At 40.4% G+C, this 120612-nt stretch overlaps 1 protein-coding gene across 3 annotated transcripts; it reads left to right on the top strand.

Annotated features, from left to right (window-relative positions):
• The first annotated feature begins 1179 nt into the window (after window positions 1-1179).
• On the top strand, window positions 1180-119546 carry brinp2 (bone morphogenetic protein/retinoic acid inducible neural-specific 2). Of its 3 annotated transcripts, XM_013140489.4 has the most exons (9): window positions 1180-1892; window positions 53003-53330; window positions 61119-61309; window positions 64459-64500; window positions 64582-64640; window positions 78399-78504; window positions 91535-91771; window positions 112824-113046; window positions 114748-119546. In XM_013140489.4, exons 2-9 carry the CDS (start codon window positions 53053-53055, stop codon window positions 115865-115867), a joined length of 2256 nt encoding a protein of 751 aa, XP_012995943.2. In that variant the 5' UTR covers window positions 1180-1892; window positions 53003-53052; the 3' UTR covers window positions 115868-119546. The 3 variants fall into 3 exon arrangements, with proteins under 3 accessions (XP_012995943.2, XP_012995941.2, XP_012995937.2); XM_013140487.4 differs by having other exon boundaries at window positions 1180-1840; window positions 64459-64640; XM_013140483.4 differs by having other exon boundaries at window positions 64459-64640.
• Window positions 119547-120612: the final 1066 nt, after the last annotated feature.

Genomic DNA, 120612 nt, shown 5'->3' with positions numbered 1-120612 from the left:
TTGCAGCATAAAAAGATATTGCTATGCAAGGAGGTGGAGGCATTTATCTGAGAAAAAATACAACAGAAATGCTCCGAGCCCATATCGAGTTTGAGTTTATTTTACCAATGCCAAGAAGGACAAACAAATTGATATTCTGCACATTTTCAGAACCTATAGAGCCAAGAATATCTTGTTTAGTCTGTATGTCAAGCCAACTGACATCAGAGAATGGGGAATGTCACACAAAACATGAATATTATTCTGCTGTCATAAGTAGTTCATGCTTTGGAAAGGTTCATGCTGTCCAAAACATGAAAAGGCCTAACAGTAAAAATATAAAAATTACAGACAAGATGTGGGTGGATACTTCTCAGCTTTGAGACAAAAGACAAACATATCCCTAGGATTTCAGTGTGCCGCTGTCGACAGCTCACTTCTTCCCATCAACCCTCTAATGTAGGATCTCTGCTTTAATCCCTCATTTGTTCCGGGACAATTGTTCATTTCAAAACCAGCACTGATCCAACACTGCCTATATTGGGTGGTTAAAGTAAGAAGCCTCCTGATTTCTCCTTGTAGCACCCACACAAAATTATTCGGTTAGCTATTAAACCATCTCCCAGAAGCAGCCAGATGTAGTTTTTTATCCGCTGTTGAACTGAAAATTCAGAAAGCTTCATTGAGTCTGATTACAGAAGCACACCCCACTATGCCTGGGAGCTGGGAAACTCAAAATGCATTTTAGCACCTTCAACTGTTGATCCATCAGAGAGTAACAGGGGCTCTTGGCTGACAAGATTTGACTTTTCTGATTTATTGCTTAAAGAGGGAAATGTATTTCCCTTCAGAAACTAGGGACTTCGTAAGTATGAATTCAGTTTGCCGGGAGTCACAACAAATTTGTAACAGACAAATTTGGCTAAAGCATTGGGAGAAGCATTTCTCTTTCATTAGCCAGGCTGTCCCTTCAGGCTTTCAGAGCTCCTCCTCTTCTCCTCCATACCCTAGCCCAACAACTCCCTCTCTCTCTCTTCCCTCTTCTCAACTATTTCTCCTTCCCTCCACATTGAATTATCACCCCCCCCCTCCCAGTTCTCTTCACTGAGCTCAGCTCAGCCAATCACAGGCTGGGAGGCGTGGCTACAAGCATCCGTCCTACAGAGCTTGTTGAAAAGAAAGAGATGCTTTCCCGAAAGACTCCGAGCAGCAGTACTCCTCAGTTCAGGGCTCAACCGACGTGCTGGTCTTGACAGTGAGTGATGACTGTAACAGGGACAGCTGAGGCTTAGCTGTGTGGCTCCCAGAAAAAGGTGCAAATTGGACGTCACTGCTCTGGTAGCAGGTGCAGGCTCTTTACTGCATAAGGGACAGTTACCTAACAGGAAGAAAATAGGGATATTTTGTGTGGATTTTATTCCTCCTTTTCTGAGTACTCAACGATCTCTTATCTTCAAGACCTGACAATATATTTTCTTCAAGACCTGAAGGCATGGGGGACACTGGCACATTTGACTTCCATCTCGTCATTGCATATTACTAAAACCACTTTAACATTTATGCTTAGTTTTTAATGAAGTATTTCTTTGCTTCTGAAAAAAGAACCTGTCTCCAAGCTGAATTTACACACTAGTTCTGTGCACTTGACGGTTTCATTAGGGACCGCCTTTGGACTCCAACTTGCCACCACCATTGACTGACTTGGCTACAAGGGAGAAGGGACTATGGCTGGATTATCCTGTAAAACGCGTCTCTGTAACTTGCTCGTGGGTAACTGCAAGTGAAACAGACTGGAGGCTTCTGGCTGCATTCCACCAGTTTGGCTGAAGACTGTAAACGTCCTGACAACCTTCACTTGCTGGTAGGACACGCGCACAACGAGAGAAACAGCACGACCACCCTTTACACTCTGGGTGAGATATGTTATTGCCTGCCTCGCTGCTATAACAATTAGCACTCTGCATTAGTGTCTGTGCGTTGGCATTAACGCTGGCACAGTGACTTGGCTTGTGTTGCTGTGTTTTCTTTATAATGCTGGGCTAAGTTAATAGCCAGATCATGTTTTCATACAGTGGTTTTGCATTCGTTCACTCTTTTTTTCTTTTTTTTCAGACATTCGCATAGTTTACACTAAAATGATCTTCTTACATGATTACTGTTTTTATGTGATGTCGTGATGAATATTCCTTTGTGTTATTTGTGTCCTGATATTCAGTTAAAAAATACAAAAAAGATGGTGGGGTGTCCCCTGTAGGCTGGCACATAAACATGTTAAATGTGCATAGAGCAACTGTATTCAGAAATGTGATCTATGAATGATCTGTCACACATGCTCCTCAGGGAAAATGCACTTAGTTTTGTCAGCACATCCAGCTAGACATATTAAGTCCTGAGCTCGCCCTGCCTGAGCCTTAGGGGACATTGGTGCTAGAGCCTGATCCAAGAGATCCTTGCATCATCACTGGAGCTGCCCTGAAAACTTTAGAAACTGGATAATGCTTTAACACCTTTTGGCCAAGTGTGGCCTAAGGCAGCCCTGTGGTCCGGGTTGGAATCTGGGCCACTGCTATTTCAGCAAAACTCACCATCCAATTCTGGCCAAGTGAAACAATTTGAGACAGTCATTAAAGAAAAGAAATAGCCCCTTGAAAAAGAAGATAGAGAGATGGTTAAAAAAAATTGCCCCTTCGCCTTTGTTGTTCCCTCCGTGGCCTTGCGCCCTCCCTGCGCGAAGCTGGGATAACGGCCTGGGCGTAGTGGACACAAAGGAAGCCAATGCATGGAATTGGCCTAGTGTTGGTGCTTGTCAAAGGCCACAGGCAGCACTGCCAAGAGTAACAAAGACCTGGGCGCTAGTATGAGGAGTGAGGCTATTGTTTCACTTAGAGTATGTTCATGAATCCCCTTTAACACTGATTGTGACAAACCAGAAGCATGCTGACATTTCAATCGGAGGGGGTTTTTAATGCCATTTTTCACCAAATATAAAGCAGCTTTCTTTTTATCTAATCCGTTGAGGAAAATGTGTAAGCTGCTACAGTGTATTTTAAGACTAAGCTTTTGGTTCTGGGCGATTCATTTTTTAGCATTGGATTCCTGGTGTGTGATTGTTATGTAAACAGTGATGAAATGAGTCTGACTTTGACTTTTTTATACAAAGGGACGCGAGATTGACGTTCCTGTGGACATTCATCGAGTGTTATCAAAATCACCACATTTACTAAAATAAGAGTCCTTATTTTATTTTCTACAGTGTGTGTCTGAGGGAGCTGTGTTTCTCGTTCTTCCGTACCTCCACCCTATTTCAGTGGTTTTTCAAATGCAAGTGCTCACTATAGTAACAACTAGTGTGTTTCATTATTATTGTTTTCATTCTTTTTTTATTCCCTATGGAGAGAGTGACGTTCAGTTCCTCCCGGGCTTCGTTCTACCAACAGTTGGGAAGGGAGAGGCAGTCCTGCCAGTTGTACTGCCTATTCTCACCTACAGAGGGAGCTTAGTACAACACTTCATTTAGCTGATCTGCTGCCAGCACAAAGCTATTCTTGTGCTTCCTTTTTTTTTTTAAACATATGTAGTCTAAAGCATGTTTGATGCCTGGCTGAACACTTTTAAGAAATGTGGGCCTTTAGAGCAGGATGTGTGCACGTTTAAAAGTAAAATCATTGATCTTATTATTGAGCAGTATCACAGGAGAGATTCATTTGACTTGACATCCAAACCATTCATTGATTTTCACTGGTACTGTCAGGGGAGACTTAATCCCTCTAAGCTGTACAGGTTATGCCGTGGAAAATGTACAAATTGTACTATCTTGACCCAGTTTATTGAGTTTGTACTTCCAGGACTCTTTTGGTGCACTATGAGCTGGCATGCATGTTTTAAATGCATTTCCAAGAGTGCTCCAAAATGTACACTAGGAATGAAATATTGATCAAAAGCCAATGGACCTGCAGCCAAATACAAGTGGATTTGCATCTGAACTTACAGTAATCAGAACGAAAGGTGCCGATGGTGTAGGTCTTGGTTTCTGGCTAAAGGCTGCTGGGGTTTTATGGGCCCTTATTACAAGCATTGCACTTATACACATCTAATGCAAAACCACTTGCCCAATCATGGTCTTAGACGGCCCAAACACTGCAGCTGTTTGTCTCCATCTGGTAGTTAACTGCACTCGCATTTGGCCCTCGGGCCCAAATGGCAAGATAGGATAAAAAACGAATTCGTCCTTGACCCCCCAGAGTAGGGCAAGATAGGCATTTATGCTTTAATGGATAGCGACAGTCGGGAAAGATGGAGAAGAGAGTTTTAAGCTGAACGATCAGTGGGTTGGAGTCAAACCCATGCTGCAGCAGTACATGTGCACTAGAGACAGCAGCTTAGACCGCCGGACCATCCTAGGCCTGAGGGCAACTCTGTTTTAGACACATCATATGTGCCCAGGGAATTCTGTGTTATTGATTGCAGTTCCATAATGGAGGATGGTGGGCAGTATGAAATAACATGGACACAAGGAAAGACTCCAAAGCTGATATCAATGAATAGGAACTGTACGAAACAGTCAGGAGTATTTTTTCATTTATTTAAAAAAAGTTTTTTTTATAGAGCCCTTTTTACATCAGCAGTAGTCACAGTGCTTTTACAAAACACCCGGCCTTAAACCCCAAGGAGCAAACGACAATAGTGTTGATTTTCAGTGGCTAGGAAAAACACCCTAAGAAGGTCAAAATTTAGGAAGAAACCTAGAGAGGAACCAGGCTCAGAGGGGTGATCAGTCCTCTTCTGGCTGTGCCGGGTGAACATATTAGTGTTAAGTGTATAAGATAATGTTAATCATGCTACTTGATTAATTGATAAGGCATTTCACCATCTGAAACTTTTCTTCCAATTATTATATATAATCATTATTCCAGCTACCTTTGAAAAGCAGGAATAGTTGTTTGGCTGGTTTACATGCTTAGTCAAATGCAGAACCAGTCTCTCCATTTCCAGACATTCCCAGGGAGAGCCCCTTTGAACTTACTCACACATGCCGTCTAGAAAGCACGCATGTCAATCTGAGTTCAGAGCTAAAGACAGAGTTGCATTTTTACCCTTAGAGAAAAATAGTTTGCAGTGAACGTATAAAACATGTACGTGTTATAAACATCTGAAGGTGAAATAGCTGACAGGTTTTTGATCTTGATCAATCAATGTTGATTTATTATTAAAGCGTTAGACAAAAAACAATGCCAGGCTTAATCAACACAAAGTCTCATAAAACAAATTTTTCAAGGCATAAATGATGAATGGATCTCTGCATATTCCATCCAGTCTTGGAAAAATACCTTTTAAAGATGTTTTATTAAGAAGTGAAGCAAATGACATTTTGGGGCGGAGGAACTGAACAGGGAAACGAAGCACCACCCCATAACAGAGGCTTCTAATAAAATATCTCTTTACAATTGGGCCAAGAACATGTATTTGTGTTTTTAAAAATGCTGGAACATATACCCGATAGTTAACTATTTCAAAACTGCCGTTCTTCAACAGATCCAATTTCTGAATCCCAAATGGCAGCCCTCTCTTGTATATAGTGCCCTACTGTTAATCAGAGCCCTTGAATGGACCATGGTCAGAAGTAGTGTGCTATATATAGGGATTAAGGTTCCTTTTTCAGAGGCAGTCACTGAGTCGTGACAGTGGCCTGGAATAATAGAGTCTGGCCCTGGTCTGGATGCACAATAAGCTATACAGCATGTTTCAGGGTCACTGACGAGACTAAGCATCCTTAGCGCTACGACAAGAAAAGCCAGTCGATGAGACTGGGCTGAGTAAAGGCTAACCCTGAGCCTAAGAGTCAAATTACTGGGTGAATCAATTGAGGGAATTCATATTCATAATCGCATACAGGCTGCACTCATTAGGCACGCTTCAGCAGTCAACAATCGGATTTAAGAGATGGGGTATTCTAGCTCAGAGGGGGTTTCAGAAGGCACGTCTTAAAGGGCAATAGCTCAATTAGACACAGTGTGATAACAAAGGCCATGAACTTGTGTCTAGATTATGTAACAAAGCTGTATGCTACGTGAGATATGGAAGCCCTTTGATCATGTGGGTGGAGGTGGTGGTGTCCCTCCCTTTAGTGAGTCCAACATTTAGTTTTTTCTATGGGTTTCTTCGGAATGAATTATATAAAAGTTCACCGTGTTATTGCCACCAGCATGTAGCTGTTGACATTATTGTCACAGTATGATCACAGTGTGATATGAAGTATGCAAACAAAGATCATTCCCAGATCATAACACAGTAGCTGTGGGGATACTGAGTAGTACTGTTAAAGGTTGTATGGTTGGGATCCAAGCAAACGGATACGTCCTATTTAGTGGGTCTAGTGGAGCCTTTAAAACATCTGCCGTCATAAGAAAGATAAGATGTTTGTACGGTAAACAGGCAACACTGGGGATAGAGATAGCAAGCCACTTTCACCGTCCTATTGGAAAAACTACAACCAATGTTTTTTAAAAAATTATTATTCTTTGCCTTTAATGTTTAATGGTGAAGCTCGCCATGGCAACAGTCATTAACAAGTGGAAACTCCAAATTATCCTGTTCGAGAGTAGGTGGCAAAAAAAAAAAAAGATTTATTGGACAAGGAGTCAAGGATCAAAGAAGACCAGGGCTGACTCCAAAATAGCCTCCTATTCCCTTTAGTGCACTACTTTTTAGCAGGGCGTGTATATCGCAGTTGATTCATTCTGCAGCTGTGCACAGGTGGAGGCCCCACCAATCAGTCCCAACAGCAGGCTTCTTTCACTGCATTTTAATTGAGCCCGCCAGCCATCAGAGACCACAAGCTGTATACTATTAGGCCTGGCAGCAGGGTCTGATGGCCCAGAGATTCAACTTTTGTCCTCTGTACCCCAACCAAATAAAACAACACGGGAAAAAGGGACAACTGGATATTGATTTTCCAAGACAGTAAGGAGGATCACTCTGTAAGTAGAATTTAGATACTGTACACTCTTTTAGTCTCCCTTTTCTCTCCCATTTTTCTCCCATTTTTGGTAATGTAGTGAAAAAAACTCTGAGTATGGTTCTACCTCGAACTTTCTATGAATGGTTCTTCCATAAACAATTATATAAGCTTAGTCTTAAATAATCTAGAAAGAAGAAAAGAACTGAAGGTTCAACTGAAACCCTTTTATATTTGGAGGGTTCTTTCTAGAACTCTCTATTAATGGTTCCATCAGTCTCATTAACCCCTTTGTTAATGATTTTGGACAATACATTAGATATCATTGAACCTTTCCTTGAGGACCTAGTTACAACCTAACATATTGGTGCTAGGAAACTCTAGGTTTACAGGCCGCATAAGGCATGCAGGTCACGTTATGCTGTTATCGCAAAGTGGTTTCAAATTTTATTGGAACCAAGCCAAAGTTAGGATATCCAAAAACTGGAATTGTAATCATACACAATCTGCATTTCAAATGAGTACAAGAGGAATATTTGCTGATACAACCTCATACTAACAAATGAATGTATAGCAGCCCTTTGTGCATTCCAAAGAATCATTCTTGTCTTGTAAATATAAATAACCTTTTCTTTCAAAACAGTTCTGAGGATGTTAAAGGTACAATTGCCTGAAACATGGTTCTTCAGATCAAAAAGGTTCTTGGAAGAACCCTATACCTACTGTATGCAAAGAAGCTAGAAATCCAAAATATTCACTTCATTTTATCCCTTACTGAATATTGTGGACTGGAATTTGATTATAATGCTTATCTCAAAGTATAATTCTTCCAATCAGGAGCTTGCCTATTGTCATCCTGTACCACACTCAATATGACTAAGCGTGAGTCCATAGAACAAAGCTGCTATAGACACAAAGTATTAGAAATTTGGAGCACTAGTATGTCATCATCATATCAACCCCCTCCCATCACCCTTGGTCTCCTCACATCAAGATGGATGGTGGCTGTTAGCCAAGCCCCTGGCATTTCACTTGGGTCCAATGACCTTTTCCGATTGTAAAGGGACATGCATTACTTATCAATCAACACCTGACCCGTGGATCTCCGTGGGGACTTGTGTAGACTGAATGTTTCCATCTTGACCAGGAAGATGACGGATGGTTCATCCTGTAAACATTGCACATAATGAAGTACTAACTAGGAAATAAAGCCACTAAAGTTGAAAATATTCAAACGTATTCCTTCACACAGCCTCATTTTTCCTGATTTAATCTCTCACCTGTTGTAACTTATTTTTTATTACATTGTGCCAGGTGGAAAATATTATTCTGGCTCATTCAGGCTAGGAAAAGATTCCACCCACACAACATTCATGTGCGGATTGTTCCATGATAAAGTAGAGCATTGGCTCTTGTTGGTCAACCATTAGCACTCGGGAAACCTGGAAATCTCCCATCTCGAATAACTTAGGCCAACTCTTTTTCTCTTTAAGCGTTAAGCTTTAGTAGCAGTTGATGTGAAAACTGTGTATAGTGGATGGTTTTACTATCTCCCTGGTACAGTGATACCAAGGGAACATTTGAATATCATACACATGCAGTAATTAGACTAGGATTCACATTGGGAGTTGAAATAAGATGCCTCATTGTGTATTTTAGACCTTGTGAAGTACTGTATCATTGATGACACAGTCATTATAATGGGTGAGAGAACACATTATACAAAAGCAGAATCATTTATTATTTTTCATAGTTGTTTTTCCAAGCTAAGAAAACTCTTTGATTGGGTAGTCTTTGTTCTGACACCTGTCTCAAGAATTCACTAGTACTGTCTGTACTTTCATGTATGGTGTGACCACACTTCTTGCAACAGGCTGGATGTCTTCAGAGCAAGCTGTATATTACTGTTTATTTTACTATTCCTATTGCTTCATCTTCTGAGTTCATGATGAGTATTTCTGTCTCTTTTTGACTTCATCTTGACTTAATGTATGCGATAATAATTGAAATATGTGGATTAATCTTTGCATTTTGCCATAATGGTGGCATATAAAGTGCATCATTGCTAAGACTACCATCAATTTAGAAATGCCTTCATGCTACCAGAAACATTAGGAAAGGTGTAGCAAGAAAACCTGTGCACAAGCAAGATATCTAACATATAAGACAGACATAAAACATATAACCCATAGTTTTAGATGATGTAAGTGCTCTGGACATAATCATTGGTTTAATATTAAAATGTACAGCTTGGGAAGATCACACATGGAAAAATACTATGGTATAAGTAAAGAATAAAGTATGAAGGGGTGTGTGGTATATGGCTAATATGAACTATTCTTAGGCATGACACATTGTGGAGTTCCTGGACACAGTGCTTAGCCTTGGTATATCAGCAATATAACACAAACCCTAAACATGCATTACTGCTATTATAGATGGTTGGAGGAGTAAAAAGTGATGTGATGTCATACCTGATGTACAAATGTCTCTTAAAAACTGAGTGGTTTAAATCATGAATTTGAACAGCTCTTAGCCATGGTATATTGGCGATATACCACAAAGTTAGTACCTTATTGCTTAAATATATCATGGCTATCAGCAAATCAGCACTCTGGATTAGAAACACCTGTTTGCAATATGGTGTACATACTTAAGTATTAATAGTGTATATAAAATCCCATTTCCAAAAAAGTTGGGAAACTGCATAAAATGCTAATGAAAACAGAATGCAATGATGTGCAAATCATTTATCCCTATATGAAATTGAAAATAGAACAAAGACCAGAAATCATATGTTAAAACTGAGAAATGTTATTGTTTTTGGAAAAATACATTGCCATTTTCAAATTTGAAGCCAGCAACACTTTTCCAAAAAGTTGGGACAGGGGCATATTTCCCATTGTGTTGCATCACCTCTTCTTTTAACAATACTCTGTAAGGGTTTGGGAACTGAAGAGACCAATTGCTGTAGTGTACAAAGTGAAATGTTTTCCCATTCTTGCTAGATATAGAATTTCAGCTGCTCAACAGTTTGGGGTCTCCTTTAATGTATTTTTTGTTTCATAATGTGCCAAATGTTTTCAGTGGGTCACTGGTCTGGACTGCAGGCAGGCCAGTTTAGCACCCAGGCTCTTACTACAAACCTATGCTGTTGTAATACTTGCAGAATGTGGTTTGGCATTGTCTTGCAGAAATATGCAAGGCCTTCCTTGAAAAAGACATTGTCTGGATGGCAGCATGTGTTGCTCCAAAACCTGTACTGTTCAGCTAATGGTGCCTTCACAGATGTGCAAGTCACCCATGCCATGTACACTAATGCACCCCCAAACCATCACAAATGCTGGCTTTTGAACTGTGTGCTGATAAAAATCCTGATTTTCCCTCTCTTCTATAGTTCAGAGGAAGCGGTGTCCATGATTCCCAAAAAGTCAGACCACCATTTGTCAGACCACAGGACAGTTTTCAACTTCACCTCAGTCCATCTTAAATAAGCTTGGGCCCAGAGAAGGCGGTGGCAGTTCTGGATATGTTTTTATCTTTGCATGGTTGAGTTTTCACTTGCATTTGTGGATGCAGCAAATTAACTGTGTTTACAGACAATGTTTTCGGAAGTGTTCCTGAGCCCATGCAGTGATTTCTACTACAGAATCGTGTTTTTTTTTTAATGTAATGCCGCATGAGGGCTCAAAGATCACAGCCATCAAATATTGGTTTTCGGCCCTTGCATAGAGATTCTCTTAATCTTTTTGTTATATTATGTACTATAGATTATAAGATCCCCAAACTCCTTGCAATTTTGTGTGGAGAAATGTTATTCTTTAATTGTTCCGAGGCTAATTTCTTTCACAAATTAGTGAACCCCTCCCCATCCTCATTTTTGAGAGACCCATCCTCTCTGGAATGATATTTTAAAACATGTTACTGACCTGTTGCCAATTGACCTAATTATTTGTGTGATATTCCACCAGGTTTAGTTTTTCAAATTCAAAGTGGGCATATATTTTCCAAGAAACAATAAAAAGTCTCAGTTTCAACATTGGATGTGTTGCCATTGTACTATTTTCTATTGAATACAGGGTTCAAATGTTTGGCACATCATTGAATTCTGTTTTCATTTACATTTTACGCAGCATCCCAACTATTTTGAAAAGCGGGGTATATAAATACTATGGCAGTCTCAGTCGATTATCTGCAGACAGAACTATGCTCTGCTGAAGTGTTTACTATGCAGGGGTCGGTAGAAGGCGGCTGATTTATTTTTAGATATAAGTTGCCCAGTCCCACATCTGATGTCCAAAGATGAAGTTGATACCACCAAACTTTTATTTTCCTGATCCCCTTTTTGTCAATAATCCAAAACACACATTTTCTCTTTCTAGCAGGCTAAATGTTTTGACTTTAAAACTGTACAGTATGTCACGTAGACGTTTTTCCAAAACGATGAACGCACAAACAGCCCTACTGTACATTCCCACAACAATAACAATTGAATCATTTAACACAGGCCAGCCATGGTGATATGTGAGTGTAATCAGATCAAACAAATCTATGTAAACGAATTTGTGATGTAGATGTTACATCAGTTTGTAGTTTAGGCTATTAATAGCAGTGCTATTTATATTGTAGCCTGCTGAATATTACCCAAGACCAAATTTGTCCTGAGGTCAAATCTAATTGCAAACCATGTTAGAGTGTTTTTGAGGACTTTCCTGTAGTATACTGTAGTATTTACTGACGTTGGTATACTACAGTAACACATTTTCATAAACAGCACTAAATTCCATCCCTCATATCCCAAAATATTACATGAATGTCCTCTAAGTATTTACTTTAGTGTAACTACAGATGATTGGGACTACAGTGTGTGCAATAGCCTTCTACAGTTATAATACTTTAAAGTAAGTAGTTCAAATCAAGGGTCCCCAACTTCATTTTGTCTGAGCCTATTTCTTTCTGAGCATGTGGTCTTGGGCAGGAGCATAAACAAAATTCAATTTTTCACTGCAAATTGACTGCAAGAAGCTCAAATACATAACCACTGAATAAAATACAATAGTTTCAAACATTAATTACTTTGGCACATTATCACAACTACTGTATACACTATTATTTGTGCAAAAATTGGAAAACAGTTTTTACACTATTTTATCAAAAAATTATGATATACAAAATAAATAATTATAATAACAAAAACCTGAGGAATCAGATCAGCAGAAGACTGCCAGTTGGGGACTCCTGCATGAAGTTGAGGGACACAACAATATGTTGTGTTGTATTCTTCATTATAAATCTGGTGGTTCGATTTCTGACTGCTGGTACCTTGATAGCAACAGTATATGGGAACATATACCACATGTATTACATCACATACATATCACTGTTCTTATTGCACTGGTAACATTTTAAAATGTAAATATAAATCAATTTTGGTATATGGCTACTAAACCACCACTAAGGTATATATTCCAGGCACTATGTGTTGCATTCTGCATTTGAATGGATTGTAGCCATGGTAAATTGGTCATATACCATTTTGCCTTATTTTTTCTGTGTGTACCATTCGATGGTATGCCTTGCTGTGCATGAACAAGGGGTGTACTGAAAGAATATACAGGAAAGTTTACAAAACATAGCCCAAAATTATATAAAAAGCACTAAACCAAATACTACAGTATAGAATATTATATTCTACAGTATACTACAGTTAATAGTAAATACCTACAATATTCAATAGTAAACTGTAGTATTTTTAAGTGGTGAATACCCTTGGACTATCATGAATTATGCATTATGCACTGAGACCAATAGATATGCTCTTGCTATGCCGTTCACTTCTTGATACGAACAGCTTTTGCCAGTCCTTCATTATCTTTTATGCTTTGCCCACAATGCTTAGACCTGGCTTTACTTTTGGATTAAACAGATTGTAATCATTGTCACTTGCTTATCTATTTCTTCCCACTTGAAATAAAGCTAAGCCAGACATGTGATGCTTTCAAGATTACCAGCATGCAGGTATGGAAATCTTTGACCGATTAGATGTCCTTCGCCTGAGCGATCTGTGCTGCTCCTTACCATATAGAAAATATTGTTCATATCTCAAGCTTTGAGAAGGAGTTTGCCACCAGATGTTGAGGTGTATGTTCAAAGTTAATGAAAGCCATTTTCAAATATATTCCCTGGAACCAACTAATAATCATCTAACAGCAATAAGAGTAGTATTTAAGTACTAGTACCAGTCCCCATTATGGTTTTACTAGTTACATTTGATTAGATACTAGTACTGACTCATTCAATAGATACTTGTAATGACCATCAAGATTTAACAAATCCTTACTGACTAATAATTTCACTAGATGCTAGTAATTGTTCCAAAACTACTAAAATTATTTTGGTCACTGTTATTATTGTAAATGTACTACTGTATATAATGCTCTGCCATTTAGATATTAACAATTCATTCTGATTAGTTATTGACAACTCACAATTTAATAGTTACTAGTGTTTATTCATTAATGACTCCTGTCTATTTCAACAATTTCTAATGTTATTAATTACTGTTAATGAGGTAAATTCCTCTAGACTTATATTTGATCATGTTTCTATTCCTGTAAGTTTATTAGTTATTATTAAGAAGCAAATGGACATGCCTACCACTAATTGGCACCTCAAAAGCCAGTGTGCATGACAATGAAAAAGCACGTCCTAAGAATCCACATAGTTTGTTGGCTAAAAGGTTTAACTGGCAAAAGCCAATTTTGTAAAAAGACACACTCGGTATGACATTCCTGTGATGAAATCTCATCTCAGAAAGTGAGTGGATGTCACAGGTGAAAATAAAGCCCTAATGTTGCATAGACTCCCATCTTTCATATTTGTGTAACATCTGTTTCTAGGTCACACAGGTCGTATTTAACAAACGATTTAGTGAAGATTTTCTAGAGAGAGCATCTCACTCTGATAAAGCGCCACATGGAGCTCTTCAATCCAATGCACTATGCCAGAAAATTCTTAAAAGAGTAATAGTCACTGTAAAATAAATCAAAAAACACAGGAAGTCTCAATAAAGAAGAAACTATGTACAGTACTCAGTACATTTGAAGAGATGGCACATTGGTGTGTCGACCTTTACTACATAAATATTAATAGTATATTATATCAAGCTACTTATCAAAATGTATTGGTTTTACCAGTCAGAGCAAATCAGTTTTTGTTGGAATCAACGGAATAAAAATTTTACTAGTTCATAACAACTATTATTTGAATTAAACAATTTGAAATATCAATAGTTGAACTGAAATATTCACTAGATCAAATTCATATTAAAACAGTAGAGAGCGAAAAGGTGTATATCAAAGTAAAAAAAATACTATTCATGATTCTAGATGTCTTCCACTAGAATTATATATATTAGTATAAATTTGGATATACCTTAAAACTGCTGTTAGAAAATTATTCAAATGAACTCAATACATTAATGAAGTGGGTGTCCTAGAGTAAAATGTTTTTCTGGTCAGGGCGAGGGGTGTGAATGAACTGATCTGCCTCAGTGCTCAACTCACAAGTATTTACCTACAAGTGCAGCACTGCTAAACCATTATACCCCTACCGAAAGCTCATAGTGTTTTATTTAGATGAAGAGACTTGTAGATTTGCATTGGAGATAAAAGGAAAAAAAGATAGAAGGTAGAAATCTCAATTGTTGCATGCCACTTTCCAAGGTAACATCTTGCTTATTGTGTATTTAAATGGAATGAGTGGTTCTGTGGGAAATCTGTTCTGTAGGTCCTTTCTGCTTCATAAACAGAATGATAAAAAAAAAATTGTCATTGCTACTGTAGCAACAACATTTCGGCAGAGAGCTCCATGTTAGGTAACAGGTAAACAATATTGTCGATATGTTAGGCCATTTTGCTACTTCTGGTCTCTTGGCCTTTATGCGCCTGCAGAAAGGCAGCTCTGCATTAGCAAAGCGAAAACGGCTTTCCCTTAAAAATAGGAGAGCATAGTCCCGGCCTACTTTAAAAAATCTGCTTAAGCCCTAGCTTTTAGAAAAACAGAAAAGGAACCAGGCAAACCTAGTTCAGCCAGCCTGCAATTAGAAAAGATGAATGTTGTGTTCCGGGTGGTTTCAATCTGCGGTTTTCTATAGGTCAAAGAATGTGTCTGTGTCTATTTAAACAGCGGGAAATCAACTTTGACCTCAGCCATAACATTTTAGCTGAAATAACATGGCCAACAGGACATATATTAACAGAACTAAAGTGTACTCTTTTACAAAGATTACTGCAGATTCCTAGCTAATAGCTATACATCTTACCTATAATACCTATAAACTAAAATCACTCTGAGAGGGGATTTGAACCCAACTCAAAATACTGAAGGTGGGGGATATTCCCATAAAACCACACGGACTGCTGGGACTTTGAGCTCTGTATCGTCTCCAAATGTAACTTTTACCCTGCCATTACATTTTTGCTGAAATAACATGGGCAACAGAACATTTACAAACGGTTTACAAAAGTGTACTTTAGCACAGATTAATGTAGATGGCTAGCTAATAGCTATACAGCCTACCTATAATGAAAACAATGACTCCAATCACTCCATGGCTGGTTCATTTCTTAAGAAAACAACATCAGTACAAAAGGGTCACGTAACACAATAATTCTCTTAAATATATGACATTCATGGTTTTACCGAGTGGATATACAGCTCTGGAAGAAAATAAGAGACCACTGCACCTTTTTCTTTCCATTCCAAAAAAGTTGGAAAGGAAGGTTTTGAGTGAGGAACAGAAGGGTTCAAATTAAGATACCACTGCAAATTGAACGCTTCTGTTCCTCTCTCAAAACTTTCCTTTTCAAAACTTTCCTGGGAAACCCCTGCAGCCACCGCGACCGGTGGCCGACACGCCCCAAGGTCCCCGCCCTGCATAGCAAAAAAACAGACAAGACCTACATAAAAAAATATATATGAAAAAGGTAAAAACTTTGAGGGCGCTCATTGAGAGCCCTAAGTTTCAAACGCCAGGTAAAGGAATTCTGTAATGTAGGTAACGTAACAAATCTTCATCCACTTCCATTAAATAAATGGGCTAGTCACAAAATCCCTGAATCTGGCAATAATGGCTTTTGCGTATCTTACGTGCACTACTACGCCATTATGCCTCTTGAATGCGCGAATTTCAAAAATACTAATCATTACGTTTTGCTAGATGACGGTAGAGACATGAGTAAAAGAAAATATGCAAGGACTGCTCAAAAGCGCAGTAATAAACTGTTGTCTGAACAAGCTCGAGCAAAACACGCAAAGATTACATCCTTATTTAGATCAGCCAGAGAGGAAGCTTTCAGCATCTCCACAGACGAAACACTACCGCAGCAGCAGATAGCTAGCAGCAGCACGTCTTAACCAGCAACCATACCTTTCCAACGTAACATCCCCTGGCGGGTGGGAAACCCCGCACTCGTTGAGAGCCCCGGAGTTTCGACTGCCAGGTAAAGAAAACCAGGAAGTAGGCAACATAAATCCCTGAATCTGGCAACAATGTTCTTTGCGCATTTTACGTGCATTACGCCATTACACCTTTCAATATAGATAGCTTATCATTGCATTTTGATAGATGACGGTAGACATTAGAAAAAAAGCGCAGCAATAGTTTTGTCTAAAGCTCACATAAAACACAACTATTACGCCGTTATTTAGACAAGCCAGAGAAAAAGTTATAATCAGCACCTCCACTGACTAAACAATGCTGCCGGCGGTAGCAGCACCACGTCTTCACCTGCAGCCTTCCCAACGCGACATCAGTGTAACTTTAGTTAATAAAGATAGTGACGAAAATATACGTTAAAAATGAAAAATACTTTTCATTTTGGTTGACAAAAACGAGACAAAACATTTCTTTGTGACAATAATCAGATGTAACTACCATAGTTGGATAGGAGGATGTTGGGAAGATAGATTCTCAGTGGGAGTTTTTTCCCCAAAAATATACGCGCTTGCAAATTCCGTGCTGTGGTGCCTGGAGACGTGGGTAAAGTTTTTGAATATTCGGTTCTCCCCTCGTTCTTAAATTTCCAACGGATATTTTCATCCATGTCAATTAAAATGCTCGAACAATAACGTGTGTGCTATACACATTTTCCTCAGGCTAATTACATTTCGGGAAATGTCACGCTCACATAATGTGCACAAAGCTGCGTCTACAATTGTAATTAAGTCTAATTCTGGGCAATATCAACATTGTATGTGAAACATTATGATATGTTACATTGGCCTTATTTTATATAGTGATATGTTTTGGCTTCTATAGGTAATGAGGCAATAACTGTGATTGGACTAAAATGTGACTAAAACATAAGGGCATTTTGTTGACCATAAATGCTCTTCGTTTTTGTCATTTTGAAATTTTCAAATGATATAAATGTGTCTAAAACTGAAAGATATTTTAGTCAAAATTACCAAAACGAGACAAAATCAAAACATGGTGCCATATACTGCTGACGCAATTGTGCTTTTGCAGTTTCAACTTTTTCAAATTTCTCTCTTTTAAATTATTGAATATGTATTGTTAAAGGTAGACAGTGGTATAAGCTTGCCAATAGATGAAGATACATTTTGAGGGGTTTTGGTGGAGGGGCCTCGAGGTCTTCGCGGGGAGGCCTCTGCAATGTCCGGGCCGCCACTGAAGAGTCGCAATATAACCGTAAACTGTTTTATTTGAGGCTTTCTGTAAAGTAGCTAGTGAAGGTTGTAGCCAGCAACGTTTTTGTCTATCCTGAACAAATCCTAATGCAAAATGTGTTTTCACTGGGTCAAGGCACAAACACCGGTCCCCCTGCATGGAAATCCACGTCTCTAACCGCTACGCTATTTAACAAGGGGCAGGCAGTTATTCAGTCAGTCAGTCAGTCACTCAGTAAGAGACTTTCGCTCTTCTTGGCCAGCTCCGTTTACGCGGTCCGGCAATAAACCCCCCCCATTGCCTTTTTGCCATCCATCTAGCACTGACTTTGCTGATAATAAATATATTTCATTGAGTAGGATGTTTCGACTACTACTGTTTTGTGCAGACGTAACACCCAGCTAACTTAAAATATGTGCATTAACTTCAAGTTGCTTGGATAAGAAAGTCTAAATTACTAAAATGTTAAATGTAAAAATGTGCCCTCATCCTGATAACATATTCAGCTATTTGTACACAGCAATGAAACAAAAAAAAAATCAAGTTGCCAAAATGCCCCAGGAAGCACCTGTCAGGACTTGTAAAGACTCCAGGAAGAATGTGCTGTGGAGAGTAGATATTTTTTTAGTCCTGTTATATCTGAAGAAAACCAAACACTGTGTTTCACAGTACTGACCCCATACCAAAGTTCAAGCATGGTGGTGGGAGTGGAATGTTTTGCTGCATTAAGACAACGAAGGCTCAATCTTTGAAAGAACCATAAATTCTGCGCTGTATCAGAGAATTCTGAAAGAGAATGTCAGGTCATCTGCCGGTGGGCTGAGTCTGAAGCACAACTGCATCAAGACGATAATCCAAAAGACACAAGGAACTCTAGATCAGTATGGCTGAAAAGCAAATCAACTCAAGTAAATTCAAAAGCCAGACCTAAACCTAATTCAGATGTTGTAGGAGGACCTGATTGGGCCTTCCACAGCGATGCAAATGATAATGGAGAGACAGCCTTTTGATAAAAACGATCTGTGCTGAATTTTTCTAAACTCAGTGTGACCCTCAACTCAAAATGACTGTCCACCCTTGGTATATTCGTTGCCCGCATTCTCCACATTCAAGCTGCCTTCGGTGTACGCACATGTCAGTCATGCAAATCTATGGTTCCACAACCCTCATAGTTGTTCCTAACACTCCTTAAAGTCCACATATGATTTATTCAGCCTTTTTACATGTCAATGATAGCAAGTGACACACGGGGAGAAAAATAGACCTCTGAGAGACAGAGCGTTGAGGTGACAGAACGATTTGATGTCTAAATATAGGATCCCTGTCTCTGCACATATTTCATACAGACAGCCCAGAAACCGAAGTGGCCTATCTGCAGTTTAAAAAAAAAAAGTTATGATATCCAAGGCGTTCAAAAGACTTTGTGCCTGTTTTTCACGTCTTTTCTATTCTCTGTGCAGTGGTTCACTCAGCTGAATGACTCATGTTTCCTCTCTCACAGTACCTACAGGCGTAAATCAGCCACAGCAGGATTAAGCTAAATGGGAGCACGATTAAATGGCTTTGGCAACTGTCTTCCCATACATCTTAATAGAATTCGCATGGCCCTCTGTTTGGTCTAAATCCGGTCCTGTCTTGGTATTTTTCTCTTCAATTTATATGAAGTGAATTACTCGACAACTGGCTTACTTGCTTGCTTATGGGCAGGGCAAATGTGAGTGAATTAAACAGTTGGTTTGGTTCGAAAATATTTGTAGCAGCTACTGTATAATTCTATCTATTCGGAAAGAGAAAATAAAAATCCAACTGACACATTTTGGGACTTACATTGTTCAGTGCATATGTATTTTATAAGCAGTAACATCCTAGAAGCTGTACACAAATGTGACATTGACAAGCTCTCGTATAGTCTTGTAGTCACAGAATGTTGCAAACAATGTAGAACAACTATGGAATGTCAAGCAATTTGCAATCTCAATCACGAAATATAATTTTGAGCTGAGCAGAAGAATAAAAGCAGTGTAGCGTAAAACACATTAAAAAAGAATGCTTCTGTGATTGAATGCAGAGATGAACTCTTGTTGTTGTGAGATTTTAAACACTGTCTGTGCATATTCAAAAAGGTCAAACCATTGTGTGAAATTAATCCGGAGAGAAAGGTCATTGAGATACTTCATTTCCTAATAGATAAGGCTAAGACCATAATGGCTTCTTGTTTCTCTTATTATCAATGGTAATAATAAGGCAGCCAGGCTTTCTGTTCTTGCTTCAGTGGAAAGAACACTCTGTAGTCAGGCGCTGTTCAATTGGAGAGCGAAAGGTGTGAGACCGAGGTTAAGTATGGTAATGAATTGGAGAACGCAGCATGAATTAGGATTCATGATTCTCAGCTGTGGGATGAGAAGTACTTCTTTGGAATTCTGTTAAAAGAAATGAGATTACAAAACAAAAGTCCCACGGACAAGCAAGTTTTGGTCAGAGACCGTTATAATGTCTCCGATGGCAAATACTGACATCAAACAGATGTTTTTTCTACAGTATCTTCTGTTAGTTGAATCACTTCCCTGCAAGTTTCTGTCTCTGTGATTTGTTGACACTAACATCTGTGGTGTAAAAGTTACAGGCAACAATAGACATGGGGTTTTGTCTTACATTAGTGAGTCCCACCAATGTTTCAGCACACGTCATGTATTTAGCTCAATAATGCAGTATTGTAGTGACCGACATTTGAAACATGGTTAGCAGCACATGTACTGCTAACACAAATCCTGCAAGTGCCAGCTAACATTAGACCCTGACTAAATGCCTTGTGTTTAATTATGGGATCTGAGGACCCTTAGCAAATAGGGACCCTAAATGACTGTTTACAGTATGTTGCATACTGTATGCCTAAAGTGGCTTTGGGTAGCATCTTGCAAGTGCAATCCCAGCTGAATCTGTGAAGGGCATTCTGCTATGTAATCATGATTCTGTGGAATAAGATATTGTACATGTTCAGTTAATGATTTCCATATAGATGCTATAGAACGACTTAATCAATAAGGGAAAAGCTAAGGCAAAACCTCTAAACTAAATTCCAATGCTTGACGTCACACATCAGATGTGTTGACTCACAACCCATTGTTAAAAAAATATCTAATCTCTGCAAACAAAAATTGTATTCTCTGCAGCACTCATTGTGAAAAGTAGTAACAGTGCCTAAAGCTGGGGTAGTCTTTTAATTTCCGGTGCTCTTGTATTCAAAGATGCCTCAACATGAAGCGGCAGCAGCCATTTAAAGCATAGTACTTTATTCACAGTACTGTACGCTGTATGCTGAAGGAGATGGATGCAGTGTTCCAGTATTGAGGTATAGACTTCTCCCTCACCCCAGGGTACACTGTCAGCAGAGGAGCTGTCTCATTGCCCCTCTTGGTCAATTCCTTCCTCTGCATACGACTGCTGAACTTGCTCTTTCAACGTACATAATTAAAGACCCTCACTTCAGTCCCCATTAAGGCGTATCAAATAAATTCAGGAGTGTCCCTGAAGGAACTCCAATAGCAATTTGGCCAGGGTTGGGAGGGAAGTGGTGGGTGGTTGGAAGCATGTTCCATGGACAAATCAAAGGGCTCTGCTAATTTGTAAAGGCGGAGTCAAAGTGCAGTTGATGAAAAGAGGAAGACAATGGCATTTTCACGTGGGCGTTTTTCATTGCAATAAGTTAGCATGTGCTGTCCTTGGCTTTACAGTAGCCATACCCATGCTGGCATGTGTAATTCAATAGAAGCTGTTTGCAACCCTGTGACAGACAGAGCAGAAATGATGAAATGTGAGTCTGGGAGGCAGTCCACCGAGTGTGAACTCAACACATTAAAGATATGCCAGTGTCGCTTCGGTTTGTTCTTCAGTGGGAAAACAATGCAAAATACATTTGTTTTCTCATGAAATACATCCAGTTTCACATGTTGGAACTTTTTCATAATAGCATACACATCTACACTGGCACCATTTCAGCAGACCAAAAACACTTGCTTAAGAGTGATCGTGTTGTGCTTTGCACATTCTTTAAAGTGCATAAATGTATTAATACTTAAACTTATCCATACATGCACTGCTATGTCCAAACCAACAGGTGTGTTGTTTAAGTCCACAGTGTGTTGTAAAATAAGACCACAAATAAGATAACAGTCAATGCTAGATGGAATAACCTTCAAATGAGGTCTAAAGTAATTGCTGTGTCTACCTTTGCTGAATATTTAATGTCTGTTTTTGTAGATAAGTGATCGTACTTCCAACCTAGGCATTTCATTAATTGATAATTATGTAGCATTTAATTTAATTGTTTCAATTGTCAGTCTACTGACTTTGTTACAGTGTAGAAGGAAATAAATGTTTTATTGATTTTGAAGACATTACGGTAAAACAATAGTTCAGCAGTAAATTGCTAGTCAGAATCTATTTATATGATGCTTTGTCAGCAACACACCTTGGAAATGTTCCCTTGTGACCCAGCTAGTATATTGCAAATGTCCATCAGAACTCAACTCCAATCAATCACTACCACACAAGGGTTCTTTGCAATATAATCTACTCCATACCGTGCTGTTTGGGGCTCCATCCTTTTTTTAATATAAGTTGCTACATCAGATGTATTGCTTCAAAAAGAGATCACTATGGCTCTAACTCAGCTGGTAACCACATATTTTGTTGAACCCTGTTTCCCAAAAAGTAATGTAAATGGAAATATAAACAGATTGAAAAGATGTGCAAATTATTTAAACCCCTATAATCAATAGAAAATGTACAAGAAGACAACATATCAAATGTTTGAAACAAATTTTTTTTGTTGTTCCTTGAGAAATATAGGCCACTTTGAATTTGATGCCAGCAACACATTTCCAAAAAACTGGGACAGGGGCAACAAAAGATGTTGTGTAATACAAAAAAAGAACCTGGTGGAACATCACACAACAATTGGCAACAGGTCAGTAACATGATTGGATATAAAATGAGCATCCTGGAGAGGATGAGTCTTTCCGAAGTAAAGATGGGGAGGGGTTCATCACTCTGTGAAAGACTGCATGGGTAAAACATTTAGGAATAACGTTTCTCAATGTAAAATTGCAAAGAGTTTGGGGATCTCATCATCTACGATATATTATATTATTAAAAGTTTCAGAGAATCCAGAGAAATCTCTGTTCGTGTGGGACCCAATATTGGATGGTCGCGATCCTCAGGCCCTCAGGCGGCACTGCATTATAAACGGACATGATTCTGAAGAGGAAATCACTGCACGGGCTCAGGACCACTTCTGTAAACACACTTTGTCGCTGCATCCACAAATTCAAGTTAAAACTTGACCATGCAAACAAGATACAAACAAGATCCAGAAATGTTGCTGCGTTCTCTGGGCTCAAGCTCATTTAAGATGGACTGAGGCGAAGTGGAAAACTTGAAAATGTGAAAAAGAAATTCGGACTCATGGACACTGCATCCTCCAGGCAAAAAGGAAAAGGACCATTCAGCTTGTTATCAGTACACAGTTCAAAAGCCAACATCCGTCATGTTATGGGGGTGCATTAGTGTACATGGCATGGGTGACTAGCACATCTGTGAAGGCACCATTAATGCTGAACAATATAAACAGGTTTTGGAGCAACATATGCTGCCATCCAGACAACATCTTGTTCAGGGAAGGCCTTGCTAATTTTAGCAAGACAATGCCAAGCTGCATTCTGCACGTATTACAACAACATGGCTCCGTAGTAAAAGAGTCCATGTGCTAAACTGGCATGCCTACAGTCCGCTCATGTCACCCACACATTTGCCACATCATGAAACAGAAAATACAACAAAGGAGACCCTGATCTGTTGAGCAGCTGACATCCTATATCAAGTAAGAATGGGAAAACATTTCACTTTCTAAACTACAACAATTGGTCGCCTCAGTTCCCAAACGCTTACAGAGTATTGTTAAAAGAAGAGGTGATGCAACACAGTAATAAACATGCCCCTGTCCCAACTTTTTTTATATATGTTGCTGGCATCAAATTCAAAATGGGCAATTTTTTTCCATAACAATAATATTTCTTTGGTTCAGCATTTTATATGTGGACTTTGTACTATTTTCAATTAAATACAAGGATGAAATGATTTGCACATAATTGCATTGTGTTTGTCTCTACATTTTATGCAGTGTCCCAACTTATTTGGAAACAGGGTTATGAAATGTTGCTAGTTGTGAATATTTTCTGCTCTTTTAATGATATTCTCAAATGCAGCATCTTTATTAATTATTTTAAATCAATCTTGAAGTCTAAATGCGGCCTTCATCTTTTTATGTTTAAATCATCACTGTATGTCTAATGAATCATTGGGTGTGTAATGAATTGCTGAGAGCCCCAACATTATAGTTTAAAAAAATTCTTTACCTGAACCTTTGGCTGTTGCAAAGCTAAGTCTAATCATGCGGGTGAACACATTTGTAACAAATTAAATGATTCGCTTAAAGGATGATCCAGTTCCCACCACCTTACACAGATAAACAGTGTGTGTAATTAGTAATTAGTCAGTTTTAATCAGATCCACTTTGTGACAATAGAAACTGATCAAAAAGTGACATTCTCCCAGTCGGTAACCAATATAACTTTTTAAAGAGGGGGCATATCTTTTGAATTACAATTTGTGGCTGCCGTCAATGGGAATTCCTCAGGTTGTGAATATCAACAGAGAGAATTCCACCTGAATTACAGTTTTTAAACAAAGCTTCCACGAAAAGGTGATTATCATCATTTCCAATTTTTTCTATTTTAACCTCTTAGAGAGGAAGCAGGATCAAGAAAACGGGGAAATTAAATGTTTCATTCCCTTTAATATTTTTAGTTGTTTTCCCATGAAATGAGAGAAATTAAAAAGGTTAAGATAGTGAAGTTAACTAGGGCAGTCCATCAAATCACAGATGCATACCTTAGTAAGAGTCCATTTAAAGGATGTCATTAGGCATGTAGGCCTATTAATTGCACATGACAGGACATTGCCACTTTCACTAAAGAGGGAAGTGAGTGAATAAAGAGACCTGAGCTGAACTTTCAAAACTGAAAGAAGGTCAGAAAATGCCTGTGGACACTGGATTTTCACTGAAACCGAGGCAGCAAGAATTTCTGTTATCTCCTGATAGGCTACTGTACATTTTTTATAGACAATGGAAGTTAATATCCACCGTAGGCCTGTGAAGCTCAGTGGTACATCAGCTATAGGAGCGTGACAAATGTTCCCAATGCATCAAATTAGACTAACGTAATTATCTTTTGAAAAGTGTTGATGAGAGCTTCCACTGCACACTAGCAAAATGGAATGCTAACCTGGTGCTGTGTTTGGAACTATCTTGTCTGGCATGTCAAAATGGATTTCAATATCCCAGTCACCCCCAGGGTTCAATAGATGGGGTTTAACAGGTCAATAGAACGCCTATTGTGAGCGAAAGAAGAAGGACACTGTCAGTGGCACTCAGTCAGAAATACTTCTTCATATCTGTCAAGACTTATTTATTGTAAAGGTCCCACAGTGTGGTTACTCAAGACATTAGTATATGTATGTGTATGTATACAGTGGGGAGAACAAGTATTTGATACAGGTTTTTTCCAACTTACAAAGCATGTACAAGTCTGTAATTTTTATCATAGGTACTCTTCCACTGTGAGAGACTGAATCTAAAACAAAAATCCAGAAAATCACATTGTATGATTTTAAACAATTAATTTGCATTTTATTGCATGACATTAGTATTTGATACATCAGAAAAGCAGAACTTAATATTTGGTACAGAAACCTTTGTTTGCAATTACAGAGATCATACGTTTCCTGTAGTCTTGACCAGGTTTGCCACACACTGCAGCAAGGATTTTTGGACCACTCCCCCCATACAGACCTTCTCCAGATCCTTCAGGTTTCAGGGCTGTCGCTGGGCAATACAGACTTTCAGCTCCCTCCAAAGATTTTCTATTGGGTTCAGGTCTGGAGGACTGGCTAGGCCACTCTAGGACCTTGAGATGCTTCTATGGAGCCTCTCCTTAGTTACCCCTGGCTGTGTGTTTCGGGTCAGCACGATCCATCTTCAATGCTTTACTGAGGGAAGGAGCTTGTTGGCCAAGATCTCGCGATACATGGCCCCATCCATCCTCCCCTCAATATGGTGCAGTCGTTCCTGTCCCCTTTGCAGAAAAGCATCCCTAAAGAATGATGTTTCCACATCCATACTTCACGGTTGGAATGGTGTTCTTGGAGTTGTACCTCATCCTTCTTCTTCCTCCAAACATGGCGAGTGGAGTTAGACAAAAAGCTCTATTTTTTCTCATCAGACCACATGACCTTCTCCCATTCCTCCTCTTGATATCCAGATGATCATTGGCAAACTTCCAGACGGGCCTGGACATGCGCTTGGCTTGAGCAAGGGGACCTTGCGTGCACTGCAGGATTTTAATCCCATGACTGAGTAATGTGTTTACTACTGGTTTTCTTTGAGACTGTGGTCCCAGCTCTCTTAGGTCATTGACCAGGTCCTGCTGTAGTAGTTCTGGGCTGATCCCTCACCTTCCTCATGATCATTGATGCCCCACGAGGAGAGATCTTGCATGGAGCCCCAGACCGAGGGAGATTGACCGTCATCTTTGAACGTCTTCCATTTTCTAATACTTTGGCCAACAGTTGTTGCCTTCTCACCAAGCAGCTTACCTATTGTCCTGTAGCCCATCCCAGCCTTGTGCAGGTCTACATTTTTATCCCTGATGTCCTTACACAGCTCTCTGGTCTTGGCCATTGTGGAGAGGTTGGAGTTCTGTTTTGATTGAGTCTGTCTTTTATACAGGTAACGAGTTAAACAGGTGCAGTTAATACAGGTAATGTGGACAACAGGAGGGCTTCTTAAAGAAAAACAAACAGGTCTGTGAGAGACAGAATTCAAGTAGGAAAACCTGCAAACTCGGCAGTGTATCAAATACTTGTTCTCCCCACTGTATATATTGGCTTGTTTCACTGCATAACATTTAGATTTATTAAATGTTTTGGTTAAGAATAAGTTTGCTTTCACACCTAGCTAGTTCAGTTCGGCTGAATCAAACCCTGGATAATTTTTCCCCTTGGTGTCTGGTTTGTATGGGGAGGTGAGAACGTGACGTGATTCGTTTGAAATGAGAATGTAATCCGACCCAAATATAGGAAGTATCAAAAAATGCTTTGTATTCCAGTTAGAATTTGCTGTGTATTATGGAATTATTTGGGCAATCTTTGACATTATGCCAGCTAGCAAAGTTGTATGCATCTCTGGCTAGCTAGCTTAATGACTGTCAGACAACAGACATGCAGCAGCAGTGTAGTGAGATGTCTGCTTGATATGGATTGAAGAGCACATCTATGAGTTGTTGAAGATAATTCACAAAAACTAAGCTAAGAGTGGCCTTTGACCAACCTCCAGTTTGATTCATACATTGGTGAGAGCACAACCTAAGTGACTGTAAAATGCTACATCCTGCTAATTTAAGCAGGTAGCATACAGTCAGTGGTTTCCATTTCTATTATTTTAGTCAAGTTCCATTAACCTCTTTCTCAAATGTAATGTCTCGCCTGCGAGACAGCATCACAATATTAGTCTATCTGTTTGACTTCAAGATCTTTGAGGTTTTTATCAGGCTCTTTTTAATCTGCCTGTATATGCCATGCATGTACTAAATGGCATTGGGTTTGGTATATGCAGTGTTTGATCTGAGTAAGCAGATACATATTTTTCTTTTAAATCCAACTGATGAGGTAGTAATGAAAGTATGGACCCTGACTTTCCCAGCATGGGTGACATATAAATTAGTTCTGTGAAGCCTATGTCTTTTCTTCCGAAGTTGTCTTGTCCTAAAAACGAAAGGATCAGGAACTGTCTCAGTCCCAAGGTCGTACGCTGCTATGCTATTGTGCTGGGGGATTGGGTCAGTTCTCCTTCCCCACTAAGTTCTCCTTTTCCACTATAAATCGTTGTTGATATGAGGAATGCCTTTTCTGAATTTTCCCAGTCTCCTCCTGTTTTAAACTTTAGGAGGACATGAGGTCCTGGTCCACACCTGCGGAGTACCTGGTTTCCTGTCCTTGTCCATCTGGTCATACTTCTGAACTAGTCTAAATTTAAATGGACTCTGGATTTAGCCCACATGCATTTATTAATTATTCCAGTTGGAACAGTCAGAAGAGGATTGGTCACCCCTCTGAGCCTGGGTCCTCTCTAGGTTTCTTCATAAATTTCAGCCTTCATAGGGAGTTTTTCCTAGCCACTGAAATTCAAAACTACTGTTGTTTGCTCCTTGGGGTTTAAGGCCGGGTGTTTCTGTAAAAGCATTTGTGACAACTGCTGTTGTAAAAAGGGCTTTATAAATACATTTGATTGATTGAAATGGTTGATGCTACAAACTAACAAATACCTCAGTGGAGTCCCTGCAACACAGCAGTGTTAGTGGCTTTGGTATACAACACATACAATCCATCTGGAGGTAATCTAAGTACCAATGCTATAAACATTTTGGACACGGGGATAATAACCGAAAGCTTACAATGGTTAGTTATCAAAACCAGGTGTAATACAAAGCTACTTCTCTAATCACTCAGCTTTAGGGAATTTAAACCAAAACTATTTTTCCAGTGAATAATTTTTCTAATATATTTTTATTATTTTATTTTTATGTTACATCTGTGTTTTCAATGTGTTTCTAAGCACCAGAGCAATACATTTTAATTTAATTTTCATTACTAAAAATTCAATTAAAATAACTATTGTTAATAGTTATTAAATTGGTACTAAAACAAATTTGTGCTAATTTGGTACTAAGTCAAAAGTCATATTGCTAAATGAGGCATGGGGTGACCTTAAAACAGTTCCATGTGTTAGCTTAGGTGAAAAATCTGAAATTAAAAAGCTAAGAATTTGGAGAGTATATGAACTGAGGAAGGAACTACATTTATTCAGTTATGTCTGGATGGATGTTAACTGGTACACAATAATTATGAGGTGTTGCTGCCACAGCCTAGGTAACTTTGGCCCTGTGTCACGTTTTAGGAAGGGAAAAAGGGGTGAGAGCATGGGGGGAGGGAAAGAGACAGAAAAAGAAATGTAAAGAGAGATAAAGGCAGAGAGGTGTTTGTTTTTGGTTGCTGCATCTCCGGGGAATAGCCGATTTGTAGAGAGAGCAACATGAGAGGAGTTGGCATGGTAGCGCTGCTGTTGGCCATGTGCTGTGCACTGAACGCATCTGTGGGTCGGACCTCCCCTGGGCTGGAGAATTGGATCAGTCTTGCCCTGGCGTATTGATCTCTTACTATTAGGCCGCTTTAAAAGATTTCCATCCATTTCCAGAGAATAATACAAGGTAGGATGTGCTCGTCATAGACAGGCAGGGGTTTCCTCATGCACAGTTACACAATTCCAGATGCCTTAAGGCTAAAAGCAACTAGAAAATATATCGTAAAGAAAATGCTGATTTTGGTTTTGACAAGTAATTTTGTGAAAACAAGTTACATTTTAAAAGAAGCTAACTAAAACATTTATCTTGCAACCCCATCTCACAACTAATTGGCAAGATGTCAGTAACATGATTGGGTATAAAAAGAGCATCACAGAGAGGATAAGTAAAGACAGGGAGGGGTTCACAACTCCGTGAAAGACTGCTCAGGCAAATAGTGCAAAAATAAAGAAATTATATCTCTCAATTTAAAATTGCAATTTGGAGTCTCATCATCTGTGGTATATTACATTATTAAAAGTTTCAGAGAATCTGGAGAAATCTGTTCGCAAGGGCCAAGGTTGAAAACTAATATTGGATGGCCGTGACCTTCGGGCCCTCAGACGGCACTGGATTAAAAACAGACATGATTCTATAGCGGAAATCACTGCATGGGCTCAGGAACACATCCAAAACCCATTGTCTGTGAACACACTGTCGCTGCATCCACAAATGCAAGTTAAAACTCTACCATGCAAAGAAGAAACCATACATAAACCAGATCCAGATCTGCCGCAGTCTACTCTGGGCCTGAGCTCATTTGCGATGGACTGAGGCCAAGTGCAAAAGAGTCCTGTGGTCTGACAAATCAAAACTTGAAATGTTTTTGGTGATCATGGATTCCATGTCTTCCAGACTTAAGAGGAGAGGGACCATACGGCTTGTTATCAGCCCACAGTTCCAAAGCCAGCATCCGTGATTGTACGTGGCTGCATTAGTGCACATGGCATGAATGACTTGCATAAGTGTGAAGGTAGCATTAATACTGAACAATATACAGCTCCAAAATAAAATAAGAGACCACTGCAGCTTCTTCTTTCTTTTCTAAAAAAGTTGAAAAGGAAGGTTTTGAGTGAGGAACAGAAGGGTTCAAATTAAGAGACCACTGTGAATTGAACGCTTCTGTTCCTCACTCAAAACCTTCCTTTTCAACTTTTTTGGAAAGGAAAGAAAAAGGTGCAGTGATCTCTCAGTTTTTTCCGAGCTGTATATCAGTTTGGGAGCAACATACAGTATATCACAAAAGTGAGTACACCCCTCACATTTTTGCAAATATTTGATTAAACCTTTCATGTGACAACACTGAAGAAATGACACTTTGCTACAATGTAAAGCAGTGAGTGTGCAGCTTGCATAACAGTGTAAATTTGCTGTTCCCTCAAAATAACGCAACACACAGCCATTAATGTCTAAACCACTGGCAACAAAAGTGAGTACACCCCTAAGTGAAAATGTCCAAATTGGGCACGATTTGCCATTTTCTCTCCGTTAGTGTTACAAGGTCTCAGGTGTGAATGGGGAGCAGGTGTGTTAAATTTGGTGTAATCACTCTCACACTCCCTCATACTGGTCACTGGAAGTTCAACATGGCACCTCATGGCAAATAACTCTCTGAGGATCTGAAAAAAAGAATTGTTGCTCTACATAAAGATGGCCTAGGCTATAAGAAGATTGCCACGACCCTGAAACTGAGCTGCAGCACGGTGGCCAAGAACATACAGCGGTTTAACAGGACAGGTTCCACTCAGAACAGGCCTCGCCGTGGTCGACCAAAGAAGTTGAGTGCACATGCTCACCGTCATATCCAGAGGTTGTCTTTGGGAAATAGACGTATGAGTGCTGCCAGCATTGCTGCAGAGGTTGAAGGGGTGGGGGGTCAGCCTGTCAGTGCCCAGACCATACACCGCACACTGTGTCAAATTGGTCTGCATGGCTGTCGTCCCAGAAGGAAGCCTCTTCTAAAGATGATGCACAAGAAAGCCCGCAAACAGTTAGCTGAAGACAAGCAGACTAAGGACATGGATTACTGGAATCATGTCCTGTGGTCTGATGAAACCAAGATAAACTTATTTGGTTTAGATGGTGTCAAGAGTGTGTGGCGGCAACCAGGTGAGGAGTACAAAGACAAGTGTGTCTTGCCTACAGTCAAGCATGGTGGTGGGAGTGTCATGGTCCGGGGCTACATGAGTGCTGTCGGCACTGGGAGCTACAGTTCATTGAGGGAACCATGAATGCCAACATGTACTGTGACATACTGAAGCAGAGCATGATCCCCTCCCTTTGGAGACTAGGCCGCAGGGCATTATTCCAACATGATGACAACCCCAAACACACGACCACTGCCTTGCTAAAGAAGCTGAGGGTAAAGGTGATGGACTGGCCAAGCATGTCTTCAGACCTAAACGCTACTTAGCATCTGTGGGGCATCCTCAAACGGAAGGTGGAGGAGCGCAAGGTCTCTAACATCCACCAGCTCCGTGATGTCATCATGGGGTAGTGGAAGAGGACTGCAGTGGCAACCTGTGAAGCTCTGGTGAACTCCATGCCCAAGAGGGTTAAGGCAGTGCTGGAAAGTGATGGTGGCCACACAAAATATTTGCACTTTGGGCCCAATTTGGACATTTTCACTTAGGGGTGTCCTCACTTTTATTGCCAGTGGTTTAGACATTAATGGCTGTGTATGGTGTTATTTTGAGGGAACAGCAAATTTACACTTATACAAGCTGTACACTCACTACTTTATATTGTAGCAAAGTGTCATTTCTTCAGTGTTCTCAAATTAAAAGATATAATCAAATATTTACAAAAATACAAGGCGTGTACTCACTTTTGTGATATACTGTATGTTGCCATCCAGTCTTTTTCAGGGAATGCCTTGCTTATTTCAGCAAGACAATGCCAAACCATCTCATCTTCATCTGCTTATCCGGTATTGGGTCGCGGGGGCAGCAGCTCCAGCAGGGGACCCCAAACTTCCCTTTCCCGAGCCACATTTGCCTGCTCTGACTGGGGGATCCTGAGGCGTTCCCAGGCCAGTGTCGAAATATAATCTCTCCACCTAGTCCTGGGCCTACCCCGAGGTCTCCTCCCAGCTGGACGTGCCTGGAACACCTCCCTAGGGAGACGTCCTGGGGGCATCCTTACCAGATGCCCGAACCACCTCAACTGGTTCCTTTCAATGCAATGGAGCAGCAGCTCTACTCCGTGTTCCTCACGGATGGCTGAGCTTCTCACCCTATCCTTAAGGGAGAAGCCAGCCACCCTTCTGAGAAAACCCATTTCAGCCGCATGTACTCGCGATCTTGTTCTTTCGGTCATGACCCAGCCTTCATAACCATAGGTGAGGGTAGGAACGAAAATTGACCGGTATATCGAGAGCTTTACCTCCTGGCTCAGCTCTCTTTTCGTCACAACGGTGCGGTAAAGCGAATGCAATAGCGCCCCCGCTGCTCCGATTCTCCGGCCAATCTCCCGCTCCATTGTACCCTCACTCGCGAACAAGACCCCGAGATACTTGAACTCCTTTACTTGGGGTAACGCCTCATTCCCTACCTGGTGTTGGCACTCCATCGGTTTCCTGCTGAGAACCATGGCCTCAGATTTAGAGGTGCTAATCCTCATCCCAACCGCTTCGCACTCGGCTGCGAACCGGTCCAGTCAGTGCTGAAGGTCACAGACCGATGATCAGGACCACATCATCCGCAAAAATCAGCGATGAGATCCCCAGCCCACCAAACTGCAACCCCTCCCCACCTCAACTACGCCTCAATATCCTGTATCAATATTACAACCAGGATTTTTGATAAAGCGCAGCCCTGGCGGAGACCAACCCCCACCTGGAACGAGTCCGACTTATTACCGAGAACCCGAACACAGCTCTCACTTTGGACGTACAGGGATTGGATAGCCCTCAGAAGGGACCTCCTCACCCCATACTCCCCCAGCACCTCCCACAGTATCTCCCGGGGGATGAGATGAGATGAATGCCAAACCACCTTCTGCACATATTACAGCAACGTGGCTTCGTAGTAAGAGTCCGGGGGCTAAACTGGCCTGCCTGCAGTCCACACCTGTCACCTATTGAAAACATTTGGCACATCATGAAACAAAAAATATGACAAAGGAGACCCTGAAATGTGGAGCAGCTGTTGTCCTATTTCAAGCAAGAATGGGAATACATTTCACTTTCAAAAATACAGCAATTTGTCTCCTCGGTTCCCAAACGCTTACAGAGTATTGTTAAAAGATGAGGTGATGCAACATGGTAATAAACATGCCCCTGTCCCAACTTTTCTGAAACGTGTTGCTGGCATTAAATTCAAAATGGGCATATATTATTCCAGAAACAACAAAATCTCTTAGTTTCAACATTTCATATGTCATCATACTATTTTCTATTACATATAGGTATAAATTATTTGCCCATCATTGCATTATGCATTTAATTAGCATTTCATGCAGCGTCCCAATTTTTTGGGGAAATTGGGTTGTACAATAAAACATTATTATATTGCAAGCAAATTTAACAGAGCTTTTTATATATATTAATATAACCAGCAACATTGATATTGCATGAGGCATTATGTCGAGTTTTTCTCCATTAGTGTTCATTGACCCTAATAGAGTGATTCATCTTGCACAAAAAAAGTAATTTATCTAAAAACCACTAGGATGAGCCTTGCTGTAGCTGGCCGAAGTCATTAAAGAGTGAGAAAAACGCACAACCACTTTAAACCATCAATCAGAAAAAAGTATTTGTTAAATTACTATAGCATTTTTAATGAGCCCTGGGCCAGGAAAAATATAAAATGCCTTCAGTGTGCTAGAAAACATCCTCCTACCAACTTTCATCTTCTCTTAAGCTCTGTGTTGAGAATATCTGTGATGAAACACCTTGCTTATCTGATATGAATATTCTTAGTTTTACCTTTCCATTGAAAGTGTTGTGACTTTAATCCTCAGCTAGGCTGTGTTAAATCCCTCCTGTCAGTAGCTGTGGCCTCAAGCTAACAACCAGATCACCTCTGTCCCTAAAAGAAAGCACCAGTGACGGTTGCTACCATTAGGCAAGTTAGGCAGCCGCCTTTGGCCCCAGAAGGTTTAGGGCCCTGTGAAAAATCTGAGATACAATTTTAAAAATATAATAATACATTATGTTTTTTATATTTAGTTTTTTGTTTTAAGATCTGGTCGTGTTACTCAAAATGATACTCAGATTAAATCATGCCTTCTAATACATTATTTATGTTTGAGACCGAACCCCCCTCTCTTACTCAAATGGTCTGTCCCATTATGTTTCTCACGGCAGCAGCCCGAAAGGCATTAGGTATCTTATTCAGTCAGCCTGGGCCTGCTACACAACAGAAGAGATGGATAGCAAAGTTTTTTAAATATGAAACACTTATATGTGAGTGGGGCAGGAAAAAGAAGGAAAGAGGAAAATAGTGTGAGTTTCCATAACAGTATTACCTTAGCAGCTAACTATTGTGTCATACATGTGAATAGCTTAGCAACAGCGGCTATTACTGAATATGACAGTGACGGTCATATAAGAAAGCGCTTTCCCTGACCTTGACCATCACGAATGGCCATCAGCCAGCGGTTAAGAAGACATTGATTCAGTCCCATCATGTCGTTCTTCTAACATCACGCATTTTGATTACAGTGACAACATTGTTGGTTATGATGGTGATAGGGACAGTGCCACTGATCACAAATTAGCGATGTTGATGTTTATCCTCCCCTGGTTCCCCAAGAAAGCTCTGACAGTTTATTGTCACAACAGTAAAGAAAGAAGGTATATTCAAAATGTTGCCGGTAAAGCTTTGATAAAGACAATAAGGTAAAAAAAATAGATGATGTTGGGGCCTCTACCAGTCTCTGCCTAGGGCCCCCAAATCACTAAAACCGCCCCTGGAAAGTACTACTTCCTTTCCAAAGCACGCATGTAAGGATATAATGTATACAGCTTTTATTATCACAAGGTGTGTGTGATTCAAATAGATGACACCATAACCAGAGTTTCTTGTGTCAAATATCAAGTGTTTTAAAGCACAAAATACCTCATATCCTAGACAGCATATGAGTAGTCTATTGTTTAGAGCTTTGGGCCAGAAACAAAAAGGTTGCTACATCAAATTCCCAAGTTGACTTGAAAAAAATATATTGCTCTGCCCTTGACTAAGGCAATAAAATCTAATCGCTATCAAGGGTGTCGAATTTGGAAGCCCCTAATCTTTCTAAGATTATGGTTGGGAAAGTACAACGACAACTCATCCCATTGACATTTCAATAACAATACTGGTAATCCTGTTTTCAAATGTTCAATAAAACAATGACTATGATGAATTATTAATAGAAAAGAAAAGCATTATTTAAAGCATATTGTTTTAAAAAATTATATTTTAAAAGAAAGGTTCACCAAAGGCATTTGGTGACAAGATGCCAGCAAGTTACTGAAACATTTACAATAATCTTTTTAGTGCAGCTCATAAGTGACACACGCTCTTAGACAATTTGCAGAACAGGCAGTGTCAAGGGAGTTCCTCGACATCAGCAAAACCATCAAACAGTTCAACTGCTACAACACTTCCACTGACAGTTGGCATCAGTGCACATGTTATCACAACACATGTCCTATTATGCTAATGAACCTCACATACATTATCCCTCTAATCAGAGGTCAGGGATGATCATACCTCAAAGTCTAAACATTGGGTAGAAAGATGACCCATTATACTAGAAATATACTGAACTGTACAAATGTTGGACATCAACAATGAACCTTAACAATTCCACTTTTTCATTGTGTAACAATAAATATGAGCAAAAAGTATGAAGCTGGTGCAGTGTCGAAACACAGATGTACTTATCAGAAAGGTTCCAAGTGCAAAGCATTCATGTCAATTGATTTTGAGCACTGCTAATTGATGTTACTTTGGTCGTGATAATTGGACAATTATTTACTTGATTCTAAGCAGCTTTTAGCAATGGGGAGAAAGGTATGCTTGCCAATAATTCTTACAGAGGTGTAGTAAGGCTTGAAGCAGCACATATCCGGTTGTTAATGATTTAAATAGAATGAACGTGTCCTAAAAGGTAATGAGTTTTAGTTCTATATGATTTTTAACTGGGAGGCTTAGAAGTTTAAATAGCTGGTAGCTTTATAATTAATCAGAATAAATACCATGCAAATATTGACATGAAAGCACAAGAGCGCCTCTTGGCATTTTCTGGAAATCAGTTCAATCCTTTGAAAGCCACCCATCAACCTATAGCTGTTTTAAAATGGATTCAGCACAAGGACAAGTGACACCCACGTCAGTGTCTTTCTAAAGCTAAATGTTTCTGGCCTTGTAATTGGCCTTGATTAACTGTTGCCACTGAAAGCGATTACAATGACAATGCACATCATCTATGAATGACAGCAATACATTTTCACCTAGTAATTAAACCAGGTTGATGGCTGTTGTTAATCACAAAACATGCGAAATGTTTCACAGTGGGAAATTCATTACAGTTAAATGTAGCTTTAGATGATTGGTGATTTCATAGGTCGTTCATTAAAAAATGTATCCCACCTTCATGGATATTTCCTTCAGTACATTAGTAAATTATGAATAATACACCGTAGCTTTCAGTGGCGATTCAAACTGAGGCCCTGCTGGCCTATCAATAACCAAATGTGGGTGTATTATTCTTGGCAGGAATTCCACAAACTCCCAAGTCACTGTAGACCTATTGGGGGATTAGGCTACAAACTAATAAAGAGTTGTTGCAATATGCAAATCGTCTTTTTATGGAGGCAGTGTTAGCCTCAGTAAGCAGCTTGGTTAATTATCTGGGCAGTGTGTTTCCAGAGTGATGTATAGGCAATTACACTATGTGGTGTTGTGTTTATGGAGAAACGGCAGCTGGACAGGTGAAGCAATAACAGATCATCGATCCTCTGGTACTTTGGGGAAGTCATACAGCTGGAAAATATGAAGCTCTTAAAGACAGACTGGTGTTTCTTAATTATAAAGTGCTGTAGAAATGTAGAGGGTATTGATGGGTGCTAATTGCCCATATGGTTGTTTGCTTAACATTGGCTCCGTTGGAGGACCCCAATGTAGATATTCAGCTTGATGCCTCTCTGGCTAGCTATTAGACATTATCTCTGGAGACCATCTGCTCTGTAATGTATAATGCTGACTGTACTTTTTATTAATGTGTAGTTAAGAGGCAAGCACCTGCTTTCCAGTTTGACATGTGTGGCAACTCATTTTTAAGCATCCCGAACAATGAGGTGTGCCCATGAAAATGATTATTTTAACATTCATGCTTTTTCACGCCCTCCTAATTGTTTCAGCTGATTAACTTGCCATGCTTACGCTTTTTAATTAACGCTGTTTTATTTTTAGGAGTATGGCTTTTATTTATTTATCTTACACAAAAGTTACCCGAGGGCAAACCTTTACTGAGAGGATCACATTTTAATCATCAGCTTCATAGTGAGAAAGTGCTCATAAAACTGCTCATAAAATATTAACATATAGAGGTTACTGAGTGAGATGAATGCCAGTTAGAAAGTTAAATCAGTAGTTATGTGCCATTTCTCTGCTTGGCAACATCCAATCAGAGACTCAGATGTTCAGAAAAAAAACAAAAAAACATTGCACAGCTGGATTCAGGGTTGTTTATTTGGCAATGGTAATTTTTATTTTTATTTTTTAAGGAAAAAACAATCCTGTGTATGTAAGTGTCCTGGAGTGTCATCGCTTCTCTCCAATGAGTGGCACGCCTCTGTGGTTAAACACACACAGATGTGCATCCTGTACATTTTGGGTTGGAATCACGACACTATCGGTGCAATGCAGCTCGACGCATAGGGACATAAATCTTGTGTAACCAAGATATATGTGACAGCTGTTTGGCTTACCATTGCGTAGGAGGTGTACTCCTCATAATTGCTGTCATCCTTTCATCAAACTGCAGTTTAACAAATTGCCAGGCGGAATCTGATGCAAAGTAATGCCTTGGCTGCCAGTTTTCATAATTGAGCCATAGTACAAAACCTACCAGCCTGCTACCGTGCCTACTCTTTTTGAGCAGAATGAAATCCACCCTCGGCGAGCAACGATCCAGAAATATTATGGGACAGCTGGCACGCTTGCTGAGTAGTTAAAACACTGACTATGAGTAGTTGAGTTCAAGAGGACATCTGGTAATGGGACTACACCTGCTCCGCTTGGCCAGAAGGCAGGTGTCGGCCCACACTCGCAAACCCTTATTAAGTTGGAACCAATAAGGCTGAACTCATTAGCATGTACCCATTGCTGGGCAGAGTGGACAGGTATAACTTACCCTGAAGGCGAGGCCGTCAACATGCCCGGTGCTTTACCTAATGCTAGCAATACACAGGCACAGTACGGTTAAAATGAAGAGAATAATTTGGCCTACCATGCATGGGAGACTACATGATGAAATGGAAAGAAAATCATTTGGGCTACCATGCATGGGTGACTACATGATGGAATGGAAAGAGAATAATTTGGCCTACCATGCATGGGAAACTACATAATGGAATGGAAAGAGAATAATTTGGCCTACCATGCATGGGAGACTAAACAATGGAATGGAAAGCATGACCGGTCTGCACTGTGTTCTTTCCCTTAAGTACACTAAACTGCAAAGGACCTCTGGGCAATTAGTCTAGTCAGAGTGAAACTATACATTTCAGCAATTCTATGGGTCCTGAAATCGGAATCTTCAACTTACCTAAGGTGATTCAGACAACCACCCAAATAATCATAATTATGCCATACCATACTCTGTCATTTTCATTCAAATTTTGCAATTGGTTGAATTTTTGTATTTTTCAAGTCCTGTTGTTAAATCAGCTGATTTAATGTTTCCATCAATAACAATACGTTTCTAAATGTCAGTGTACATGCAAAAGCAGGGATGAACCGTGACCAAAAACCCTGGACTTTGACCCAAACCAGCCCACCACTCCAACCAACCACCCCAACCCCACCGATGCACGCACCCACCAGCAACAGCTACACAACGCTCACTAGCTTCCATCAGGATTAAACGTGCAATAGTTATGCTAGAACAGTGGCTGGTTGCTCAGGGCAGATCCATATTGGATAAACCTACTTGTTTTTTGTTTGTCTAACCTTACATGTAACTTTAATCCTAACATTAACCACACAGTATCCATGATCTAACCAAAACCGTTATTGTTTAACCTTACCCCTAACCCCTAACCCTAATCCTAACCTAAATCCCACTTGAGTATTAGCAGCACTTCCCTCCGTGTACGCCAACACCGACAGACTCTCGAAACACAACTACTACACATGCCAGAACATGTAATTGTCAATCCATGCAATCATGTGTAGGTACATATAGGGTCCATATGTAGTAGGGATTTTCCTGCATATAAAACTCAAAGGTGGCCGCCTTCCCAAACTCTCGCACGGCCTCTGTGTGTCGACATGGTAAAACATAATTTGGGTGTGTTGATTTACAGATAGGGTTGTATAGAAGATATAGCGTTTGTACAGATTTCACAGTTTTACTGTCAATGATCTGGCAACCTTGTACACAGGACGTCGCAGAGATGAGTAACTTCAGAAAAGCAAGTGGATCTTAGTTTTCTTTTACACCCAAGCATGTCAAAATATTTAAATAAAACGTAATAACACCTAAACTACATCAAATCTGCATAACATTTGTTAACATTTCAGATGACAACTAGTAGAATCACAGATTTTTTCAATAGAATTTACGAGACAAAGATGACTGGTGAAAAGATGATTACATGAGGGTATGTAAGCTAATATATGCAATTAATATATATAAGTCACTAACATAAATGTATGAATGTGAAGATGCTGCATAGCCATGTAGCCTACAGCTGAAGTCAAGAGAGGGGGATAAATTATGTTGCTTCAAGGCAAGGATGGAGGTAAAACACAACACTATGATATATATGCCTACAGCTCTGATGCGTTTTAAATGCAAGTCTTATTGACAAGAACATAGTATAACGACCTGCAGGAGGGACCCTAAGGGTTCGGTGCGTAGAGGGTCGGGCGGCAGTTGAAGGCAGGGTAAAGAGAGGGGCGGAGCTGTCAACTGATCACCACCTGGTGGTGAGTTGGATCTGATGGCGGGGGAGGAAGCTGGACAGACTCTGCAGACCCAAGCGTACTGTAAGAGTCTGCTGGGAACGTCTGGCCGAGTCTCCTGTCAGAGAGATCTTTAACTCCCACCTCCGGCAGAGCTTCGACTGGATCCCGAGGGAGGCTGGAGATTTTGAGTCCGAGTGGACCATGTTCTCCACCTCCATTGTCGAAGCGGCCGCTCGGAGCTGTGGCCGTAAGGTCTCCGGGGGCCTGTCGAGGCGGCGGTCCCCGAACCTGGTGGTGGACACCGGAAGTAAGGGATGCCGTCAAGCTGAAGAAGGAGTCCTATCAGGAAACAGTGCCCTACCAACGCTGTTTACAGTGGAGCTGGGCAGCTGTTGACCTCAACTGGGGATGTCGTCGGGCAGTGGAAGGAGTACTTCAAGGATCTCCTCAATCCCGCCGTCACGTCTTCCATTGAGCAAGCAGAGGCTGAGGGCTCAGAGGTGGACTCATCCATCACCTGGGCTGAAGTCACTGAGGTAGTCAAGAAACTCCTCAGTGGCAAGGCACCGGGGGTGGATGAGATCTGCCCTGAGTACCTCAAGTCTCTGGATGTTGTGGGGCTGTCTTGGTTGACACGCCTCTGCAGCATCGCGTGGCGGTCGGGGACAGTGCCTCTGGGATGGAAGTCAGGGGTGGTGCTCCCTCTTTTTAAGAAGGGGGACCGGAGGGTGTGTTCCAACTACTGGGGGATCACACTTCTCAGCCTCCCCGGTAAAGTCTATGCCAGGGTACTGGAGGGGAGAATATGGCTGAATATACCCTCTGCAGGGTGATGGAGGGTTCATGGGAGTTTGCCCAACCAATCCACATGTGTTTTGTGGATTTGGAGAAGGCATTCGACTGTGTCCCTCGCGGCATCCTGTGGAGGGTGCTTCGGGAGGATGGGGTCCTGGGTCCTTTGCTAAGGGCTGTCAGTTCCCTGTACGACTGAAGCAGGAGCTTAGTTCGCATTGCCGGCAGTAAGTCAGACTTGTTTCCGGTGCATGTTGTGCCCTTTGTAGCCGGTTCTGTTCGTAATTTTTATGGACAGAATTTCTAGGCGCAGCCAGGGGCCGGAGGGTGTCAGGTTTGGGGACCACACGATTTTGTCTCTACTCTTTGCGGATTATGTTGTCGTGTTGGCCCCTTCAAACCAGGACCTTCAGCATGCACTGGCACGGTTTGCTGCCGAGTGTGAAGCGGTGGGGATAAAAATCAGTACCTCCAAAGCCGAGGCCATGGTCCTCAGTCGGAAAAGGGTGGCTTGCCCACTTCAGGTTGGTGGAGAGTTCTTGCTTCAAGTGGAGGAGTTTAAGTATCTAGGGGTCTTGTTCATGAGTGAGGGAAGGATGGAACGGGAAATTGACAGACGGATCGGTGTAGCTTCTGCAGTAATGCGGTCGATTTACCGGTCAATCTACGTTCCTACTCTCACCTATGGTCATGAGCTTTGGGACAAGATCCCGGATACAGGCGGCCGAAATGAGCTTTCTCCACTGGGTGGCTGGGCGATCCCTTAGAGATAGGGTGAGAAGCTCGGTCACCTGGGAGGAGCTCAGAGTAGAGCCACTGCTCCTCCACATCGAGAGGGGTCACCTGAGGTGGCTTGGGCATCTGTTCCGGGTGCCTCCTGAACGCCTTCCCGGGAAGGTGTTCTGGGCCCGTCCCACTGGGAGGAGACCCCGGGAAGACCTAAGACACGCTGGAGGGACTATGTCTCCCGGCTGGCCTGGGAACGCCTCAGTGTCCCCCCGGAAGAGCTGGAGGAAGTGTCTAGGGAGAGGGAAGTCTGGGCATCTCTGCTTAGTCTGCTGCCCCCGCGACCCGGCCCTGGAGAAGAAGAAGATGAATGAATGAATAGTATAATGAAAATAGACAACAATAATATTGACTGGGATTAATTATGAAGTGATTTCATATTTTTGTGATTCCTAGACCTAATAAACATAGTTTTGATAATGAAGTGGGAATGATATGCTCTGTATGCTAGATGCATTGTGGAGTCAATGTGTTTGGGGGCTTAGGAAAACAGCCAAGCAGAATCTATAGGCTGGATGCACTTAAATCCAATAAAATGTCTACTAGTCCAGGACAGGCATAGGAGAACAAAAGAAACACATTAGTTTAAAATCCTACATATGAATTAAAAAAAATATATATATCTAATATGTAACATGTTAATATTTAAAGAATAGATTTATTGTTTGTTTTTTGGTTGCTGTTGTATCAGGGAGGAGATTGTAGTGTGCGTTAGCTGCACAAGTGGACATGGACAACAAGGCAGATGAAACACTGTAACAGTTGTCTTTTTCAAGTGGCCAGATATTATACAAAGTATATCACAGAAGAGCTTCCGGTGGGGTGCAGGGTAGCTGGGTTTGGGGTACCACCTTTGACTCATTTTGAGCCAGGAAAATCCCGGTGTAGGAGACTGAGTTGCTGCTCGGTGAGACCTGGATGGCTTCATTCTGTAAAAGTAGTAGACAACTGCTAAGTCACACTGAAAAATTGTTGAAAGCGCTACATTAGAACAAAAAGCACAGTGAGGCAGGAAATATGTCAAGATACAATATGTCCCGGCTACCTTATCTGAGGATCAGTTTCCTCAGCAGCCCATATTCAGTATCCTGTCGGTCCCTGGCCCTCTCTTCTTCCACTGCAGCTGACCATGACCATTAATTAATTAATTCATAATTAATAAAAGGTGATTGTTCAGTATCAAGGACTGACTAATGTAAGCAGCAGGGCATCAAAGAAACATTAACCTGTTACATGTAATACTAAAATATTTTGCTTTGACAAATATAGCCTACAATGTCCCTATTTACCATGTGTGAGGGCCATAAAGAAAATAACGCTGCATACACCCCAAAAAGAAAATATTAAAATGTCAATGTCAAACAAATTGCAGAGATTTAATAACTTTTAAGAGCGGAAGTTCAGGAAGCTACATATTGAACACAATATAACAACAGGTCTTGAAATTACTTCGACCAGCTGCTGCATAAGGCTAGCTACATTAATTAACTGACTGGTAGGCATCATGGTAACTACCTTAATGTCGTTCATTAGCTAAATAGCTAGCTTGTTTCTATAGTCCAATTTTGAGGTTATCTTATCTACTCTTCCTCTCCATCCCCATCATTGCTTACTGCTTTGCCTCTTTGCTTGCGTTAGTAGTAAGCTCACAATCCCTAACTTACTCTGCTCTTTGGCACCTTCCTCTAAAGTTTGACGTGGACCAAGTGCTGCGACGCCCAATTCCTTGCTCCAATGAAACAAAGCCCACCGGCCCAGAATTTGACAGGCCCACCAGGAATTTTCCCGGTGCTCCAAATGGCCAGTCCGCTGCTATGCGAGTGAGGTCCGAGTGGTATTTAGGTGTCTGAGCATTACCCAACTGCAAACCTTGGTTAATGGTACAAAAGGCACCCAGTTCCCCAGACCATACTTTTCTAAAATGTTATTTCTAAGTGTGAGACGATAAAATGGTTTTCTATTCCACATGTGCGCCCTCGTGCCTCCAAACTGAATTCAATACATTCTTCTCCTTGGTTTTCTCTTAGGTAGAAAGGGTAAATAGGAAGGTACCTGAATTATGCAAGTTGAACATTAAATGTCAAGGCTAAATTCAGTATTTCCTCCATTGTCTCACTGGCATTTTCAGGATGTTTTATGCATTTTATAATTAGGAAGAACCCCAAGAGAGGAGCAATATCCCGGGTATGGAGATCTCAGTAAGAGTGCCGCTTCTAGAACTTAGACTAATTTGAAAGGCAAATTTCAAGCAAGATTGGAAAGTCAGCAGTAGAATTTGTATGAATCGTATATCGCTTGTTTTCCCTCCAGCTTCATGAGATGACTACCATCATACAGTATGGAAGAGACTTTCATTTGTAAGCATACCGTGTGAGGGAAACTACACTGCAAGTCGTATTTTATTTATGCTGAAGTAGAGTTTACACTTGGATTCAGCATATAAAATAGCATTAAAATCCCATCTCCTGTTTACAAGCGCAAAATCCCAACTGTCAAAATGGAAAGTTATGATGGAGTCCTGGCTGTTGGGGAGGAAGGCGGGATACAGAATGAAAAGAGATTTGAAAGCAGCAGCAGCAGCTGCCACAGCTGTTTCCCCCAGCTTCTCCTCTTTACTGTGGGTACGCCACAAATAGCACTCTATTCCCTGTATAATACACTACTACTCGTAGTGCACAAGTTAAAGCACAGGATGTTATTTGGGATGCAGGACGGGCCTTACTCCCCAGTGGAGTGAGCAGCGTGTAATAAGAGACACTGTTTAAGACAGGCCATGTCTTGATGAGTGGGCAGGCAGATGTGATTCACAAAGGTGAAATAAAGTACTCATTATTTTACAGTGATTCATTTTCCACTGATGGTATTATGTTGTATCCTCTTAGCCTTTGAAATAATGTAGACAATTCAGATAAGTGCGAATGCCAGGTGCTTCAAGACAGTATAACATTACATCCCATTTTACAGACAGGCTTGTCATTCTCCGCAAGGTAGCCGGAGCCTTGTGAGATGAGAGGTCTTCACTCCACAGTGAATCAGTGGTGGGCGTTCTGACTATGAAATGCACCAATGGGACTATATGGCTTAAATTTTTTATCAAATCATCCCTTAGTCCTAAAGGGTGCTACCTCTGAATGCAATCATTGTACAAAGGTTCCTGATTTAACACTGTTAATACAAAACTGTGACTGAAGCAATTAGCTACAATGTTATTATTATTAAGAGCAACTTCAGTGGTACTGAACTGTCATCTGTTTTATTTACAGATAGCGACATTTGGCGCAAATGATGGTCAAGGCATAACATCTCTTCACCTTAACAAGCAACAACAGTACCTGCCCCCATTCAATCACAAGTATAAATTAACAAACAAAAAAATTTACTGAAATTTGATCGATGCAATACAGTTATTAATTTGCCTGGTATGCATTCATTGTAGGAACTCAGCAACAAACAAAATTAGTTTAAATAAGTTAATTTTTCCTTAGCATGACTGCACTGGACTCCAAGACATGCTGTAAGCCGATTGGCTCTGGGGTCAAAGTTACAATATTGTTAACTTTGAGAGCAGCGACTATATGGTATTTTCTGGCAGTGTTTGCGGCTTTGCCGTGGCAGACGAGTAGGAAAATGCAGCTACATTGAAAGTAAAGTATTTCCCCGGCCATAGTGGGGCCAATACGACCAGAAAATCTGTAGGAATGTTTGGACTGACGTTTTAATCTTATAAGAGTTGACTCATACATAAATACACTGCTGTAGTTTGACAAATGGTAAATTGATGAGGCAAGCATTTGATAATGATCATTTGGCATTTTTTGTAATAAGGCGCTTGATTTAATAAGGGTGAATATTATTTCTCAAGAGTCAAATTATTTGGTGTAAACAATTGTCCAAAATAACAAACATTATTGTTTTTAGAGTTAAAGGGGCTTTTCACCAACTATCACAATTACTTCATGTATAATTACTAATGTTATCAATGATACATTTGTGTCCTAAAAAGACTAGATCTTCCTAACACAAGAATGAACTAATTTGAATTTTGATGTAGAATCGACAGATAAACATCACACAACTCACAGGGAAACAGCATGTTCGCATTTATCCTGTTCATACCATGACAACAAACATGAACACACATTTACCAGTAAAAATAACCTTTTCAAAAGAAAATTCAATTTTGACAAGTAAATTTGACTAGTGAACATAGACAAGTGTACTGTGGTAGGCAATGATGTTTTGTACATGTTTTCTCTTTCTACTAAATCTTGTCGTTATTTCAATGAATTGTTGAAACTACATGTTCACGCAAACTAGCCAGAATAACTTCAGAATAATTTCATCCAGGCAGACAGATCCATAGCATGGTTAGGCTACAAGGGTATAGTCAATTTTACTAATAACCATATCTAAAAAAGTGTATTTTACGTAATAATTGCTAGCTACAGATCTCAAAAGTAACTGTCGCTACCAGTGGCGTCGTAAGGCATGTGCGTCCGAGGCTATAGCCCCGGATCTTTTATGAAAAGCCCCTGATCTCCAACTGACCCAAAAAAATAGCCCCTGATCTATGCATCCATAACTCCGATCGTGCATTCATGGGGTGCGGGGCTAAGCCCCTAATGTTTTGTGATCCTAGTGACGTCTCTGGTTGCTACTAAACCTACAAACCTATTAGCACATAAATTACCACAGCCACATTTTTTTTTTACAAAAAGTAAGGGAGAAATCAATAGAATGAGCATACTCTTGTGCGATCTTTATCCTGAACAACTTTCCAAATACAATTTGTAATTGTCATTAACCAATACGCCACCGAAATGCACACATTTCGCATTATATTATTTTCACATATTAACATCACGCCAAGTTTGAATATTTTGTTAGACATCATTAACGAGCGTTAAACTAAGTAACGTTTCTTATTAAGTTTACCTATGAACTGTATGACTTTTGCCACTGGCTGTTTTAAAAGCTTATTAGCAAGTAATATGTCACTAGACGCCATTATATTGTGTTAAACTGAGTAACGTTTCTTATTAAGTTGACCTCCACCACAAATAGCATCTATGAACTTTAATTTGTGAATGACATTGATAACTACTGATGGCCATTCGAGGCTTCATTAGCGTTATTTTAGCAGCAGGATATTATGCTGGCAGCACTCAGATTTTCTTTATCACAATAAAAGCCATAATTGTATAAGGCAATATAGTTAACTATCTAGTCTGTGAAAAAGAACAGACAAGAATAACATTGGAACGGACATTAAACATAAAATGTACAGACAAGGTTAACTATATTAACTTTTATAATTCGATGATCTGAAAATCTGAATTAGCACTGCTAGCATAATATCCTGCTGCTAGAAGAACGGTAATGAAGCCTGGAATGGCCATCACTAACGATAACTGACTTTTTTGTCAAGTGGAGAGACAAGAGAATTGTGAAGCCTGCGAAGTGTTTGTCTATCCTGAACAAATCCTAATATCCACCAGAATTGTTTTATTTTAGGCCTCCTATTACTTAGCTACAAAAGTTGTAGCCAGCAAAGTTTTTCCTGTCCTGAACTTAATGCGTTTAGACAGTTACGGGAAGCGAACACGGGACTTGTTGTTCCGGAGCCCCTGTATCTAACCACAACGCTATTTAACAAGGGGTAGTCAGTCAGTCAGGGACTCAGTAAGAGACATTCACTCTTCTAGGCCGGCTCCGCTTACGCGGTCCGTCAAAAATGTATACTTCATGATTGCAAGCCATTGTATTGTAATTAAGTAAAGTTAGTTAGGCATCTAGCAGTACCCGGTCAGTCTACCGGAATTATGCTTAGAAAACCTGCAGATGTAAAGGGGAGGAACTGGGCCAAAGCAGGAAGTATCGTTTCCACATAGTTGTAGTCTTTTAGAAATAGACACCTTGCACATTTATAAATACATCTTCTGATAGGAACATTGCTAGAGACATACAAAGACTCACAATCAATTAAGGACAACCGCAACTCAACACAAATACACACAATGTATTTCTGACGTCATTCTGGCATCTTATTGTGGTCATGACATCAGAATGATGTCAGAATGGCATTAGAAAGACAAATGGAAACAATACATGGCTACATTTGCCCTTCAATCCACACTTTGACATATTAGTGTGTGTTACAAAAACAATTCTGCGCTCCAATTATCAGTGAAACAAATGTCACTGTCTGAGAAATCTGTCAGAAATGATACATGCCTCCTCAGGATCCCCCAGGGTGAAGTGCCCCATTAACGCTAACTACTGTTAACAAAATGACTGGAAGCAAATTAGGACAGCGAGCATGCTAACAGTTTTTGTATGTTTCTGTTGACTACCAGTAAATAAACTAAAGCTAGTTAGTAACTGCTGAAATGTTAAATAGCAACAATTAGTGTATTCACAACTAGTAAGTAAAGGGCTGTATTAGTTAATATTCAATTTTTCAGTCTGTAACATACTATATAGCTGTGGTCTATTGTAAAGTAGAGATAATTATATTTATTCTATGTCTGAACTTGAATGTATTTTTAGGTTAGTTGCCTATTAAAATTATTCATGAGATAAATGACCTCCCTAATTGCCTATTAAAATACAACAAAATCCCATGGTATTACAAGTGTAAATTAAACTTTTTTCCCCCTTAAAACATACTTTTTAAATTAATTTGGATTGTTAACAAAAAATAGAAGACCAATAGGGAATACTTCTGGCCCCATCTTAGGTGTACATTTTGTTCATTCTTGTTTAATTCTTGTCCCTTAATATTTGATTATGTTATGCAGATTAATTGGTTAATTAGAAAAACAAACCTGTCATTTTTTCTCCATAATAGAATGGGAAGTGTGCATCTCCTTTTCAGCCTAAATCTATATCTATATCATTGCCCAAAGGCCAGATCCATACAAATTTCTGTCTGGCCCACACAATGATTTGGATTGTCAGTTTGCATTGTTCAGTTTCCAAACCATTTGAAAACCACTGCACTACTAGACCCACCAAGCACTGCTGGTGTTCTCTGACCAACCCACCTACCTATACCCACACACACAACTAGAGCCACAGTCCTACAGGTGATATATTATTATTACTTAACTGTTTTCCAATTTTCAAAATAATCCTCTTACAAAGTCTTTCACCGGACTGAGATGCAAAACATTTAAGTCAGCAGTTGTTTCCCCATTTTCATGAAATTGCAGTCTTAAAAAAGTGTATACATTCAAAGTCATTGGTAATGCTGTTGTCAAAAACCTAGCATTCTCCCCTTCTTACCGTTATCATTTTTTTTTTAGGACTTGTAAGGTTGTGCTCTACGGATGTTGTAGAACATGAATCTGCAGGAGCGCCATTTCTTTGATGTTTTCAGACAATGACAGGTCGTTGTCAGGGTCAATGTTCTTGGAAGGGGACATCATTGAGTTAACAACTGTAATGGAAAGGTCTTGAAGCAGGCAAGCCTTTTCAAAAGCAGGAAGAGCCGCTCCATCTTTTCAAGGTTACAATTGAGGTGGTGGTCTGATATCCAAGCTGAGAATTCCACCAGGCACAGCCACCTAGGAGTCAGAAGGGGGAATGAGAAAATGAGTGTCATAGCAGTGATAGGAGAAACAAGGAGAGGATATGCCAGAGGAGAGTGACTTTGTATATAGAGGGAAGAGGAGAGGGCCTAGAATATGGCATTAGGGACACCAGTAGTGAGAGCATTTGATGCAGACACTAATCCTCTTTACATCACCTGGTAGGAGCAACCTGCCAGGTAGGATGCAATCCAGGAGTGTGAAGTGCCTAAGACACCAAGCTCTTAGAGGGTGGAGAGGAGGTGATGATAACATAGATTAGGATAGAATAGAGTGGGAGTCCAGAGTGAAGATTGTGACAGTGCAGGACTGTGGGTTGGGGTTTAGATGGTGTGTCTTTATATTTGATTAGTTTACCAGGTAGGTTGACTGAGAACCCATTTGCATTTGCAGCAATGACCTGGGGAATAGTTACACAGGAGAGGGGCTGAATGGGCCAATTGAAAGCTGGGGTTGATTAGGTAGCCATGTTGGTATGAGGCAGTTAACATGGCACAAGATAAACAACCCCTAGTGTGATGTCAAAGAGTCAGGACAACTGTCCCAATTCAAAAGATGACCGCCAACCCAGGGCAATGGCTCCACAGCACTTGGGAATTGGGTTAATGGGTAGGGGAACATCACTGAGGGAAGACAAGGTCAAGCTTATTGTCTGCCTTGTGAGTGTGACAGCATTGGAAAAGTCACCAAATGCTATGATTGGTGACCAGTCGTTGAGGTTTCCAGCTCATTGGGGAAGTGTTCAAGGGCACCTAGTGGGCGATAGATTACAGAGTTGTAAAGACTAGGTGGATGAGTGACAGTGGCAGCACAAAATGTAAATGAGCAAATGGACAAGTGAGAAAGGGGGATAAGTAAATACCTCCGTTTTAAAACATAAATGGAAGGACTGAATGGCAGTATTGGCTGAGATTAGCTCAGCCATTTTGACTGCAGATTGGCAGTTCTGAAAGTGTGCAAGAGACTAGGAACAAAAATCCACAAGGGACAGTAAATCAGAAGGGTTGCAGCGAATACTGTGTGTAGGGAGCATCTGTAAAACCTCCAGAGAAAGGAGTGAACAGCATAGAAGTCCAACGCATTTGACAAAGCTACAATTTCATAATCAGAAAGTAAGGTATTCAGGTGAGCGTGGTGAGGCGCCTTCCTCCCTTTCTTTCCTTGAATTCCTCAGCACAACAACTCAGCTCAAGAACGTCTTTGTGGTGACAGTGTTCCTTGAGTGTGCCCTGACAACACTGCTGCTTATGGCGGCAGCTGAGAAACTACGAGGGGCATTTGCCACTATTCCAGTTGCATCCGTGATACATGTCAACTTGGCTACCAGGGGGAGTTTGGTAAACCATCCAACCACAGTCTAAGTGGACCTCTACCAATATACTGTACATACATTTTTAATCCCATTTACAGCAATCTTTATTTGAGGAAACATCCATCCTCAGCTGGTCTTCAGCTTTGATTCAGTCATAACTGCTTTGATGAGCACCTGCATATCATTTTTCTAAAGTGGCTATCAAAATTATTTGTCCCCATGTAAAATCAAAGAACTTTCTTAACAAATCCAGAATAAGGTTCTTCAAAAGCTCCAATCAGGGGTACGATATACTGTCCAAGCCATTGAATATCCACGGGAGTGCGGTTAAAGTTAGCTATTTTTTTAATCTGGGGCCTATTTACAGATTATCTAGCATGATCCTAGTATGTAGAGAAATGTTTTCCATAAATAATATGAGTTTGGAGTGTTTTCGATTTTTCTTTCCTGTCTTTCTCTGTGCTAAAATGGAAGTAAACAGTGTAACCGATATAGTGTTTGAAAATATATTATACATTCGGTTTTCCGAAACGGTCAGGCCTGGGTGTATTATATGTTCTCCTGAAAAAGCTGTGCCTGAATGTCTAGGTTATGCAATGACTGCAGTGCCCTTCTCAATACAATACAACAATGAATATAATGTAAGTCCATATGTGAGAGGAAGAAAAACAATGGACCCACAGGGGATTCAATCTCACACTGGAAAGTGTCAGTTTCTATATGTTAATTATCCTGACATATTTCTAGTGTTGATGTAGTTAATTTGATTATACGAACATGCCGGGGGCCTTGTGGTAAGGATAATTCAGTGAAAATGTGTTAGATTGCATTCAACTACGTAGACAATTTGATTGCTGATAAGAATTTCATTATTGCATGTAATTATCTGTTCAGCTGTTTGGCACGTAACATTGTCGCTAATTTTGTGAGGTTGGCCTATTAAAAAAAGCTAGCAGCTAGCCATTTCAGAGTAATGGTTTAAACCAATGGTAATAGCAAAAGTACACAAGTATGGCCACAGGGAGACTGAAATACTAACACTAATTGATGATTGCTCGCTGAGGTGAACAAAATGCCCCTCTAACAGACACTCCCACCAATTATCAGAGAGCTGTCACATATTGCCCTGAAACCAGTCTGAGTCAATGCTCCAACACTTCATAGGCACAAGTACTGAGAGTTCAGCAATTCAAAGCAATGACTGAAGCAGGCTTACAGGTAGAGGAGCAGTCCCCAAATAGAATTACCTTGCCAGATTTAAATAACAAAAAACAATTATTGAAAAACATACTTTGTATTATGTATTCATAAACTAGTGGTGAACACTCGCTAAAATAAATAGCATAACTTAAAAGACAAACCATATTTATTAGAAGACTTTATTTTTATCGCTTACTTTCCTTACTTTCCTCACAATTTTCTGATTTTATTAGGACCTTGTCTCACTGTAGGAAATCTTAATGGGGTCAAGAGTCAAAAATTGGGATCCTTTGACACATCCGTCGTTGTCATGCTGCTTCCATTGACATGGACACATTGCTCTCTTAACCTGGGACCAACACCCTTCGAGTGTAACACTCCTAATTACCTTCGCCAGTTTGCTGGTAACTGACCCACTGCAAGGAGTCGCTAGAGCGCAATTTGAAAAGGAAATTCTCATTGTCTTTCTCTCACCTAATCCACCCATACTTGGAAGGCCAGTTTGAAATACTTTTCGGCATTCAGAGTGGTTACGCAAACCCCAACACGTGGCCTTACTATGCTCTTTGTCTGTGCAGTTATTTGCTTCTCTGATAAAAAAATTAAAAAACTTGGCCAGTAACTAAATTTTTAAGTAATCTGACCATAGCACTGCCTGTAGCTTGCTAAACAGAACAGGCACATGAATTAGAACTGGTTTAACTTTTTATTGACCACAAAATCAACAATTTATTGACCACAAAATCCACATTTTATTGACCACAAAATCAACATTTTATTGACCAAGTATGTTGATCATGTTATTCTCCAGAATGGTATAAGACCCCCGGTCTTATATGTTTTCCAATCCAATAAAAATAAATAAATAAAGGAAACGATATAATTAACATCATAAGAAGAGGTTGCTGAAGAGGTTTTTGAAAATATACGGTTAACGGCGTGAATAGAATATCCGTGGGTTGTTGATTAAAATGTATTTCCATTTATTCACAGGACTTGACCAATACTTGGTGTATAGCTTTACAAAGATATACTGTAGATATGCCCTTAGTTACAAATTGAAACCATACTTTAGATCTGCGAATCGATTTTACCCAGTAGTTCTATTTCTTTTTTTGCCAATGGAAAATGTTTATGTACTGTGTTTGACTGAACAGTAGTAGACCTAAAACTGGTTCTTTCTTGATGTACCACCAGGAAGAAGATTTTCATGTCATAATAATTTTTTGAAAGATTTATGAATTAAGTCTAATCTTCCTTTCATTGTCTACACAGGTCAGCAGGGATTAGTAGAAGAATGCTGGTCCCAGGTGCCCAACAGGAAGATGGCGATGCGTTGGCTGAGTGCCGCAGCTGTTAGATGGTTGCTGTTGATGCTCCTATGGCAGTGGACAGTGCTGGGTCACCTCGGCTGGGTTCTGGCCCTGGCTGAGGGGCAGCAGAGTAAGAACCCCTCGCTCACTGCTGCCAGCGCCGGACGCCAAAGTGGAGGCCAACTGGATTGGCTCCTGTCCGAGAAGGGACCTTTCCACCGTTGTCCGGAATACACAGAGTTCAAAGAACGCTTCCAGCAAGGCTTCTCCACACGCTATAAGATCTACAGGTGAGGATCTGGAGACGAAGCGTTTGTGGGCTTGTGTCTGGGTGTCGTAGTAGCTGTAGACCGAAAGGAAATATTTGCCCAGTGCCAAAGGACTTTTAGTGTTCTCTAGTATACTGTGGCATGATACAAAAAGCACATCAAATATTTTTCAACATCTTTCTTTACTATTACTATTCGAAATGTAATACCAAATGGGATTTATGAGATCTGATAAGTCTGCCATTTACATTTTCATTTCCTAGAGGATGGAATATAGATATTTTGAGTTTGACCCTTTCTTTTCAATCACATTCCCTTACTACTACTCCATCTTGCTACATTCACCTTTAATAAAAGGATAGTTAGAGATACCTGGGATAATTATTTTCTGCTGTAATGCTAATGCTATTGGACTGTACGGTAGGCATGTTCAAAGGGCATAAACAGACTAGGTGCATTTCTTCAGTGAAAGTACACACATTCATCTCTTGAACAATTCATTTAGAAACCTGCTTGTCACATGAGTTTCTTCTTGTACAACTTGAAATGATAGCTTTCATTGCCGATGCTCTGAGTATGTCTAGACATGACAGGTGTAGCTTTTTGATAGATGTGAAACAGATCACAACATGTTTCTACTTTATACTCTGGGACAGTGTCAGAAATGACTAGGACAAGCAACTGAAATGCAGATTTTTAAGGATGGTTATATTTTTAGTGGAGAAATCAGTCATCACTTTGTTAAATTGCAATATAGTGGTTTTTAACAGTCGGTATCTGCATATACTATTTCTAGTCAGCAGAATGCCTTCAGAGAGACCTAGGAAAAGATCAAATTAAACCAATGTAACATATAAGATAAGATAAAACATGTCTAATGAATCACTTAACTTCACTGGTAAAGTTACAAGCTATATTGTCTTTCTCCATGATTGATTTGAATGAATCCCACCTCGTTGTTCTATTTTCTTCTTGAAGCAGTATAATAAATATAACTAATCTGTGTATAGAGGCCATTTGCCAGGCTCAGGCCTTCAGACTAGCATCAATACAGGATATTTCATCTTTTGGTCAAGTTGGGCCTCTCTTTCTGCCCTCAGCCCACATGTTGCTGACAGTGGCCAACTGCATGCCAAATCCAAAACTCAGTATGGCGAGAGCAGCTGGGCAGAAAAAGGCCTGCAGATCTGTGATGGAAACAGGCAATGCACAGCCAGCAGTGTTCGAAAGGTTGCCTAGCAGGCAAAGTGTATGTGTTTGTGTGCATGTGTGTGTGTGTGCAGGATTGTACAACCAACACCTCAGTCGTCAATAGGCATAAATTAGGTTTCCCCCACACGCCATTTGTGCTGCCAAGGTCTTTTGATATGTTAACTGATCTTTTGAAAGGACACCCAGAGAAAAAGTTGGTGTGCAATTCTATATATTACCAATTGTGAACACTAACTGGAATGTATAGAGGAAGATTTTTCCCCCTAGTCTATGCCTGGTTACTGCTCCTCTACAAAGGATACACTGACATATTTCTGCCCAAGCAAACTAAGTCATCCTTGCTGTTACATTCCGGAGTGAAGGGGCTTTGTCCTGTTTTAATGGCAAGCCTGGTATTTTTTGTCATTTCCTGAGCTCAAGTGTTGTGCAGGGAGAGTCTGATTCTGTAAGTGCCATTGACATAGTAACTACGAGGACAGTATTTACAATACCTGTGAAATGTGTAAAGATGATTTGAGTTTCGAGGACCCCCAATGCCTTTGCATAAATTGGATGTGATGGTCATAGTGGCAAATATGCTCAGATTCCCTGCAGAATCTACCTAGCCAAAGCTCTTCAAACAAAGCACTTCCCCTGGCTGTGGTCTTGTCAGGTTTCTCTCACAGACAGTTAGAAACTTGGGGAAGTTGGGGACATCCAGCAGAGTGCCCTTTGCATCCATTTGATATTTTTAAGTCTGTTATGTAATTAAACTAATTCCGTGAAAAATAGACCATAGATTTGTATATAAAACTTGCTATATGTCCCTCCATCAACCCTTTGTCACTTCTGGGAAGATTTCAACCCACTTAATACCAATATCTCTGTTTCACCATCATTGCTACGCTCATTATTTTTGTTGCCTTGGCAACATTTTTAAAAAGATTATTAATTCCAAGTGATTGGTGAATATTTTGTCTTTCCCTCATGTCAAGGTGAACCTTTTTACGTTAACTGATACAATGTTTCTCTCACAGTGAAATTAATTAATAATAATTAAATAATAAACAAAGATTTCAAAAGATTTATTTTTTTTGTTATGCATTTAAATGTGCTTGCACTTAGCAAGCCTCCATTTACCCCGTAGCAGATTCATGGATGATTAAAGATTATGCTGTCAACCATTTATTTGTCACTTGGAAATTATTCTAGTCCTTTTTTTATAAAACCTTGAGATTTTGAAAACTTGCTGAATTATGAAGTTGAATATTAAAATTGTTTTCCCTGACCATGTTTCTTAGTTTAAAAAGCAGCGAATTGGTAGAACAACCCGGAATAGATAAAGCACTAATGTGGTTCATAAATAATGAATATGAAATAATAAATAATGATCCACATTAAAACAAGATACAGAATAAGCATATTTTTCCGCCTGGGATTCTTTTCTTCTTTCATAGGCCTTCATTTGGTAGGAAAAAGATAAAGGAAGGATGTTTACGATATCCAGACAGGAAAATGCACATACTGTAAATCAGTTTGTCCCAGGAGGAGTTTTACAATGATAGATGCATTCCCTTAAGAAACATTACAGCTGGCTCATTGTGCTTTTGTTGCTATGTAAGGTGGCAGCACTGACAGCCTATAGGGATCCGACTGAGTCCATCTAGGCCCCTATGGCTGTCGTAACATGGTAACAGGCTCATTCTGGAGGCAGTTAGAGATGCCAAGCTAATAAAACATGAAATGAGACATGGTCACAAATGATTAAGTTAATGCACAATGCTGATCCAGAAATGTGGACATTTTCTAATGAAGTATGTGATTTAGGAGAGATTGGTTCAGGGTTCTAAGGCAGCTTTTCGTAGATGACTGAACGTAATTTCGTACCTGTCTCTCTTATCAAACTGGTCTTTGTTAACCATAATCAAATGTCAGATTCTGCTCTAAACTGACGATTTGCCTTCAAGTTTATACACTCTCCGGGAAAGTGTTTATTTTTAGCGATTGTGCTCTTTGATTTACTTCATTTTTATTGGGTTTCCCACAGTTGCAAGAGATTTTTTAAAATTATGTAATTTAGCTGACACTTTTATCCGGAGTTACTTACATACATTATGTATTGCATACATTTAGTACATATAGTACTATACATGTGTATTTTTTTATTTATTTTTTTTACCGAGGGAGGAGAAGGCTGAATGGGCCAATTGGACCTAGGAATGATTAGGTGGCCATGATGATATGAGAGACCCATTCTGCCAGGACACCGGGGTTAACATGTTTGGTCTTATAATAAGTAGCATGGGATCTTTATTGACCACAGAGAGTCAGGTCACTAGTTTAACATTCCATTGAAGAGGAACATTCCCTAGGAGAGCTTGATGCCCCTCTCAGATCTACCTGACTGCAGCTAAGTAATTAAACACATGTACAACTTGACTGTGCATGAAAATAATTGATGCAAATAGGTTGGTGTAGATACATGAAGTGCACAGCGTTAAAGTGCCTCACATGTAGCCGCATCTTTGCAAGACCAGGGTTTGAGTCTTGCGTCCAGATTAGACCTAGGACCTCATTTTTATTGTGATTGGTAGTGATATGTCCAACACCGGGTGATCACTTATGTAGTTTTTATGCCACACTTGGGCATTTGGATGACTGTTATTGTGTTAAAGGTGTTTCCTTTCAGTTAACTTAAGCTCAGCAAAATTTTATAAATTGCCTACAAAAACTCAACACCCCCTTGATCTCTTTTTTCCACATTATGTGGCGTCAATGCCTCAGTTTAAAGCATTTTAATTAGATTCCACCCCCATGTAACTTCACACCATACCACACACTTCAGAAAAAACATAACTGGATAATTCTCCACCCCCTTATAATAGCAATCCCAAATGAGTTCAGGTGTTAATCTCAAAATCAAACAACAAGTTAATTAGCCTTTATCAAGGTAAATTAAGATATATTTTTTTTACATTGAAGTTATGGGCTTTTTTGTGTTTCAGTGCCAAAAGATATTGATTTAATACATTTTTTGTTCATCTTCTACCAATAATATGTAGAAAAGTCCAATAGGGTTGAATTGTTTTGAGAGCCACTGTATATACAGCTCCAGAAAAAATGAAGAGACCACTGCACCTTTTTCTTTCTTTTCCAAAAAAGTTTTTAGGGGGCTGTATAATTTCCCAATTAATACATAAAAATAAAAGTGTTGTGTAGATAAATGTTATTTTAATGAATGAATCTCCGCAGCACTGACACAACAAAATGTTCAAGGAGTATATACATATTATAGGACTGTAGATGAAGACAATAAACAGAATAGTGTGTACATTTACACAAATAAGTGTGCTGACACGAAATACGCATCTTTAACCTCTGGTCCTATGGCTACCATGCTGTAACAGTAAACCAATGCACATGCTCAGATACTGTGTAAGAAAAAAAAGTTCTGTATCTTGCTCATCTCAATATCTGCGGTGCTGCTCATACTGTAGCTGTTATTCAACTGAGTCTATCTTTAACAGGATTGTTTTTATCCATTGTACTCTTTCTTTAAAAATTCATGTTTAGAGCTTTCTAAATACAAAAAAGCCTTTCAGTCTGAAGAAAATCTCAGCTTACTTTCAAGAAAAAGCTTTCAGAAAAGCACACGTCAGTTGTTAAATCCAAATTCTGTAAAGAGAGTATTTTCAGGGGAAATCTAAAAACATTGAAGAGGTATATGTAGTGGATGGACTTACCAAAACAACACAGAAATGTTCTTCAAAATGTCGCCAAAAGACACTCAACTGCCATCTTACGTCTTGTGGATTATACATGCACGTCAATATCAAAACACTATTTACACTATTAGAATCATAAAGATATATAACTCAAACTATACAGTTGGTACTTCCCACTTTCACCATGTTTTAAACTACTTTTCCTGTAATATACATAAATGCGTGTAATAGTAGAAATGTTTAGAAATACCCTGCTTGTAAAGACATGAAGTTTCTTGTGGGGACTTTTTTTGAGAATATTGCATTATGTTTTTTGATGAGTCTATACAATACCACATATTAAGCAGTATGGCTTTTGTCATAAGAAACTAAAGCCAGCCAAAAATTATCACAAATGGAACTTTAACCTGAAAAATAAATGTCTGTGTGATGATATAACACTAAAGGTTTGCAGAAAAAGAAGTCTAACACAAAAAGCATAAATATCCCTTTAAGTATAAATTAAAGAGACAAGCTGCATGTCTCACATCAAGTCGAGCATTACACTCTGAGACAGGAGGGACAATTGAATGCATTTACTCTATTCTTATCAGCCATATATGTTGGTTATTGACGGAATTGGTTCTCCCTCTGTTCTGAAGTGCATCTATATAATTACTTTTTCTGAGGGAATATTTTTTGCCATTCAGATATTTTTGGAGCTTTCCTTTCTATTGCCACTTGCAAACGATTAGAGGAATCAAACTAGTCTGTTGAATTCCATGACTAGCCATACATTTATTTCTTATGTACAACTAACAAGATTTATTTGGATTCTGATTAAGAATTAGAATATGCTATTCAACTTGTTGGGGACTGAGCTACTCTCAGCCATTGGTGTAATTCTACAATACATTATCCATTTAGCAGAAATGTTCCAATTACTGAAAAGGCAGGTCTTTGAGCTCTCCATTTTGTTCTTTAACAGAATTACTTCTCATTCAGCTAGACAAAGAATGTTCTCTGAGAGGAACTATTTAACTGACTCAAATTAGAGGGAAAGTGTTGCAAGGCTCACATATTCTGCTGAGCATAAACAGTCTAATGGAATGTGCAGTGCCAGCACCTGATACTGATACAGTAGGAAGAAAGGGAATAGCCTCTAATTGCCACATGCATTCCTTTGTTTTAAAGACCCCGTGAATCTTAGAGATGTGGGAATTGATGTATAGACTACGTTATTGTTTAAACTTGCTCTATTTTAGAAATGTATTTTGAGCAACCCTGTATGTCAGTAACTCTGCAATAATATAAGTTTATCGCAACATAACAGCACTTACGTCCAAACCACACCAGCTCTGTGTGACACTGAAAAAATGCGAGAATCAATATTAAAAATGTACAGGACTTGAAGTTTCACAAGAAATTGGTACAATACCTCACAAAAACACATTGAAATGATAGATCGCCTCTGCAGCTGATGGGGGCCAAACAGTAATACGCTAGATTCCTAGTTCTCAGCATCCAGAGGAAATGGGGCAGATCAACCGTTCTCCCCCTTGCCTCTTAAAATAGCTCACAGAAATCTAACACGGAAAGAGAGGCATTCAACACCTTGATATGCCAGTGTGTGGTTGATATATGGCAAGTAGCTGTTGTGACCCAGGTTAAACCCATAAGTACAGGATGGTAGGTGGTGTTTTGCATGGCTTTAGATCGCAAGAATGCCTTGATGCCTTATGAAGAAAATAATCTATAACCATGGAATATATATATATATATATATATATAGAACACGCAATCATACCTCTCAGGAATTAACCTCATATGAAACTCTCCTGTAAAGCACGATTACGTTCAGTATGAACATAAATCGGGGCAATTACGTTTGCCAACAACATATCCCCACTGCTACTGGTCCTTCATGACTCGCAATTACTTTGCTCTATAAAGTTTCAATATTATGTGGGTCTTTAACATAATCGATACAAAATGAAAAATCCTTTGTTACGAGTAACATTTACAGGTAACGGTTAAAGTTAACTTAGTTTTAAGGTTAGTCACCACAGTGCTGTTATGTTAGAAATTTGGACAGATCTGTTTGTGTCCAAGCTGAGACTCAGAGGTAGGAAGGGAAACTTCACAACAATGCTAATATCAGGTGCTTTGCTTTTATCAAATGGGGAATTGATAATTCGCTACGGTAGTGATTTTTGGCTTAAACAATTACTTGCTATCCTGTAGTGCTGCAGGTGCAATCAGCTTGTGCTAAAGCCTCGTAATTAAGAGCATCTATCATCATTAGCGCAGGAACAGTCAGCCAACACTTTTACAATTAACTCTTAGAAATCATCATGGAATAAAAGGAATGCTCGGATCACAACCTCTGTCGTCACTCATTTTTCAGACTAGACAACATCATCCTAACTTAATGGGTAGTATCTCATAGTCTTTGGTAGTATATAATAATAATTAAATTTGAATGTTTGGACTCCCTACCTGAACATTGGTTTGCTATTATTCTGTTGTTTTATTTGACACTTTTCATGATATTTTTGTGTTGTCATGAGTGCAAATGTCTAAGCTGTCTATGATAATCAGGAGTAACAACCGCTGAGTAACAAAAAAATTGTTGTGACAGTATTACAATGCTGACTTCAGTTAGTGTGCAAAATAAGTGTAAATGTAAAATGTCACATTTTCCTTTGGGACAATAGCATGTTATTATTTCAGTTTTGTTCTTTTTGTTTGTTCTGTCAGAATACATGCATATTTTAATAATCAAATAAAACTCAGACACTGTGTATTTCAGCAGTCTAATATTAACCAATAAAATGACCCTAGCACCATGAATCAGACACATCTCAACATTCTCCCGTGGTTCACTTGAATTGAGATTAGTTTGTTGTTGCAGGGAATTCAGCCATTGGAAAGTGAACAGCTTGGCTACTGAGAAGAGGGATGTTTTTAAGGCTCCCTTGCCGCTGGCGCCTGAGTTTCTACGCAACCTGAGGCTGCTGGGTCGAAGGCCAAGTCTGCAACAAATCCACGAGAACTTGATCAAGAAATATGGGACTCACTTTTTGGTGTCTGCTACACTAGGAGGTAAACAACTCCACACCTACTCAGTGGCACCAAGCCCCAGGCTTTGTGGCATCGGGATGTGGGGATTTAGCTTTTCAAAATGTAACTGTAATCATACAGTATCTTCAGATACCGGTGCACCATAGGTTCCACATGTTTTGTGCACTGTGCTCATATACAGTGGGGAGAACAAATGTTTAGAGACCATGACCAGGAGTGTTTGTCAAATATGTTATTCAGATGGTAAAGGGTGGGACGTCTTCTGAACATATAACTTACGCAATGTCCTCATTTATTCATTAGTACCTGAATCATGGACTGTCAAATCAGAGCAAGTAAATGTTGTCAGTCCTAACAGAGTGACAATATGCCTTAATGCACATTTATTTTGGATTTATATATTTTTGTCAAACTAAAAATTACCTATATGACACTGATATGTACAGTACAGTACAGTGGGGAGAACAAGTATTTGATACACTGCCGATTTTGCAGGTTTTCCTACTTACAAAGCATGTAGAGGTCTGTAATTTTTATCATAGGTACACTTCAACTGAGAGATGGAATCTAAAACAAAAATCAAGAAAATCACATTGTATGATTTTTAAATAATTAATTAGCATTTTATTGCATGACATAAGTATTTGATCACCTACCAACCAGTAAGAATTCCGGCTCTCACAGACCTGTTAGTTTTTCTTGTTACCTATATAAAAGACACCTGTCCACACACTCAAACAGACTCCAACCTCTCCACAATGGCCAAGACCAGAGAGCTGTGTAAAGACATCAGGGATAAAATTGTAGACCTGCACAAGGCTGGGATGGGCTACAGGACAATAGGCAAGCAGCTTGGTGAGAAGGCACCAACTGTTGGCGCAATTATTAGAAAATGGAAAAGGTTCACGATGACGGTCAAACTCCCTCGGTCTGGGGCTCCATGCAAGATCTCACCTCGTGGGGCATCAATGATCATGAGGAAGGTGAGGGATCAGCCCAGAACAACATGGCAGGACCTGGTCAATGACCTGAAGAGAGCTGGGACCACAGTCTCAAAGAAAACCATTGGTAACACACTATGCCGTCATGGATTAAAATCCTGCAACGCACGCAAGGTCCCCCTTCTCAAGCCAGCGCATGTCCAGGCCCGTCTGGAGTTTGCCAATGACCATCTGGATGATCCAGAGGAGGAATAGGAGAAGGTCATGTGGTCTGATGAGACAAAAATAGATATTTTTGGTCTAAACTCCACTCGCCGTGTTTGGGGGAAGAAGAAGGATGTGTACAACCCCAAGAACACCATCCAAACCGTGAAGCATGGAGGTGGAAACATCATTCTTTGGGGATGCTTTTCTGCAAAGGGGACAGGACGACTGCATAGTATAGTGGGGAGGATGGATGGGGCCATGTATCGCGAGATCTTGGCCAGCAACCTCCTTCCCTGAAAGTCCGTATTGCCCAGCGACAGCCCGTAACCTGAAGGATCTGGAGAAGGTCTGTATGGAGGAGTGGGCCAAAATCCCTGCTGCAGTGTGTGCAAACCTGGTCAAGAACTACAGGAAACGTATGATCTCTGTAATTGCAAACAAAGGTTTCTGTATGGATCGGTGCAGCTTCTGCAGTAATGCGGTCGATGTATCGGTCTGTCGTGGTGAAGAAAGAGCTGAGCCGCAAGGCGAAGCTCTCGATTTACCGGTCAATCTACGCTCCTACTCTCATCTATGGTCATGAGCTTTGGGTCATGACCGAAAGGACAAGATCCCGGATACAGGCGGCCGAAATGAGCTTTCTCCGCAGGGTGGCTGGGCGATCCCTTAGAGATAGGGTGAGAAGCTCGGTCAACCGGGAGGAGCTCAGAGTAGAGCCGCTGCTCCTCCACATCGAGAGGGGTCAGCTGAGGGGGCTTGGGCATCTGTTTCGGATGCCTCCGGAACGCCTTCCTGGGAGACCCCGGGGAAGACCCAGGACACGCTGGAGGGATTATGTCTCCCGGCTGGCCTGGGAACGCCTCGGTGTCCCCCCGGAAGAGCTGGAGGAAGTGTCTGGGGAGAGGGAAGTCTGGGCATCTCTGCTTAGACTGCTGCCCCCGCGACCCGGCCCCTGATAAGCGGAAGATGATGGATGGTTTCTGTACCAAATATTAAGTTCTGCTTTTCTGATGTATCAAATACTTATGTCATGCAATAAAATGCAAATTAATTACTTAAAAATCATACAATGTGATTTTCTGGATTTTTGTTTTAGATTCCGTCACTCACAGTTGAAGAGTAACTATGATAAAAATTACAGACTTCTACATGCTTTGTAAGTAGGAAAACCTGCACAATCGGCAGTGTATCAAATACTTGTTCTCCCCACTGTACATATCATACATCAGTGTCGTATAGGTCATTTTTGTCAAACTAAATCTTATTTTTACTCTCCAAAATAAATGTGCATTAAGGCATATTTTCACTCTGTTAGGACTGACAACATTTACTTGCTCTGATTTGACAGTCCATGATTCAGGTATTGCTGAATAAATGAGGACATTGCGAAAGTTATATGTTCAGAAGACATCCCTCCCTTTACCATCTGAATAATCAATTTGACAAACACTCCTGGTCATGGTCTCTAAACATTTGCTCTGACATTAACCTGAATACTACGCTAGATGAAATGTGGAAATGAATTAAGATGTCACTTTATTGTGTATGTATGAACTGAAGTTACAGACTCTAAGTGACAAGAGAGATGAATGCAGTGGCGAAGCCATAGCGAGCTCCCGTAATTAACAGCTCCAAGAAAAGGGATTGGAACATACGCTGCATGCTAATGAGATGATCACAAATAGCAATGCACACATTCTACTGATGGGTCCTCATAGTATCTTCTTGCCTCAAAGTAGATAATAGCTAAAGATGCTGTCTGGCCTATTATTTAAAAACTGAGTAGAATTATGTGCTATAGTGGGTTTTTTTAATGTCTGGGTTTTCATACAAGACAGAGATAGACCATTACAAGCAGTCAATGAGCTTTTCTCTGAATAACTCTGTTCATTCTGCTCATGGAGGATAATGTGCCCCGTTACTTGTACATGTGCTCCATATTGTTATTAAGAACTGCTTAATAATAATCTTTGACTAAAGTGGGATTTTTTTGTGTTACCTTCTTTTTCTATCTTTCAACAGGAGAAGAATCATTGACAATATTCCTGGATAAGCAGAAGCTCAGTAAGAAATCGGAGGGACAGGGAAACAGCTCAGTAGTGTCCTTGGAAATATTGCATCAGTTGGCTGCCTCTTATTTCACAGACCGCGAGAGCACCTTAAGAAGACTTCACCACCTACAAATAGCCACGTCTGCCATAAAGGTAAAGTCTGCTGCTACTCAAGGATGTTCAGACACTGAAGAACCCAGATAACTTTTCAGAATACATTTGATTGGTTTGCTAGAGTACTGTATACAGTGGGGCAAAAAAGTATTTAGTCAGCCACCAATTGTGCAAGTTCTCCCACTTAAAAAGATGAGAGAGGCCTGTAATTTTCATCATTGTAATGAAAACAGAGAACGGAGTGGTGTGGGTCCAATTGCAGAAGTGCAACTGTATATTTATTCTTTGTACAAGGGAGTAGGCAAGAGCAAGAACGGTAAAGACGGGCAGGTAGTTTCGGTAACTTCGAAGGCGAAGGCACAGGCAGGAATAGACAGAGAGGAGAAAAGCAGAAGCAGGCAGGCAGGTCAGTACGCCGGGTGATCAGTACACGGAGGCAACAGTACAGGCAGGGAGAGACGGTAAGAGAATCCAGGGGCAGGCAGGTAGGTCGGAATTCCGGGTGATCAGTCCGCGAGGGCAACAACACAGGCAGGGTTAGGCTGGGGGAGAATCCACGGGGCAGGTAGACAGGTCAGGACGCCGGTTTCTGGAATATGGGGATAGAACAGGAACAGGAAGGAAGAGAACAACAGGCTGGGAGTCAAAAAGGTAAATACCGCGATCTGTACACAAGCTTGGCAGGTCCACTACGAACAATACCTCACACTGGAGTGGAGGCAGAGCACGGGCTAAATAGAGGGATAAACAGGGCACAGGTGTTCAGTATTCTGGCGATTGGGATCTGGATTGCTGGGTGCATTCATGCTTGTCGGGAAGTGAAAGTGTAACGGTGGCAGGTGAGCGTGGTGGGGAGGAGTTAGATCCGGAATGACGCGAGAACCTCACAATCATAGGTACACTTAAACAATGAGAGACAAAATGAGAACAAAAAATCCAGAAAATCACATTATAGGATTTTTTATGAATTTATTGGTAAATTATGGTGGAAAATAAGTATTTGGTCAATAACAAAAGTTAATCTCAAATACTTTGTTATGTACCCTTTGTTGGCAATGACAGAGGTCAAATGTTTTCTGTAAGACTTCTCAAGGTTTTCACACACTGTTGCTGGTATTTTGGCCCATTCCTCCATGCAGATCTCCTCTAGAGCAGTGATTATGGGGCTGTTGCTGGTCAACACGAACTTTCAACTCCCTCCAAAGATTTTCTATGGGGTTGAGATCTGGTGACTGGCTAGGCCACTCCAGGACCTTGAAATGATTCTTACGAAACCACTCCTTCGTTACCCATGCGTTGTGTTTGGGATCATTGTCATGCTGAAAGACCCAGCCACGTTTCATCTTTAATGCCCTTGCTGATGGAAGGAGGTTTTCACTCAAAATATCACGATACATGGCCCCATTCATTCTTTCCTTTACACAGATCAGTCGTCCTGGTCCCTTTGCAGAAAAACAGCCCCAAAGCATGATGTTTCCACCCCCATGCTTCACAGTAGGTATGGTGTTCTTTGGATGCAACTCAGCATTCTTTCTCCTCCAAACACGACAAGTTGAGTTTTTACCAAAAAGTTATATTTTGGTTTCATCTGACCATATGACATTCTCCCAATCCTCTTCTGGACCATCCAAATGCTCTCTAGCAAACCTCAGACGGGCCTGGACATGGCTTAAGTAGGGGGACATGTCTGGCACTGCAGGATTTGAGTCCCTGGCGGCGTAGTGTGTTACTGATGGTAGCCTTTGTTACTTTGGTCCCAGCTCTCTGCAGGTCATTCACTAGGTCCCCCCGTGTGGTTCTGGGATTTTTGCTCACCATCCTTGTGATAATTTTGACCCCACGGGGTGAGATATTGCAGGAGCCCCGGATCGAGGGAGATTATCAGTGGTTTTGTATGTCTTCTATTTTCTTATAATTGCTCCCACAGTTGATTTATTCACACCAAGCTGCTTACCTATTGCAGATTCAGTCTTCCCAGCCTGGTGCAGATCTACAATTTTGTTTCTGGTGTCCGTTGACAGCTCTTTGGTCTTGGCCATAGTGGAGTTTGGAGTGTGACTGTTTGAGGTTGTGGACAGGTGTCTTTTATACTGATAACAAGTTCATACAGGTGCCATTAATATAGGTAACGAGTGGAGGACAGAGGAGCCTCTTAAAGAAGAAGTTACAGGTCTGTGAGTGCCAGAAATCTTGCTTGTTTGTAGGTGACCAAATACTTATTTTACAGAGTAATTTACCAATAAATTCATTACAAATCCTACAATGTGATTTTCTGGATTTTTTTCCCTCATTTTGTCTCTCATAGTGTACCTATGATGAAAATTACTGGCCTCTCTCATATTTTTAAGTAGGAGAACTTGCAATTGGTGGCTGACTAAATTCTTTTTTTCCCCACTGTATCTAATTTGTCATTTTTCTTTTGTACAGTACATGGAAGTTTTATTTGGTTGGTTCGTTTTAATTAGAATGTGAAATTAGGTGTAATTCAATGCTCAACGGCAGTTAAGAATGCTTGCATGTGTAATGTCTCTACTCAGCAGCTACCTATTCATCCTAAATTTAAGGTAGAATATATCAAGTACTAGCTAGTCTATTGGTATTATCCGAGGTAAGTTGATGGAAATGTTTAAATAAAAAGCTAAAAATGTAATATCAAGCTTTAAGACTTTACAGCTTGTATTGTCAATTATTGTAAACATCTGGGACTTTGGTTCCCAGATGTTGGTTCCGAATCTTTTGTATTGTTGTACTCTGACCATTAGAAAGCATTTCAGCTGTTCTTTTGACATTCTAAATGGATTTATCCTTCAGGGAAATATTTTAGCATATAAACTATTAAAATTAAAAAAATATTGATTGGATGTTTACTATATAATATTTTCAATTTTAAAGTATTGCATTATGCTAAATGCATTTTATGCTATAATTTAAAGTAATGAAAAAACTAAATTATCTGTATTTTTTGGTGACTAAAGTCACAAATACAGTTATTAATGCTCCCATTTTAAAACAATAATTCTACTCCCCATTATCAATATTTTTCAAGTTTAACACTTACGGACAGCACACATACACACAGATACTGTTAAAGCTTCAGGCATTCGAAATGAGTGTTCTCACAAATTCTGACTGAAGGATGAACTACTGTATATATAAAAAAAAACTAGCTCTATGGATACACTGAAAAGACAATTTTAACAAAAATAACAAACATTGCTTTGGTAATAAGGCAAACCTTTTGAATTATTTACACTTGGAACAAGGTTTTCAGTGATATAAAGACAGCAAGAATTAAAGCTGAAAGCGGTGTTTGGCATCATTCATCATGGCCTTATTGCCCCACTTTTGCACTAAGTGACACTTATGTATCATATATCAATAGATAAACCAAATGCTGCATGGAGGATTTTTCCAATGGTGCCAAATGTATACATAGTTAATACATTTGTTAGATTCATAACCTTGAGCACGTGTGCCAAATTTAATTGCACGAAATAACAGGGATCAAGAGATGTCATCATGTAACAGTTATGGCACCACCATATAGCAAATAATACATATTATTAGTGGGTTGAACATTTACATGAAAAGGTTAACTGTGTCTGATTTATATGCATTTATAATTTAATTAACACTAATATGAATGCTTATCGGTAAATAGACATCTTTATAACATACAGGTCTGTATTATGCAATTATTCAACATTCATACATGCTCTCTACTACAATGTATCTTCTCAACCTACAAAAAGATTTGTCATTTGGTACAATAGAAAAAGTATTTCAAGCATTTTTCACATATTTCAAATTACAAAAAATCCATCACAATGGAGTTAATGATTCCCAATGCCAAATATGTTCATTGTCAGGAGATGGACATATGAACGGAAATTATGTGCACTTCTTTTTTCAAGGTGTTACTGTTTTGCATACTGGCCTGGTTTATCGATGCCTAATATCATGTTATGTGAAAATGTATCATTTGGTACCATCTGTGTAGCGTTTGAAGCATTCTTCACAAAATCTAAAATGGCAGACTTTGAGTGGGATTTGCTAAAATGTAACTTAGCGTGGTTACATTGAAAGCTCAGAAAATAAAAACTATTCAACCCTTTATTTACCCAAAGAAGTCAAATTCTTGTCTCTTTTCAAATGATCCCACATATTAGATTAGCAAATATATCTTAAAATTATGAACAATGCCTAATAAATTATGTCTGTTGTTCATAAACATTATTTTACCAATCCATAAAGAATTTAATATATCGCATCTTAATGATTCATACAAAAAGGTGTTTTGGTAACTGTATTTTTATGTTATATCTGATTTTTATTATTAGTTACATTAGACACATTCATTAGTTACATTAGACACATTCCCTCTTATAAAAATGTGGGACTTTCCACAAGTCACATGAGCAATAGGAAATAGCATTATTTGAGTTTTCTGAAGACCATAGGAAGACCAAAAGTTGGTTCTCACACTCTTTTTTCTGTAATTTATTATCAGAAAAGAAAAGCATTTTTATCAATTAAAATAACATCAAATTGATCAGAAATAATGTGTCGACATTGTTAATGTTGTAAATGATAATTGTAGCTGCAAATTTCAGATTTTTAATGGAATATCTACACAGGCGAATAGACACCCATTATCAGCAACCATCAGTCCTGTGTTCCAATGGCATGTTGTTTTCTAATCCAAGTTTATCATAAAAAAGACTTTAGAAAACCCTTTTGAAATTAAATGAGCGCAGATGAAAATTGTTGTGCTGATTAAAGATGCAATAAAACTGTCGTTCTTTAGAGTAGTTGAATATCTGGAGCGTCAATGTCAAAGTATTTTTATTTGTCAGATTCACCAAATAACACAGCATCATTCTGAACAGTGAAATTCTTGTGACATGGCACATGACATATACGCGGTTGGCCTTAAAAAATATTTAAAGCAGAAATAATATAAATAATATACATAATAATAGAAACTAGCAGGTATTCCAGAGAATGTAGAAATGGGAATATGGATAGTATAAAAAGGAATTTTAAATATTTTACATATACGTGTAGTAGTAAAAATGTATACAATAAAATGTGCTAATGTACCAGAAGGCAGCCGTGTGAGCAGACGATAGCCTTGGTGGCTGTAGTTTTTTACGATGTTCAGTGCTTTCCTAAAGTATTGTGTATGGTAGATGCCCTGCACGGAAGGGAGATGGCAGCCGATTATGCGCTTAACTGACTTGTGATCAGCAGTGGAACAGCTGCCGTACCAGGCAGTAATACAGCCTAAGAGGAAGCTCTCAATAGCGCACCTGTAAAAGTTGCTAAGAGATTTTACAGACATGCCAAACTTAAAGTTGCTTAAGTTTACTCAGGAAGTATAGGCGTTTTTGGGCAGTTTTTACAGTTGAGCCTGCTTGCCTGGACCAGGTGAGGTCATCTTTACTTTGAGTCAGAGACTCTATCCATCCAAGTGTATGGGGGCATGAACCCCACTGTTTGCATTCCTGGAGTCCACAATAATTTACTTGTGTGTGTCTTGTGTTGAGAGAGAGGTGGTTTTCCTGGCACCCTGTTGCCAAATCACTTACCTCCTCTCTGTATTCGGTCTCATCATTATTGGAGATGAGACCCAGGATGGTGGTGTCGGCCACCAACTTTAGGATGACGTTGGAGCTGTGTGTCCCCACAAAGTCATGCGTGAACAGGGAGTACAGGAGGGGACTGAGAACACAGCCCTGAGGGGCTCCGATGCTCAGGGTTAGTGCAGAGGAGGTGATGTTGCCCATTCTCACCCCTTGGGGTCTGTCCTTCAGGAAGTCCAGGTTCCAGTTGCAAAGGGAGGTGTTAATACCCAGTGTCCTGAACTTGGGAACGAACAATTGTGGGTTCGATTACAGGCTCAAAATTGCCAGAAAACAATAACTGTCTTCTGAAAACCATCAGTCTGTTCTCTGTGAAATGCTATTCCATGTGAAAAATTTTAACTAAATTGAAGATACTTGTACAATGCTGTGTACTACTCCCATCACAGAACAGCACAAACTGTCTGTAAGGAGAATAGAAAGAGGAGAGGGAGGCCCTGGTGCACAACTGAGGAAGCGGAGAAATACATTAGTGTCAGGTTTGAGAAATGGACGCCTCACAGGTCCTCAACTGGCAGCTTCATTAAGTAGTACCCTCAAAACACCAGTCTCAAAGTCAACAGTGGCTAGGCAGAGTTACCAAGAAAAAGATATATCTCATACTGGCCAATTAAAAGCAAAGATTAAGATGGACAAAAGAAAGACATTGGACTGAGGAAGTGTTGTGGAGTGACAAATCAAGGATTTGAGGTGTTTCGATCACAAGGAACCTCATTCGTGAGACACAGACCAAATGAATAGATGCTGGAGGAGTACTTGATGCCATCTGTCAAACATGGTGGAGGCAATGTGATTTGTACAGGGTAAAAGTGATCTTGAAGGAGGAAGGCTATCACACCATTTTGCAACGCTATGCCATACCCTGTTTTGAAAAGTTACAACATGCAAATGGCAACAATCTGGCGTGTAAATGAATTACAAATCTGGATTAAATGTAATCTTTTGTAATTACATTGTCATGTGTGTTTTGAAAAATATGTCTTTTTCCATTATTAATCAAATAACCAGTGCATTGTTTCAATGTAACCTAAAACATTTTGAGTAGTTTACAGTATCTCACAAATAAAAAGTAATAGGCTACTTTTTATATTGTTACATCATATTTTAGGGTTGCAGTTAAGTGTACTGTACAAGAAACAGATCAGATTGGAGTGGAAGTAGGGTTTGAGTTGTAAATCTGACCTTTAATAAGGTCGGCTACAGCATATGCTCTATTAGGGGAAAATAGAATTATCAAGAAGACCTTTGCTAAATCCCATGTTAAAGATAAAATACCTTCTAAATTATAAATGTTTAACTGTTTCTGAGGCTTATATCTTGTAAAACAGCAGGAGGGATGTGTTAATTAGAATTTAATGTGTGTTTTATTATTTAAAAGTTGAACTTGAATTTCAGCAGTTAAGTCACAAGTGCATCCCAAAGCTCGATCCACAAATCCATCAGCTTGGGGATGCTGGAAGTCCCCCTAAGAGTTTTATCCAGCAACATGTGACAATAAAGGGCCATCCGTACAAGCTGGTAAGGGTTAGGTGGGGGTCTGGGTTGGAATTCAGAGGCTCTTCCCCAGGCTCTTCACTCCCAAAATAACGTGCTCAGTTAGAATGTCTGTTCAGTACTGATGGTGGTGACTGAAGGCAGCACAGATTGTGTAGCTCCAGTTAAAGACAGTATAGCCCAACACCGATTTTGTATTTGTTCATTAAAATTGCATTGTGCACATGTCCTCGACTTATACCTTTGTTTTCTATTAAAGGATTCTCATGGTTAGCTTATGTCGTATCATGACAACCTAAACAGCATTGGTCAACTGGCTGCAATATTCATTCCTTCATTCACTGATCAATGAGATTTATCACCCCTCCTTTCCATAAAGTCCCTGGTGAAACATCTAATATTAATTTAATACCAGAAGGTATTAGGGCTCCCTGAGAAACACTAACCAGCAGTTTGATTCCTACTGTTTTCTTTATTTATTGTACTCCTACAAAAAAAAAAATCCCATTTCAAACAACACCTACCAAATTATAATATTACAAATTTTGGTACATACATTTTTTTTACAATTCGCCCAGATTTTCAGAGACCTCATTTCCCAAACTAGGTGTAACAACCCTTGTGCTGACTGCACTCCCTTCAATGGGATTGCAACGGAATTGGATCCATGTTTTTCTTTTTTTGCTTTTTACATACAAAGTTATGTAACATTTTATAATAACAAAGGGATACCATTTAATTTCTTAGATGAAAACATAGTATACTGATGAAAAAAAGTATTCTGCTTTAAACAATATAAAAGAATTGTCCCATCAACAGCCTAAAATCCGTCCTATTGTTCCATTTGCATTTAGTTGAGGGGTTTTATGGACCAATGGACAGCATTGTTAAGTTTGACAGTCACGAAAAATAACATGCCAAGATGTATCCAACTGTCATCGGTGTGTCAGGGTGTGTGAATAAAGGAGCCAAACGCAGGGAGGTAGATAATCTTCTTTCTTATTTAAACGAAAAAATGGCACGCGTAACAGCAAGAGCGCAAAAGCGTGCAATAGACTTGCAATACAACACCAAACATAGAACAATACCACACAAAGACGCCCAGAAACAAGGGAACTAATATAGGCAACCTAATGAGGGAATGGACACCAGGTGTGTGCAATAACAAGACATGACAGTGCCGTGGGAGGAGGAGCGGCGTGGCTAGAAGGCCGGCGATGACGCGCACCGAACACCACGTCGGGAGGGGTGGCGCGCGTCCTCCATGCGCGTCCTCGTTACAGTACCCCCCCCTCGACGCGCGGCTCCGGCAGCGCGCCCCCGCCGGCCCCGGGGCCGACCCGGAGGGCGCCGCGCAGGACGATCAGGGCGCCGACGATGGAAGTCGGCGAGGAGCTCCGGATCAAGAACATCCACCGCCGGCACCCAGCAACGCTCCTCCGGGCCGTACCCCTCCCACTCCACCAGGTACTGCAGGCCCCTCCCCCGGCGCCTCGAGTCGAGGATGGAACGGACAGAGTACGCCGGGCCCCCCTCGATGTCCAGAGGGGGCGGAGGGACCTCCCGCACCTCAGACTGCTGGAGGGGACCAGCCACCACCGGCCTGAGGAGAGACACATGGAACGAGGCATTAATCCTGTAATCAGGGGGAAGTTGTAACTTATAGGTTACCTCGTTCACTCTCCCCAGGACTTTAAACGGCCCTACAAACCGCGGGCCCAGCTTCCGGCAGGGCAGGCGGAGAGGGAGGTTCCGGGTCGAGAGCCAGACCCGGTCGCCCACAGCGTAGACCGGGGTGTCATTGCGCCGGCGGTCAGCAGCGGACTTCTGGCGAACCCCGGCGCGCCGGATGTGTCGATGGGCCAGGGACCAGGTGTCCTCGGCGCGCCGGAACCAGTCGTCCACCGCCGGAACCCCAGACTCGGGCTGGCTCTGCCAGGGTACCAAGACCGGCTGGTACCCCAGGACACACTGAAAGGGAGTCAAGGACGTGGAGGAGTGACGGAGTGAATTCTGAGCATACTCTGCCCAGGGCAGGAACTCCGCCCACTCCCCCGGCCGGTCCTGGCAATAGGACCGCAGGAACCTCCCCAGGTCTTGGTTCACACGCTCCACCTGCCCATTAGCTTCGGGGTGGAACCCGGAGGTGAGGCTGACCGAGACCCCCAACCGGCCCATAAAGGCCTTCCAGACCCGAGACGTGAACTGAGGGCCCCGGTCAGAAACAATGTCCTCCGGCACCCCGTAGTGCCGGAAGACATGGGTGAATAGAGCCTCTGCGGTCTGCAGGGCCGTCGGGAGACCAGGGAGGGGAAGGAACCGGCAGGCCTTTGAAAACCGGTCCACAACAACCAGGACCGTGGTATTGCCTAGTGAGGGGGGAAGACCGGTCAGAAAATCAATGGACAAGTGAGACCATGGTCGTTGTGGAACGGGCAAAGGGAGTAACTTACCCGCCGGAAGCTGTCTAGGTGCCTTACACTGAGCGCACACCGAACAGGAGGACACGTACGCCCTCACATCCTTAGCCAGACCAGGCCACCAGTACTTATCGGTAAGGCAGCGCACAGTACGGTCTATGCCCGGGTGACCCGTGGAAGGGGACGTGTGGGCCCAGTAAATGAGACGGTCACGGACATCCAGCGGGACGTACTGATGACCCGCAGGACACCCGGGAGGCCCAGGATCGCTGTGCAACGCTCGCTGAATGTCCGCGTCCACGTCCCACACAACCGGCGCCACAATGCATGAGGCGGGCAGAATCGGTGTATCATCTACCCGCCTTTCACCCGCGTCGCACAACCGAGACAGCGCGTCTGCCTTGGCGTTTTTTGTACCCGGAACGTATGAAAGCGTGAAATCGAACCGGGCAAAAAACAACGCCCACCTGGCCTGGCGAGGGTTCAGTCTCCTCGCCGCCCGGATGTACTCCAGGTTACGGTGGTCGGTCCAGACTACAAACGGGTGTCTCGCTCCCTCGAGCCAATGTCTCCAAACAGTCAAGGCGTTAAACACAGCCAACAGCTCCCTGTCACCGACGCCATAGTTGCGCTCTGCCTCACTGAGCTTTCGTGAGTAAAAAGCACAGGGGCGACGCTTAGGAGGGGTACCCGACAGTTGGGACAATACAGCACCTATCCCCACCTCCGAGGCATCCACCTCCACTATGAACGGCAGTGACGGATCGGGGTGAGCCAGAACCGGGGCAGAGGTGAACATTCTCTTAAGGGTGCGAAATGCGACGTCTGCCTCGGCCGTCCAGGTGATCCGGCTCGGCCCACCCTTCAACAAGGAAGTAATAGGAGCTGCCACCTTGCCGAAGCCCCGTATAAACCTACGGTAGAAATTGGCAAACCCAATGAATCGCTGCACCGCCTTAACCGTGGTGGGAACGGGCCAATTACGCACGGCTGACACGCGATCGACCTCCATTTCCACCCCACCGGCGGAAATCCGAAACCCGAGGAAAGAGACGGCTCGCTGGAAGAATGCGCACTTCTCTGCTTTAGCGTACAGGCCATGCTCCAACAGTCGCTTCAGCACCCTGCGAACGAGAGACACATGCTCAGCACGCGTAGTGGAATACACGAGGATGTCGTCAATGTAAACCACAACTCCGCGCCCCAGCATGTCCCTAAACACGTCGTTCACAAAGGACTGAAACACTGCCGGGGCATTCATCAACCCATACGGCATCACCAGGTATTCGTAGTGACCCGTGGTGGTGCTGAAGGCGGTTTTCCACTCGTCTCCCTCTCGGATTCTCACCAAATTGTACGCACTCCGGAGGTCCAGTTTTGTGAAGAAGCGCGCCCCATGCATTGACTCAATATATTGGGAAATCAGGGGGATAGGATAGGAGTACCGGATCGTCAGTTTATTTAACGCCCTGTAGTCAATGCACGGACGCAAACCCCCATCCTTCTTCCTCACAAAAAAGAAACTCGAGGAGGCGGGCGAGGTGGAACGGCGGATCTGCCCCTGCCGCAGGGATTCGGCCACATAGGTCTCCATCGCTGCGGTTTCTGCCTGCGACAGGGGATACACATGACAATAAGGCGGCACAGCATCTCCCTTTAGGTTTATAGCACAATCCCCGGACCGATGTGGTGGCAAACGACTAGCCATGGTCTTCGAAAAGACCAGCGCTAAATCGGCATATTCCGGGGGAATGCGCACTGCGGAGACACTGTCTGGACTTTCCACCGAGGTCGCACCAACGGAAACACCTAGACACCTCTCCTGACACCCCTGAGACCACCCTGTCAACACTCTCTGCGACCAGGAAATAGTTGGGTCGTGTCCCGACAACCATGGAAGACCCAGCACCACAGGGAAAGCAGGAGAGTGAATAACATGAAACTCAATCTGTTCGGTATGGGCGTGCTGTACGGTCATCGTGATAGGGACTGTGACGTGCTCAACGAGACCAGTGCCTAGTGGTTTGCTGTCTAAGCCCGAAATGGACCTAGGTTGAGACAATGGAACCAGCGGAATGCGCAGTTTCTGTGCGTAACCGCTGTCCATAAAATTCCCAGCTGCGCCTGAGTCTACGAGCGCCTTACACTGAGAGTTAGCAGGAAAATCAGGGAAGGCCACCAAGAGTGTCATGTGCTTCGCAGAGAGCCCTGACAGTGTGTGTGGTCTACTCACCTGACTAGGTGTAGGGGTGTCAGGCTTCCTCCGCTCGACCCTTTCTCGCTGGAAACAGTAGGAGGCAGAGTGTCCCTTCCTCCCACAAAAGGAACACTCCCTAGACCGCACCGTCTCCCTACGTGCGGCGCCTCCCACTTCCATGGGTTCAGGTCCGGCGACGGGGTGTACCGGAGGGGGCTGATCATTCCCGGTGCGTCCGCGGGTGGCTAGCAGATTGTCCAGCCGGATCGCCATGTCGACGAGCTGGTCGAACGTCAACATGGCGTCCCGGCATGCCAGCTCCCTACGGACGTCAGACCGTAAGTGGCACCGGAAATGATCTATAAGTGCCCTGTCGTTCCAGCCCGACCCCGCCGCCAGGGTCCTGAACTCCAGGGCGAAGGCCTGCACGCTCCTTGTCCCCTGCCTCAGGTGGACGAGACGCTCGCCGACCTCCCTGCCGTCGGGTGGGTGATCGAACACGGCCCGGAAGAGGCCGACGAACGCCCCGTAATGGGCCAACTCCGGCCCGTTGGTGGACCAAACGGAGTTGGCCCAGTCCAACGCCTTGCCCCTCAGGCAGGAGACAAGGGCCGAGACCTTCTCCCTATCCCCCAGGTGAGGGCTGAGGGAGGCAAAGTAGAGCTCCAGCTGGAGCAGGAACCCAGAGCACTGGGCAGCGTCTCCGCCGAATCCCTGAGGAAGGCTCAGTTGAATGGTCCTCCTCTGCGACGGTGGAGACGATGGCAGGGGCACTCCACCCGGGTTGAGTGTCGGGGTTTGCTGCTCAGATGGCAACCTCGCCTCCAACCGCCGCATAGCCTGGACCATCTCTGTCACGGCCTCCCCCAGGGACGCGATCATGCTCCCGTGCTGGTGGATGAGGTCGCTCCCCGCTGGCTCCATTCTGGAGGTGTGGTATTCTGTCATCGGTGTGTCAGGGTGTGTGAATAAAGGAGCCAAACGCAGGGAGGTAGATAATCTTCTTTCTTATTTAAACGAAAAAATGGCACGCGTAACAGCAAGAGCGCAAAAGCGTGCAATAGACTTGCAATACAACACCAAACATAGAACAATACCACACAAAGACGCCCAGAAACAAGGGAACTAATATAGGCAACCTAATGAGGGAATGGACACCAGGTGTGTGCAATAACAAGACATGACAGTGCCGTGAGAGGAGGAGCGGCGTGGCTAGAAGGCCGGCGATGACGCGCACCGAACACCACGTCGGGAGGGGTGGCGCGCGTCCTCCATGCGCGTCCTCGTTACACCAACATTCTAAAACATAAGTTTAGTTAGCTAACATAGATGACTAAACTGCAAATGAAATAAAAGGGAACAGGGAGGCTGCTCACCAGTTCAGTACACATAAAGTTATATTTTTTGGGGAACCAATCTACCTAGTTTTCTTACCTTTGTAATGTTATACAGTTTTAACTTCTAAACGAGACCTTATGTCATCTCTCATATGACTTACAATACCCATGGATAATGCAAAATGTTCACTCTGCAGTCATCTGTAGGGGTTATCAGGAGCAGACAGGTTGCAAATTAACTTTCTTCTTGATTTTCACAACTTAACATGATATTTTTTGGGGTCAAAGTTGGGAAACAAAGTCTTGTTCATCTCAATTAATCTGTCGTAGTGAGAATAGGACCCTAGTCAGAAAACAAAACAATCCTATTTATACATTCTTCACTTCTAAAGACTTAATGGGAGGGAATTGATAAGTACTGCTAAATTTTCTAGTGTCGAACTACAGTATAACATATTTGGTAGCTTTATGACAGGTGTTCTAGGGGCATAGTTAAATTTTTCCTGATTTCTCTTGACTTTGACAAGATAAGGTCATTTTGAAAGGACATGACATTTGAAAATGCATACTGATGATAGTTATTGGTCTGTTGTCTTAGATCAATGCAGAAGTGATTTGCAATGGTTAGATAACCACCAGTACTGTGTACTATACTGCCAGAAATGGAACAAACAGGTTCATTAAAATATCACCTTGTTTCCTAGGTAACAGAAACCAGGACCGGGCCCCTTGGATGCAGTAACTATGACAGCCTTGATTCTGTTAGCTCAGTCTTGGTACACAGTCCTGAAAATAAAATACATCTCAAAGGTAAGCTATTCTACTATTTTCTCAATACGGCTGCATATACAGTGTTAAAATGCTCAGTATGTTCTTTCCACATTATCTCGTTATGATTAGTGGGGCAGTGTGTTGATTCTGCAATTCTTGGAAATATTTGATGTCTTGTTTTGTTTTAATTGATCCAATCTCTCCTACAATGCAGTATTTGTTTGGGGATAGACTCTTGCGTGTAGTACACACTCCAGGATAATGCTTTGTATTCCCCCTGTGTGTTTCACCGTTCTTTCCAAATCTGAACTGTACAGTATAGGTGTCACTGTATGAGTGTTAGCGGTGGGGCCCCACAATTCATTCCTAAAGACTAGTCAAGACATTCATTCAGACTACTGACTTACTACTGACTCCTGCAGTATTCAATCTCAACATCATAGATTGAGATTTTTGGGGGGATGGATTAATCAATCAGCTGGTACTCTAATGCTTTATGGAGACAGACGAGAAGCTTTGTTGATATCCAAAATGGTACCATACCTCATGTTCTCTACATAGGCCAGAGGTAGTAGCAATTGGGTGCCATTTGGGACGTAGACTTTAACTGCTGGTTCTATAACCTGGAGAAACCCTGAGGAGCCTCAGCTCACAGCAGGTCTGACCAGCAGGCCAAATCGATCTAAAAGCAGAGTCTGGACAAGCCCAGCTCCAACAATAAAGGAACATCTTTATACACTAAGCCAGCATTGCAATGGACACCACAGGGACATCTAGTAACAAAAGGAACAGTTAAAAGAATATCTGATAGATCAAAACGGAAAACCAGGGTAAAGCTTAGCTATGACTGTAGAGGCAAGGTAAAGATGCGGCTTAATCCTCTCATAAGAGAACAGCATTGATGAAAGGGGAAAATAACTATTACAGCAATTTAATCCTATCCATTTTACAAGCCAGCTTTTTTTGCAGCTAATTAACCCATTAAATCGTTGTGTATTGGTCACTAATTGGGCACCTCTGCCCTAAACCAATATGCCCATGGTTTACAGCAGTGGACTCTAATTACATTCAGTTGTTGGCCGATTATAAATAAATAATGTGTGCACTGCTAATTGACCTAGGAGGATCCTAAACAGATATAGTTGACAGTATACTTGACAAAAACTGAATAATTCCAAACCTTGATCACTGTAACAGTGAGGAGGCAGAACTCACGTGCAGGGTGAACAGAGGACATTTAATGAGAAGAACTCAAACATAACATACACTAGACAACTACACGTGACAGAACCACATTAGGCATGGCTTCAACCAAAGGCCGACAAGATACGCTAGAAAAAGAGGTCAAGAGGTGAGGGCAATAAACAGGTGCCGATAATCCAAATGAGGGATTATCTCACTGGCACGAAAACCGGCCGTGCCAGGACGTGACAATCATATTGGAAGACATCATGCACTGCATTACACATGCATCCATTTATGCATCGGAATACTTGGGAACAGGTTTCCTCAATTAAAATAAGTTATTTAAATATCCTGATGATTTTACAGTTTTTTATGTCAGAAACAGTTTTTTTTAATATTTTTATTACAACAATCATAGCAATAATAATAGAATTATACTGATGCAGTGAGACCAGAATAGAATGCAGCAACTGTCATTTTGTAAAGGATGGACCTCTACGGCAAGACAGATTATTCGCCATCCAATCAGAAGGACAACACCCACACCGCCATGCTACCAAGTCATTTTATTATAGACGAGACGGATCATTCAGCCACGCTTCACTCTGGCCCAAACCAAAGCCCTATACCTCTCAATCTGAACTTGGTTCCTCCGAAGCCAGTCCCCCAGCACTTTTACATTGTTAGACCAGGGATACCAGGTGGGTGCAATTAATCATCAAGTAGAACAGAAAAACAGTTGGATCCAGACCATGTAGGCTACGAGCTGAATGGTGCTGACCTCATCCTACATGCTATGCATTGGCTGAGATTTTAGATAATTTGATTCGAATCATTTAGGTAATGTGTAGCTATTAACTGATTTCTTAAATCTGTCAAACCTTCTCAGATCTCTGAAGATATATGGGGTGTTGGGTTTAAGGGTTGATTTGGGATTGGGCCTCTGACGCAAACGGAGGTATGTCTGAGATATCACTTGTGACATACTTCCGCATTGATGGGCGCACGCACACACGGACAGTGACAGATCCACAGTCCCCTACCTGATTTCATTAGGGAGGACAGAAATAGAAAATTTGTCTGCGAGTCGAGAATGGACCCAGTAAAAAACACAATATACACCAAGGCTCTCCAACCCAACCTTGTTCCTGGAAAGCTACTGTTGTTTAGTTTTTCAGTCCAACCCTGTTCCTGGAGGACTGCCATCCTGTACATTATAACCCTCTTCCTGGGTAGCTACTTTTCTTTTGGTTTTAAAACTGTTCCGGTAGAACAACCCTCCTGCTGGTTTTAACCCTGTTCCTGGAGAGCTACCATTCTTTAGGTTTGAACCTTGTTCCTGAAGGTCTAACATCCTGTAGGTAACCTGTTTCTGTAGAGCTAACGTCCTGTAGGTTTTAACCCTGTTTCTGTAGCGCTAACATCCTGTAGGTTTTAACCTCGTTCCTGAAGTGCACCCATTCATTAGATGTACCATGTGCCTGTAGATACTTAATCCAACTTAATCTAGCGTAACTGACTCGTAGCTAGTTTTTAATCTGAATCAGACAGATATTTTATTATATATTGTATATTAGACCCTTATCACTCTGCCAAAAAGATCTGTCCATATTAAATGTTGTGGTTATGGATGTAATGTTATTTGTGTGTTGCACATGATATCTCGTGAATTATTTGGCATAGTAAACCCTCTCACCTCTATTAGTAAAGCAAGTTATACCTGGGGTAAGAGCAAAAACCTGCAGTAACTCTCCAGGAACAGGGCTGGAGAGCAGTGATGTTGATGTCTTGAAAAGCATCCATTATGATGGCAGTGATGCATGTGATAGATGAGGCAATTATTTATATGAGGTAGTTATATGCATATAATCAGATGGCAAAACAACAGGCCTTGATACATCATGATGAGGCTTAACCAGACAAAAACGTTGATGGGTCAGGTAAAATAGTTAATGGACCAGAGGTACTGGCTATATAAACATGTTGATGCACAAAGCCCGGGATAGCAATTGTGTACACTTAAAATGGGGTATTAGCCTACTGATTGTCACGCTCTGAGGACAAACATGTAATGTTGACACAAAAAAGTGCACTATTTGCAGCATTTCAAGGGTGCACAGCCCCAGTCTTAGGCTGTAAAGTGCATTATTCATTTACCACTGTGAGATCTCTTTTTTGTTAGCCATTCACTTCTTTAAGTAATATGAAATATATATGCACAACATTTTATTTAAAATTGAATTATATCAAGTTTAAAGAGGGGTCTGTTATTCAAACAACAAAGCAACGCTTTCTGGTCAACAGCTGTTGGCTGCAGCTAGAGAAACTGTCGAATGCAAAGACAGAACCATGGACTTATCATCCAGTAGACTGAAAAGTATATAATGTTTGTTCCAATCCCATTCCAGAGGTACAGTTTATGAGAGCTATACTGAAATAATATACCTCATAGGTATTGCACTAGACACAATTATAGTAGGGGCTCTCTAAACTATGATATAATATGGTGTGCTACCATAATTTGAGTTTATTTCATTAGGATGAATTATTCAATTATTGTACCACTCAATTGCACATCAGGTTTAACTGAAATGTAAAATCTGCATTTTATCTAAACCCTCCAATGGAAACGTTGTGTGGGCTGCTAGATCGGGTACCTGGGGAGCAACTAAGGTTAACCCGGTTGTTCAAGGAAAAAAACTACACAGTTTTCACTTTGCTAGCTCTGGGATACAAACTTGGAACCTTTTTGTTGAACTTAATGCAAGTAAATGTGTCATCTTGATGTTGAAATATTTTATTTAGAATTACCCTACACTAACATCTAACAAATGTCATCGAGCAGCTTGTAATGTAAACAAACAGCATCTGATCCTACTTGAATTGCCTAGGAATAAAGGCCATTTCATTCATTTTCCTATTTGGCTGTAGCCCAAGCACAGAGGAGTTTATAGAACAGAGGGTTTTGGCTCAATTCCAACCCTGAACAAAGTTAGCTGGAAATCTATTCAGACCAGCTACAAAACATTGGTTACTCAGCAAGAACTTAAGCCTTGGTGCTATAGCTAATAGGCAAGCTAGCTATGTTGACTATGCTTTATCATAGGGGTTTTCAACCTTTTATTGTCCAAACCAATAGATAGTCCTAGAGGGTGTATGAAAATGTTGCCTATACTCACTACTTTTAGTCGCTATTGACAAGTGTCAGCTAAATTACATAACATTTGTAAACTCCCCTTGATATAACTATTTCCAGGCAGTAAAATAATATTTTTATAATTTGTTATAACAATTTGTCGTAACTGTTAAGTAAATTTTGCACTGAAATTGTTTTAATATTACAATGAGAGACTTTTACATTTTTCTTCCAAAAACAAACTCCTTCACTTTCCCTCAATCATTATCTCTGAACAAACCTTACTCCCTCATTAACTTGGCATTTGAAGTGACTGTCATAATTTTGGAAACACAACCCCCTATCCCCCCTATACACACACCATTCAGGAAGTTATTTCAGCAGAACTCTCTGTACATAGATGCATTATAATTTTTCTTTAGTTTTCACATTTTCAAGTTTTTTTGACAGAAACCCCCCACAAATAATTGTCCCCAGACCTCTAGTTGAAGACCCCTGCTTTATCATAATCACATACAGTAGCTAGCAAATGACTAGTCATTTTATTCACAGTAACCTGAATAATGAAATAGCTAATAATTCCATTTATAAAAATGGATAATGTGTACTCTAAACTCTCCTACACTGCTTCCCACTAAGCCTCTCACTGCAATGTATCTTGTCTGCTCTTCTGTTCATCTGACTATGCAAATGAGATGGCATCATCAGTCTAGTGACTAAAACAGGTCGCATTGACGTAAACTGACTTTAAACTCAACTTTAAAAGATTGTTAAGAGGCAGCAATTTTATTATATGCTACTTAATCTTAGACAACTTAATCTTTAACAAAGATAATTGTGGGATGACAATAGGCAATACGCTTCTGTGGGAGATTTCATTATCGTTTTGCTGAATTGGACGTCCACTACACTGTGGGCTTTTATGTTGCAAATGGAGAAAATATTGTTATTCAATTGAAGATTGCACCATACAATATTTGTGTTTTTCAAGTATACCACAAAAGTATGACAAGTATTCCTCCCTACATAAATATTTAGACAATAATTAACAATATCAACACAGATTATTTTAATTAAATCAAGTGGATTTGCCATTTAATCAATCAACCCTTTTTCCAGAAAAGTTGGTCTGCTGTGTAAATGCTAATAAAAACGGAATGCAATTATGTACAAATCAATCATCCCTATGTTTTATTGAAAATAATACAAAGACAACATACCAAATTTTGAAACTGAGACATTCTATTGTTCTTGGAAAAATACATGCCCATTTTGAATTTGATGCCAGCAACATGTTTCAAAGAATTTGGGACAGGGCATGTTTACTACTGTGTTTCATCACTTCTTTTTTTTTTACATTTCTGTAAGGGTTTGAGAACTGAGGAGACCAATTGCTGTCGTTTTGAAAGTGAGATGTTGTTCCATTGTTGCTTGATATAGGATTGCTGCTACTCAACAGTTTGGGTGCTCCTTTGTCATATTTTTTGTTTTATAATGCACCCAATGTTTTGGGTGCAATGGGTGACAGGTCTGGACCGCAGGCAGGCCAGTTTAGCACCCTGACTCTTTTACTATGGAGCCATGCTGTTGTAATACTTACAGAATGTGGTTTGGCACTGTCTTGCAGAAATGAACAAGGCCTTCCCTAAACAAAATGTGATCTGGATGGCAGCAAATGTTGCTCCAAAACCTCTATATACAGTGAGAGAAAAAAGTATTTGCCCACTGACAATCAGTCTATCATTTTAATAGTAGGTTTATTTGAACAGTGAGAGACAGAATAACAACAGAGAAATCCAGAAAAACGCATGTAAAAAAATAAATAATAATAATAATAATAAATTGATTTGCATTGTAATGAGTGAAATTAGTATTCGACCCCTCTGCAAAACATGAATTAGTACAAATGTTGGCAATCACAGAGGTCAGATGATTCTTGTAGTTGGCCACCAGACCTGTACACATCTCAAGAGGGATTTTGTCCCACTCCTCTTTGCAGATCTTCTCCAAGTCATTTAGGTTTTGAGGCTGACATTTGGCAACTAAAACCTTCAGCTCCCTCCACAGATTTTCTATGGGATTTAGGTCTGGACACTGGCTAGGCCACTCCAGGACCTTATTGAGCTTCTTCTTGAGGCACTCCTTTGTTGCCTTGTGATTTGGGTCATTGTCATGTTGGAATACCCATACACAACCCATTTTCAATGCCCTGGCTGAGGGAAGGAGGTTCTCACCCAAGATTTGACGGTACATGGCCCCATCCATCGTCCCTTTGATGCGGTGAAGTTGTCCTGTCCCCTTAGCAGAAAAACACCCCCAAAGCATAATGTTTCCACCTCCATGTTTGACGGTGGGGATGGTGTTCTTGGGGTCATAGGCAGCATTCCTCCTCCTCCAAACATGGCGAGTTGATGCCAACAAGCTTGATTTTGGTCTTATCCGACCACAACACTTTCACCCAGTTCTCCTCTGAATCATTCAGATGTTCATTGGCAAGCTTCAGACTGGCCTGTAAATGTGCTTTCTTGAGCAGGGGGAACTTCAGTCCTTGAGCAGTATTTCAGTCCTTCAGGGCGTGGTGTGTTACCAATTGTTTTCTTGGTGACTATGGTCCTAGCTGCCTTTAGATCATTGACAAGATCCTCCTGTGTAGTTCTGGGCTGATTCCTCACCATTCTCATGATCATTGCAACTCCACTAAGTGATATCTTGCATGGAGCCCCAGACCGAGGGAGATTGACAGTTATTTTGTGTTTCTTCCATTTGAGAATAATCACACCAACTGTTGTCACCTTTGTCACCTTCTCACCAAGTCTTGTAGCCCATTCCAGCCTTGTGTAGGTCTACAATCTTGTCCCTGTCATCCTTGGACAGCTCTTTGGTCTTGGCCATGGTGGAGAGTTTGGAATCTGATTGATTGAATGCTTCTGTGGACAGGTGTCTTTATACAGGTAACAAACTGAGATTAGGAGCATTCCCTTTAAGAGTGTGCTCCTAATCTCAACTCGTTACCTGTATAAAAGACACCTGAGAGCCAGAAATCTTTCTGATTGAGAGGGGATCAAATACTTATTTCCCTCATTAAAATGCAAATAAATGGATTTTTTTTTATTTATTCTGTCTATCACTGTTCAAATAAACCTACCATTAAAATAATAGACTGATCATTTCTTTGTCAGTGGGCAAACGTACAAATTCAGCAGGGGATCAAATACTTTTTTCCCTCACTGTATTGTTCAGCATTAATGGTGCCTTCACAGATGTGCAAGTCACCCATGCCATGTGCACTAATGCCCCCCAATACCATAACGGATGCTGGCTTTTGAGCTGTGTGCTGATAACAAGCCGGATGGACCCTCCTCTTTTGCCCAAAAATTATTCTAAAATTTGGATTTGTCAGACCACAGGACAGTTTTCCACTTCGCCTCAGTCCACCTTAAATGAGCTGGGGCCCAGAGAAGGCTACAGCGTTTCTGGAACTTGTTTATGTATGGTATCCTTGCATGGTGGAGTTGTAAGTTGCATTTGTGGATGCAGTGACGTACTGTGTTCACAGAGCGTGGTATTCAGAAGTGTTCTTGAACCCATACGGTGATGTCCACTACAGAATCATGTATGTTTTTAATGCAGTGCCACCTGAGGGCCCAAAAATCCCGGCCATCCAATATTGTTTTTTGGCCTTGTCCCTTGCATGCAGAGATTTCTCCAGATTCTTTAATTCTTTCAATGATATTCTGTACCATAGATGATGAAATTCTCAAACACTTTGCAATTTTACGTTGAGAAATTGTATTCTCAAATTGTTGCACTATTTGCCTGCACAGTCTTTCACAGAGTCGGGAACCCCTCCCCATCTTTACTTCTGAAATAAGTAAAAATTGTGTTTAAACTATTTGCATTCCAATCTATTTTTATTTACATTTTACACAGCGTCCCAAATCATTTGTGTATTCAGTATTTGTATTAGTCTAGAAATCATTGCTATGCTTTGCATGGTTTTTGATGATAATGTGTAGACGCTGAGAAGTATAAAGTTGACTGACCATGGTCAAGTGGATAAATGAAGAGTTTAATTGGACAAGTGTAATCAGATTTCCTGTATTAGGAAATCAAACCACCTCTTCACCAAGGGGCCAATCCTGAGTTGAGAACGTTTCAGCAAGCTATAAAAAAAAGCTAAGGTCTAGCTGAGGTGTCTCCATCTGCACAGCTCATTCTGACCTTGACTGAAAGGGAAACAACAGTCACATGATCATCCATCTGAAATATTCTTCCATCTGAAAACTCCAATAAACATACAAGAGGGACAGTCTGTTCTAACCAATTGAAACAGAGCAATGTGTCATCCTTTAAAATGACCTGGAACCTCATTTTGATTGGGATTGTAATTAGTTGTGATACGTCTGAGATAAAGTAAGAACACCATTTAAGAACTTTTTTCTTTTTTTCAGGAGTTTAGTCATTTGAATGAGGATGGTCATGTGACTGTTGCTCTCCTTTAATTCCCTCATACTGTATATTATATTACCTATATGTACAATGAAATTAGGAATGTAGTTGAGAGAATTTGCTGATGGAACTTTTTTATGTCCAATAACACAATTTTCCATGCACTTACAAATCGATTAGAGTTATTGTTTTATTTTCCCTTTTGATTACTGGAGATCAACTTTTCCACGGTGAAGTTGAGGAAATATTGTGCCGTTAGGGAGAATATTTACTTGAAGAGAATTAAACTTGAAGACAAACCAAAAGGTACACAAGCATATGCTTATGACGCAAAGTTTTGTTCAATGACAGTTATTTACTTATAAACCTTTGGGGAAAGCCTCTGAAATCATAAGTTATTCCCATACTTTTCCCTATTTCCAATATTTCCAAGAATGAGAACAATGGATCCTTGTGGACCTTAAGTCCTGGAGGCAATACAAAAAAAATTCTTGTCAAACTGGCCAGTAGAAGTGAGGGCTTAATTTAAACTGCTTAAAACACCATAAAACCAATCAGTGTGATTTTTTTGACCAAGTTACTCTTGGCCTCTAGCTGCTGTGTACCATATTATGGAAAAAAATTTTTCCAATCTATGCTTAGGTGATTTCACATTATCGAGAAATTACATTTTAATCCAAGAATAAAAATGGGTTTCCAGTTTCACTCCAACACCCAAAATAATCATCAGCGCTCCTGATTTGGCCTGCAGACAGAATTTGTCTAAAATGACACCTATTAGGGAACCCTGGTTTATAGTCTATAAGAACTCCATGGAAAATGGGATATTTCAGTTAAGCTTTTAACCCTAAAATGGCCCTTACAATTCATGAAATGTTTAGCGATTATTATCTAATAAGTAGATACCATTGTTAGGTTACTGTAAAACAAACAACTGCTGTTAATCTCATTACTGTCTGTCTTCTTTCAATAATTGCAACTGAAAGCCCATGTGGACTGTAATCACATGAGATGTCAGGGGTTAATGCCAGTCTAATAAATGTTATATTTTCCAATTATTTAAACGCAGGCTTCAGGGTCATCTGCAGACAAGCATTTTAACTCACACTAATTTGCTTCGAACACCCACGACAGGAATGTCACCACAAGTCAAAGGTGAAAGCTGCACAAAGTACAGTGTGAGGAGAGGAACTAGCCCTGAGCATTTTCTTCATTTTGCCATTGCTAATTATAAACACAGCTTGTGCCCATTTCCAGCACCTTCCTCAAGCTTGACATTTAAATTGTCAACCCACTTAATACCATCGTCTCCTGAATGAAGCCTCCTGCTGACAGAAACCCTGTAACTACTGGGAGATGGTTGGAAGTCTGCAACAGTATGAGCTCTTTTGGTGTATGTGTGTGTGAATGCGCGTGTGGGTGTGCGTGTTTCCTTATATTCTTCTATTGTGTAGAAATTGGTATGTTTCTTTTGCTTAAGCGTCTCTGCACTCCCTGCAAGAGACAAGTCATTAGCACAAGAAGAGAAATGAAATATGGGGAAGTGTTGTTCTTGACAACTGAAGCTTGCAATTCCACAGCAGAGTAGCTGCTCTCTCTCCAAAACGCACTGGAGATTGTGGGTCTGGGCTGAAGAGTGTTATTTAGCCGTCTCCCAAATTAAAGACATCCCTGCCAGCTAGCTCTCCTATTGACCCCTGGTAACCTGACAGCTGCCAAGGCAGGGTAGGAAGACTGTGACTAATTGTGTCTGCTCTTCACAAGTCAAAAAGTAAATACCAAGGAACACACATAAATATTCTTAATAAGGCATATGGATTGGCTCCAGCTTCTGAAAAATGCCTAAAGTGGTGCAACTGATAGGTGCCTTTGTCACAGCTGGTGGTTAAATTGGGGGTTTTAAAGGTGGTGGGACCCTATTTTGGGGGCATGCATCTCTCATCACATTTGTGTAGCGGCATAAAGGTGTTTCTTCTTCATACTGTATAATAAACATGAAGGGTTCTGTGGAACAAAAGCCAGATATATATATATATATGCGTTTATGAAAATTCTGTTTCATGTTAGGCGGCCCCACGGGTGTTGCAGTGTTTCCCAACCTTGTTCCCCCCAGGGTCCCGTATTTTACTTTTGATACATTTCATATCCTTGTCGCAACATAACGACAATGTGTAGAGGTCTAGTATAGGTTGGCGGAAATTGGCTGGTTGTGGTTGTGGGACAGGCCAGCCTTGTCTCATCATGCTCCAGTTACTCCTTATGGAAGGTCAGGCACCTGTGAGCTCAAATCGTAGGTTATCGTTGGGGAATGATTTCTGGTCCATCACCTGTGTACATGCAAATATTGTTCTGGTTGAGCATGATACTATGTACTATGGCGAGATGTACTTCAGAGAGATGTGCTTTTTGATCTATAAGGCCATAATTACAAAAGGCAGATTACAAAATGGGAGGGGAGAAAAAAATACAAAGTGAACAAAAACCGCCCCATGTTACCTGAATAATTTACGATACCACACAAATTATCGAAATGACAGAGTACAGATTGGCTGCATTTGCAAATGTACTGTCAAAAGAGAATATCTGATTGGTCAAAAGAGCAATTTATGGAAAAATATCAGAACTAGGCTGCTTGTGTAAATGTCTCTTGAATAAAGCAATTTAAAGATATTTGTGATATTATGGTAGCCTTACCAGTTATTCTCATGGTGCATAGAATTACATGGAATAAAAAACTGTATATATCCTGCTAACATAGTAGCTTAAATTAAGATCTCTGTGGGTCTTGTACAATAGCTTAAAAATATGTATTGTCTTTTGGCATAAACACACACTACTACACATCTGTTAGCATATAGCCTACTGTGTGTTTTCAAGTCAATTAGCTTATTTTCATGCTGCTTACGTAATAGATAATTGTGTGATTGCATATAGCTTTATTGGCATTTCATTTTCATTCAAGTTAAATGGTCCTGTTTTATCAGCACTGTACCCCCACTTGACTACTTACCTGCTTTCTTTCACCCAACTACCTACCAGATTTGACCCACCTGAGCCAGGAGTATTTTTCTATGTCCATAGGCCTACTGACATTTTGGGGTGTATTTTTTTATGTATCTGCTCCCCTTTGTACCTAAAGCATGTTTACCCAGGGTAAAATCCTACAAAAGACATCACACAAGGAGTTTGCCATTGAAAAAGGTCTCAAGCAAAATATATACTATGATGGTTGTATTTCACAAGAGTAATAAAAAAAAAGATAATGTTCAGCAAACAAATAATGGTCGGCTATACACAGGACAGGATACAGTACACTCACTTGAGATCAATTTTACATAATTATGTCCTTGTCAATATTACAAATTGCTATAAGGCACATGGCACAAGTGAAAGTCTTGTGCAAGAAATTGTATATCTTTTGCAGCTTTGTGGGTGGTTCCAAATCCTAAAAGCACAGTACTGTATTGGACAAAATTAACTATAGTCCATGGTTTAGTTTCTTTAAACAAATTTTAGCCACCACTAGAGAAATGAATGCGTGCATAACGTTTTGGTAGCTCCATAACCACATAGCCACACAAAGTAACATCCAATCAAATCTATATATTTTTTAACATGCTTACTCATATGGTTTCTCAGATGAAGAAGATGAAGTTAGCTGAACGTTGAAGTAATGAATGTGCAAATAAAACTATATCATGGATTACAGTTTTTCATGGCCTATTATCTTCTTTAAGAGTGAGGAACCATTACAGCTGCAAAAAAGGTGAAATTCTACTTAAATCGCAGTCACAGATCTATAGTGGAGGCATATTCTGATAGGATTGTTTTATTTGTATTGTTTTATTTGGTTCATAAAACAATAACTTCCTACAGTGTAATCATGTATGCCAGATGGTACCCTATTCTATTGATAGTGCACTACTTTAGACTAGAGCCTGGGCCCTTGTTCACAGTAGTGCATCTATATAGACTAAAGAATAGGATGCTATTCTCTGGCATCATAGGCGCATAATTCCTTAACAATGTTGACCATTCTACACTCTGGATTTTGTTTGTCAATTTCTGCCAGATCTGTGGTATTTATATCAAAGGCCCAGTGACTAACAACAAAGTACCCGTGTCTTGCAGTAGCTACACTTTCTCAATTACGTTCCCCATATAATTCTTTGACTAACACTCTCACTTAGAAGGCACCGGTTAAATGCAACATATTGCTTTGTTTTGAACATTAACTTGTCACAAAATATAGTTTATCATTCATTACAAGATGCTGTTATTTTCTCTTTCTGTACACAGGTTTACAGGATGTCCTTCCAGAATTCCTGCGGAACCGTTTTGTGGATGCTGCGCTCAGCTATGTGGCATGCAACTCCGAGGGGGAGCTTTTGTGTCGTAACAATGACTGCTGGTGCCACTGCTCTGCCAAATTCCCAGATTGTAACTGCCCCTTTGCTGACATCAAAGTCATGGAGGAAAATCTGCACAAAAGCAAGGAATCCTGGAACAACTACAACACCGAATTCATGGAATCAGGTGGGCTATGTGTTCCAATTATTTGATATTAATATCTGTCAAGCAGCATTTGAAAGCCACTGGGAGGAGCAGGGCGCAGGTGTGCTATGAAATGGGCAAGATCAATTTAAAAAAACAAACATGTTCTCCCAAAATGGCTTAAACCATTTTGCTCAATATCAACAAAACAGCTAGCTAGCTCAAAGCCTGAATATGTGATTTGGCATTGGAGGCAGGTCATTTTCCCCATTGGTGTGTTTGTTTTTGGTACTGTGTGGATTTCAATGTTGGATTCTGTGTGATATGGAAAGTGCATTCTGAGTGACGTTTTGAAGGCACAGACGCGGTCCCTGAACTCCTTGAACTCCCTGAACATTATTTTGGCAATACCTGACTTAGCAATAGTGGAGTACCTCTAACATTAAATCTTTATCAGACGCTGCTTGTTGACAGGCTACTGAATAGGAAGAATATGTTCTCCGTAATTGCTCAAAATTCTTCAACTGCTGACATTGTTATTTTTCTCTGAAACTTAAATTGGGCAATTTGTCATGGAAATGAGAATATAGCCCATTTAATTCTTCTAGATGTTTATGTGTCAAACCAGGCAATGTGATAAAAATATCATGAACACCTGAAATCATAATGAAAAATGCATGATGTACAATACAAAAGAAGGGAGTTGTTTAAGCGCTGAGCTTTTTAATGGGGCAGAGTGTTTGTCTTTCATGGCTCTCCATTAGCCACAACAAGCTGAGCATCTGAGGTTCACTGCTGCTGGCAAGAGTCTACTCAGACTCCACATGTTGGGTTGAGCTGCTGCAGTTCTGTGGAGATTAGTTGATAAACATTGTGGCTAAGAGAAACTCGAAAATAGTTGGAAATGCTGGCACATCATATACCCTAGGACCAAGTATATCCCCTGGCTAAGGAATGATCCAATCACAGAGATCAATTCGGCCCCCCATCTCCAAAGCCTCTGCTGCCCCACAACGGAGTTTTAATGAAACCACCCTCAAATCCCTTTAACTGTAGCCCTTCATGCATATCTGCTTGCAGCAGGTGAAGTGGCAGGTTCCAGAGGAAACCAAGGCACAGCCAAGGCAAAGCTAGATTTATATTTATTCCAGTCATTAATCTGTTATTGGTGTCAGAAGGCTAGATGGCTTGGCAATCTGGTAATAATAAGGGCTTTTTTATATAAACTGTTATTGCAATTTAAGCCTCTGGCAATGCAAGGAAAACTTCATTGCTTTGGATATGGACACAATAAAAAATGAGTTTATAAAATACATTGATTGTGGTCTTTGTTGCAGCCCACACAATATTTACAGGTAGGGTTCAGTGGTTTTGAAACAACAATATTGAAGGTAATTAAATGACAGAGCAATTATGCCTTTATTTATATAAAAATTTAAATGATGTTTCTGATGTTAACTTCATCAACGGACAAAAGCTTTGTGGGCTTGGATCCTTCTAGAAGGTGACATGACTACCATGGAAAGTAGTAGCATGAGTGTGACGAATCTTCTGTTTATGCCACATAATAACCTTTTGGCTCAAGTATTCTACGGGTATACATTTATTTTTATATATTACAGCGTAAAAGGGCCCTTTGTCAACATTTGTGTGATTTAGCAAACCATCAAGATTTCTCAAATTCTCTCAGTGATTCTATTGTCCCTCTGATTGTCCATTAAGGGCGGATCACTTCTGTATTCAAACTGATTGAATAGGTTACGTTCCAAAACATTTACTCTTGGCCCACTGGTCTATCAGACAGTTGTCAGGACTCTATCTAGTTTCTGCTTGCTGCTTTGTAGTAGTCTGCTTTCACTCAATCTTCCTTTGTGTGTTATGAGCTGTGAGTTGAAAAAAGGCTCTGTGATTGCACAATATTTCAATGCAATCAAGGGAACGGCACTCTTAAAAGCTTCTATTGCTGCTGAATAAGGGAGTGAATCGGTGGAAGTATCTGAACAGTTTAAGGGTAATGCAGTTGGTTCATGAAAATAATGACAAGAAGATATTTGGGTTGACATCCATTAAAACATTTAAATATGTATATACATATTCATACACATAACACATTTTGAAGTCAAATCAGATAGTCTAAGGGCTTGTTTACATGACTTTACATTTTCAGAGACATATCAAAGAAGACTCTAGATTATTTTGTTGTGTAAACTTTCAGATATCGAAAACTCGACACCACCTTCTGAGGTAGAGTTAGATTTTCGTTATAGTTTTCGATAGTTTTGCAGGTGTGAATACAATTCTGTCAGAACTGCATCAAATTCCTGTATAGTTTGCATGCATATCACTCAGGTTTCCCACAAATGACAGCCACAAAGAATTAGATCAATCATACCTAACAGAAATGCCATGGGGCCATTCTAATGAAATATATAAACGTCCTCATAAAATGTTGATACAATTTGGTGAAATTAGGTGAAAAGTCCCTGTGAAACACCTCCATTTCCCCAAAATAGATAATATCTACTCCAAATCCCATTAACAAACTTAAAAATTAGTAGTTTACAGTAGTACAGTGTAGTAACATTCAGTATAATACTATAGAGTAGAGTGAACTTGACTAGAGAATTGTACTTTACAGTCTAACCTACTTTTACTGTTCTCTGCTGAAATACCCTGTAATTGCAAAACTTCTGAAACAAAAGGAGAATGACATATCCATAATTATGTTTTTCTATAGTACAAATTGGGGAACCATTATACAGAAACCGCTGCACCTTTTTCTTTCCTTTCCAAAAAAGTTTTGAGTGAGGAACAGAAGCAGTGGTTTCTTAATTTTAACCCTTCAGTTCCTCACTCAAAAAGGTGCAGTGGTCTCTTAATTTTTTCTGGAGCTGTATATAATATTTATGTTACCATGATTCTGTTACCAAGAGTAAATTCAGTTAATATGCTGTTGTTCCATAACACCTATCAACTTTTTTTAAGTCAAAGTTGAAGCCCCACTGTTTCAGCAGATATATATAGATTTTTTTGCAGATATTAGATTGGGGGGAGGGGTGGGGGGAGGGTGTATTTATGTTTGCCAGGGAGATTCGACTTTAATTGCAATTCCATTATTTTAGTGAAGTACAATGGATCTCCATGGCATTTATCTATTTTGGAACATTATTTTGTCAGTAAAATACACCATCTAATTTGCCTAATTGTCAAACCCAAAATCCAAGTTCCAGCTTGCTGCTTTGTAGCAGTGTTATTTCCCTCACTTTCCTCTTGTGTGTTCTGAGTAGAAGGGTGGGAGAAAAAAGATTCCTGATTGCGCAGCATATCAATGCATACAATCGTTGGGAAAACACTCTTAAAAACATCAATTTGGGCTGTAGAAGAGATCAAATCGGCGCTGGCAGTTGTTGTGGAAATTCTTGCACTGATGTATACTTGGTCCGATACATATATAAATGGGTTACTAGTTAAAGATGCCGAGAGGGATCTGGTGTTTGCCTATGGGAAATCCTTGACCGGCACCAGCTGATTAGAGGGTTACTCGTAAATCTGTATAACCCTCTATCTGTTGTCTGTCCAGACATTGTGACTCCTCAAGAGTTGAGAAGATACCCATGTGAGGGAGGACAGCCTGTCCCTTTGTTTGAAGCCCAAGACATGCGATGGAATGGGGGAAATGTGTTTTATTGACATAGGACAGATGGGCAGCATCTTACCACACCCCTTTTAACTGTAAAAAATACGGACTGTTCATGTGTTAAGTCAGAGACTCCTCGGACAATTATGTTTGTAAGCGTTTGACGCGTCAAATAATAATAAATGGTTAAATTGTGCCCAGAGAATATTGTCTCTGTATTTCCTCCTTTAAGATTTCTGATCGATAGAATTGCCATCACACAGTTAAGTATAATAGAGTTGATTGGTGACCATGATGACATCAGGGTTTCGGTTGACATCCATAAAAACATTATAATGGTTATATGCATATGTTTCCTACACAGTCTGAATACCAGAGGGCTTCCTACACAGTCTGACCCATACAGGGTGAATACCAGAGGGCTTCCTACACAATCTGACCCATACAGGGTGAATACCAGAGGGCTTCCTACACAGTCTAACCCATACAGGTTGAATACCAGAGGGCTTTGCTTCCCATGTCCACTCCTCTTGACAATGTTCAAACAGTTTGAGCTATACAGAAGGTCCCACTTATCCCTGTTGCCACCATGAAATAATCTGCCAATGGAACAAGACAAATTACTCGTTCACTTGTTAAGAACATTTAATTTTATTTTAAGGATGGTTAGATTTCTAACCTGAAAACAATCTCAATCTACTTGATAAGACATATCTTTGGCGTTGTAGCTGAGTGAGTACAGTACTCCCTTGGTTCTGTCACACTATAGATACATCACATTTTGCTTAAAGGCATTGAGACATTTTACAACAACTTTCCAGCTTTCCAGGCTATGCATTAGTGTAAGTTTCCTGGTCAAACAGGAGGAAAAGGTATTTCCACAACCTCTACCTAAAATATATAACAGTATTAAAACCACATGAAAACAAGTAAAGATCTGTGCCGACGATACAGGTCTGAAGAAGTTATTCGCCTCCAGAAAGTTCATGAAACACTGCACCTTGAATTCCATTACCGAAAACCCACATATCTTTAATATACAGTATTTAGTAGTTTTCTTTGTCGTCTATGTGTAAAAGCAACACTGTGAAATAGGACTACCCCCCACCTCTGTCTTCTCTTTCTCGCCATCCAGTTAATGTCACCTCTCTCCGCTCTTACTGAACCTACCATCTCCACTTTTTTCCATTTACTGTAACCAGAATGCTCACCCACTGAGCATCAGATGTGCATGGATGTTGGAAAGAGGTTCACATTTGGAGAGTCCGTCCTGGCGTTGATTCAGCCTTGATTTCACTGACGTCTGTATTTGGACAGTAGAGGACAGTAAGGCAGAAATGGTTAGAGCATAGGGCCAATAAAAAGAAAGGTCATTGATTGGAATTCCCATCCAACAATGTAAAGAACCTGTTGTTGTGCCCTTCAGCAAGGTTATAACTCTTATAACTGTGAATCTCTCTAGGTAAGATTGTCTGCTAAATCTATGGTTTTCAAACTTTTTTCTGTTTTTTTGTCCAACCATCGCGTCCAAACATACAATCAAAAGGGCATCTGAAAATGTACAAAATTCCAGTTATTTCCAGTAGCAGTACTCACAATTTGTATTACCATTATTATCATCTGTAATAACATACATTAGTTTTCTCAGACGTATTTCTTTCTGATAATCATGGGACATACCAAGTTTAGACCTACTTTGTTTGCTTCAAACATTAATTTAGGAATATTAATGACTGATTCTAATGTGACAGATGCACCTGCTTTGTTTTCTTTACAGTCGTTTAGAGTCTTGTTTTCTTTACAGGTTTGCAGAATGAGAGAGCAACATGCATATCAGATGCACAATTCTATATATTTCTGTGCTTTATCTTTGTCAGAGGGGAAAATCCAACTGTGCTCAAACTTTCCCAGGGGCAATCTATTCAGTCTCATGAAGGCTGCTGCACTATTTCATTACGCCACCTGCATCAGACGAGCAGAGGCGCAGTTCATTTCAGCTTGTCTGAATTTCTGTGCTGATTCCAGCAATTCATTGATTAATATGAAAATTTTGTTAGATCCTTGGTGAATAAATGTAACCTGCACTTTGTTAGTTATTATGATAGGAATATTAGTTATCTAAACCTGGCTTCCCCAAACTCTTATTTGCAAGAATGACCATCCAAAACATACAATGTTTGGGCATGGTGACCACACAAGTCTATTTAGTAGGAAATCAAAAACAACCACACATTACTTTCTAGGGTATTTACTATTTGGGGAAGCTTCCACTGACGTAGTAGGTTAATAAACTACTTTTTCAGTAGGATAACGCTCCTGTCTTCAAGTCCACCTTCACCCAGTGAACTTGGGCAACAATAAGAGTTCCATAAAAGTGAACAAGCAACTATGTGGGTCTGTAATTGTAAAGGAAGACCGCATTCACTGTTGTAATCCATGTGTTCCCTCATTTGACTTGGCCGGTCAGCATCGTGGGAAAGAGAGATCCACATCATGTTTTGCTGACTGGTACCGGCTCCTGTTGCAAGGTGACTGCTGCATCTTCAATGCCAGTACTCCTCCTTTCATTTCCATTAACCAGTTTGCGTCTTTGTTTTCAGCACTCAAAATCATTTCCTTGAGACAGCCTTTCTCAGTTAATTTCAATTCTACAGAGCTCTACCTTGAAGGGTTTGCGTTTTACCTTCTCCTTATACATTATTTGCCAGTGCTTCTAGTTAGCATCCACAGTTTACACAGTGCACACACACACAAACACACACACACACTGTTGTTTTTTTGGCGTGCAACACTGTGTAGGCTAATTCACATCATGTGGTCAGCAGCTTCTGGGAGGGGCACAATGCCAAGCATTGCCTTCCTGTGGAACTGGCAACTCAAATCAAACCTCTTGTGACCCACCCATTGGTCGGGACCTAGACTTTGAAAAACAATGTGCTAAATGACCAAAATATAATTGTGAGTAAAGGAAAATTATGTGGTAAAGTTCAGTAGTACAATGCCTAATTGTCAAACCAAAAATCCATAATGTGACAATCACTAGTTTTGGTTGCACATACATATTTGGACATAATAATAATCTGATGGGAAAAAGAAACCAGCTGGGATAGGACTCCCATCACAGCTGGTTGCTGTACAATTGTAAGTTGAAGCAACTTCTATGCTTTTTTGTACAGCAATCTCACAATCATATCGCAGCTGGTTGCAGTGCAATTGGGAAAGGGAAAAGGGAGAAAGTAAGTTTGCACACAAGGTCCAACCAAGAGTCGGAGAGGCGCGGGAGCTGCCATGATGAGAGCTCATGGCGCAATTAAGGCTAACTCCCTTGATCAGGGACAGCACCTTGCCGGTGCTAGCAACATTTGGTCAGTTGTTCAGAATTGCTAGGCCACCTGCCACCCCAATTATGTGTTAAATCAACCTCTATGAATGTTGGTGCACAAACTCACCATCCTATTCCAGTTGCATGCTCTACAATTCCACATTCAATCTTACTCCATGCAGGCTGGCAAAGTGTTGTGTTATTCCTGTTTGAATTCAATCAAAGAATCCTCTTTTTTTCACCCACGACATTCGGCATTTAGAATGACTGAACTTTCACACATTTTGACTGAGTGAAAATGTCCAACTGACTCATAGAATAGGCTCTGTGCACAAGCGTATGGACCAAGTTCCGCTTTAGCCAGATGTTCTCCTGATTAAAATGATGCCCCACTTGTACCTTGAAACTTAAATGAGTCACGTACATTATATTTCATTTTTCCCAGTACAACAGCATCACTCATCTTGTTGTGAGTTTAGGTGTTTACTAATGCGGATGAGTATTAGTAAGTAAACCGGAAACTGCAATGCCGACTTCTAGACAAAAGCGGAAGTTCGTTACTACGATGGTGCACATAGCCTATTGCACCGATTAAGCGATTGGTTAAATTAGCTTTCTTGAATCATATTTCACAGTGCAACATCATTGAAATGGAATCGTGAGCCATCTACAACCCTGTTTCCAATAAAGTTGGGACACTGCATAAAATGCTAATAAAAACATCATGCAATGATCTGCAAATCGTTTATCCATATACTTAATTGAAAATAGTACAAAGACAACCTAACAAATGTTTAAACTGAGAATTATTTTTGTTTTTGGGAAAATACATGCCCATTTTAGAAAAAAACTGTGGGCCTGATTTGAACCAATGCCGGAGTAGTAAATGTGTAACAGAAGACAGCTGGAAAACCCTAGGCCATAGTGACGTCATTTCTACATAGATTTCTATGACTGACAAAGCAAAACAAATTTCTCCAAAGGTAGTTCTATAGTCAAGCCACACCTGACTATCTAATTCCTCAATGTACAATCATTATATAAATCTTAACAGGTTTAAGTTATTAATGGATTTTTTTAATCGGTCAAAAATAATCTGTCAACCCATCCTTTAACCATCATAACAGATGATGCGCACAGCTGTAAATTCAGTCCATAAAAGTCAAGTAGTCTGTTCTCCCAGTGTTCCTGATACACCACAAATCGCTTAATTGTCACAATGGTTCCATTATGTTAATTAAAAAAAATGCCTTGAAGTAACAGAGAGTTATTTGATACATGGTACCACCTACAAATAGTATTGGCACTAGTTCCCCATTAAGGCCTGCCAATTGAAATTTCACTGATGTCTTGCCCATTCCTGCTTTTATTACCTCAATAAAGCATGCACTGGGTGAGCTTAAATGTGGCACATGCACATTTTGAATGTGACAGATTGGTTCAAACAAGAAAAATACTCCAGAAATGATTTTTTTTGGTTTAAAAGTTGGCAACAATCCCTAACCTTTTTGATTTAGGATTACATTTGACGGTGAATTGATCCGGTCAGACAAACAAAATACCACTTTATATCACCACAGACATATCTTCAATATCTTAGCATTTTCTACATTTAGCGGTTGACTGATTTGTATTTATTTTATATCCCTTGGTTTGACTGAAAATAAATCTGCTCTGATTGGACGACACCATTGGTAAAATATCTGAAAGATCACGTGGCAACTTTTTCAGGGACACATGCAGGTAGATTGATAAGCAGGCCAAAGAAACATTCTGCTTAGACCCAGTAATGTTTCCTCTAAGAAGGGATTATACAGTAGAATTCATGGCAGATTCTCCTTACAAATCCTGCAGAAATGCTGCTTTTATCCTCCATGCATAGCTCAATAGCGCTTGACCAGCAGCCAATCCAATGTAATGCACACAGCCACAGAATTTGCTAGAGACATAGCCTATGGGTTGGTAAAAGTTGCATATTGCAGTCAGTAATATGATTGGGGCTATAATTCTACCATGAACTTATGCTGATACAGTGCCAAACAGATCAACTCTTTCTAATCGGTAATATACAGACTAACAAAAAATGGGCAAGCAAGCTTCCCACAAATCCTACACAGGTCAAAGATGAGGTTTGCCATAAGCTCTAATTCGAGGTGCATGATAAAACTCTGGAAACCTACACCAATTGTATTAATAGTCTTCTCATTTGAGGAGTTGTGAGCTGAACGCCACAGGGCTTCAGCGGTAGCCTGCTTCAGGATACTTCGATCCCTGTGACTTTATACTCCGTGCAGATGTTGATGCCGGTGGCACGTGAGTTAGCTCGAATGATCAGACGAATGATCAGACGCCACGCGGCACATACCCGCCTTAAATCAAGCTTCAGTAGCGGCAAACATTTTTTGAAAAAGCTGCTATATTCGATATGGTTTCAGAAACTTTTTTTAAAGAGAAAAGAAGCAAAAAACAAACTATTCTGACACATTTCAGGGCTTATAGGAAACAGCAGCGGGAGTGCAAGGCATGGATTAAGGCTCGGGTAGAGATATGGTTAGTTCTTGGAGAAGTCGTCTTTGAAACACTGTCAGAGCACCACTGGAGCCCAGGGACTGTCCTTGTGTTTTCTGACCCATAAAGCTCTCTCAGATCCCTGGGAACCAATAGCCCACCATGCGCTCTGATTGGAAGACATCCGCTGAGGTCCTCAGACTCTCTGTTCAACTGTTTTCTCGCCAGGGGTTCAGAAATCCTGGCATAGAACCAGCAGTAGACACCTGCTTTCATAAAGTATTTCCAACACCAGTTGAACCTCCTTAATCTCTTAAAGATTCAAATATATACATTTATTTGCCTATTTTTTGTGTTCAACAATGTGACCAGAACGCTCACGTTCTTTAGCTGTGATCCCTCGTTAAAATTGACCAGTCGTTCGGAAAAGTAGCACAATGCGTCTGGAGGAGGTGTTGTGTACTATAATTAACATGTTTTTTTTCTGAGAGAACCAAACATCATCAGCGCTGTTCAATATCTGACTGCTTGCCACAAAGAGAAAAATATATAAATAGAATAGCAGGCCGAGGCCTCTTCTCCCTCTCCAGCTGATAAATGGTGAAGACAATGGCAGTTCATCTTCCACTGTTGTTCACTCTGTGAGCCTGTTGAGATACAGATGCATCAAATCCACATGGGGTAATCTAGCGTGGTTAGGGATCCTTCAGCTCAGGCTCCATTTCTCAGCAGGAACGCCTGCAGAGAACCTTTGGTAGGAAAAGTAGAGCGTCCCAATTGGCACCCCGTTTCCCTACGTTGTGCCCTACTTTTGACTAAAGCTCATTGGTCCCTGGTCAAAACTAGTGCACCACATAGGGAGTAGGATGCCATCTGGGACGCCTGAGGCGTAAAGTGGTCTGGAGAAAGGACCACATGCCCCCTGAACAAAGGCAGCTAGGGGAGGTGTATTACAAGTCCCTGAAGGGGGTGGGGGGGCGGCGTAATGTATACTCTCCCATTGCACGTCTCGTTTCCAAGCATCTTGGCCATCCCGGGGGACCCTATCTGAGAATGTAATCACGAAGATAGTATTAATCCTTTCTCTCGGCTCAAAATACTTTTAAAAAAGCACTGCCTAGGTGAAGTTCTACACTGTAAGATTCTTCCCTGTGAAAACAAGTGAACCTCTGCTGAACAGGATAAAGCTACAGTGTGTTGCAGTATGAGTGTTTTACTTACCGTAAAACATGGTTGACATCTCTTGACTTGCTGTTTTTGCAGTTGAGCCTGTTTTAAACACCTTTCGGGGGTTGAAACAATGTAATTGAAAAATATTCAATCGATGTCAGGGTTAATATGCGAGTAGAACTATGCTCAGTAGCTAATGACAATGAGCTGTCCTTCTGTGTGTTTGTGAGCGTATGCGTGCAACATGGACAGTTCCTGAAGCCGAGGGTAGTCTTCACCAGCTTAATTAGACTCACACTGTCGAATACAGCCCATCAGTCGTAGGGCTAGAGTCACTGCAGCTAATAAGGATCTCATTACCCAGTTTATAGCTGGTATCCACAGATTCTAATTTTTTAGAATAAATACATTATATATATTATATACATACATATATACACACCCACTGATTCTTAAAGAACATACTGTAACTTATGAATCCTTCATGGTGTTTCGTTTAACTGCTGTACTGAATATATTGTTTCCTCAAATGTTTGTTTGCAACGTAAACCAAGGTAAACCATTGTCAAAACATGGTTAAAATGATAATATACCTACATACATATATACATACAGTGGATATAAAAATTCTACACACCCCTTTTAAAATGCCACGTTCTTGCGATGTAAAAGAATGAGACAAAGATAAATTATGTCAGAACTTTTTACACCTTTAATGTGACCTATAACGTGAACAATTAAATTGAAAACAAACTGAAATATTTGAGGAAAAAATCACAATAACCAGGTTGCATAAGTGTGCACACCCTTAAACTAATACTTTGTTGAAGCACCTTTTGATTTTATTACAGCACTCAGTCTTTTTGGGTAGGAGTCTATTAGCATGGCACATCTTGATGTGTCAATATTTGCCCACTCTTCTTTGCAAAAGCGCTCCAAATCTGTCAAATTCCGTGCACAGCCCTCTTCAGATCACCCCACATATGTTAAATTGGATTCAGGTCTGGGCTCTGGCGGCATCATTCCAAAATGTTAATCTTGTTCTGGTGAAGCCATGCTTTTGTGGATTTGGATGTGTGCTTTGGGTCGTTGTCGTGCTGAACGGTGAACTTCCTCTTCATCTTTAACTTCCTAACGGACGCCTGAAGTTTTTATGCCAAAATAGCCTGGTATTTGGAACTGTTCACTATTCCCTCTACCCTGACTAAGGCCCCGGTTCCAGCTAAAGAAAAACATCCCCAAAGCTTGCTGCTGCCACCACCATGCTTCACTGTGGGTATGGGGTTCTTTAGGTGATGTGCAGTGTTTTTTCCCCGCAAAACATACCTTTTGGAATTATGGCCAAATAGTTCAACCTTGGTTTCATCAAACCATAACACATTTTCCCACATGCTTTTGGGGGGCTTGATGTTGGTTTTTGCAAACTTCAGCCAGGCTTGGATGTTTTTCTTTGTAAGAAAATGCTTCCATCTTGCCACCCTTCCCCATAGCCCATTCATATTAAGAATAAGGGAGATTGTGTTAGATTTTGGAGGGACGTCCAGTTCTTGGTAATGTCTCTGTTGTGCCATATTTTCTCCACTTGATGATGACTGTCTTCACTGTGTTCCATGGTATATCTAATGTTTTGGAACAAATTTTGTACCCCTCTCCTAAATGATTTCTTTCAAGAATAATATCCCTCTGATGCTTTGGTCTGTGCATCATGGCTTTTGCTCTGAGATGCAAAAGCCATGATGAACAGCTGAACTTTATTTGTGATTAATCAGAGTCACTTTAAATGATGGCAGGTGTGTAATGACTTCTATTTAACATGAGTTTGAATGTGATTGGTTAATTCTGAACACAGCCACATGCCCAGTTATAAGAGGGTGTGAACACATATGGTTATTGTAAGGTTTTTATTTTTCAATTTTCCCCTTGTTAATTGTTCACATTACAGGTCACATTAAAAGTGGAAAATGGTCTGACACAACCTGGCATTTTAACATGTGTGTGTAGACTTTTTATATCCACTGTATATATACACCCACTGATTCTTAAAGAACATACTGTAACTTATGAATCCTTCATGGTGTTTCGTTCAATTGTACTGAATATATTGTTTCCTCTAACATTTGTTTGCAAAGTAAACCAAGGTAAACCATCGTCAAAACATGGTTACAATTATAATTTTAGTATCACAAATGGTGACACCTAGTTAGCTGTAGGCATAAGAGTAGGTAAATTCCTTCTACCAAAACAAGGGTTATTGCTTTTCAAATTAAGGATTCCGAATTTAAGAGTAGAGCTTCATATAGCCAGAAACACTTAGCTAAATGTGAGTAATGTGTGAGCTGGTCTACTAAAAGATAAATATGTCTAAATTACAAATAATACCCTGGGCCTAACACTGTAGGCAAGAGGCAGGGCAAAGACACATGGAGAACAGAGGACTTATAATAAAATAATTGCAACAAAAGCAGAAACTACACATAAAAACAGAAACATTGTTACACTGGCATGAATACCAAATAAAGACTGACAAGAAACATTAGGGAAGGAGGAACTTACGTAGGAAAAGTAATGAGGAACACAGTTGAGGGCAATAAAGACAAACAGGTATCTGAGCTTCAAATGAGGGAAATAGGGCGTTGGATGTGACTGGCACGGCAGACCTGCCATGCCATGATGTGACTTGAGGTGATTATGTCATCAAAAATAATATTATGCAATTTATATATTTTTTTGAAGCAGATACTGTAAATAGGAAGAGAGCTGTCTGTGTGTGTATAGGTGTAGTATGTTAATGTGTCTGTCTGTGTGTGTATAAGTGTATTATGTTAATGTGTCTGTCTGTGTGTGTATAGGTGTAGTATGTTAATGTTTATGTCTGTGTGTGTATAGGTGTAGTATGTTAATGTCTATCTGTGTTTATAGGTGTAGTATGTTAATGTCTATCTGTGTTTATAGGTGTATTATGTTAATGTGTCTGTCTGTGTGTGTATAAGTGTATTATGTTAATGTGTCTGCCTGTGTGTGTATAGGTGTAGTATGTTAATATGTCTGTCTGTGTGTGTAAATACTAGAGCATGTTTTGAAAAACAAGAGCAGGTTTTAAAAAAAGAGAGCAAAAACAAATCATATAGTGTCACCTCCAGAGCTCCGTAAGTTCACTATTGTGCAGATTATAAATACTGGATGTTTTCGTAGGGGTTGATTATACATTTGTAGTAGCTAGGGCAAATCCAGCGTTACAATCATTTGTAGTAGCTAGGGCAAATCCAGTGTTACAATCATTTGTAGTAGCTAGGGCAAATCCAGTGTTACAATCATTTGTAGTAGCTAGGGCAAATCCAGTGTTACAATCATTTGTAGTAGCTAGGGCAAGTCCAGTGTTACAATAATTTGTAGTAGATAGGGTAAATCCAGTGTTACAATCATTTGTAGTAGCTAGGGCAAGTCCAGTGTTACAATAATTTGTAGTAGATAGGGTAAATCCAGTGTTACAATCATTTGTAGTAGCTAGGGCAAGTCCAGTGTTACAATAATTTGTAGTAGCTAGGGTAAATCCAGTGTTACAATCATTTGTAGTAGCTAGGGCAAGTCCAGTGTTACAATAATTTGTAGTAGCTAGGGCTAATCCAGTGTTACAATCATTTGCATGTCCTACAGAAAAAAAAACGATCAAATAGAGATCCTATATCTGTACGTCTATCAGCATAGTAAGATGAATGAATGTAAGATGAAAGTGTAAATTTCATGGGACGGTAACCCATTAGGGCAATAGGAAAATGCCCTTCATAAACTTAAGATTAAGGGCTATTTATAGTCCTTCATTTGTCAAGTGAACTCTGACAGCTCATTTGTAGAATTTAATTGAAACAACATTTCGTATTCATCAATTCACACTACCCTATCAACGACATTGAGCTTGTAATGATGATCCTACATTTAAAGGTCAATCTACTCAAAACTAAGTTCTCAATAGATATAGCACTTTGGAAACTTTTACCAATGCCGTTCAAAGATACACAGTGCCAGCCAAGGTAAGGCAATTCTCTACCAGGTTAGCTCTTCCATCTTAAGCTACTAAGCCCTAAGCCCATTGCTGAGTGTTCTATGCAACGTAAGCCTTGCAAACATTTCTATCTTTACTTAGCCCACGGCTGCAACATTTTCTACCATGAGGAGATTAAACTCCCAGAAATTCCCTAACTGTAAGAGCAAAGATTTATAGTTTGCTACAAGCTCTTCATTGTCAGTGACGCTTCACCTATAGAGTAATTGCTACTACACCGCCATAGGACATTGCCTTGGAGTGAGGGGATCTCATATTCCTGCACTGCTGAAATACAAGGAAATGCACTGGGATCAATAAATAGAGGCTAAGATTAGCATTTTCAAAGCATGCATGACTCATGTGTGAGCAGCAAGGTCACTGTCCTGCTTCCTCCTCACCCCGCATGAAGAGAAAATAAAGATTTAACTTGAGAAAATTTGTTGTGAACTGCATGTCAGAACCAATCTCCAGATCACAGCCGTAATTCTATAACTTCCCATGCTCTGTCCTAAAATGACATCTATTACCTTAATAGTACACAAATTTGTCACAAGAACAATGTGCCTTGACAAAACTAGCGCACAATATTCGGAATAGAGTGCCATTTGGGAGGCAACCCTAGTCTCCACTGTTATTTCCCATAGGCTTGTGACATGTTTACTAAGCGTTATCACAATCTAGTTTAAAGTGTGAGTTCAATTGAGTTCAACCTCTGTGGTACAGCATATGTTGAGAAGTAATACTCTTTCTGAAACATAAATCAAAACCCAGATACGACTTAATAAAAATCAAAAGATAAGCTTTGGGTCACGGAGGGTCAGCCACATTTCACGGGAGCAATTTAAAAAGCACCAGAAATTCAGCCTGTAAAGTAACACAGGGGGAGAGTTCTGGGGAATGAAAAAAATTAAGTGAACTCCTTTAAGGTGTTTTAAGGGAAACAAGGAAAAATCACACACAGGTGGGACATTTTCATTGTTTCCAATGGAGGGTAAATCTGTGGAATTAGGGATAAAGAGGGGGAGCTGAGACTCTAAGACTATGGACCATATTCACAATGCTGCCCATCCGGCCTCGCAAATAATCCCTCTGCCATAAAGGGAATTTAAAGGGAATGTTTGGTATATAAAATAGAATAACTCTGAGTGGGCACATAGTTAAATCCCATCTGCCTTTATCCAACCAGGCCATCTGTGTTCCTTTATATATGCAACCTTGATAACGCCCAAGGTTAATACACTTTATTATCCAGAACTATCAAATGCTCAAAATGTGATATTTTAACGTACAAGGATTCAAATTGTCACCTGAACCTCACCACGCATTTAATCACAATGGCTGGCGGACCGTGTGTATTGTGTGTGAGGATTACAAAACGGTGTATCATTTTGCTAAAGGTTATGGCTTACCTACAAAGAATTGCGAATGTTAAAGATTATAACAGAAGGCCAAACAACTTCCCTCTGTAACTTTTCTCAGAGTAAGAGCTGGTAACAATAACCAGTGATTGCAACGGTGATCTGAATTTCAGAAGTCTACTTATAAGAACATACTTTATCTCTCCACTGAAATACTTCATAGAACAGTGAAGAACAAAGGTCTGTACAGGTTTCTCATGCCCAACCTCAGCTTGCTGTTGCAACATAATGGAGTTTACCTCTTTCATACTGTATGGACAATGAACCAGGTTATTTGTAGTGAGCTAGAAACTGGTGTCCAGCTACAAGAACTGGTGTCCAGCTACAAGAACTGGTGTCCAGCTACAAGAACTGGTGTCCAGCTACAAGAATTGGTGTCCAGCTACAAGAACTGGTGTCCAGCTACAAGAACTGGTGTCCAGCTACAAGAACTGGGCCAGATACAACAGATGACTCAACTCAACAAAAGCTTTTCAGAAATGTTCCAAAAGCGTCTGCTAAGTGTTCAGATTATACTCATGCAAGAATCCGGAGAAATAGCTGCTGAGCAACGCCTAAATGATTGAAAACTACTTTTCACAGAATAATTTCAAGGTCTGATTTCAGCGCATGACTAGGATACAAATCCACTGCCAAATAAATTGTAAGCTTAAAGAAGGTTCTGGCATTTTTATTTTACCAGGTAAATATGACACTTATTAGCATTAACTGCTTTGCTCAGGAATAAAAAAAAATGACCTTGCCTGCTCAGGTTACAGGTCAACTGCTCTTACCACTAGACTAATCATAACTAGACTCTTACCACAAGACTAATCCTAACTAGACTCTTATCACTAGACTAATCCTAACTAGACTCTTACCACTAGACTAATCCTAACTAGACTCTTACCACTAGACTAATCCTAACTAGACTCTTACCACTAGACTAATCCTAACTAGACTCTTACCACTAGACTAATACTAAGTTTAAGTTCTCAGTTGTAGACGTTCACCTGGCACAAGTAATAAGGTCATTCTTAAAGCTCAAAAGGTGCTGGGAAAAAAACTCAAGAGGTGCTTGATATATATTATTGATGTGTATTAGGGGGAATGGGAAATTATTTATTGGTGTTTTATTGGAAACAATAAACTGCATATATATATATATATATATATATATATATATATATATATATATAACTGTATATGAATATATATATATATATAACTGCATATATATAACTGCATATATATATATATATATATATATACACACACATTCCCAGTATTCAGTGTAAGCCCTGGAAAGGCAACAACAAAAAGGCATTTCTAAAACATAGCAAAAATAATACTCTTTTGAGCCCGTGTCTATAGCTATCTATGTTAAAAAGGACAGTTATCAAGCTCAAGCATCTGTAGATTTTTCCTCCTAAGAAACTGTAAATCCATTTTGAGGTGACATTCCATCTTGCTCCACACATTAGCCTTAAATACTGACATATCTGAGCGTTATAGATCTAGAGCCAGATTCTCTGTCAGGTATTCATGTTTTGGCAACAACCTTGGAAAAAGAAATCCTTGTAGTGGTGGAGATTGATCTCCTTTACGAGTTTGTAAAACTCGGCAGTGGTGTTTTACCTTACTAAAATCACCCACCAGAGTGCAATAAGGAGAAACCTGATAGCATTGCTTTCCCATCACAAAGTGAGGTGGATTTCTCATATGAATAATGTTCAAAACACAGACACACTTGTTTTTGAACAAAGCAAATGCTTTTCACTGCAGTCTAAGATGTTGCCTCTGGTGCCACTGCAGCTTGGGTTCAAATCCAGTCCACTGCCCTTACAGAAAGAGAAAAAAACTCTCCTCTATTGGCTGCTGTCCACTAAAGTATAAGAATTCTTGAAATTTTAATTTTTTAAGAAAAACAAAGAATGCTGGTAGGACAGCATTGTGTTCTTTTGAAGTGAGTTATCCAACAAAAGAGAGGGTGTTGGAGCTCAAACCTGAATGCAAATCAAGTCTGCTTGTGTCATTAGGTCAGATGCAGATCATATGTCTTCCTTCCTCCCACTGTCTAATTATACACGGTGCTTCTGCTCATCAGCATATGGCTCTGGGCTGAGAGTATTAAATATTTGATCTATGATTTTACTCAGTGATTCTTTGGCTTTGCATTGGTTACTAATATAATCTACACAAAAACTCTTCTAAGTGCAACAACACAGCAGTGCTTTGAGTTTGATTCAAATGTTTTGTTTACCTGATGAGTCATTCGAGTTCATGTCCCGTATGGTGTCATAGCTTAGGCTACTAATGCTGCTACACGCAACAGAACATCTCGAGTGTATGATCTCATTCTGAAGCAATTTCTTAATTACTGTTTAAAAAATTGGAGGAGTCTTTAAGGGATTAGAGTAATCTCCAAACAAAAGGATCTATTAAGATATTAATGTAATTAGTCAAGTTCCGGATCACATTGTATGCCACCAGAAAGCGTAGTATCCATCAACTAGTTTATTTATTTGCTTGAGGATGTCTCTCCAATCCGTTACATTTTCTATGCTCAGTCTGAACGCAACAAGGTCCTCATGAATATTTGATACATTGGAATCTGACACAAACACATTCAACTGTTACATTCATAGTGCTGTGTTTTGAATATAACATATATGAAATAGGGTCATATGAGAACAGAAACATTATCCATAAAGAGAGAACATGAATTGCAGTAGTTGCCGATAGAATTGACCTGTCCTAATAAGTTGTACACTGGTCCATGTGCTGTCTATATGTGGTCGTACCATGTACTTCGCTAACATTTCAAATACAGTGGATTTGTCATCGAAGTGCTGCAAGCAGCAATTTATCTTCCCAATGACGGCCTGACAGCAACATCTCACTGTGTTTTCCACTGAAAGCATTCCATTAGGAGTAGTATACTCAAAGAAAGAAAAAAGGAATATACATCTGAAGGAAGTGTTATAAACTTAGATCCCTGTTTAGCTGTGCAATATGTTCATTCAAATGAATGAAGAGATGTATGGGATACAATGTAGATTCTTAATGATTTAAACCTGACAGGTGCAGGAATCAGCAAAAGAAAAAAGAAAAGCCTATGAAAAACGAAACGATTTTATCTCACTGTGCGTCGGGCAGACAATGACATTGTAAAATGATCGATTTATAATCCGGGGGATGAATTGCAACAACTCATAGACACAAGATTTATGGCAGGAAAAATAATGGCTTCACCCTCCCTAATATCAAATTACAATGTAGTTGCAGGGCTGCCATGCAAAACCATGATTCAGATTCTTTGTTTTATCTAAATGAACAAGCCTAGGCACCTGTCAGTTTGCTGTCTGTTCCGTTCATGGATATATGAATCACTAATACGGCCAGAAGAATGAGAGTCGGTTGTGTCCATTATGGAAAATAACCCCATCCCTTAATCTGACACATTTTGAAAGGCCTAAATAGTCCATACATTTTCACATAATGTCATAAATGCCAGAGAAAAAAGTTTTTAAAAAAAGACAAATTCCCTTTGTGTGCCGGGAATCTTAATGATCATTCAAATGACCGGGTTGTACAAAGCATGCGATAGGAAGGAGAGGCATTGATCACTAGTTAATCATCAAGCAAAGACTCAACGACTGCTCCCTTAATAAATGGTAACCTATTCCCGCCCCTATTGGCCCAGGTCAAAAGCAGTACACTAAAGGGAAAAGGCTGTCATTTAGGGCGCTGGTAGTGCACTAAAGGGAATAGGCTGTCATTTAGCACGCAAACAATAGGTTTCACCTCGGCATGTGGGTGAGTCTGACAAGTAAGTCGATGCTGCCTGATTTTCAGTTACAGGGTACAAGGTAAAGCATGTGGTTTGTATTAGATGATAGATAATATGCTACCCAATAGACTTGGCTTGTCAGCTGACTTGGCTTGTCAGTTGGGCACTTAGATTCTGTAACTATATGCTAGGAAAACAAGTAATTCAATGAGAACACAATGCAGTGTCTAACCACAAAGTACATTAAATCATCAGTACAGAGGAAGAAGTACACTGTTCCTCCGGCTCTTTGTGTCAAATCAACTAGGCAACCATAAAGGAATGATGTGTCTTGATTGCCTTGTACCTGGAATTTCAATGTATAGTTACGTATTACTCTTTTTTTTAAAGGAAAGTAGCATATGCAAAAGTGACAAAGTGGTAGGACTAAGTGCTCCATAACTGCATAGGTTATTAGTAGTTCCTGGGCCCAGATAGAATGGAATCGAGAAAGATGCTCTCCAGATCGAATGCAATAAAATAATTGACTGCTACCATTATTCAAAAGCATTTTAAACCAGAACACGCTAATGGATCCAGCTATGATGATCGGCCGTTTGGCCACATCACACACTTTTCAGGCTGACGTGAACGGAGGCGACACAGTAAGTCGGAGGAGTAAAACAAGTGAGCCGGGGAATGTGCAAAACTAACACAGTAATGCTAAAGTTAATGTTATCAAACTGATTTTGTGTTGGCTTCAGAAGCATGAGGTAGCTCACTCAGGATCATTGAGCACTGTAATGACCTGAGCCTGTTAGTGCATCACAGATTGACTCATTGTCAGCTTGCCAAAAGCAGCACATGGGAATAGAAAAGCTCCAGCGCCCGTAACAATCGCAGGTTTCACTCAGTTGGGCTTCGGTAAAGAGGACTGTGAATTCATCACAGTGATTTGATTGGATACTTCATGGCAGCTGCATGGGTAGACACGATGCCAGGGCATAGAAGGATGTCTCCGGATGGTTAAAATTAGCACAGTAGTCTTAAAATATAAATACCAAAAGCTGTCCATGGTAAATTAGGGGTTTCAACCCTAATTGCACATTAAAAGGCATAATCCATCATTTAAATACTTGGGTAAAAAATGTGAACATACTTTTATTTATTGAGGTATACTGAAATTATTGACTTTTTGTTTTAAGTCTAATCTTCTTTTTCTTGTGATTGTTTCTCATTTTCGCAGATGAATTCAAGACCTTCATGAAAAGACTACCAACAGACCACGTTTTGAACACATCCATGGTTTTAAAGTTCTGGGCAGTAGATCCAGCTCTTCAGAAACGCTACAGCCAATTGGAGAGCAACACCAATCTAGTTCTTGGGAAAGCCCAGAAAATAGTGAGGAAACTCTTCACTCTGAGCAAACGCTGTCCCAAACTACCACAAATCAGTCTCCCAAGAGAAAGGTACAATAATGGAAACCTCACATCACAATTCCACATCACATCACAAATTGATTTTATCTGGTGTCTCAGAGATTTCAGAACAGTTTTGGAGTACTATTGATAAATAGCATTAAGTCATAATTACTTTATATTTTCAATGCATTTTAACACCACTTACTTTCCACTCATTGGGTGGTTCTAGGCTATGTTGTTTGACTAATCTATTCCCTGTTAAAGTAGAACACCCGTACTCAAATACATTACATGTCAAAGTATTATGGCAATTTGTTTTTTGTGGCCTGACATGGACAAAACAGGGTAAGAATCTGTTGAAAGAGTGGGAGAAAGAGATGTTTAGTGTCTCTGACCCGATTGAAGGGGTCTACCTCTCTGATGTGAGGTCTGCAGGGGCATGTCTGTAATCAAGTGGTTTTATAGACTGGCAGGTTGTTGTTAGCAACTGAGACAGAATGTATTGCTAAATAACTGCTCATTTTGACCTTTATTTAACCAACACAGAACCAGTTGAGGAAAACAGAACCGGTTGAGGAAAACCTGTCTATGCAAAACCAATTCTGCATAGACTATAATAGGCCAACATTGTACAAATTTCCCTTTATTGTGGTTGTACAATAAATACTTTAGCCTACCAACTGTTGCACAGATTTGATCTCCAATCAACATTATAGTGAACATGACCTATATTACGTCAACAGGCAAAATCAAAGAATAAATGACCAATAATTGGTTCTTTACTAGAATGTTCCTGCAATTAGTAGATTCTGGAACTAGGGTTGTCTCAAGGCATGAGCTGGATAAGTTTTCACTTAGGGCTCCTGTCCGTTGGGGGTACTTCTTCTCTTGTCATGTAATTCACTCGATTAGCTGACAATTAGGCGTGTACATTTTTTGGCAGAAAGGGCAGGTACCAGGGACACAGATCTCCAGAGTGCCCCCATTGATTTTGTTAGGCACTCACATGTTGAGCATATAGTAATTCAACAGAGCTGATAAATATTGACAAATAGAGTCTGGAAAACACAAATCCGTTCCATATGAAATCAGGACAAAGAAAGACCATGATTTTCTTTTTCCCTTATAATTCTTATCGCCTTTTTAATTGTTTTCTATTTTTGTGGTGTTCATTTTGTGCAAAGGTCTGTAAAAGGCCAAAATGTCAAACACGATAGACATTTCAACCCTTCCTCCAAGGACAATTCAATTATTTAAATTGTGAAAATCATATTTTTTGTTGTTTTCCTGATTTCTAAACCTCAAGAGTAAACCAAACCACTGGTAGAAGGATATTGTGCATATGGTTTCTTGGTATTCTTCAGTATGGGAAAAAATGCGATAATCCTTTTAAAGCCCACATCAATCGTTATTTGGCATTCAATAAAGGGGATGATGTTAAGTGAAAGTTAAAACACTGCCATCACTCGTGTCCTTTTGCACTATATAGCCTATTTCCTCTATAGTATTTCTAGATGGCACAATAGTGTTAATCAAAAGAAAACTCATTTTAGTAATTAAGGAATTCATTTATTAATACGGATGGGCACTTATAAAGCTTATAAAGTTAAATTATGTTTTGAAAATAATTATGTTAATCTTAAAAACAAACGTGACTACTGATGTGTGCAGAAAACACATTAAGCAAATTTTTTCCTTCCCTTATGAATTAGCTTATTTCAATTACCTAATACTGTACTGTTTCTTTAGGACGCTGGGCTTTTGGCTAAACAGGGCCCAGTCCCTCCTCTACTGCAACGAGCATGGAGTCCTGGGCACATTTTCAGAGGAGGTGCAGAGCTGCACCTGCGCTACAGAGCACAGCAACTCCTGCCAAGGGACAGTGCCCTGTGTGATTGGAGAGGGTTCATCCTGCCTGTCCTGTGCCCCAGACAACATCACCCGCTGTGGGTCGTGCCTCCCTGGCAACGTGCTACACCTGGGCTCTTGTCGGCCCAGCATAGCGAACTCTCTGGACCACTACCTGAACATCGACTTTGACATGCCGGACGCAGAGGTCAAATACCTGCTCCAGCGACTGGACAGTCGCATGGAGGTCCACGCCATCTACATCAGCAATGATGTTCGCCTGGGCAGCTGGTTCAACCCGGCCTGGAGGAAACGCATGCTCCTCACACTAAAGAGCAACAAAAACAAATCCAACCTCATTCATATGCTAATGGGTATCTCATTCCAGATTTGCTCCACTAAAAACAGTACCCTGGAGCCTGTGCCTGCTATTTATGTCAACCCATTTGGGGGCAGCCACTCAGAGAGTTGGTTTATGCCTGTCAACCAGCAGGACTTCCCAGACTGGGAAAGAACTAAATTGGATGCCTCTCTGCAGTGCTACAACTGGACGCTAACGCTGGGCACCAAGTGGAAGTCCTTCTTCGAGACGGTGCACATTTACCTGCGCAGCCGCGTCCTGACCGACGACCCAGCCATCAACGAGACCCTTTTCTACGAGCCCCTGGACCTGGACGATCACGCGTCCAACCTGGGATACATGAAGATCAACAGTCTCAAGGTGTTCGGCTACAGCATGCACTTTGACCCAGAGGGTATCAAAGACTTGATCCTGCAGCTGGACTACCCATACACCCAAGGCACCCAGGACGCGGCTTTTCACATGCTGCTGGAGATGAGAGACCGTATCAACCGGCTCTCCCCGCCCAGCGTGCAGCCGTTGGACCTCTTTTCATGTCTACTTCGCCACAGGCTCAAGCTCTCCACCAGTGAGGTGGTGCGCATCCGAGACTCTCTTCAGATTTTCAACGCCAAGCTGCCCGATTCCTCCGAGGCGGAGCTAGGTCAGTTGTGCAGCTAGCTCAGTCTACATTTCAGCCCTGAGAGCGCGGTAACGCACTGCCGGTTTCTCTTGGGTCAGCCGCCAACTTGGTCAGCTGGTTTAGAAAACATGTACGTACATTTCTGAGGTGGAACACTCCCAAACACCGGCGGACAAAGCAGGGTCTGTTGGATGCGTTGATGATGTCATGGTAACAGATTTTCGCTTCATGCCGATCATTTCTATTAGGGGCTCCGATGAGTTTTGAAAGAGGCTGCGCTGGTTTGTTCATCCGTTGCCAGAAAGTTGTGGAAAGAAGAGGATTCCCCTTTTTTTTTTGCTGACTGGACAATTTCATTTGAAAAGGGAAATGCGTTTTGCCGAATGGGTTATTGATTATGCTTAGGGAATTAATTTGATAATATTTTTTTTTTTCATCTTTATCATTCCATTTTATCTGGTGTTACAAATTCTGTGAGATGTGTATTTGTGCTTAACATTTGGTTGAGAAGCCGATGAGTGATTCTTTTCTGTTCAGAAACATTACTATACCAAAAGAAAGTGAATGTTGTGGCAAACTGAATGGCAAAAATGTCTTAAATGTTGAGTGATCATTTTGAGCTGACTTCAAAATGAATTTATCTGACATGGTAACAAAAGGTATGTGGATACAGCTTTGTAAATATTGCTTCATCTAAATCAAGATGTGGAAAGTGCACATTGCTTTTTAGATTACCATGTGCATAGACCCAAAACATTTTTGTAACAAAACAAAATCATGCCTTATAATGGAGAGTCAGTGTTCAGATAAAAAGCACATTTACAGTAGTTGAGTTTCATTTCCAGGCTAGATCTTTTACATATATTTTGCAAACACAACACCACATTTTTAGAATAGGCTATATTAAGTATATTAGCATTCTAAGGAGTACACCACATTGTGGATCTTACCTATAAAATGCAAGTCACAGTTCTTGTTTGAAGTTATTTAAGAAATGTTGTTATTTTCTTACACTCACTTTTAATTTAAACTTCTATTAATTTAATTCACGTTAGGTCTATTCTTTGGAAGTTAAATTAATATGAGCTGAAATACTGGAGGTGATTAATTTCTGTTGGTATTTTATCTGGATATGTTTACTGACTTTGGTGGATTAGACATTTACAATTCTGCTATTTCCATTTCAAAAATTTAAATTACTGTTTGGTCTTTCAATGTACACAAAACCTAAACCTTGATTGAAAAACTACAGTCTTGAATCTAATATTGGAATACCTGGTTTATCAATTGTACTATACTATCTGACAATAGAGTCAACAAGGAACCTTTGGTCTCAACAAAGAAAACACTTTTAATGTCCCTCTTCAATGTACAACACTCTTGTGTTCCCATGAAATGGATACATACATTTTAAATTACCCTTGTAACATCCAGATGAGATGAATGCTCTCTAATATATGAAGTGCAGCATTTGCAAAATAAAAACCAATTTCCAAGGTTGTCACAGAGCACGGGAACCAAACACATTGTCACATCACATCAAGCTCACCGCGCCTCAGTACAACCTGCGAAAAAAACTCAGACTTTTTTTTATTAAGATGGGAGTCCCAAACATTGAGTTTGTAAATAAAAGTTATTTATCTTGATGTCATCTAGAAATCGGCACTTGCCCTTCAGCTAATCGCCAGGACAGTGGAGGACATCCAATCAATCAAGGAGGGTCTATTATGCTGTGCAAACTTTTCAAACATTCCCACAAGAAATGGAGGGAAATGGGTCTGGCAATCTTTTTTCCAATGATTTATGATGTTTTGAGAGTCCAATAATTGCATCAGTGTTGTGGAATTGGTCAAATAAAATGAGGTCTTGTGCTTGGGTTCTTTTTTTTCCCTGTACCTGTGTAGGTCATGTAGTACAGTCATCAATTACAATTTGGATACAATGTTTGGGGAATCAGTGTTAGAAAAGAAAATATCAAGGAATAGATTATTGATAACACAGCAGTAAAAAAGTAATATGATGATTTTAAACAACAATTGAAGGCACTAGTCTGGCAATGTCAGTAATATGGAGCATATCACATACTAGAAACATGTTAACATTCCATATCACTTCCACTTGTATATCAGTTGGAAATCTAACTGTTGATTTAATTGGCTTGCCTATATAGTAAAATTATTTCAGAGAATCTCATTGCCATTTTGTTTGTTCCTTTCCGTTTGTTTCCTGCCTCTGCCTGCCTACAGCTTTGTAGGACAGTAACTGACGGTCAGTGTGGTTGCCAGCACACAGCACCTATCACACCACCCAGAATTTCTTCAGTCAAACTTTATATTATTTTATGTCAATCAGCGGTGAGCTTTTCTGCCATTTCTTTTTTCCAATTGCGCCACGCTTCTTGTGACATTTGCTGCACTTCATTGTTAGCTGAGGTCGTCCTTGAGCTTTTTATGGCTCCCATGTTCAAGGCTGGACAGGTCTTTGTGCTCCATCCATTTTCCATTGGTGAGAGGATGCCTGACATGTATATCCCTGTGGAAATAAAGGGCCTTCTGCAATGCCAGCACTGTCACTTAACAGTGGCCTGTTTGTCTGGTGTGCAAATCTTGGGAATGCTGCCAACGTCCTTAGGCCTCAGAGAGCGATGACCTCACTATTATGCTTTATTACTCTGGTTAGGCTATTTGATATGTAGGGGGAACATCTTTCTTTCCACAGGGACACCGACCTTAGCTTTTCAACTGGTAATACAAGAGAAAGATGTACGAGAGAAAGGCTGCCTTCATTTAATGCTGTTTTTTAAGCTATCATCAAATTCAAACAAGTATACATTTTAGAAAACTTTAGCATGGAATAAAGGGGTAGTAACATGATTAAACAATTTGTTGGCATTGTTAAAATTCTAGCACTACCTAGTTCTAACATGTGTCCATTGTCTTGATATTGTCCACATTCTGATTGTGACAATGTTTTTAGACAGGTGTAGATGATAAACAAATGCAATGGGCTCAGACCAGGATCAAATCAAAAGTGTAAACAGACAAGATCAGGACAAGGCATGCATGTTCGTACAAAGTATAAACAGGGCAACGGATTTTACTGTAGTTATAGCTTATCCCATATTTGTTACCACATACTACTTAATATTGTGCTGTAGACTACACTGCTTGTAGGGGTAGAAGCATTCCAATAGCCATTAATTAGCAACAAACTTTCTGTAAATCAAAAATGTTTTAAATGTACTATTATGGACAAAATTATCCCTAGCAGTTTTACAGTCAAAAACGGTTAACGTCGTTGGAAAAATTACCTGATATTTCCTAAATGCCTTCAATGTCTGTATGTTTATAGAATGAAACGTGGTTTTTCCCCAAGAAGCTCCCAGTTTTCCAGAACCAAAGTGCCGAATGTAAATATTCTTTGGGTTGGCTCCATCCACTTTTCTCACACGCTACTTCACACAGCTTAATCAAGAATATGAAACATCAACCCAGTATCCAGCTCACGGAACTCCACTCAATGATATCACGTTTTCTGTGTTTGTATCTGTACATATGATGCGCTACATACTGTACACCAACATACTGATATGCCTACTGGTTGACTCTGTAACGTACCGTTGAATTTTTGATTCTTATTGTTTGATCAAAAATATGTTTCTCTCAATGTTTTAAAAGGATGTAAATGTTCTTATATTAAATAATTAAATAGTTTGCATTTCTTTGTATTCTCTATATGAAATTATTTGATTGGATGCACAGTAATTATGAGATGCATTGAACAACATTTGAGGGATATCAAATGTTGGCGGTTTCTGATCATCATGTTGCTTTTAAGTGAATTACAAACTTAATCTTAGACTGACATAGTGAGGGACTCCCGAGTTGCACAGCAGTCTAAGGCACCGCACCACAGTGCTCAGCCATCCACTACAGCTAGGGTTTGAAAAGTGCATATTGGCCCAGCACAGTCTGAAGTTGGGGAGGCATTACCGGAAGGGCTTTTCTTGACTCATCCGGCCATAGCAACATACCAAGTGGGTCGGGCGCTTGCAAGCTGAACAGAGGTCATTGGTGGAGCAACAGAATCAATGGTTAATTTCGTTACCCCAGTTCTATGAGTGGAGCGTCGCCCATAGGAGCTTCGCTCCTATTGGTTTACCCCTCTGCCAATAGGCAGGCGCTGAACATTTTTATATGCAAATCACACCTCACACCTGGCTATAAAAGAGGTCGTCACACCCCAATCTGCCTCCCGACATACCTTTCTTCACGAGAAAAGCAGTCAGTGACTGGTCAGGGCATGAACCCTATGGGCGACGCTCCACTCATAAAACGTTCTATATCATGAAGTTTTGCCCATAGGTGCTTCGCTCCTATTGGTTTAGGGCAAAGCGAGCGAGCCCAAGATGTACTCCCTGCCAGTCACCCACCTCACCAAAGAGATAAGTGCCAAACAGGACGGCCCAGGCATGGAAAAACCACCACACCAAGCAGCTTCCATCCAGCTCACACTAAGCACATACGGTTGCGCGCTGACCCACAGCCAAACAAATGTACTTACGGCACCAACCCATCCGGTACCTCCTCAATCAGTCTCGACTGAATCGGAGCGTCCGAGGCCAGCCCAGAGAACATCCCGAGACCCGGACTCGGCGCAAAATTAGATGCTCAAGCACATACAATGCAAGCGTCACACACAAAATCGCACAGGCACACCGGAGCAATGGACGGACCCATGTCAAATGCACCGTCCCAGTAGCTCAACAGACCCAACTCACACC

This window comes from Esox lucius, chromosome 3 (assembly GCF_011004845.1).
Source record: "Esox lucius isolate fEsoLuc1 chromosome 3, fEsoLuc1.pri, whole genome shotgun sequence".
NCBI lineage: Eukaryota > Metazoa > Chordata > Actinopteri > Esociformes > Esocidae > Esox > Esox lucius.
This window is presented reverse-complemented; position numbering and strand designations above follow the sequence as displayed.

Bases quoted from the DNA above. Each gene is read 5' to 3' on its own strand.
- brinp2 (XM_013140487.4), top strand. From the start codon at position 53,053: ATGGCGATGCGTTGGCTGAGTGCCGCAGCTGTTAGATGGTTGCTGTTG. The intron at 53,331-61,118 runs GTGAGGATCTGG...TTGTTGTTGCAG, and splicing joins ACACGCTATAAGATCTACAG to GGAATTCAGCCATTGGAAAG. The intron at 113,047-114,747 runs GTACAATAATGG...CTGTTTCTTTAG, and splicing joins ATCAGTCTCCCAAGAGAAAG to GACGCTGGGCTTTTGGCTAA.